Below are 140,341 nucleotides of genomic sequence, written 5' to 3' on the forward strand. Positions count from 1 at the left end.
CCATTTGAGGTTGTAATAGGCTTCGACAACTCAGCCTTGCATATTCTTTTGCATTATCAAGATAGAATATCTCGAGCCTAGGCCTTACGGTTAGACTAAAAGTCATTATACCCCGGAAGGAGTTATAAAGGGCACGTAAATTCCAAAGAAAACACGCCCAAGGACTAAATAGCTCAGTCGGATTTTTTGAGTGTTGGTTTAGAACAACCCACAAGAAATGAGCTCACGTTTCGACAGGGAGGCGGTAGTTGTTATGTCGTTAAGAGGCCATCGCAAATAATGTGTCAACAGTTCGAGATCAATCGGAAGTGATAAATCTGGTTTGCTATTTTTTGTCGTCTTTTTCACTGTTCGTACATGTCGACACAGCGCACACTAAGTACGTTTGCACCTAGTGTCAAAAAGAAACGCGTAGACGAGCTGACATTTTGAAAACTTACAAATGCTTGCATACTCCAGAAAAAATTCCCGCATTTCTTCAAACATAAAAAGCGATGGGTGGGTCTGCAACAAAGAAAACGGAGAGGAAGTCTGAGGAGAGCAGTCTATCGCAAAAGGTTTACTTAGTTTCTTGTTTCAGGTAATTGCATTTCAGGAGGGAATTTAGACAATCCTGGTTATGTTGTCATTTTGAAATAACTACCCATAAGGTTGCTGAAAATTCGTCGACAGCCCATGACCGGTTTTGCTCTCCTTGGTGCTCATCAGTTAGGCGCAGTCCCTGAGTTTCCGTCAACCTTATGTTCCACTTGAGACCAGATTGAACGAAAGCAGCGAGCCACACCCACTTGCAAACTGATTTGCTTTTTAAGAGAACCGAATTTCTCGTTTATGATGTTTCCTGGCAACTGAATGTGCTGCACCAAACCGCCTCATGTTTCACTCACTACGATATTCGAGATATCGCGATGTGTATATTCGCGCTGCACTACTCATGAAGTTGCTGAAAATTTATCGACAGCCCACGACCGGTTTTACCCTTTTTGGGGTTTATCAGATGGGCCTGGAAACATCACAAACGAGTAAATTAGCTGGGTTTCAGGTGAGTCTCTTGCAAAAACCAAATTAGTTTGCAAATAGGTATATTTGGCTAATACCCATTGACCTGTCACAGTTTCGGAAAATGACTCCATTATTGATAGTGCCTAATAACCGGTCATCTAGCTTGATCGTTCTCTGTACGAAATGTTTCTGCTAAAGGGAACTGCTAACCGTCCATCTGCTCCCTACTCTTTATCGGAACACTTTGTCACGATAGTGTATCCCCCAAAAGTGCCTCTTTGCGATGCAGCAAAATATCACGGACCGATTCATCTGGATTTTATAGAAAAATATTTTATCATCATTGAATTTTTCAAACCATTCTCCAAGTTTCTAACAGTTATTCTTCTTATTTTCGTCGTTGGTGATTGACTGGATTGACCTTAGCAGAGCCGGTACTAGTTTTATTTCACAAGGTCGTAAAAGCTCTATTACTACAGAGGGGCTGACTGTAGAATGACTTTGGCTCAACTCAGGAGTACACTTGGATGAAAGCCACACCATCCTTTATTTTTGGCGAGTTTCCGGAGTACCAAACTTCCGAGCGTCTGAGTTTTTGCAAGTTGATTAGAATTTTGGCTTGGTTGTGCACAACCTAGCCTTATCATCCGTTGAGCTACCAAGCTATATTTTGTTGTGACTAGGTATCTATTTTAATATCTTAACAATGAGTCGAATGTGATTACACGTTCGGAAAGAAAAAAGGCTGCTTGGTAAACGAGCGATGACCGTGCACGAGAAGCTTCTGCTAATAAAATGGGTCGATATGTTGTCCTCAGGTTTCAGAAAATGCAACCAGAGGTTGATGGAAGGCAGCATAATTTGACAAAGAATTTAGTTTCTGATGACAGCCGGGCAAGCGGGTGCCAATTTGTCAGCTGATGTCCGCACAGAAGCAAGAGTGTACAAGCAAAACAATTTATTCTGTCATTCTGTTTACTTTTTGAATTCCTATGGAAGCCCCAGGCTCCGACAAACAGAAAATTACGCCAAGCTCTTTGTTACATTTCTAAATCGACAATAGAAGTTGACGATCTAATGTGAGTGCAAAAGAGTAAAGGATGGAATTGTTTTGACCTTTTAATCTATCTTCCTTGCCAATAGAAATTTCCAGCTTACCCATTTGGAAGATGGGGACCTTTTTCCATCTAATTTCTGGTTCACCTTACAAGCTCGGTTCAAACTATCCCACATTTCCATAATACTTCTTTCTGTAGGGAAAGGTAATCTCTGCTGAAAAGCCGAGAAGTACCGTGCGGCAGTTTTATCTTTGTTGAAATCATGAGCACTGCGCAAATCAAAGGAGTTTCGAACTCACGACCTCTCGGCTGAACACTAATAACCAACCACCAGTAGCTAAGCATCAATGTGGGGAACTCATGCTCAGGACGTTCCAAATGATCTAGCTTGCTTATGTTTCTGAAAACTGAAAAAAATCATGGAAAGTAAGTAGACTTTATTTACTCTGGTCTGGTTTTGGCCTCCATTATCATTTTAAACACTGGATGCTTCCACAATTGGACTGCAATGGATTTGTATTAAAATAATTTAATTTTAATTTAATTTAATTTTAATTTTCGCCTAAATCAAGTCCAAATCTAACACTTACAGGTTTTATCAACAAACGTCAATATGCGGTTATTAAATGTGGATCATACATGAATTTCAACATTGCAATGCTCGGCGAACGTTGAATACATCGGCCCTCACTTTTTGTGAGTACACTGAACAGCAAGATCGCTGAATGGGGTGAAAACATAAATCCACGCAGCCTCATCGGATTTGAACGCAGGGAGTTCACCTGAGATAGAGTGCTATTCAGTGGTCCGATTCACACGTGATCTGGCTAAACCACAGAAAAATTTACCGCCACGATTTCGCCGGTCTAGTTACACCCAAAAGGTAGTCTGTTCAAATAGTCCCGTTCTCCTAGTCGTTCAGGGGCCGTTGGTGCAAAAAGCCCCATACAACACCTTGAAGCAGTCGAACCCCAGAAATACGAAAGTATCTCGGTCCTGTACGATGCAGTTATGCGCTATCGCCGTTTGCTTTAGTCAATTTTTCATCTCGTCTCCTTACCGGGCACATACCATAAGAACTAGGGATTCATGTGTCAGGAGTGGGTCTGCAACTAATATGTCATCAGTATTAGGCTTGGAAGAAAATGCGTATAACTTCAATTCAAATCCGAAATCCCTGACCCTCTCATTTCTTGATGAACAGGTATGTTGGCTAAAGCCATTACAAATTGTTCCAAATAACGATTGTGCCACTGTTTCCTTCGTTTTTAAATGCCAGAACTTAAAAAATGGTAACATTTAGCCCGCAGAGGGATATTGAATGATGTAGTGTTTTTAAAACAAGACAGAAGTAGTTGGTTTACACACAGTTCGGCGAAGCATTCGACAAGAACTTACTTGCCACTCTGATTTGGTCAATCTTCCAATCAAGTAATGGCCCACTGAACTGAGTGTGAATACAAACCGACCATTTCTCGTCCCATGCGGGTTCGTCTGTTTGTGCTCGGATTTTGATCACTAGATTGCCGCCACCAAATGCTCTTGACTGTGATGTTTTGCTAACTGTGGCCATTCCGCTCGTACAGAACGTCACCTTTGCACAAAATGACAAAAGTTGGTTTACACGATAGATGTATTTTCGAAGTGAAAAAAGATTGTCGGTATTTTCAATTGCTCACCCTGGAAAAAATTTGAGTTTGCAAATACTTTTAAGTGGACCTCTCCGAAAAGACTGCCTGAATGGATCGACCAAAAATTAGCTTCTCTGAAGGGCTTGAAAATCAGAGCGTAGTCCTAAGGGCCATCAAAATTTTCACATGGTGTGAGAACTTACGTGCTAGATGGCAATGGCATGCATTAATCAATTGAGATTATGATTCTCCTAAGAAACTGCTAGAAAAACTCCCCGCTATGGTCAAGTTCAAACTCTTGTGAGGAAAATGAACTAACAAAAGTGCACCTCGCACCGACCCCAGTATGAGAAAAAAAAAGAATTTGGCCACAAAATAAAAATGTCGTAGAAGCCAAGCTGTCACACGACAATGTACAGTGCTTCTCCGGGTTTAGTAACAAACCATCCATTGAATGTTTACTTCAGGTCAGAAAAAGTTAAATCAGTCGTACTGCGACGGGTTCAACAACAACAACAGTACTTCTCAGGAATATTTTCTTTCAGAAGGCGACGGACTAGCCAGTTATGCAGGACAAGAACCATGATGTTTTCTACGATGCTGGACGCTGTCTTCCTGCACCTGTTCATCCACTTTGAACTTTCTATCCTTTTATACACAAGAATTACCCATGAACCAGCATTACCATTTCAGCTTTGAAATCTAGCGGAGCGTCTGCAATCCTCCAAACTGTGCTTGGCAAATAAAGAGCTTTTCTCTGGAGTGTCGGTTCTCCTAGACTGAATGCTTTTTCAGGCAAGCTGTCCAGTTTCTCTGCACTCCTATCTTGTAGCTGATCAGTGGATGTCAGTAGTACTGCGGTTGTAGGCAAAGAAGTTAAGTAGACACCTGCTGTATGCTGAGACAGATAGGTTATGTGGCTCAAAACAACGATTCCTGGACGGTTGAGTAGTGATCTTAAACCGTCATAAGTTCTTTGAGATCAATGAGTTTGTGGCTACTTCGATCGTCTTCTATCGGCCGAGGCTAGTGAACTTTTGCTTTGTAGATTTCTCTGAGTTCGGTAGAGAATTCTTTATGATACGACAACCCGCTACTCATTCAGTTTGGTCAATCATTGATTTTTTCGGCAGATGCTTTTAAATCTTGGTCCAGGTGTTTTTGAGTTAGTTTCGTAATAATTTGCAACAATTTGGCGAACGTCAACATCTCTTAAAGCAGAGTGGATTTGACGAATCAAAAGACCAAGTGAGTTTCCCTTGGAAACCAAGTTGGCATATTAAATTTCCCCTCTGTTATTGCTTCAGTTGAATTGTACCGAAGGCAACTACTTGGTTGTGTCTACACATGGACCAATCGCCTTTCAAACTTTGTTATCCACCAGCCACTGTGTTGAAGCCCCACAAAACATCAATGCAGTTGGTCTGTTCTTCAAACTGTTGCATCCAACTTGGAGAAGATCCATCCTGTTTCAGCGGGGTTTTGGTTAACAATCGGTGGATCAATCCTGGTTCAAGATGTGGTGATTTTACATGTGAGAGCATTCCAAGAAGAGATCTGCATTTCTTTGACCTCCGTGGATCACTTTTGTAATCGACACATTATTGAGGTATGTTTGCGGCCCAGTGACCTTGGTGATCCAGGCGCCCATGTCCGTTTCCCGGATGCGTTCACGTGGCGAGCGATGTTCCCCTGAAATTGAACTAGCTGCTCGAATGCTTCGCATGTTTTTATTAGTCCTTCACCATTGTCGTCTATTAATCCAAATGTACCAGGTATATTGCTCAAACCATCACAGCTTTTACCAACCCGAGTATTAAAATTGCCCAGCAGAAATAGCAGCTTTCTTGGAAGTCAGATCGTTGATCTGATCGTTGATCAACTCGTTGACCTGCGCCAAGATGTGACAGTGTACGCGTAGAAACGATGAAAAATTTGGTAAACCTTGCCCCAGCTCGAAACGTGTGGCTGTCAGCCTCGAACTGGTGCACTTCGGTCGCTCAACTATTTTATAATTCATGTGGTTTGCCAATGTGAATGCGACACTAGGCTCATATCACGTGTTGTTTAATTCCAGTAGCAAAGCCCGTCTCCCTTAGTTTTTCTCAATCAGCCCGCCGGGTCTCAATGCGTGCAGTAAGACCAACCCTATTTCCGTTTTTTGAAAAATAATTCACCTTTCAGGCCTATATCCTCTAACGTCCTCCAGAATAGTCTTTTTCTTCCAAGTTCCAAGTTGTAGATTACATATCTTCATCCTTTTTGCAGTCCGCCTCGTGTGAAAACAATTGGATATTTCTGATTGCTGAGTCTGGAAATAGGTACTCTGCACTAAGTCTTCAGTTCAGGGCCTGACACACAACTAACTTGTTGTTGGTCAAACATGATGGCCTAGGACATAATTCATCAAAGCGTGACTCCGAATGTGACTGTACCTAGGAAGCACCCCTGAGCAGCACAGCAATCCCGGGTTTTAGAAGTAGTTTGACCGTGATGGATATTGCACAAGCAGCCACGATTAACCGTGTGAACGTCAGAGTGTCATCCAAATGATCCGTCTCGTCTAGCCTATCTTTTATTGGGGGAAAACAGAGTCCCTGCTTCCATCTTTGCGGAGCTGCCAGTGGTCTGAGGCAAACACCCTGCTACAAACACACTCCGCTGCAGCCAACAGTGGGACTTCGTTTCTAGACCACAGTACAATACAGCAAATGCTGTATTAGCCACATTAAAAATGTTGCTGGCCAACCTCCTTGACGACGAACTGTTTGGAAATCCTTCCGGACAGAGATCATACTAAGAAGCACTGCAATTAACGGTGACCTCAATTTATTAGCAACCATAATAAGTGAATTTGTGAACCCGTGAACATTTTTGGCAGCTGACAGGAATGATTTATAACGACTAAAAAACACGAGGTGCTTATACAACTGAGGCCTCACATAAGAATCGCATGTAACTTACGGTCTGCTTAAATTGGTTAGTTTCATCCTGTATAATTTGTGCTTCAGGTACAAGCGGCTGGATTTTCGGCAGGCTTATGGTAAATGCTGAAACAACAATAGAACTACAGTTCAGAATAAATTAATTCACCAATTGTAACCCAAACGGAGATTACACTTTGGTGGGTATCAATCCTAAAACAAACGCGAAGTACTCTTCCGCACCAAATCCTCACAGCACTGTCACGCTGTGGACGGACCAGACTCAGAAGGAACCATTTCATAGCTGAGGTCACTTTAGTCGTTCTTTTTCAGTTAGCCCGCTTACACAGGAGGCGAAACACTATAACTAGCTTTATTGAAGAACATTAATGTTTTCTGGATCTCGTCATCAGGTCAGTATATATCTAATGGTTAAGATAAGAGTGAAAAATGAAATACGCTACGAAGATTGGTTAGTGAAATGCAAAAACGTGGAGACACGAACGATTGGTTGTCTGCAACTCCCCCCTCCCATTTCGCATCTAGTGGGATGCTGTGAGACAATGAAGATGCGAAATGGGGGAAGACGCAGACAACCAATCGTTCATGTCTCCACGTTTTTGCATTTCACTAACCAATCTTCGTAGCGTGTTTCATTTTTCTCTCTTATTTTAACCATTAGATATGTACTGACCTGATGACGAGATCCCGAAAACATTAATGTTCGTCCCTGTGTTATTTTTCAAACCATGGGAATATTCAAGCAACTAGCTTTACTATTCTAGCTTATAGCGACAAGAAAACTGTTTTTTTCGTGCCATCTCAACTTAGCGAAACTACACTACTTCTGTTGACCAAAATCAGTCGGTTGTGTGCAAGTTGGGTTATCCTGCCTTTGGCTTACAAATCGTTTAGTGTGTACGGCTTCGTCAAAGAATTGACAGTACCGTCTTTGATGCTGCCTAGTATTGGTGGAACTTCTAACTCATATCCAGAAGTACAAAGAAGAGAAATAACAGTGGGATGTCTGTGGCTTAGTAACGTTCAATTGCTCACTAAAGCCGAAGGATCATACGTTCCCCTACTTGTACACTGTCTGTTGCGCATTTCGCCCCGGCTGGAAACAAAGCTACGCACGTTGGTGTAAATCGCGGTTTCCCGTTGTATTAGTACGAAGAATATACTTTTCGTTGGCCCTGAGCTCGGAAGAATTCATTGCAATAATATCCCTGAATAGAAGACGCAATGCGACCTTTTCTGAGAAGAATATCTTAATTCATGGCCTAACGGTCCCAATGAATATCGGAAATTCAAAGAACTGCCCTGTTTAACCTGGAGCTCGAGAGCGAAAGTATATATCTCCAAATTTCTTAAACCTGCCGAAAATTGCCACTAGTGGGCGTCTACCGAATCCTAAAAATGTGGTAAAAACCGAAATTTCGAGCAGAGACTGGAAGCTTACAAAGTAGGCTAGTTTATTCTGGGAAAAAAAATTCACTAGATCGTTCGCTACATTCGCGGCATATTAAGTGGTTGAAGCGGAACATAGTCCCTTGTGCTGGCAGAAAGATGACACCATTAGGCTCAAAACAGGCAACCTCATTTTTGGGAGTAGAATAAATGTTTCGAGATCATTCTCGCCTAGAACAACCTGCTAAGTGTTCGAAGGTCAACAACGCAGTGAAACAAATCAAGTCAGGTAAGGTCAAGTGAAGAATAGTCTGTCTGATAGTTGTCCAACTTGTCAGTTATTTATATGACTCGACAACGATTCCGTGTCATAAGTGAAAAGTTATCTTTTCCATTAATCCCCGGACTGTTTTGTGGGCAGTCAAATTTTCACTCTCTTTAGACGCCACTAAATCTTCAGCCTGTTTGTGTGCCCACACAGAAATGTTTTCAAGAACGGCGAGACCTACTCACTCTAGTATAAGAGTTTTTATGAGACAACCTATAACTTAGAAAACAGTTTGAATTTGGTTGTCTGAGGAACCGGACAGTTGGCTCAAAATAGTGCAACGGCGGATACTACTGATGGGGCCATGCAAGTAGTATGTTTTCTTATAAATCCGACTCGCGTCTCTTGAAAAGTAAGATCCATTACGGAATGAGTGCAGTCGCATTTGCCTGCACTTGAGCAACAGTCAACGAATATCCAAGAAAGTTCAGGAAGACGCGTTCAAGGAGAAGATGGATATTCAGTTTGTATAAACAAAATGCATCTATGAAATTGCTTCCCTTTCCAGTAGTATGTAACTGCTGTACACTTGGCGTTTTCTAATATATAACTTCGTAGCAAAGGACTTCTTGCTTTTAATAGTAGCTAGCCAGTCGATAACATTGAATCGTTGGTTGAGCACATCCTAGATATATAGATGACCCGGCTGATGAAGGTTTGGGCGTTATTCAGCCCCTAGTCATCTTCGCTTGTCCTTCCAATGCACCTGAACAATACGGCTACACAGGCCGAGAACATCATCTTTGTAAGTCTGAAGTGCTAATGATGACAGCACCACAAATTGGTGTGAGTATGCATTTGACGAAGTCACTGGTTGGGCTCACAATCTCAGATAACACGATCCATGGCGCCTCGATTCTCGCTTCTGGCGCTGACTGTACGATCACCCTGACCGAAGAGAACCATAAGTTGTTGGTACCTTGTTGTTGGGTACCTTGGAATTAATCACACTAGAAACCCAGGTAAGCAATACCAACGAAACAAACAGCATGTTCTACAACAATTAAATCTGGGTGTTTTGTCATCAGAGTGCTTTATTTAATGACACAGGGGCGTCTAAGCCTGTGACTGGCGTTGGAGAAGGCGTCGATGAATCAACCAAACAAGCAAGCTTAAATTTCAATGCAATAAAAACTGCTGTCGAAAGCAAACGCTCCTGATTTTAGACCGGTGGGAATCTCAGGGACTTTTTGGTGCTGATAAAACCATGACCACCAACTACAAACAGCTAACAAATATCGAGTTTTCCTTTCGACAAAACAAAAAAACAATGTATACTCGTCCATATTGATAAACCACCAAGTAAAACTTTTGCAAAGTTAGGACCAAAGCGACATGTCCCTCAAGACAGTACGTGAACGAGGAGGGTAAAACTTTGGCCGGTTCTAATGCTTTACGATTTTCAGGAGAGCACTCAATGTCAGAGGTTTTTTCGCGCTTCAGTCAAGGAAGAAGTCATTCGCGTAACAGGATTCCAAATGCTCAGTCATTGCAAAAGAGGCAAGTGGTAGCGGCATAAAGTAGGAAAATTGGGTACGAGTTTTGCTTACTTCTGACTTTTCCATTTAGTCCACCTATCTCGAGGCGCTTTTCTCGTAACAACTGCAATCCAAATTTCATCCGATTTCCAGATATCGGACTCGTGTGCACGACAATATAGTGTGCATAGTGAGCTTGATTTTGGTCTCTGGAGAAGCCAACAAACTGAAACTGCGCTCCGGGCATTTGGCTTTTGAGCAGAACTGAATTAAGCTATGTAGAAAAGAACGGGATAAAGCAAGATGGAGGTGATGTATAAAGCTATATGCAACAGACCTCAACCGCAGAACTTTAGCCTTTTGGCCAGAGGCAGTCTGACTACCAGCTGTAATGTCACACTTATATGCTCAAGATTTGTCTCTGTTTTGTTCAGCATGCTAAATGAGCGTCAAGTTTCTAGTTCACCGTAAAGATTCTAATAAAGAGTCGTCCAGAGTGAAGAGAGTTCCAGGACGGAGGGCCTAGTACGTCAGTCATCAGATGATCATCATTTCATTCCATTTATGAGCTTAATAGAGACCTAAGTTTGGACGAACCCTCTAACTGTGAGTTTCTCAGCAAGGAAGCATTCATCACTCGGCTACAGAGGTTATACAACCACGAATCCAATGAAGAAGGAAAAGCAGCTTGGGGAAGGGACTTCTTCGCACCATCCTCAGGCAATTCCTCTTCAAAGTGGCTTTCTAGGAGGATTTCTATGGCTCGAGAGATTATGGAGGCATTCGTAGGACTTCGCGTCTTATGCAGCGAAGTTCTGGGGCAATGGATACTATAAAGAGAGATGCCGACAGGGCTTGAATACAGTCAAAGGACAAAATCCATAATCATTCTTCTAACATGTCTAGGAAATAACCAGCTGTCCAAATTTTGGTTGGATTTTTGGGGTTCTAATATTACTACACGTATAATATGTCGAATTGCGCGGGCAGACTCTTTGTACAGTTTATATGGTTAGAGAAATCCTTGACGTCTGTGGAGAGTCGTCAGGGAAAAGAAAGACGATCATTGCAAAAACCGGCACATTTGGTAATGGTATCGGTGGAAAATATCGGACGTGTAGAGAGTTGCATCATGTACACCCGATATTTCTTTCAATTCACTCCCATGGAGGCTTGCTTTGGTATGTCTGTATTATTACAAGTCCAAACACATACTGCAACCGCGAATGATTGGCTGCCGGTCAGTCAGTTAGGATGGTCTGTCTAGCTATCAATCATACTGCAGCGACAACTAAAATATCATTGTCCTGCACTTATATGAACTCCGCTATTCGAGTTTTCCCAATCCACGATTCAAGAGTTGACCTCATACTGCTAGCATTTGATTAGTCCTCGTTAACATCCATGATGTTAAAATAATAAAACTTCATAACCGATCGGGTGATGCTCTAGGTGGGTTTTAACGCGACATGACAACCCTGAAGCATCTTTGTGGAACCCTAGTTCTGTGTAGCTGTCAGCCGGCCTGTGGACACCCTGGTGTTTTTCCAATGGCCATAAAATCATTGGGACAGTCATTCCGCATTTTCGTGTACTGAGGTACTCGCAGATTCGGGAGCAAAATGTATAGCGCTTTGTCCTGTTTAGGCAAGCCCACATTTCTTCTAAAATAGCTTAGGTAGGTATACTGCTCGTTGATCTGTTCGACGGTGGGTGTAGTTATTCTGCAAACGATCCGTCGTTAGCCGAAGTGATACCATCAGTTAATGCTTTGGTGCGCTTTATCTCCGATGGACATTCAATTGAAGCAATTCTCTCTGTTCATTCTCGTGAAATTTGGTTCAAAATTCAGGCATTAAGAGATATTGCCATCAAATTTCCAGCAGAGCCCAGGCTAGGATGTGAAGATCATGCACTTATTCTACATCCATGCCGACATCGACTAAGTATGTGCTCAGATAAACGAGGAAAAATTGTTCATCCCAACTAACTGAAGAACTGTATGGCGTGCTACTATAATTTTCGTGTCTGGCTGCAGTGTCCGGCCCATCTCAGGTGGGCCGCCGTAAATCCTTTCAGTGATCAGGTTCCTCCTAGGAAATAACACCTATGAAAAATAGAGCATCTGTAAGCGCAGAACACAGCCTTACTATTTTTTCTTCTCAGGACTCATCACCTGAATGGGTCAACTAGGGCTGATCTGTTATGCAATTTAGTCTACATAAGAGAGAATAAATGTGATCTTTCGAGACCCATTGGAAGAGAACCAACGGTTAGTGATTTGTTCTTCGATTTGGTTTCTTCTGAAGGAAAATCTGTTACGGAAATACGATTTGAATGTACAAATAGAAAATGCCTCTTACGAACATTCGTGAAACAGGACCTTTTCTAAAAAGCACAGTTTTGTCAACAAATTCGGTCTGCCCATTCAGAGAGCAGCAAGCATATAAGGTGAGCTGACTTTTTTGGTATAAAACCAGTACCGTCTGGTTGAACTGGAACCCATTAGCCACACAATGCTCTTAGCTAAAAAACCGAGTGGAATAAAACCTTTTACGCCAAAATGTTGCATTTTGCTGCACATGTGCCCAAACCAAAATTTACCTAACCTACGTTCATATTTTTGCTGCTCACCAAATTTCATTGTCCACTGAAGCCACCATACCTCTGGCGTAAAAAGCCTGATGGAATATTTTTCCAGCATCGCTAGAATGTCTAAATGGGGCTCAAAAGATTGGACTCGTACTCTGAACTCAATTGCCTGTCCCTTTTAATCCAATAGGGACACGTCGTGGCTTTCGAAAATACTGAACGCCGGTTGAATCCAAACGGTAAGTCTTTTCTCAAATATACGCATTATATGTGAACTTCATAGGTGATAACAAGACTTGGCTTGCGCAATTTTTTTCTGGAATACCATGTATTCAAAACCCTGCATTCATGCCTATGGATAATGTTTGGAAGGACGATAGTGGTGCTTGTCTGTTTGCATTCTGCAGTTTGATACCACCTAATTTGACAAAACCTCGTTGCATTAACACAATGTCCGCATAAAAACCGCTTTTTATGTAAGAATATGCAAACAGTTTTTAATTTCTGCACGTAAAACTATTTAAAATTAGTTTACATATAAACTTGGACCCAGAAAATAGTCCACATAAGCATTGTGTTTGGTGTTTGTGGAGTGTTAGGTTCTTAAATGATCTATCCGAAATTTTCTCATGGTGATAATGTCCCTGAAGAGAGAACTAGTCTAATCGCATATGTTAAACTGCTGTAAACTCAACATGTTATTGCATTATTATCCATAGTTGAGATAGGTTCACAATTTTTTGCCCGTTATATTAATATGGAGTACTGTTTACTAGGAAAGACAGCCTTCTTCAAACTAAAGCCATTTCTGGTAAGTGATTTTTGTTCGGGGGGGGGGGGGGGGGGGCCGCAATACTGTCTTGTCAGTCATCAGTTTCAATAGCGTCATATTCCTTGTGTATTGCGAAACTGGCAGTTGTTTGTGCAGTAATAATTTCTCCCTGTGAGACAACTGTCTTGAGCGAAATACTTAGATTGCGTAATGAGGCCGTAATAAATCTCCCTTCCAGTAGTTTGCTGTAACACGGCATACATGCACACCTGGACCGCACTGATGAGGTCCGTCTATAGCGGTTGTCTTATCTCATATAAAATCGGTCATTTCCTTAGAATCTGCAAGGAGGCAAACTCTTCCTGGCAGGCCATGATGAACACTTGTTATGCTTAACCAACAGCAGTTAAACGGGGTTTTGGAGGTGTTCGATGTAGTCGGCGTACTGCACAGAGAGCACGCTTGATTTGATGAGAGGAAGCACTCTGTCGAGAAAAAAATTTAGCCGGTAAAACTAAATAAGATTTTAGTAACCCTTCATTAGAACGCATTGGATGAGACCATGCTATTCGTTTTAGAGTAAAACGAATTCCTGATGCAAAGTATTTTCTTACTTTGTTTCACGACTGTTTACTAGCCTGCCCACCGAACAAACCGGAGAGTGCAAACCAAAAAGCACACAAAATCCATATTCCTTTGCTATCAACGGGAAGCATAAACGGAACTCATTGTGATGGTATATTGAACAAAACATGAATCCAAATGTGAGTAAATTCTCGTTTGGTTTGACTCACTTGTAGATTCAAAGTGGATGTCAGCGCTGACGATAACTGTTGGACCAGATCGTTTCCCGTTTCATATGCCTGTTGCTTTTTAATTTTCAGTTCGACAGTGGATACTTGAAACGTTGCGGAAGAAACAAATGTTTATTCTTACCTTTCCGGATTTTGATAGGTTTCACGTTGCGTGAGTTTGTTATGCTATCCTAAAAACTTTATAAATGATAACAACAGATGCTGTATGTGAAGCAACATTCTTGAGACAAAAAGGAAGACTTGACAGTAAGGTTCTTGTAGCGACTAGTCTAAGTCATTGAGACCCATAGTATTAATCACCTTTCACCTAGATCAAGTAAAAACCATCAAGCACTGTAGATCATCCACATTATCTGTCACTTTGTAGAAACAGATATAATGGCACACACTGAGAACTCAATACCTATTGATAGGTCGTGTGAAAATTCATCCTATCCTTGAGCTATATTAAGATCAATCGATGCTTGGGACAGTTAGTTAGCGCTGCTATATGCACACCCAACCACAAAATATCCCTTAAGCCAAGTGTACTCCAGTCAGAAATGTTTCCTTTCCGTGGATGTTATGTGTACCGGCTGTGTTCATAATAAAATGCCCACAGCAAGAATCAAACATTATTCATGTGTTGATGTCGTACATCACTCTTTGCATTGTTTCCTTCTGACGAAACTTCTTCGGTCTTGATTAGCTTATTGATGGGGTCGATAGTAAGCAAAACAGTTTTGCCTCAAAGAACGGTTCGTTAGGTGCCAGTGCAACGGTGGATGCTACTAATGAGGGGCATGCGAGTAGTATGTATTCTCGTGAATCCGCTTCACGTTTCTTGAAAAGTGAGACCTATTACGGAACTTGTGGAATCGCATTTGCTTGCATTTGAGTAGCAGCCAGTGGATATCCAGGAAAGCTCAGGAAGACGCGCTCAAGGAGGAGATGGATATTCAGTTTCTGTAAACAAGATGCATTTGAGAGTTTTGCTTCCCTGTTCAATAGTGTGTAACTGTTCACTTGGCGTTTTCTACCAAACAACTCTGCAGCAAAGGCCTTCCTTTCACCAGTATTTGCTCTTTGGGTTTCCTACCGTGTCTACAGATTACCGAGGTATTCTAAGAATGCAGTATTTCAAAGGAAATGGCAAGAGTGCGCAAACTGCTAAGTACCATATATTTTGCGAGTGTTTTTTCATCAAATGATACCCACGAGAGGTCCAAGAATTGAGATGTGTTCTTAAAGAGGCGTTCAAAAGTGATCCCAATAAGAGGTTAAACCATGGCCTTCCAATCTGCAAAGCTAGCGAGATCAGCTCTGGTTTAGCCCAAAGATTTTGAAGTAGATTTTTCACTTGACTAGTGAGTAGATCATTTGGGCATGTGAGTGACTTGTTTGCAGTATATTTACGTCATAATCCGATGTGAAATTTGGACGACGAACAGATCGGTTTCCTTGAAAAAGGCCCTTCCGTATGTAGCTCACCACTGTGGATAGTTCCACCAGACGTGTTGTATTCTAGCGTGTCCCCTGATGATAGACCGAAAAACTCTACTCCCTGGATAGGCTGTTACTCTTACTAAAAACAGTACTTTGATGCATCTATAGTTTTCGTAGATCCACCTCTCATAGAGTTAACCAAGTCACATTTCATATTTGCTCGTTGGAGGATGCCTGGAAAGGCATTGTGAACGCTACGTGAGGAGTTGCGAACACTAGCGAGATATCCAGTGCTACGCATGTCCTGAACACAACAGCGTAAGCTTCTTCGTTTATGGCCTTGTAACAACATAGCGTTTCAAGTCTTGGTGGTATTTTGTATCTAGATCGTGTTTATGTCAGTAGCTGACTGGTGCACCCCAGCTGTCGGTATCTAACACACTATCAACAATAAGCCTGCTGAGGTTCACACAGCAAGTACTACGTAGTAAAACATACCTAGCTGGATGAAGGAGAAAATTTATTTTATAGCGGGTCGTTTTCCGGTTTAGGTGTGTGAACTGCACGTGAAAACAAGCTTGGTGCGATTAGCAGCAACCAACCCAATGCCACCTGACTTGGTCGCGGTGCTTTTCGGTTTTTATTCAAAACTGTACCTAGTGAAACGTTGATGGGTTTGTACGAAATCTGTGTACTCGTACAATCCGATAATGAAGTGGCATTTGAATAGCTTTGTTGATGCGGGCGTGAAGTATGATAAATTCTGGTCAGTCGGTAATCAGGGTGAGGCAAAAAACGAGGTCAGATATCGAGTTCTGCTGCAACACCTTTTCTACCATTCTGCAGTCGCACACTATGTGAAGATTTATAAAGGCAGAAAGTTGAATGCGTATAACTCAAGCTTTCCAGCTGACTGTAAACTATCAACATTGTCTGAGGTAAATTGACGACACTTGTGCTGGATCAGTGGAGTTCCAACATGATTTTGTTTAATATCTTGTACAACACGACGCAATGGATCTATCGCACAGAGAACAGGTATGAAGTATATTTAGCAGCAAACAAAAACTCACTGTAACGTTGTATATGGCCTTTAGCTAAAAACAATGAAAGTTTTTTCAGATTACTCATAATGTTGATTTGATTTGCCTACGTCTGATCTGGAAATGTCGACAATAACTGCTACCACATATATTCGAATAGATAAAGTTACCTAACCAGGCTTAATGTGAAGTACAAAAAGCATCAACCGGGTTTTCTCTGTCGCCAACGAAGAAAACAGAGCGAATTATTCACAGTTGCATGTTAAAGTTTGCTGCGGAAAAACGTCACCCCACAGTTCGTGGGATGAGATCTGGTTGGTCAGATCGGTGAGCCCAACAACCTAGTCAAAAAGTCGTGCGATGATAGATCTACCGACCTTAAAAGATCTCTCCAATTATTTTTTGCACTAGAATTTGTCAGAAGCATTACCTACTTGAAAGAATTTTAGTGTTACTATTAACTTTTCACGACATCCTCTTGGAAAACTTGGTAATTACTAATGTAACGATGGATGCTACTGATGAGATGTGCGGGTAGTATGTGGTTTTCTCATAAACCCGCTTCGCGTCTGTTGAAAAGTGAGGTTAATTGAGGAATTTGTGGAATTGCTTTGTGGCAGTCGCTTACATATGAGTGATAGTCAATGAGTATCCAGGATAGTTGAGGTAGACGCGTTCGAGAACAAGACGGTTATTCAGTTTTTATAAACAAGATGCATATGAGAGTTTTTCTTCCCCGTCCAATAGTCTGTAACTGTCCAGTTGGTGTTTACCAATGGATAACTCCATGGCGTAGGCTTTCTTCCTTTCACTAAGCATATTGAGCTTGCATTCAAGTACCTGATAAACTGTTGGACTGGAAACCAGACGGATACGCAGCCGATTCTACTGCATGCACTAGACGGACTAAACCTTGAAGAAGTGCGTAGTGGATGGCTTTACAGGACTAAACACATGCTGCTTTTTGGACCCGCCGATTATTTACCGACTCTTCCCGAAAAGGAATAAGATCTCTTTGGCTTTGTTCAGTAACTGCCAAATGGTCTATCAGAAACGTTTTAGGAGACAGAACTTGCTATGAAACCTAGTTCCAAGCGTCGCAAGTGGCCAGGCAAACGGGGTGGTATCCCGCTAAATGACCACAAAAATAGGGGGGATTTTCGGTTTAAACAAAAAATGTCTTACAATATGTTGCCTAATGTCGTAATAATAAACACCTCTCAATATGATTGAATTGCACGTCAAACAGGTCCAAAACTAATTAGCTGACTCAAATGCCCACCATTGAGTTTCCCAGATAGGGAATGCCCTCTTGAGAAGGGACCGCCAAGAATGAATCCCATTAGGAATCTCCATTGAAAAACCACTGTACCTACATTTATACACCGTCCATTCTTTATCATCCGAGCGGAGAGCTTCCGCTATGCTTTCCTCAATTGGATCCATACTGGTTGGACAGGCGTCTTTGGCTTCGGTGACAATCAACCACAAGGTCACCGATGCATGGTTGCCTCCTATTCCATCGGTTATTCTGGCGGTACATATGAGAGCGTCCATGCAGTGGGTCGGCCAGTTTGATTGCAAATGTTGTGTTAACTAGAAACGGAACGAAGTACACAACGGATTTATTGTCCAATGGCACACTGATAAAAATTCTTATGAGGAGTTAGAAATTCGCTGCATTGTGTTTCTGGGGAAACCCGGAGTTCATCCTTATATGAAAGTCAAAGTCTTCACTCGCTTCCCCAACCCCATATGTATATGTGCGTCTTGCGCATTACACTTACTGTGTGCGAACATTTAGTGATCTCCCTCCTGAGAAATCCTGTTAGGACAAAACCCCACAAGGTAGATGGCGACTTTCTTTGACAAGGTTATTCATACCGGTGTATTCTCCCTAAATAAATCACTTTGTACGACGTTTTGCAGGCCAAAAATCAACTTTTGGAAGTCATACACATCATGCATTTTCCCTGTGATCTGTTTGTTCGAAACTCTTCGATGGTAATTGGACCGACCGCAGTTACGTAGTAGCTAAGACTAACTAAAAGTCCTATTTAATGTTTCGTATATTGGAGACCATCTTAGAAGAGGCGGTACACCAAATTAATCCAATTGTCCTACTGAAACAGAAACGAAATTTGTTTCGGTGTCTTGTTGACAGGATGAGAAAACTTTGCTCTAAAAGGAACTCAGAGCTAGACATCAGTCTCTAACTAGCATGCTTCGTGATTATGGTTATCTGGACAGATTATTCTCAACTGAGACAACTGAGACAGTCAAACAGATTGGAGCCGAAAGGACACTTGTCTTAATCAGTCGTCCTTCGAATCGAGATCGGGTCACAAATTACCTGATTTTGGCGTTCACAATACAAAATTCGCAAAAATATCTGCTGCTTCATCCAAAATGTGGATCACAGTTACTTAGCTAATGCCTCTACATATAAAAGGTTAGCTTCCGGTCCAAGCCCGAAGAATGTTAGTCTACCCCAAATACTGTTGTACAACAGAACAGATAGTGCCCAGGATACGGTGTTTATTCAGGTGAATAAAGGGCTAACCCAGTTTGGCTGACAAACAGATTACATGCGCAGTCGTTTCTCACTCGGTTGATATGGATAACGTGACTAATTCTGAATATCGTACCGGGATCCGTTCACTGTTCATGCCTGGCCATAGTTGAAGCAGTCGAGATTAGCTCGTGCAACCCGAGTCTGTGCGCTCAGAAAGCACATTGAGTTTTCCATGCTCTGCTCTCGTGAACGCTGGCTACTTAAGCAAATTGATCCCGACGTAAACAGTTTTCAAACTTTTACCCGAAGGCTTCGCTTTATCCCTGTCTCACTTGTATGGATCACCCGCTGGTAGTTTTCTCATGTATCGAACGGCATTCAGAAATTACAGGCATTTCTTTTAGGGAAACTCCTGAAAAATCCATTATTGGTTCTGTCCTTTTTCAGGTCATTCATGTTAGTGAAATCCCCGAGTTCCCGTCAGCCTTTTTCATGCAAACGATGCCAAAGTGGTGTGTATTTTATTTTTCATGCAACGATGCCAAAGTGGTGTGTATTTTATACACCACTTTGGCATCGTGCGCATGGCTAATGAGCTTGAGAAACAGATGTGTTTTGGGATGAATTTGTACAAGTGTTTTACATATATTCAATCCAACGAAAGACAAGCCTATTTAAAGATTTAGTGGTCTGAGGGGATTCGGTGTTTGGTAATAGAGATTTTATCAGTGAAGCCGGTGCATGCTAAAAAAACCGAAATGTACTTTGTACCCGTTTCATCCTTGTTTGGAATCATCATCAGCAGCGTGCATCTCATGAAACTCAAAGTGTTTTGAACCCACGGCCTGCAGGTTAGGGGTTGAACACTGAACAGTTTGACCACGAGCGGCTGATGAGCAGTGTGATCAACTTTCACTAAGGAGAATAATGATTTCGCAAGATGTATAAAGTCCCTTCTGGGAAAAAGACACCAAAGGAGCCATTCAATACGTTGTATGGTTTCCGTTAATGGAGGATAATTGGCGCCATGTCCTGTCTTCAGCCATTCGTGGCCGAATGGTCTTGTTTAAACTACTAACCTAGAGGTTGAGGGCTTGAGACTCCTTGAGCTTGATGAGATGCTTACAGCTGACGGTCCCCAGCAAGGATGAAACAGCTGTGCGGTGCTTCTCGGCTTTTCAGCATAGGCTGACGTCACTGAAAGGACGCGGCCTTTATTTGGAGAGGTTTCCCTGGAGAAAATAACGTTTTTGGCCGGTCACACGAGTGTTTCATCCGGCGATTCTTCAGGTTCTTTTCAAGATGGAGACAACAGACATTCCACAACATTGCTAACACCAGACCAACACTGAGCGTTTATACACCTCCACATTTCGAAGCGCACTGCGTCAAACAGGATAAGCAGTTATCGTCTTTGGTGAGAATAGAAAGTCAATGTTTCAGATATGTATCACTCAGTTACTTGTGTTCACGTAAAAATACGGCAAACTGGAGTAAAACGGAAAAAAACTTACTAAGTGACACATCATGTTTTCAGTGTTCACAAGGCCTTCCAGCTCCTTCCAGAGGCCGGTATGAAAGGTTAGTTGATCGCGCCTTAGGTTCAGCTCTAAAAACGGTGATAAATAATCAATCGTGAATGAGACTCCACAGCACCGGAAAAAATGTTGGATTTAAGCAGCAGGTGACCGACTCCTAAGACCGCTGGACTAGCCATACATAAAGAAATTCGACACACTATTATACCTTCTTTATAGGTCATCGCGACGAAAGACCTAACATGAAACTGCCAGAATCAGCTTATCATAAGACAGGGCTCCCTATCCCATGTAGATAGCTGCAAGAGATACTTTGAGTGCACTTTCGGTTCACTTAGGGAGTCTTTGGCTCTGGTATTTAACAGTAGAGTATGGCAAAACGTTATTGGGGTTTTGATTCCCCGCCGGGTGCATTTTCCGGCTGGGGGCATTGACTATTGATTTTAGAGGGGAATTTGGATGAGAACGTCAATGATAGGTGATAAAAGTGCAAAGTTGGGCGGGGATAGAAAAGGAAAAAAACATATGTTCAGTGATTTTGGGGAATGTGTAGGGCGCACAGCTCATCTATGGATCAAAAGTACATTTGAAATATTTTCGCCAGATTTGGTTTGGTCCGGCCGATCATTCAGCATAGTACACAGTTTCATTGGTCGGAGACACCAACAGTTGACTGACCAACCGAAGACAATATGGTCGGATGACCGATTGAAGATATGCCTGATAACTTAGTGGAACATTACACCTTCGCCATGACTTCCGGTGTTTGCAGTCTCTACTCAAGTTCTCTGCAGTCGAAAACAAGCCACCAGTCACTAGTAACTTGGATGGTGGGAATAAATAGTCGTCACGCAAGTTTTCAGGGTTTTACGTGCGCAATCACGTGTGAAAAAGTGATGTTAAAAGGTGATGAGTTGAAGGGTGAATTTCAGAAAGAAGATAATCTACCGGCTGTCAAGGAAGCTGTTGAAGGCACTTGGATAGATAGATGAACTGTATTCACAAGGTAAACTTCTTGAAGTGATAATTAATTCACAGCTCAGTGTCAGGGTTACAAAAGTGAAGAGATTTCATTCCTTAGTGAAGGAAAAGTGGATTATTTAACGACCAAAAATGCTTTAATAAGTAGTCCTTTCGATGTTTTCTTTCTCAGGACGGGATTATAAAGTTTTAAAAAGTTTTTACAACGATGATACTTTTCGTGGGAGGTTTTCTCGGGCGAATTAAGGGACCTATTGACTTTAATGGTTAAAATGAACGGTACAATTCAAAACATTTCCTCTGCTGTCCAAATTCTAAAATTCTAACACTGTTGTCGATCGATTTTTGATGATGAATCGCGTTGAAGACCAGGGACTTCATCGGTTTAAACACAAGAATTGATGGCATCTAATCGAAATTTCTCGGAAAAGGCAGTGATAGGCCCTGAACGAATTCCTTTTGCGTATATGTTTACCAAAGGCGATCAGATAAGTTCGTTTTTTTTCTGTGGCGTTAAAAAATTTCTTCCAGTGATACAGAAGACTTCACTCAAATGTGGAAGGCCTTGTATCGTCACGATAGTGTTCAGCGACGCGTTCTGATTGTTCTCATATGTATTTATAAAGCTCGAACCCTATTGGTTGGGGGCCGCATTTTCCAGATTTTCAATTAATCGGAACTTCAACCACGATGAATGTTAAACTTTGATATACTGCAGTTTTGTGTAGGAATATCTTGCTCACCACGTACACCAGATAACGGAAAGATTGCAACATAATGGGGAAAAGTACTCACCATAGAGTTTAGCTTGCTGTCCTAAAATATGAAGGGTAGGCCATACTCATCGACTTAATTATGAGAAATTTACTGGTTTGAGATTCATCTTTCCCTGACAGAACCGGATTATTATTGCAAGCTCATCCATATATATAATCATTCTAAAAATAGAGAAATCTAAGCACTGTAGGAGTTCTGTAAACAGTACTCTACATTCAGTCCAAACAAATCGTTTCTCATGGCATTAGGGTCACCAAAACTATATTTCCAGTACTGGCGAATAAGAAAAAACGGCTCGAATCGCGTGCACAAGGGGCACATTTACACCCTTCTGCAACTGATTCGCCTCAGGAGTAACACGTTTCCCAGGTTTCCTGGAGTAGTGAGCTGAATTTTCTTCAGTGAAGTAGTTCAATTCATGTGTGTCTCTCGACCAATCGGGTGGCAAGTAGATAGCAGCATGGTCGGTGCACTGCATATAAAATTAGAACGGCTTTCCCTCAATATCATCACGAATCAGCAAAAGCTGCCAGTGCAAACCGTGCGTTTAGTCCAACATACCACTTGACTTATCAGGTTTGATGAAGAATACTCATGAAACATGTGTGTATTAACAAACTTAGGTAGCAAACAAACTGGGATGTGTTACCAAATTTACGTTGCAGCACACGCAACCCACAGGTATTTCTTGTACTCACTGTGAACAATCATCCAGTGAAGAGACCAGTTTTGAACGGAAGTATGATTTTGAAAACTAGCCAACCATACTGGAGCTGACATTGTGTTGTGAGTTTCCAGTCAGACGGTTGTTCTGACTACAGGGTTAGACAGTAATAATTTTCTGGTCCTGTATATGTCTTGTTCAAAACTGGCCAACTGTTTCTTGGAACGCACTGTCTGTGTTTCTAGACGACGGTTTGAACAGACCAAGACTGTCCAGTAGGTACTGAGGAAATGCCCGTTCGATGCACCCTTTTCTTTGAGGTATATAGTATACCTCTCACATTGCATTTAATATGCAGAACCTGTGTTCGCTCAAGGCGTCCGCTAGTGCTGGATGATTCTACAAAGTGGACTGTGCATCCCAATCTTGAAAGGTTCTAAACTCTCAAATGTTGGCGAAACCACAAGGCAAATTCAGTAATGCAAAGGAACTAAACATAGTTTAAAAGGAGACAGCAAATTCTTGACCCGCTTATAGTATCTCCTATCATTCAGTTGTATATAAATTTCTGTGAAAGAAATGACTCTTTGAGGGTCGTTGATTCCCAAGTTTTATTTGTCTACCTGTGATGAGTGGTGGATGTGTGCCTCTTTGGATGCTATTCTAAGTGATGAAACGTGGAATGCCTCGGCGAAGTCTTGTCTGTAGTACGCAAATTTTGCTGAGTTTGGGTGTGAAGGAAGTTGACCTTCGTCCCCCTACATTTGCCGCCAGTATACTGTTCCCAATAGGCCTCCTCATTATCAGACTGCCTGATTTTTGTCTACTATATAGCCTGTAAGAGCGGCTCACGTAACCGATATGTGTTTCATCAGTCTTTGTCGTTTCGGTGAATGGGGGTTACGGAGTAGAACACCGAGCGTTTGATCATTGTCTTTTGAAAAAATTACTTTCCATGCAGGACTAAGGAATGCGACACACTGTTAGGCAGCAAAGTAACTCACAGACAGAAAAATTATGATTGAATACACAAGCGAAATAGCGTGTGGCTAACGTCAGACACCGCTGAATGTCTCATTTGTAGATAACCCTCAATCTTGCTCAAAGTCGCCTCGTTTTTCAGGTAGAATGAAATTACAGATGTCAAGACATTTTAAAACCCAGCGGTACTCACATAAAATTGCTGACCCCCCAAATCCCGGTACTGGTTTCGCTCTACGTGGGGCCCGTTAAATAGGCGTCGTTTCTGATATTCTGTCACTCTTAAGTCCTATTTGAACACAAGCTCTACGAAATTAGTCTGCTCGGTTTGAGAATACGGGAGATTCAACTGAATCTCAGCAGATCCTCTTGTTTGCGATAGTCTCCCCATTAAAATATCAAAGGTTCCCGGAGCAAGGACAGTGCATCCATATGTGTCTCATTCAAGTGCGCTCTTTGGTTGACGGTTGGTTCACCAAGCTTCGTGTTCGAATCGCAAACATTTTGCCAGCAGTCGTCGGTGCGTGTTTGCGCGGATAATCCCTCCTCGCTTTCTTGTGTTTATGGATTTTCTAAACAGCACCCAAGAATTCCGCCTTGACAAATTAGTTGGTGTGAGGCTTTTACCTAACTGGATTGGTCAGATTCATCCTCTGACTGTTCTGAGAACATATTAAGCTTCTCATTGCACCTGAAGTAAGATTTATTTTCAAGAGTCCATCATGTAGGCAAATCTCTGAAATCGTGCTTAAAGAGGCTTCTGTTTCTTTCTACAGTGTGCATGTTGTTATCCCGATGGAAGGACGCCACACTAGATTTCCGTTTACACTATTGTGGACGTAGCTTAAGGAGAGCATGATCGCTAGCCCATTTGTTTTCCCACAGACACTAGTTTTTGTGGTTCTTGCTGGTGACGGGTCATCAGTGTACACGATGTACCAGTGTAGTATCAGCACCCATAGTTTAGAAGGTAAACGGTGTGAAGGATGGGTTTCAACAAGAAGTGGGAGATTAACCTTTGAATCAAAAGCTGCTAAAGTGTCATGCTCATATCGTGCAGACATTTTCGCGAAAAATATAGCTGTCCTGAGTTTCGTATCCCTAGCTCTCAGATGGAATCGGGTTCAAGGATGACCGCATGGCTGTTCCATCTAAATAAATAAAAAATGTTCCAGAAACAGATTTTGAGGTGCCAGCGTATTCAGTTGAAACAAAAGGTTTTATATCATTCGCATCAAGGAGTGCGCACAGGAAAAGCAGGAATTGTTTGTTGTAATGTGGTGAACTTTTCCACTTCTTGCATTTACTATTCATTCTATTTTATCTAGAGAAAAACACTCGTGACAGCTCTACAAATTGCCGCGCTGGTAATTGCTATTCTGATTCAAGCACGCATCGATGTCAGTTGCCTAGAGTAATGCCGCAATCCAGATACGCAGACAGTATGCACACACTATACACAGTTTCAGGGGATATCAAAGTGACGTAGTCGTTACCCCTATTTCAAGTGGTCCTATGATCTTCCGAGTTTTTACGGTACGGCTGTTCAGACCTGTAGATGAATGTGGGAACTTGTGTGGCATACTGCATGGAAATGTTCTTCACAGCGATCGAATTCTTGATAGTCGATACACTCGGATGTACCTACGCAGAAACTCCCGAAAAATGAGTTTCTGATGCTATGTTCATGGAGACGTTCACTGATTTACTTTTCATATTTTCGTTATTTCGCAGATCCAATCATCAGTAAGACAACCACAAGAGCTAGCCTAGTGGTAGAATTGCCTTTCAACAAAACAAGACAAACCTCGTGCGGCTGACAACCAAAGCACAACGCCAGTACCCATAGGTAGACTTTGAAATGCGGTCAGTTATTGGGAACACGAACAGACCGGTTAAGGTGAATCGTTATGCATTATCTTTTGTGGTGCGCTTTCAATATATTTTGCATTAAAACTGACTCAAAATCTTTGTAGACAGTCGGGCTACTTGGTGCGAAACTGTCCATCAGAAATATAATTCGCATACTGAAATGGAAAAATGCATTTTCCTGCTTTCGGATCAAGCGTACTAAAAACACACCTCATCTACTACAGAATAACTTGCTAATTGTGTTTGTTACAAATGCAACCGTCGAGTTTTGAGGGTTTCTTGAAATTCCATTCAAATCAAAGGACACTGCCCATACTTCGTCCCAGTCCTTTATGAGTGACTCAGTCTGTGAACGACAAAAACATAAGTGACGAAGTTTCTTATTAACTCGACACAATTTTGTTCGGGGGATAAATTGTGCAGTTGCTCCCGATGAGAAGGCCAACAACCCCCGAAAATTCAGATTGACTTTCGAACGGTCCGTGCATGAATCTCGTGGAAGAAAGTGAGGATTCTCCCCTAGACTGCTTACGATACCATTGTTTTTTTACGTTCTCGGCCCGTTTCAATTCTGGGCAAACTGTTCTACAAAACTATAGAATTTGAGTGTTGTCGTAGCATTTTTATAGCCTAGAGATATGGTGCCGTGATTGAACTCACCAGGGCTATCAGGTTCACTGTCTTCCGTGGACGGGTCCTTCTCCTTTGGAATAACAACGCTCGTTTCTGCAAAAGCAAAAGACCAATTCCATTTAATAGCTACTGGGCAAAAAGCTTCGAATGGTGGATCACCCCGTGCGGTCTTATGTGAGACACAATCACAAACCAAAATGACCGACTGTGGAGAAAAAATACGTTCCTACAACTCCGTTTCAAGGGGCAGCTGAACAGATGCACAGGTTCCACAAAGCGCTCGCTGCAAAACGCATATTCCATTGCACCTCAGAGCTACCTCATAAAAACCAATGACTGTACGTAATACCGTTACGGAATATTGGGCTTGCGTAAGTACACATATCGATGCTTCGTCGAATTTTGAGGTGAGATTTCGTATGTAATGAAATTGTAGCTGTATTGACCGGACGGTTAATAACTGAAAACATCCGCTCGTTAACACGTATTCTACGACTTTACGTAGAGTTTTCGTTAGCTTAGGATATCCACTGTAGCCGAATTCTACTTGTGTAGTATGACAGCAAATTGGAGAATTTGATGATTACCTTGAGATAAAGTAATCCTGTCGTCATACGAGCACAAGATCAGTCAACAAACCAAACTTCCATCCATTGTTCTTTCTTTGGGGCTCTCGCTTTCAAGCAACACAATAAAAGCAGTGAATGCATATACATATCTGGCTTAACAGAAAACCAGTTTCAACGCCAGTTTTTCGGGCAAACAGAATATATGCGTGATTATTCAGGGCGAAAGGCTCTTCACAAACTTTTAGTAGATGAACTGGCTTCGTTAGTCCCATTTGGCTTTCAAGAACACCTTCGAATGCGCGGCATACACGTGCAAGTGTATTGGAAGTAATCCCGTAATGTCTAGTTGCCATTTCATTTAAAATCACGATTTACAACTATATCACTGGTCATTTGCCCTTGAGTAGGTCATTCCAAACGCATCATTTTGAAGAAATTCAACAGAACAGTGCTGGCTGCAGAGTCTGCATCCACATTGTACCCCAATGAATTTACTTGGATTGTTTGTTTAAAACTGAAATCCGATACTCGCGGCGGTTGATGTTGTGTTCATTCGACCCAGAACTACGCGCGTCGGATAATGTCTCCAAGGTACCCCTCGTCCATACCGGTTTCAGAGACCAGGTGGGCGATCAAATACGCCACACACGGTACTAGCCGATGGATACTGCTTGTCTAGAAATGAATAACTCTCTATTAAAATTTGGGCTACCGTCAATGTTTACAGCAATCTGGGCCTCTTCTACGTCAGTGCATCCGATCCTGTGTAGTCGTGAACACGTAGGCGATACCATGTTAGAAGTCAAGCAGGCCACTGTCGTTCATCTGAATGGTGTGCCCAATTCGTTACAGACCTAAGCTGGAGTAGTGACCATCTGTGGGCGGCTTAAACAACGGTAAGGAATGTATTTGTTGTCCCAACATGCCACTGTAGTTGGATGAGTAGTGAAACGATTATTTCTGATGCCGTTCCAAAATTTTCGGCTTCTCCCGAACGAGTCGTCCTAGAGATTCGTTGCCTCCACTCTTTCGTCAGTCAAATCCAAGCAAATGTTACAAAGTTGCCCCACGTATTGTGAAGCCTACTCATACTGAAACATGTGTGTATTAACAAACTTAGGTAGCAAACATCGTGGGATGTGTTACCAAATTTACGTTGCAGCACACGCAACCCACAGGTATTTCTTGTACTCACTGTGAACAATCATCCAGTGAAGAGACCAGTTTTGAACGGAAGTATGATTTTGAAAACTAGCCAACCATACTGGAGCTGACATTGTGTTGTGAGTTTCCAGTCAGACGGTTGTTCTGACTACAGGGTTAGACAGTAATAATTTTCTGGTCCTGTATATGTCTTGTTCAAAACTGGCCAACTGTTTCTTGTGGATATGGTGAAATCAACAGTGCTACGTTTCAAAATTTGCCTGACATGTTTACGCTCTTTACCACCTAAGCCACATGCGAAAGCTTTTGCCTGGTCATGTCGTTTTTAGGTACCGTACTTTTCGTGTCCGCTGCGGTTTACGGATGAAGTACATTGACTGGACTCACCGGGTTTATCGGGCTCAGTGGATTTCGCAGTTGAATCGCCCGCCTTTGGGCTTTTAACTTCTGTTGCTGCAAAAGGAGAAAAGAAGTTTCACTCAGTGTGCCTGACGCAGGATACAACTGGGATGCGAGTTTAGCTAATAGCAATGCTTACCTTGTAAGACTCTATTGTGGATAGTTTAACTTTTTTTAGCCACAATAGCAATATCGTGAGAACCATATTTAGGCAACTGTTGCGTTCACAACAGAACATCATTCTGCTCAAAATTAACCGTTGCGGAGCCAATATTTTAGATAAATATAGTACGGAACTCCCTGTGGCATACAGTCGATGAACACCCCTCAAATGTCTTAAAGGTACTGTCCATTCAGGCGAAATTTGTTCATAATGTTCCGTCAAATATCTCCGTGCAGTTTTGGTGATTACTCTGATTAATAAGTATGGGGAAATATCCTATATTTTAAATAAGATAATGTATCAGGTAATAAATTTTATAGCAGGATCACCCAATGTTTCCAAAATGGCAGACTAATGTAGAATTATGCGATACTGAAATGGCTAAGCGTACCTGCCACGGGATTCACTTCCATGGAAGTCCTGCTAGCAACCAGTGGTTCTGCACCAAATGTTTTCCGGTGCGTATATATTTTTAAAAATACTTTCCTTCACACCGGTTTACTCGTAAGCAAGTCGTAGACTGCAGGAAAGATATTTGTGAGTCTCATTTGACTGGGAATGGAGTGGCCGTGCGTCGTTTTAGGCTCTCATACGTGCCAGGAAGTGACTAATATTATACTTACTTGGCAGTTCAGGGCACTTTTGTTCGTCCTATTAAGTACAGCCAGAACCTATAGTAGACTTACGTGAATTGATTCCGACAATCGCTCATTCCAAATACTCTGTGAACTCTCAGGCACTCGAGTTCTATTTGAACAAGAAGATTCATGCAAGTGTCCAATATATTCATCCGTAAATTACGTTTGATTAATTGGTGAATCAAAAGAACTTCCAGAAAACATTACTCTGAATGAACCTAATAGCTCTGTTGGCCGAATAACAAATGCAGATAATAGGTCCGAATTAACCTTGTGTCCAGTCAACACAAACCGAGTGACTGACGTATAAGTGATGAATTCACTCGCATTTCTTTTGCTCAGAGGGTGCGTGGATTCGAATATTCATTTGACTACTTGATGATGAAGCACTGGTAGGGATAGAGGGGCAGTATGAATGACTTGCATCACAGAAACAAAGAATCTTGAAAACATGCCCAGCGGTGTTTGTACCTCGAATTCCAAATAATGAACAAGATGCAATTGAGGCCATCCCATTTACCATGTCCATCCGCTGCTTGTCGGTCTGGAATAGTAATCATATATTTTCTCCCCCCCCCCAGATACTTAGTATTCACTCAAGATTTCTGACTGCTAGTTGTAAGTTTGTGTTGTAATGCATAACGTCCTCCAATGGTCGTGAATTTCGGTAGGTCCTGGATTGTTTGAAAATTACCCGGTTAAGGCCTCAGGCTAGTTGTTCAGCCCACAATCCCTTACTTCTCTTGTTGTGTCACATTTGCTTATTTGCTTGCGAACAAACCTTAGCTACCAAGTGGATAACTCTGTGAAGTCGCCACTCGAGGATCCAGTCATTACGTGACTACCTGATGTGTTGTCTGCTGTGTCCCTTCTGAGTGTGAGCTAAACCCATTGCTATTCAGCCGCCCGACGGTTAACTAATCAACCACTATGCGGAAGGTCAAAGGTTAGAAACTCTCTGAGTTTTGTGAGATGCGCTCTAGTGACGACTCCCCACAAGGATGAAACAGTTGTGGAGTGCTTCTCGACTTTTCAGCGTAGATATGCTTCGTTGAGAGCATGAATTCTCAGTTAAAAGTCACCAAGTCTCCCTATACACCATCAGACGAAAAGGACTCTATACTCCATTGCTGTGCATTTGTCAGGTGAATGTTTGCTGGGCGGAAATTAAATGAATAGTGACTTTCCCACCAACGCGCTTGTCTTTGCTATCCAAGTCCAATCTGGGCGGTTCGTTAAACCAGATTGAAGACGAGATTATTAGAATGATACCGAAATGGTCAGTGACAGCTGTTTTCAGAAACTGTATTCAGTAGTCTCGGGTTTGCTTCTTGGAAAACGTTCGTTAACAGGAGCACTAGGAGAGGAGGACCCCAGTGTTCCTCCGGGTGAAGGCTAAACCACACAACAAGCATCGTAGTTAAAAACGCTCTAGACCTAGTCTTCAGCATGTCCACTGGTCCAAAGAAAATTAGACAAACCAAATTCCACGGCAGTAACAGTCGAACGCAGTAATAAGTCACCTGCCACTCTAAGTGAAAACACACGTGAGTTGTTGCGATGAGACCAAGTTCAATCTAAACATTCTTGGTGCGTTGTTTTAATGTTGGCTTTGGTGATGCTATCGTAGCCATTTGGGCATTCTGACTGGTCGTTAAAATGACCAGGTCGCCGTACCTGATGATGAGTGCACGCTAGGCAGTCAAGAAGTGTTCTACTGATGGAGAATTAATGAAGGCGAGTCCGATAAAACTCATTAGGTTTTTCGGTTGGAAAGTTTATATTAATGAACCAAACGCTTTACTCGTTGGTGAAACGCAGGATGCTATTGCATCTCGCATAATGCATTGCGATTTCTCAGGAAACTCCATTTTCCACCACACAACAGGGTGGGTTGCGAGCGTGGCTTGCTTGCGTATCTTGGTAATGAAGGCATTCACGCGTTATCTGCATGCTAGATAAACTAAATTGTAAATATTCAGTGAGCTGTCATAGACTTCCAAAACATGACGGTACCGTTTCAGTGGAACGCTTATGGTTTCTGCTTGCCAGGATACAAGAAGTCTGGGCCATCCTTGAAGAAGAGTTATCCATATAGCTGGTTAAGTTTATTTTTTAAAATATTTGAGTACAAAGTCGGTTCTATAGAATGTTTTAAAGCAAACAACTACAGCACACTAGCGCGTTAAGACTGAAAGTTACTTTACTTTCTGCTGTTCTGCCTTGTATTGTTTTTGTATATTTTGAAAGGTCTGTTGCACATCCCAGACCCTCCGCTTTATTGAGACAAGACGGAAGTCCGTGTTGCATTTCCAGAGTATTTTTCTCTCCCGACGCCTACCAGGTGGCTCCAAGCAAATGATTTTTCATCGGTCGCATACACGAACTAATCAAAAACAAATAAATTCAGCGCCCATAAGCACACCGCACCTACACTTTTTAGTTAAGAAGAATATTTTACATTTTACGTGTAACTGGAAAACGCCTGTCGGCGTTAGTGGTCGTCTATGCATGATTAGTTTGGAGACAAGTCAGTGAAGAACGTCACTGACGAGCATTTAGTGATTCCTGAATGTGTAACTGGAAAACACCTGTCGGCGCTAGTGGTCGTCTATGCGTGATTCGTTTGGAGACAATTTAGTAAAGAATGTCACTGACGAGCATTTAGTGATTCCTGAAAAAAATTCTAGGCAACGCTTAGTCCTGTGCACTAGGCAGTGCGGGTTTGCACATCACATGCTACCAAGACGTTTACATCCAAGATCTCTGGAATTATACCTGTTTTCTCAGTATATTTTTGTCATTTTGCTTGTATTTGTCGTGATGCCCACGTGAATATATCCTACAGGCCTCTCTCAGGATGCCTCCAAATGTCCATTTCAAGCATTCAAAATGGTACATGTCATTTCCTCAATAGATTCACAAATTCATCACCAGTTTCTAATCAGCTGCTTAACTTATGAAATGGGTCACTCAGTTGCACTTTATTTTCTTTGGTTTTCTCGTGCTTACTAATATTTTGTAGGTAGCTTTTGAAACGGACACCGAGAGGATTTTGTACAGCTCCATGGTAGTGGGCTGTCAGGCATTGTAGGATACAGATATGGGCATGTTGTCCACTCTCGTTGGGAAAAATCACGTGCTGGAACTTAAGGTGCGCACCGCACTGGCAGAATCTAAAATGTGAACCTAAACTATGCGGATTAGAGTTTTAACTAGTGTGTGTGGGCAGTCAGTAAGTACACGCTTGATTTGAACGGTACCAGAAATGGTCCTGGTTGGCCCCGATTGTCTAATTGCCCGATATCGTCATATTCAGCTAATACAGGCGGTAAAGCTTAGGAAAATCGTGAGATCAGTTAAACGATTTCGTGTGGCTGAAAGGACTACAACGAGTATGATGATCACGTCCATCTACCGTCATTTTTATGAATGCTTATAAGTTACTATAAAAAGTATTTGTTACCTACCGTCGAAACAGCCCACTGCATGAAGTTTCGTTGTTCAGAAGCACGAAGTAATGTGTAACTGGAGAGGGATACTACTAGGAAAATGTTTGATCTTGTAGTTTATTCAAAAAGAGAAGCTTCTTTAGACGCGACATCTTATGGAACTTGGATTTACTCATCCTATTACACGGCTTTTAATTCCACTCCCTCATAAATGTGGATGACTGCCTGTAAGCCAAGGATGGTTGCTTTTATCACGCTGAATTTCCATCTGCTTTGACCGTGTCTACAAGAAACGAATTTGTCCATTAGTGAGCTGAGTCCATACTGAGAATAATGCATAGGACGGATGGATAACTGGGTTAGGCTCACTGTGCCTCCTTTTCTCTATTGTGCCATTTTGCATATACTACAAATATCGGCGTGAATGTTGTGTAACTTTGTGAATCAGATGGGGCGATATTCAATTAAATATCGATTTTTTCTCATCGTTATAGGCATGTTGTGCTACGCCTTGATCTTTACTCATGCTCCCACAACATGCATATTCCAAGTGGGAGAATAGTAGTACAAACAGTGAGGCTGTCAACGTGGCCTGAGCATTTAAATTTAAATTTAATATCATTCTTGTCACTTCATGTTTTGAATTATCTGAACTGGTGATGCTTTTGTTCAACGGAGTGACTTCCCCAACTGGTAACAATTTTATCCGTGGTGCCATCAGCCGGCTCGCTTTATCTGTTGCATAAAGCGAACCGGGTAAGCAAGGGTGGGCTAGCTATAACGTTTCCGCTCTTCAGGTCTCCCAAAGTCATGCTTCCCCTAGGTATTCGGTTGACGGAGATATCTCTGTGAATCCATTTCTAAGGACTGGTGAGACCCGACCATCGCCAATTACCGTTAGTTTCGTTAGCTACGGTTAACTTGGCAATTGTGGCCATAACCGCTCTAAACTCATTCTTCAAACCCCAACCATCAGTTCACATAAGGCCAGCGGAGCATCCGTATTCCCATTTGGTTTTGCATTCATTGATGATGATGATCAACTGTCCTTTCGTCGTTGTCACTGGAGGCATCAAACGTCTAGGGGAACATATTTTACTTCCATTATACCTGAGAATTCAGACTGATGTGTACATAGGAAGGTGAGCTGTAACCAACCAGGCTGGCTCAATGTAAAAGCAAAACTTCCATGCTGGAATCATATCACAACTATTTACACAACAACGGAGGTTATGTCAAAATATCGAAACTGATACGGTACTCCATAAGAATTTCGACTCCTTTGAAAAGCTTGCATGGTGTCCGCCTGAATAATCGTATTTCCTATCTGTGTGGAGGCAATTCACACAATAGTCTAGTGAAAATCAGCGCAATCACCAACTGTTCAGCAAGTCCCTTGTGAAATAATTGTGCAAGGTTTTCACTATTCTACTCCCCTTGACACATATTTGGCTCCTAATAGCGTGGGCTCTGAGCGAAATGCGAACAGGTTTATGAGCTATGCCGTGGAGGGCATAGGTCATCAAAAAGAAACCTGTTGTGCATTCCTCCCCACAGGGACCCATCAGCAGGATGTCGTAATTTTCTATCTCTTGATGTTCGGGTTCAAAGTTCGTACGCCGATCTTGTTTATGCGTGTGTGCACACGAGAAAACCGGAATTTTCTTAGTGGAGAATGAGGCGCGCTGGTATAGCTTTTCAGGACTTAACTACTCCCATACTCGTATCTCGGTAACTGATAGATCATCTGTGCCGACCGCGCAAGCTGAAGACACTTCTAACTGTTCAGCCAGATTTCAACCAGACCGTCCAACTTACCGTTGTGAACTGTTCACTGAAAAACTCTACCATCATACAATTAATATAATCACCGAAGACGAATGAGTCATCTGTATCCGACTTACTTGGCAACTGGAAGCATTGATATATCCACAAACTGAAGAACAGCACAAAGGTGCATGTGAAGAAGATCACGAGAGCAAACAACAAACGCTGCCAGAAAGTTGCCGTGAACTTCCACCACATCAATGGTGGATATTCCTGCTTTCCACGATGTAGGATGGCTTTGTTACCGTCCAAAGTTTTCTCTGAGAATGTAACCTTAGTGGTACTCATTGCTTATGACTTTTCGACGAAGTGAACAACGAATCTGTTACGAAAAATGCAGGACAAACACGCACACTTTAAGCCCTTCAGCTTTGTTTACTAGTATCCACGGTTTTTCATTGGTGATTTTGTTTATATAGACCTTGATCAGTTCTCGGTGGCTTCCAAATCGATTCTTGCTATATATATGGACGTAGAGAAAAAAATGAAATTCCTTGTCACAAGTTCTGTGAGGACAAAATGGTGTGGTATTTTGAGGTTATCGATCAGTAATGAGTGCCGTGGAGCCGGACGTCACAAAAGTTCTGCTTTACAAGGTCAACTGGTCCTACATAGATAGTCACCTTAATGCTGTCTGCAACCGATGGCTTAAGCTGATGATGTTGGGTGCCTCAGCGTATGAAGATATATGTTACAATTGTACTTTAAAGAACAAGCACTGTTTGCGTAAACTATTTGTGATTACTTTAGGCAGAGATGCTTGAAGTCAGATAAAGACGTTTTGTATGGAATAACATTTATTCAACAGCGGTGCGTAGCTAATAAGAACACTGATTCAACTATCGCAATCGCGAAGTGAGTGGACCTTATCGTCGCGCAACAGTTTTCCCACCTTGGTACCACATTGGATTATAGTGGTGGATGCCCATGCAGCATTCACAGTCTGTCTTACCACAGTCGTCAATGGGTGAAAGTCTGATTGTTTGTCTGTCCACCGAGCTTGGCAGCTGGATTGTAAGCGGCTCAGTTATTGGGACATCTTCTCCTCGAAGTTGAGGACACCGACGGTGTCACCTCGACTGGTGATGCCAAGTTTGCAATCCAACTGCAAAGCTAGGCGAACAAATCAGTAACCAAGCAGCACACCCAAGCCACCTGTATTCTGTAACCTCATCACCTAAGTTTGATGATCTCCCTCGCTTGTAGTTTTTGAGTTTGGAAAAATCGCAGCAATCTTTTCCTAATATTTTGAATGCCAAAATAGTTTCACCCCTACCACCGCTGGATTGCAGTCAGGCTTTTGAATGAGCCGCCCTGACAATAATTTACCCCACATGCAGTTTTGAACTTCACAAAGGCAAGTACCATTATGCAACATCGGCCATCGAGTGAAGACATCATCCGGTTGCCTCATTCGCTCTAATAGCAGATCGTATTAGTGAATTCGTGCGATCGCGTACGTCTGCCATCTTTCTTCGTTCTTATATCTTAGCCACTCTCCCGTCTTTTTTGATAATCACCCAGCTGCAGGTGTATCATTGAAACAGCTATGAAGGTGACCAATTTCACACCGTTGTTCACACAATCGCTGTAGTTTCAATCGTCAGAGATCGTTCCTCCATTTTAAAGACGCCGTTGCCGCTTGAGCCCTTAAGGGAGCTGCCAAACAGCCTGTTTCTACGAGAAGTTTTGGTACTTTATTGGCAGACTGCATGTGTTGCATTTCTGAAACCCGACTACATGTCCTAAAACACCCTTGCTTTATCCATGCGATTGGCTAAAAATTTGAGTGATTTTTCAGCTGCAGTAGCACAAAGCTTTGGTGTTCGCATGACACTCAACTCCGGATCCGAGGCTTCATTGTTTAAACGGACAACTGTAAACTATGGCCTGTATCGTTCATCTGTCCACTCCTAAGTGGACTCGCATCTGACGATTGGACGATTGATATTGGATGGATCATCGCTATTGAATGATAGTTTCTGATTGCACACAAACGAAACGTTCCTACGATTCTTTGAGAGGTTATTTTTATCCGGAAATAACCACTCTCCTATTCAACACAAAGACTACAGATGTTTACCTAATTGCAGGAGATTTCTGTTTGTCAGCAGAATGTGCTAATTCAGGTAAGGTGGAGTTCAGTGACAAGTTTCATCTGGACACAAGGTGGATCAATAGTAGCTAACGTATTTTACAACTTTGTGACGGCCGCCGGTTGTTCCTGGGCGGTTTGAATACTGCGGGCTTCGCTATGCTGCACAATTGCTCTGTTTTTGAACTTTTGTGGAGCAATATCGAGCAAGTAGCCGTTATATAGCGTTGGACATGAGTACACGGCTTCCAGTCATACTGGAATACAAGTTTTGTTCCTTGCCATGCTTTCATCCGATACAGTCTATCACTGTACTTAAAAAAATTTTGTATTTAAATTAAGAAACAGACTTCCCTTTTGACAGTCTAATGGCTTTCTTGGCTGTGATAACTTCGAAAGAAAATAATCGTAGCTGGAGAGGGGTGTGATTCTGGAAACTTGTTATGTGGTATTTTCGAAGGTGTATATGTCGACCACCAGACTTCAGAACGGTCGCTGTCACTGACTGATAACAGTCTGCATTCCTTGAGAAGCGCATCATAATTCAGCCAAAGAGCCTGCGAGCCGTCATCTCAAGTGAAATTTGTGCAACTGGGATTGCGTGGTGGAAACAGCGGGCTCAGTGCAGTGAGGAATGCGCTTACCCGCAAAACAGGACGCACTCATCAACGATAAAATTGGGATTCTCGTATGGAAGAAAAGATACCATCTGAGACAATTTGTGGAGCAACAGCTCGGTTGGTCGGCGGCTTCTGTAGTAAGGTTTTTATTCGATCCCCTTAAATACAGCAGTCAAACCTGAGCCAAGATCACCTCAGTTTGTAAAGGACTAATATAGCTTTCTGCACTCGAGTTCCGTCGGTATGCTGGGAAAGCTGTGCCTACAATAGCGCCAAATGAAAGCGTTGTTGAGTCGTGTTCTTCTGCATTACCTGCCTGGGAACAACTACAACCAAAAACGCCCATAAGTTAATTTGAAAAGACACACAGTTCCAACTTTAAGCGCATCAGCCTGACGTCTGTCCTACCGCACCTACTGGCAACAGTGTTACTGCAACGTCCAGATGCGGCAAATTAGACAAATTCGAGAGCTTTATTTGGTGTTCCGACTGCGTAAGCGGTGCGCGGATCATATCTCAGTATTGCGCCGATTGTTTGAGCAAAGCCAGAAATAACTTAAGCAAACAGCGAGAGTTTTCCTTGATTTTAAGACCAGTTCTTCTTCAGAGGAATGGCTCAGGAGTTTTATACTGCACCACTTGCTCCCTCTTCCAAAATTTCTGATCGTGGAGTCGTTTACAACTAACCCTATACATTTTTTACACAGCTTGTGGGGTTCAGCAAGGCTGTTCTCCACCGACCTGTTCAGTCATGCCATCGATTTTATATTGCAGTGTACACTTGAAGACTCTTGGTGTAGGAATTACAGGGAGCAAAAGTTACTAGGACCACGCAGACAATATTACCATTCCATTAGACAACCATAGTCTGATCAGTCGGAATGGGATTTCGGAAATCAAGTGAGTTTTCGGGTTTTTTTCCACTGCCGAAGTGCAATATATCGCCTCGGGATGATGAGTCATTTACGTCCCTCTGGAATTACAGTGAGCGCTTTGTGAGTTCGTCGACGGTTCAGGTATCTATGCAACTGCATAAACCTTGATAGCACCGTGACAGAAGAAATCAATGCATGCATTATCAATGAGCCAGCAGTATTTGCTAACTTTCTTGATCAGTGAAGAACGAATTTGTCTGAAGCTCAAGGTAGCTTCAAGAGCCCTCGTACACCTTGATTGTGAAATATGGCTGCTCGAAAACCAGGGCCTTAAATAAATTCAGCGGTGTGGTCATTGGTACCTTCTTGGTATAGGAGGCGTCAGTTGACCATGGTGTCCAGGTGAGCGACGAATAAACTCTTAAGGATATTTTTCAATGTCGCCCGGCTTTTTAGGAGAGATTCGACTCAGTGACAGAGCGAAATTCCAGTCAGAAGCTCTTTAGGTTTGGATGGCTTGGACATGCCCTACACAAGGTCAAGTATCATCTGCTAACGACATATTTGCTTTCAACTCCAAACTCTTGCTAACGAAAGGCTTGCTGAGAGTATACAGTGACTTGTCAACATAAAATCAAGGAGGTTATCGTGAAACAGCGTGCGGTTGGATCTTCGCACACTCTCAAGTCCAAATCATCTTCTTGGAGTGTTGTTACAAGCCCCACGGGACATGGCGTGCAAGATAGCTTATTACAGTGCAAAATGTTACCTCGTAAGCCGACTGTTTATCAAAGGTTTATTCGTCGTAAGGTGGGCTTATTTTGATCGAGGTTTACGAAGGACGTTTTGGCCATTCCGACTACTCGGGCGTTAGTTTGATACGATGCCGAGGTGCGTTGATCACCGAAATACTAGGCTATGGCATCGGTGTTTACTATGGAATTGTTCACTATGTGTGTATGGCAGCTAATCACAGTCATATAGTACTGGTGTGTTGTTGCTTGTACTGGTAACGCCTTATAAAAAGCAATACTAAATCTTCGGCTTTAATATATCTTTTGAAGGGCTGTGCTGAAAATGCTTTGGCTACCATCTGTCTTCTCCGGAATCGCACTTAAAGTGTTCTGCTCTTGGTGTATCTCCTTGTTTAAAGGGAGCTATACAGGTGCCAAGTGGGTACCATACTAGATGATGGTATGAAGTGCACGGTGTCACAAAAGCGTAGGACTCATAACGGTGGTTATAACCAATAACCAGAGGTTTTTCCAATTCATTAGCAACCTAATGTCGTAATAAAATGATGTCGTAGGCCATTGAACTTCCAAAAAAATTTGAAATCATTCCGGGTGCTTTATCCCATAAAATCTGTTTACAGGAAATCTCCAAACTCATCACGTAATCCGTCGCTGTAAGGTGTGGTCCTCAGACTGTGAAAACACACACCCGAAATATATTGGACGTTTCACAATGGAATAATGAACAGAGGAATATTCAGCATGGTTGGTTTGGACATTAGAACGAGATGTGCATCAAGTTGAAGATGGCTTGCCGTACAGTCGAAAGAAATATGCTGTGAACATTCTTGAAACACAGTTGATTTTCACGACCCATCCTAATGTTTGGAGATGTATGACTTCGTTTGAGTTCTGCCGCTGCGTTTGGGTGCTACGGCTGAGAGATGGACAGTACACAAATGAATGCCAAAAACAATGCTTCCATGAGAACGAAGCCTCAGTGAAAGGGGAGAGCTTCTCACGTATGCACATAAAATCTCACAAATTTTCCTAAAATGCCGTATCCGAATGGGTTAGTCCCTTTGCTTTTGACATTTAGTTTTTTATGGTTAGTCTAACTGTGATCACTCTCTGACAGTACAACTTTGATACGTCAAGAATAGATAGACACAGGCAGGAATGAAACTTTCTCTATATAATCTCGTTCGGCTGTAGCACATTTTCGGTGCCCAACTTCCATGCCACCAGAAGGAAGCACGAGGTCTGGGATACCGCCAGGTTGCTCAAGCTTAGACAAGGAAAGTTGAGAGGCAGTGGTCGGGTTCGAACAACGGACCATACGGTCAGTAAATTTGCTCTCTTAACACTGAGATATCTCGCACCCTATATATAATCTATATGTAGTCCTTATACCATAAATTTGGGCAAGTACAGTGGGCACGGTAACCAATTTTTTCATAATTTTATTCCCTTGTACAGCGCCATGTTTGAGAACCAGATTAACCTTTTGTTTCGCCGTGGCATATTTTTTCAACTTGCTCTTTTGGCAACACTTCTAGCGAGACCGTTCCTCTGACCTCTTTTAATTTCCAAGTCTAGATTAATTGTCTCAAGTTGTGACGCCCATTAGTAATTAAGAGGCAAATTTCGTTCTCCCATCAGTTTTTGTGTCTTTCCATTTGTTGTTTTAACTGACGTAAACGTGTGCAGAGCCAGCTATCGAGCCCAGCGATGCGTGACAACTTAGGCAGTTGCTCGGGGGCATATAAAGGCCGAATCATTCCAAGTAGGCTTTTTTAACGCAAAGTGGACGGTGGAGCGAATTTTCCACTGCTGGAATTGCGTCATTTTGTTTGAACGTGTCAGAACGCAACTATTTTTATGTTCACTTGCGGCAAAAAATTCTTGTATTTTTATTGAATTTTTTCATATTTACTTTGGAATTATTCCGAATTGCTTGTTTCACCAAGCTGTGAGAAGATTATGGTCTGGGAATCCCCAGGTGGTAATTTCAGACCGTATTGTTCGCTATGGAGGGGCCTACCAGCAGCGGAATGAACTTACAGTTAGACAGACCATGTGGCCACTCATATTTCTCTGTATACGGCAGGTAAGAGTAAATCTAAATGGCTGTTGCACTGATGTCGGTGCGAATTCAAGACGCTTTAAATGAGGTGACGATTCCAAATTCAGTGGAAATAGATCGCGCCATTTATCTTCAGTACGGAATTCATGAAAGCCGTATCAAAGTTTTCCAGTCTCATATTTATCTTACCAGGTTTCAGTCGACTGTACGTGGCTTCTTTCCGACATATAGAAAACACGCTTACTGAAAACACTGTGGTTGTGATCGCAAAAAAACTAGTGACATGTTCATTAATTGAAAGCTAGAATGTCTCTGGACCTTTATCAATACCAGCATCGAAATTCGTTGAAGGTCTTTCCGTTCCAAGGTGAGTATTTCACTAAGTCCATATCCATCATAATCGTACCAAGCTAAACCTACCCCAAACTACACGCAATCAAGAACTGCCTAGAGGGTCAGAGCATTCATCTCCGCCTCTCCACTTGCATCATTGATCTTACAACGTCTATCGCCCGCAAAGAAACGTATAAACCTGCTCAGTATTGATAATCTGTCCTATTCTGGTATGTTTCGTTGCAGAATATGGAACTTCGCGTCTAATGACGAGGAATAGAATAACCGCAAGTCCGATGGTGTCGTGTGAAAATCCAGGCCAGTACTTCATCCGTAGTGTGTATCCTCCTGACTACTCGAACTAGAGTAAAATGGATAATTGTTCAGGAAAACGGAGAATTTACGCCGGTAATTAAACGAATGTAGTTGCATTCATTATTTTAGTCGATATACTGTTCTTTTCTATTCCTTATTTCACCTGATGTTCATATGTTGAGGGTTGGTTTTTTGAGCGAACACTTCCTCCCGCTGATGCAGTCAGTTTTCAATGATCCTTTTATTACGGACAACAAACGGAATCAGGTCGTTGTAGCCAAGTTATTTCCCGAAGTGCAAGTGCGGGAAAACTACACAGTTTCAGAGGTCGGCCAACTTGATTCTCCTATCAATTTGCGATGAAGCACAAGGGTGCGATTTCATTTCTGCTAAGGATTTGAGGCCATGATCGTGGGTGAATTCGGCAGCGGGCGTTTCTGTTTTTCCCCTAGGGAAGAACATTCTGACACATCCACAGTTCCACCGCATGCCATTCAGCAATCCTTCAACCGTATTTACCAAACACAACGACGTGAATTCGGGAGGTAGCACTTGAAATAAAGTCGGATCAGTAACTCTTCGACCAGATTGGTTGCAGTATGCGAAACGCGACAATTTGGTGTGTTGCCGATCTACCGAATGTGCACTTGACGGAAGTATATCAGAACTTCTGTGGGTGATAAAACGCGTGATGCGTATATGGCATATATGGAACAAGTTAACAGAAGTTCACCAAATAACGGTGGCACTCGAGTCGTACAGAACACTTGGATAGATTATTTTATCTGCTGTTACCGATATGGCTTTTTGAGATGTAACTCCACTTTTTCTCGTTTGACATCATTGCCCCATTGGAATTTAGCCGAGAAATCGTCAACACCTGCCCAAGTTTCAGACCTTGACATTCTTTAAATAACCTATATATACAGGCATGGACGACTAATTTTGCCCATATATCTTTCCCAGACTTGCGCAACAAAGAGAGACTGAAAGAAGCACAGGCTTTTAAAGTGCATCCATTGGTCTGGCGTTCATGGCTGAATGAATCGGTTGATGTGGTGTTCGAAATCTAGACTGACTTCTGCAGCCCGATAAATAATTAAGCCCGACAGCTCTGCTTGCGAGTAACCGCTTGGGGCAAGGTTGGTTGCTCGCCGTTCCAGCACCACCGAAGCGTAAATACTTTTACCAATCAATCGGTCATGCTGTGTGATGTGATGCAAAGGAATCTGTTTCCCGAATTAAGTGCGTTGCGCTTTCTAATATCCACAAAAAGACCGCATGGAACATTACCCACTGATTGAGCACCAAAAGTTTGGCTTGATTCCGGAACGCCACTCTGGCATCCGTGTATTTTTCAAAGTGGACTACGTCTGAGCTGTCAGCCTGTGGAAACGGTTGTTCCAGGGGAAATCTGAAGGTGATTTGACATACTACGTGAGATTTGGAAATTTTCATAATCCAGATGACTTGGTAGTTTAGCATCGCTTAAGAGCAACGTTCGGTGGTAAAACCAAATATACGATACATTAGCGTAGAACGCATGAGACGCGTATTGTCCAAAGTATTGGAAAGGGAACTTTCACGAAAAACCCGCATCCAGTGATTCCCAAATTATTGTAGTGAATACGTACAAATTAATTCCGTCAACTGCCCTGATAGAGCAATATAATGTTCGGTTAGCTTCTGGATTATCATATGCTGAAATCGTTCTAAAAATCCGGGATTGGCATACCGATGATTATCCTCGGCCAACATGTAACAAGCACGCAGTTTTTATTGGTTCTCCCAACAGAAGGGCTTTAATCTCTAGATGAAAGTTGATCGCAAATTTCAGGTTTACTCACCAATCCATACGTCTAAGTTAAGATCTTCTGGGTGAATGCGTGAGCATGGTTTTTAGTCCAGATGATTTACACAGTTAGAGGGTGCTAAAATTGTAGCCCATTTTCAACAGCGCCAAACAAGCATCCATCGGACAACAAGACATTTGCATAACATCTAGCGCAACACATACCACTGCGATAAAACTGACTGCAAAGTTTTGTCACAAAAAAAGTACTCACTTATCTCAGGGGAAAAATGTCAACTTATCTGGAAGTATAAAATGGTATTCCGTGGTCGCAGAATATTTTAAGCTATCCGCTCTCCTAAAGGTTTAGTTGAATTAGAATGAATTTTAACTTTCTGTTGGTCATTTTGTTGTTTATTTTGCTGATAAATGGCATCACAGGTGAGCCAGTTCTAATTTAACCTTGTAATCGATTGATTCAAAAATAACCACAGGAAGAAATCAAACGTGGGTAAATCCTTAATTGTCAGAGAGAAAACGTTAATTAGTTGTCTCGGCTTTCAATGGCAACAAGTAGATTGTGACTGGAATACAGGCTATCAAAAGGTCTGCCTGTGTAAATTCTCCAGTTAGGCCATTGCAGTTATGTGCACCGAATAAAATCAAGGTCTGTTGAATTCCATCGGCTAATCAGTCACCACAGCGCGAAACAGTCATGTACGGTTTCACCCCATCAGAAACAAATTGTTTGTGTTGTAAAAATATGTACAAAGTCTGCCTGGTTGTCAGTGCGGATATATGAGTTCGATTATTGCATGCACTTGTGACCGAAAGGAGACCAAAACCTGTGCTTGTTATGCCAAGATGCAGACTAAAAAAGGACGATGCCGTCTGTTTCTTTTCTAACGTTCTTTTCAGTGACTGTGTGACTGTGTTTTGCCTAATGCCTACCTGTTAGCTGGATATTAAGTAAACTATGTGTTGTAAAAATCACAATCTCGACCTGAGTCAGCATTCGAGTTGTAGCAGTCATGCGGGTATGAGTTCTGCGAGCCGCATCGCTTCTTATCTACATCATATATTCCAGAATTGTTACTCATTATTTTTCGAACTGTTTGACCTTCTCGTCTACTAAAAATCAGCTTTTTTGATCAAGTCATCAAAAATAACTGTAGTTTTTCTCAATTTTAGCTGCGTAACGAGACCCAACTATGCAAGGAAGCAAGCTCAACCCAGATGGTTTGTTTATTTTATTCAGTGGATCGTACTTTAACCCTTTTTGAGAGTAACTGTTGCAATAATTTTCGTCGTTTGGCAGCGTCAGCTGCCAGATACATTTGAAAATCAGACTTGCTGAAAAAAGTTGGTTCACTTGAAAGAGCGAACGTTGGATTAATGCCTAAATAATCTGAATTGTTTAAACCTTTCATACACTACTTTAGACGCCAGTAATTTCATGGGCGTTACTCTCCGGTAGCTGAGAGTAAAATCCAAAGTTATCAAATCTTTTGTAAATAAGACGACCAAGTCAACAGCAGAGCTCTGTTTTTTGGCACAAGAGTACAAGGTTTATTGGATGTCGTGATGGTGACGGAATAAAAAACATCAGCTTTTTATGTAACGTTGCGTCCAAACGTTAGGTTTAAAACTTTCTGGGCGCCTGTCTTCACCGAGGAGACCATCCCACTTAACTAGCTTTTGCCGAAAAACGATTCCTTTAGTTTGAGTCACACCCATTATACACAGTTCCAGGAGGTTTAAAAGCTTTTAGATTCTTAAACATCCAAAATACCATTGGGGATGTTCCTTTACAAAGAACAAATACGTTTTTTTGGTCGTTTCACTCGACTGGCCCTGCCCCGAGTAATCAATACCTACATCCGATCAACCATGGAGTAGGCCATACAAGCTTGGTCACCATGGCTTCAAAAAGACATAATTCTTCTACAGCGAATATATCATCGAGCCACGAAGCTGGTAATTGGATTGCAAAATAAACCATACGAAGACAGGATTGTCAGTTTCAACCTATTTGACTTCTACTATCGGCGCATCAGGGGAGACCTAATTCTAACATATAATATACTGAAGACACCTAATCATCCGCTGGAAGACCTTTTTGTCCGACGTCTAACACGAACGGGCAGGAGGCATTACTTTTTGCTCGCGGTACCTCACTCGAGGGTTAACTGTCGACGGAACTTTTTTGCGGTCCGCGTATGTTTCATTTGGAACTTCCTACCTCCCAGTGTTGTACATTCGCCGAGTTTAACCATTTTCAAGAACAATTTAGATGCACATCTTATGTCCAAACCGAATCTGGAACTATTTAACTCCATGTGATACTCAGTAAACATTACGCATATTTTTGCGTCCCTTTGTGTATATACGTTCACCCTATGGTCGTTGTAAAGTTAATTGCTTTTTAGACCATTAAACCTTGAATTAACCTTGAATTAACGTTTTCAGACTGCTGTTATTCCACGAGAAAGAACGAGGGGTAATTTAGAATATCCTATGAAATAATCAATAATCAGTGAGAGTTGTAAACGATAGCAAACGAACAAACCGCACTTTTCCCTAGATTTTTCTTTCTTTCAACTACACTGTTCTGTCTGACAGTCTCTCTTTGGTTGAAGACATTTTCTTCCGTATATCTTCTTGGTAATATCCTCCCGCCCTCCACAATGACTTATTTACAGTTTTATGATTTTTTCACAGCATTTTCTTCATGCGTATTTTGACACCAAATATGAGCCATATTTGAAAAAAAGGTAAACTTGTTTTGTTGACCTAAGACTAGTTATAGGGTTTCCAGGAGCTCTTCGGCATCCCATTCAAGGTTTTTCCTGTCCTGGGGAAATAAGCAAACATTATCTCTAAGTTTTCATCAACCATTTTTTCCACTTAAACAGTGTATTCTTAGTGTACTGCGACAGACACTTATTTTCCCAGAAATATGATAGCAATACAAAGGCTACGGGTTCGAAATCACCTTTCGTAAGGTGGGAACTGATGGTGATTTATAATAATGATGAAACAGCCATTCTGTGATTTTCGGCTTCTCCTCATAAACTTACTTTAGTTGAAAAACGAAGACTTAATTGAGGAAAGAGGTCATTCAAGAAGGGATTTCTTTGCCACATATCTGAATTTCGAACCCAAACCGTTATCTTGACTGCTCCTGTCTAGCCGTGGACAACCTGGCACCGTATCAGGCCTCGCGCACCCTTCGGATGGCGTTGCAGCTGGGTACGAAAAGAAAGTCACAGCTACTCGCCTATTTGTACCTCTGTGTGGCTTTTCATCTCACGATTTTTGGATTGTCTTCCCTTTTCTACACTTTACTCACATGCACCTTATGGTTAAGTGCTCACATATTTGTTGCCATTTTGACTAGGGTTGCCTCCTGAACTTGTATGTAAAGCAACAAACAACTTAAGTAGGCTGCAGTCATCTGCGGTTTTGTTGTTGTTTTTCGCTACGCACTTTCGTGTGACCAGTTTTTGCGTGACCTCATTTTTTCTAGAAATTCTCAAAAGTTTCATTTTCGACAAACGCGCGACACTTCAGCTATTAATGTTGAAACAGATCAATATCACTCAGGTAAGACGGGGTCCATTAACAAAACAATCTCAGTTCAGAATTCGACCGAAGGTTTAATACCAGGACATTGTCAATTTTCTTAGATGTATATGGCAGTGAGTTTGGGTTGAGCACCGCCCACTCAAAAGTATTAAGTACTCCCGATGAAGTGCAGTGTTCGTGCTTGTCAGTTCGCCATTACCCTGTGATTTATCCGTATGTTACCATTGGTGGGCAATATCTTCAGACTACGCTGTAGGATAAACGACGGGTTGACATAAGAAGGTATGCTTCATAGGAACCTGAAACGCGTTATGTTTCACTTGGGTTTTGCCAATCCGCCTATTCTCCTGAGAGACTGACGTATACATTATTTTTTCGCTCAAAATACAATATGGTACAAATTATTATGACGTTATTTTATTGTGTTTTTATAGTTTCCTGTGAATAGACATCCAAAAACAAATAATTTGGGAAACATGGATGGATTTCAGCCAATCCCATAAGATTGAAACTTTACCTGCTAATCCACTCATGGGGGTCAAGTACTGGCAGCCTACCAAACTCGTTCAATCGAACCCTGCTTTCTTCTGTTGATTATTCATACGTTGAACCCACAAGCCCAGAATTTTCGTGCCATTAGTTGAAAGTCTTCAGCAGTATCCACTTTCCAGGATTTGTATACAAACATAAGTATTTCGCGACGAAATTTTCGGAGTAGAGTGAGCCCATATCGCTAAAAGAAAATCTGATGTTGTGTATAGCACATAGTAAAAACAAACTCGTGTCAAAATGAAAATCAAATCTTGACTGAAAGCAAAGTCTTCCTCGAAATAATCAGGGCAAAGTAAGAACAAAATCCAGAGTGATTGCAGAATTTTTACCTATCAACTCAATAATTTGTGAAGATGATTTTCAAGTTTTACGTTCAAATTGTGATCAGAAAATGAATGTTTGAATGCGACAAGGCAATAAGGTGGTAGCCAGTAATTAGTAAAATGTTCAGTGTTTCTTACTTATCTGCCAATTATCCAATCCTGGTGTTATATCGATTATTCACAAGTTATCGGTTGTGTGATCCTTGGTTTTCCGTATGGTCACTCCTTCACTCACTGCAAGCGGAAATGTCTAACCATGCTTTTAAAGGAACTTATTCGGAATTACCCACAAATGGTCCCTAAAATGAATAAAACAGTTTACCGAGGCCTCTCATCTCTCTGGTTTGGGATTAAATTTCGGCAGGTTGAAATACACTGAATGCATTGATGTTCATTTCGACGCTGCTTCTTGTCTGTCAGAGCTCTCTTTAGCGCCCGAAATTTTAGGGCGGGTTGTGAGGTTTGACGACCAATTAGATATCTTCGCTACAACGTTCTTCGAAAAAAATTACAGTATAAGAACGCACAAATATTACTTCATAATATTACTTCCCACTCAAAAATTAACTGCTGAAATACAAGAATTAGTCAGTGTATACTAAGATTTTACACAACTGAAGGCCCAGAATGTTTGAAAATCGCTGTTTTTTTATCATGGAGCTACTGTTTTCCCAGATTTAAAAGTATAACTTCCGTAAGTGTTGCTTTCTCTCAGTTTTCCATCTTCAGAGCACAAACTCAAGTCAGAGTCAGGCCACGGTTGTGGCATGACAACAGTTTACTTCTTGGTCTGAAAATCATCTCTATTGGTTCCCACTGATAACTCGTGCAAGCAGGTAGTTGGAGTAGAATGTCTGAGGTTATCATAAAGCAAGTCTGTGCACGTTTTGGGCCTTCCATGACGGATGATACTTCTGGCTTGTAGCCAGCACCTATGCTGTGGCCACAGTACACCACATGGTTCCAAAATCACAGCGCGCTGCCAAATGCTCCGGATAATAGTTCCGAAGCAGTCCACCCAAACCAAACAGTGTAACATGCCCGTAGACTTCAACGAATGTGGAACCGAGAGCAGAAATCGAAGGAGTTAATACCGAACACCATCATTCTGGTTATGTTTGCTGCATACGCAAACGTTGAGAGGTGATGACCTCATTCGGAGCAGATCATGTACGATTCCATTGCAACGCGCCTAATCTCCCTTGGCTTTAGTTTCTATGCGAATATCTTCTAAATATATTCGTAGGAATTTTTTATATAACCAACTTCAAGTGAGTATCATAGTCCATTGAAAAGTGGAATTACATCCAGTTGTCAGGGTGGTCCGTGGAATACCAGCGCTAGGTGACTGTACTGACACCAATAAATTATCAAAATGAGGACTCAATTTTACATAGCTCACAGTGAATAAACCCCACATGACTGGCAGCATTCTTTCCGTCCCTTCAGATCATATTAGGAAAAATCATCAGGCATGGTACGTTTTGCCGTATCACCAAAAAATCACTATTCGTCAACGAGAAAATCCGCTCAAGAAACAATTTTTTGGCTAACTCACTTCGACCCGTGAACCAATCACAGGTCAGTGATAGCTCGCTAGTAAGTCACTGTATCACCGCGACCTTTACTGTACTACTGCATATGCGATATAGTACAACGGTGCAGTATGGGTTGCTGGATGAGCATCGATCGATGATCAGTGAGCTGTAACACCCTTCTCGTGTCTGGATGCCACGTCACTTGACGGAAGCACGAATGCTGAAATACTACCTGGCTCCCCAGTCCCTGACAGGAGCAGCTGAGTTGCACAGATTCGGTCGGAACAACGAACCTTCCCGTTAGCAAGTTTGTCCATTAACTAACGAGCTATTTCAAGCTCAGTAACCTGCACACCAAGCAGATATACGAGGCCTATTCTTTTATTTAGTTTTTGCGGAGCATACGCCAATTACCCTAGTTAATGTGTAGACTACTTAAAAGCAAAAAATCATGATACACCAGGTCGCATAGGAGTGAACCTCAGCATGTAGTGGATAGTTCTAATCATTCTCTCAACAAATTGCCAGCTAATGCCACCAGATGAAAAGGTACGACGTCTATCACTTGATCCTCTTCTTCGATTAGTTACTTTGGTCAATACTCCACCTGCTAGTTCACTTATATCATAATTATTGGCGACAATAAACAGGCGCTCATATCCTATAATCTGAATCATGAGATGCCCTGTTTTGTCAACCGAATCTGAAGATCTCGGAACAAGGTAATGATGCACCACCACAGGTAAAGAAAATCTTATTGAAGTTATATGGAACCAGAACAGGCGAACCTATTAACAGTTGCTGGAGTTGGGTATGTTATTTACCGCTATATAAATAGCTTCATAGCTAATAGAAGCATCAACGCGCAGTTTCCTTTACTGTTTGGACCAGTCAATACACCGCACGGAGAAATTGTCAAATGAGTCTAACCAGACGACAAAAACGAGCCAGTCTCAGAATAACCCTGAAGTTCAAGCGCGAACCGAACGTACTACTTTGAGGAACTCTGGTTCATGATGTAGAACAAAGATCGCGATTCCACCTTATTTCACTAGACGACCAGTGAGTAACGATTGAATTCAGAGCAACACCTAAGTTGTGAAGGTGAAATTTTACTCTCTCCGGCATCCTTTTGGTCAGCTCAAATACGCGGAAAAGACCAATAGATGAAAATGCCATTAGTGGGAACGGTGCGATCCTTTAGTTTGTCTTTGACTTCATTCTTACCACAGCTGCCGTTGGATGCAAGCAATGGCAACAGTGATGATGCTAGCTATCAAATGGTACACGGCAGTGACGAGGTAATCCAAGAATTGCTAACCTGTCAATCACCAAAAGGGGTAAAATGTCATAATATATGTTTTGGAATGTAACATTCTGCCGATCACTCAGTCTTCCGTTAGCTGTTTTATTTTCGTCAATGATGGCAGATGTTTTGTACAGTAATCCTCCAATCTTGACTCTTCTTATTTACATCTGTTATCTGAGCGTGATAATCCACGTTTCTCTCCATTTTCAACTCTGCTCTTTCATTGGCTAGAACCATCGCTTCCGTCTGGCTATTCACCTCATCAGTCACGTTGTCCTACTGGCCGACTTGGTCAATTCTCAAAGCAAAAGAAAGCTGTATGAATCAGTGTGAGACCAAGAGGAAGAAAAATGCCATCCCATATCAGGGATGAGGAGATGAGCAATTGAAAATGAGGGGGTAGAAAATGTTGAAGACACACATATGCTCACAGACGCTCGACATTCCTTCCGTTGGCTGAGAGATTGGGATAGTTTGTCGAAGGGGGATGAGGAAACTAGACAAACATTTCTGTAACCCACTTCAGGACGAGCTAACTCTCCTACCAGTGAAAGTTGAAGAGTGAATACCCTAGTCCATTGCTGTGTTCACAGTAGAGGTAGATGTCAGCTTAAGGGGTTGAACACAAGCAGACAAATTAGTGATCCACGATAGCAAGTAAAAACGTGTCATATTTCACTCGGCTTTGCTGAACTTCTTGAAGTATAAAAGGTTGAGTACTTATCACGATCTGTGAAGCCAGCCTCAGATGGATACAACTTCTTTGCACGCTATGGTTTTGCCCATCATTGTTCCCCCACCTTGGGTACTTTTGCATGCCTTCCGGGAAATAAAACGAAGTCAACTGGGCAGGAAGGAGGACGACTGTTCGGAAATGCACGGACCTTATCGTTCGGACTGTATTTTGTAAGTACCGTACGAATAGTTGGGTTCTTCTTGAGCAGTGTGGTTTTCTCCTCTAGTTAGGACGTCCACTGGTTCCGAACCAGGCCTTAATTCATCGATTTATTTTTCCAAGTGAATAATTAGAAGTGTTCCGATTTTTTTTAAAATAGGGTAGACTGTTTGATAGTTTTGGAGGGAGAACCAACTGATGACAACTTGGAGAAGTTCATATCAGAAGGAATCCTGGATCATGAAACTGCGACTTATAAACAATACGTTGCTCTCAGATGTGTGTAATATCAGAAATAAATGGGACTTCTGCATTGACAAACAATTGCATTTACATTCCCCAGGAAAACAGTGGATATTCTATTCTTGTGTCTATAATATTAGAAATTTTCATGGGTCTTGTATGCATAAATTTAACGCAAAACAGATGTACCCCGTCTGGCACCGATTAAGGAGTGTGACCCGTCCTGATATCAGTCCCATCATGAAAAGACCATTCTATTTTGGGGTGAGCGAATAAGCCAATAGCAGTTGTCCCCTATTTCGGTTGCATCAGTTCCGCGGAACTGATAGTTTGTATAGTCGCCTTAGTGCGGATTTCTTGGTATCAACTTCGTCCTCACTCCTATCCATAGCAGAAACAGTGCCTATTGAGAAGTAGATGTAGGATGAAGCCGTGCTTGAACGTTATCGAGTGTTTGACGCAGAAAGCAAAACAAAATGTATGTCAACCCCCGGAGGTCTGTTGACTGCTTCATATTACGTTTGAAGACTTTACAACCGGTCATTTTTCACTTCAGTGTCTAGCACACATACTAATCGCTTGAGAACCCAAAACAGTCAGATATATTAGAAGCCACGGGTTTGCTCGCGGTTCTTCTACGGATTGTCAACGGTTGTCGATTAAAGTAATGCAGCGGTTTGATGGGCCCAAAACTGTTTTTTGAAGTATTGTTTATTGGTCATACAAAAACATTTGAAATTCTGTCAACTGGTGAACCTGGAGAATGCTTAAATTTAAATCTAGATAGCTTTCAAAATCAGTTTGATTACACTCTCGATAACCTAACCGTTATCTTAGTTCGTTACTAAGCTTCTTGATATAGCTTTCCATTAACCTGTGGTGACATATTTGGTCTCCACCTGACTCTACTGGATCAGCTTACAACAAACTAAACGCCAAGGAACTCAAGATTGCAAAACTAACGTCTACCTTTTGAAGCCCTTCGATGTCATTTCAAGAGTTTTTGATAGAATCAATCAGTCGGCCTATATTCTTGAAAGTGCAACGGGGACACTTCGTGCGGTTTGCTGATTTGACCCCACTCGGATAATTTTGGTCGGTAATAGGGATGCAGTCGTCAGTCTGCAGTTTTTTAGTCTATTTTTCAGTATGATTTCCGTTCAGCAATTTGAAAAGAATGTTTTTTTAAGTCTGGAATTACTGCATCAAGTTGCCTTTAGTTAAGTCTAATAAACCCTACCGTGAGCTTTCGACGAATCTTTTCGAAGGAAGTTCAAAGTCCCCATGCAAATGAACGTCAAGTGGACTAACATTCAAATAAAATATTGCCAAAGCAGTTAATTCCGGTCTATAATATCACTGAGATTTCCATAAAAATTGCGATTGGAAATGTTAGTCACTTACTGTTTAGTAGAATGGGAGCGCCGTCAAAGAATATAAGATTTACAACTCCAGTTCAGAAAATTCAGTCAAGCTCAACTATTTGTCATCCTACGCCAATCTGTCCATTGTGTTGTGGCCTCAAAAATGCTTCATGCTGAGTAATTCAAACTGGACACTAGTGTAGGGCAGGAAACCATAACTACTGCTTTTGTCTGTTTGTTCCAGATATGAGCGGTTACCGCAAGAAAACACAGTTGCTGGCAGCGCCACTTTGCAAACAAATTTCGGCGAATTTACACTGAACTGCTTAACAGAATTGAGCAAGGCACAGTGTAGTACAGAAAAACAGTGGCATAGAGTAAGAGATGCCCACAGAACAATGGTGACTTTCCCGTCATCCGAAAGCCCTTTAAGACCTACATGCGCCACCCCGTGCAATAAGTTCTTTGAGACTCCCATGGCCGAGAAACATAACCTAGGTGATCAGCTCAACAAGTCCGATACAATCAACTCTGCCGATGGCATGCAAAGTGGTTCACATTTCAAGGGATTTGAGCGGGTGGAACGCGGATTTTGTTGTCCCTACTGCACAAAGCGCTTCACTTCGAATTCCGGCTTAAAACAACACATGCATATTCACTCCTCTTTCAAGCCTTTCACTTGTCAGGTGAGTTGGAATTTTTAACTTAGATCTCTGAATTATTAGTTATAAACAGCTAAGAGAAAGAACATTTCAAAATTTCTGTTTCATCTGTTAAATCTAGGCGGTCTCTCCGCGGAAGCAACTAGACGTTTTGGTAGTGACCCAAGGTCAACCTATTCCAAACTGATAATGTTCTGGCAGTGCTTGATTCACACGCAAGCAGCTAAGTTCAACGATTTTTGTAGGTGCTCAAACCACTCTGTAGCCGTGTAGGCGGCATGCGTAGACAAACATATATCTTGATTTCACTTCTAAAAAACATGCAATTGTTTCACAGACAGGTGTGAAATTTGTGAGCAAGGGTTTTGCTGATATTTCTGTTGATGCACGCGTTTATTTATTACCCATGCGTTCATTAATCATGAAATCTCCCCTAAACTTCATCAACTTTTAAAAACTATATTATACGTTTTTTTAAATACCGGTCCTTCGGAAACTTGTGGCGCGCACAAGTCTATTGGTGGGCGACACAGGTAAAACCTAAACTATTTGCATCACTTTGTCTAGTTGTACACAGTCGAGTATCTCGCATTTTTCAGATAATCGCGTCCCTCACATTTCGTGCTGGTCTCAGACTACATCTTACGGTCATGTGATAGCGGGCTTTTGATGAACTAAGATTTCGCGCATGTCATCATCGAATACAAAGGTGGATAACTGAGCAAATGTACAACAGATTGCACTTGGACAACTCAAGTAATCAGTCAGATTTGTCCTGAATCTTGGTGGTATTGAATCAGTTTCGAATTGTAGCCCAGTATTCTCGGTATGTTTGTTCAATCACCTATATGCTGGCCGTTATTGAATAACGTTTCTCGCCGTCAAGCACTAAGCCAAATGCCGAGGAAAATGCATATCCTGAGAACGATTTTTGCTCGCGCAACATGAAGATTGCTCTCACAAACTTACAAGACAGTCAACACTACAAGCACAGTAGGTGAAATGATCACTTAAGCATTGTACATGCAGTCTCTAGTAGCAAATTGAGTATCTCATCATAGCACGTTTTGCACTATTCTCTGGCTTTGGTTCCGCACACAGTCAAAGCTTTTCTCCGTACGGGTGAGAGGAAATGCCAACTGACCGGTTACAGACCATTGAACAGGGAAGCAAAACTCTAATCTGCATCTTAGTTACAAAAAACGACACAGATCTTCTCCCGAACGAGTCTTCCTAGAGATTCGTTGCCTCCACTCATTCGTCGGTCAAATCCAAGCAAATGTTACAAAGTGGCCCCACGAATTCCGCAACAGAATTCCCTTTTTCAGTCGACGCAAAGCGAAATTCTACGAACAACACATACTACTCGCGTGCCTCCTGATCAGTAGTATCACCGGTACACGGTATTGCGGAGTGACGGGGCTACCCACGTAACACATGCAGTAGATGTTTTGTCCAAAGAATTTCTTACGAAGAATTGAGCAGTCTTAACAGCTACGTTATGTAAGCCCGTGTCTCACTGCTATCCCTGAATTGTTTATACCAGTTTCTTGGAAAATAACTGGTTTTCGGTGGTTCCGAAGACCAGCGGTTGATCTGCCATCTGACCCTTGACGAAAATGAAACTTTGATTCTCATTACCACGTTAAGTTTCTTAAAAAGTGTCGAGAAAAACTTCACGTTCACCACACTCTCGTTTTATCGGCCGTTCTCCTGTCCTGACGCAACTACTCTGGTGAGTCCACACAGAAGAAGATGACCGCTGGACTCGGGTTTTCTCGTATTAGAACTCATCAGCAGCGCTTATCCTCTGCCGTGAACTTGAGGCATCTGATATGCGGGGCAAGTGTGTTATTATTATTCCAGCAGCGCATGATGACCCAATTCAATTATCTCGTCTGAACAGGTGATTTTGTTCGTGTTTGAGTGATGTGATTGGTTTTCTTGACCCTTCAAAGGTCAACCTATTATTAACTGTTCTGGTTTATCGAGCAACTGACGTGCCTGTCAGGACTCAGGAATCCCGTAGCTCCAGGGACGCTTCACACCTGCTGAAGAATTTCGAATTGTTGGTGGTGATGGCTGGGTTTGTAGAATTCCTCATCACTTTCATCTGAAGGAAGACAGCAAAATATAGGGGGATGTCAGGAACGCGTCCATGTACTTTTGGAGTTGAGTAACTTCTAGTCACGAGGAGTATTTCGCGGTGTGTGAACTTGTGGTGCCCCAAATGATCAGCTCTAGCACAGACTACGGTGCCTGATATGTCTAACTAATGAGCAATAGCCATATCGTGAGCTTCATTTACTTGTGAATTAAAAAGTTACAGGTCCAGTTTTCGGTTACAAGTTTCAACGTTACCTTCATTAATTCGTTTCAGAAAGGAAAGATTCGTTTTAAGCTTCCAGTGAGAATACTGATGACTATGCAGCGGCCAATGACAGAAGCAGTTGCCGAGTTTTGGTAAACCGTTTAGGCGTAATCGTTTTCAATAAAATCAGTCTTGATCTTCGTCATCGGTACTCAGACGCTATTCGCCGTCCTCTTACTTTATTTATGAATTGCCCATATTTCTACACAACTGTGTTTCACATACGCCAAACAAAAGTTAGATAACAACATCGGTCTACTATTCGATGGATTTTAGGTTTGCCACAAATCCTACACACAGTTCAGCAATCTTTGCCGCCACAAACGACTGCACAAGAGATGTCGTCAACGTATGCCCTGTTCGGAATGTGGACACGAGTTTGCTAACTCCTACTCACTACTCAAACACCAAATTCTCTGGGGATGTCGATGCAGAGCAGTACGTCGCAGAGGTGCCATGTACAGTCGTAAACGAGATGCTACACCACAGCTTGTTTCAAACCAAACTTCTGAAACCAACGCAGAGGAAGTGGTGCCCAATCTGAAGTCAGAAATGGTATCTCCAGTTTACCATGACATTTCACGTTTGCTGCATTCCAAGTTGCGCCACTATAACCGGGCAACGCACAAGAAAGAAGAATCTGCCACTGGTTACTCAGGAGAAGCTTCGCATTTACAACTGGATGAGGGAGAACTGTCGGCGATGACTTCACCGTCTACGGCCAGACTCCACTTTTCGTAAGTCAGATACATAAGACATCTTGTTTACTTTCGGACCGGCAGCGTGAATTCGTACTGCAGCACTAACTGCTGCTCAAAAAGTTGACAAACTCCAAACAAAGTTTGTGAAGGTCAGCTGGCACGTTAACGTTCACATGAATTCTGCCGTGCAGTGGAGATCAAAACAACGTAAATACTAGCTACTTTGTTGAGTAATAGATTTCTTTGGTGATTTGTTTAAATGGTAAGCAGCGCGCAGTGATCTAAGATTTCTTACACTGGCCTTCTGAAAGTGACTTGCAAGTAGCTAAACACAGTGCTGCTCAGCCATTTGTGGTCAAACTGTTGGGTGTTGGACTACTGGCTGGAAATTCACGGATTCTAATCTCTCCCAGTTTCGCGAAATTCGCACTGCTGATGATTCACACTAAAGAGGACGCGGCTTTTTAGCTTTTTTGGACTGGTTACATTGAAAGGAAATTTCAATTTAAAACCCACAATCTACCTAGTAACCCACACATTTGAATGCTCAACTGAGATTGAATACAAAAGAGGGAGAACAGATGGCCTGGTAGCATGCGCTTTCCGAGATTCCCTACGACTATGCAGTTACTCGTGTCTTCTAGTCTAAAAGTAGCACCTTCCAAACCATTTGAATGATTGTCAAATGTTTTATACCTAATGGTGCAAAGTATCTTCGGAATATATCGTAGGCTTCAGATGAATTTACCACAGGAGTAAAACTGCCAAATCCGATCAACTGGCCCCGATAAATTTTAACGACATGGTAGTTAATAGCATGTAGCAAGAATCAAGTACAAACCGCAGCACATCCTTGGGAATCTCGGTTGAATTCAAAATGGATAGAATATTTACACAAAAATCTCTCGGCCAAATGTTCCAGTAGATCATCTTCCGTGACAAAATCCGTCTGAAAAAATTAGTACCAGAGAGGAATGATCGATTCTTTTGAGAATTCCTCATTAGGCTCGTGGGTGATCTGTTAGTTACCAGACTTATAAGGCATGGGTGTTGCTTCTAAGTTCAGGATATGCTTTGTCGTAAGTTAAGTGGGTAGCCAGTCGGACTAGGTTAACCGTTGGGATTTAAATGCTGAGGTTTGCTGATTAGCGTCAGATATAAGGGATTTACGAACCCTAGTCCTTTTCACTGTTCATTTCTAACTTTACCCTTTAGTTACATCCTAACGTGATGGTGTACGTTTGATATCTGAGTGTCTCAGCGTTTGAGTGCTTTCTTGTTTGAGGAACTTGGGGTAGTTTGTTCACCGTGATTCAACCAATAGTTTTGCACATACGTACTTACTTACTACTTACTAAAAGTATAGAAATATTCTGAACATAAGTGCAGATGACCATTATTATAATGAGTTTAACTGAGGCTATAGCCGAAACCAACGAAAATAGTTTCATACCTTCTGTAGAGAAATCCTGAACAGTCATGATGTGGATCACCGCAAGTTCTGATCACACAAAAGCCTCAAAGTAAATGGTTTAGAAACATCAAGAATAATTATTTGAAGGACACTTCTATGTTGCACGTTGATGGTCTCACAGCACTTCACATCATTTCTAGTTTTACTAGGTTCACTAGTCTCTAGTTTTGATATTTTCGACGGAAAACGTTGAGACTATTCATCAAAATTATGGTAGCCAGTTCATTGGGAAGTCCAGCTGTAACACTCTATCCATGTCTAGCTGCCATGCCACCTGAAAGAAACACGAGGGCTGAGATACTGTCAGATTGCCCAAGCCTAGACAGGAGAGTTCTAGAGGCAGAGGTCGGATTCGAACCACGGACCTTCTGGTCAGTAAATTCGCGTTCTAACCACTGAGCCATCTCGCTAGTTCATTGGAGTGTAAACAGTATGATTACTGAATAGTATCAGGTCAACTTCAACTGATGGTGTAGGGCGTTCATGCGCCGAAGAATATATGCCCTTCGGTTTAAATAGTCCAGCGATTTCACTCGTTTCAAAAAGATCGCAAATTTTACTCTATTGTTTTTACAGTAAAAGATATTTTTGGGCTTTTACGCCATAGTCTCAACCATAAGGTATCTGGGATTGTATTATGTCGTCGAGGAGCACGAATTTCTTTGAGCATCACTCATTCTTTCTATAAACATCTCCACTTTGAGATTCAACTCGATGAATCCTCTTATCACTTAAACTTGGGCTCCATATTTTACCATGATAACCGGAATACAACGTTGTTCTAAAAAAAATAAGCTGCCAAAACGGCAATAGTTCGCTCAAGCATACGGATTAGTTCTTCTAATAAGTTCTTTTACAGCGATGTGGACCAGCTTTTAGAAATCATCAATCAGACCAGTAGCCCTGTTGGCACTGCTGCAGTGTGAACACTGAACTTGGCTTGTGACCGGCAAAGCATCACTCATTTTCTGATACTTTGATGTATTATGGTATATACTCACTAGTCTAACAATTACTGGGGGCCGTCAACTAACCTTGATTCTTGGTCAGACAGTGTCAGCTCAAAGCGCAAGCGGCTTAAATGGCCAACAAGGTTAAAACTACGAATTTCGAGCTCACATGTCGATTTAAGCAGAGTGGTCCCTGTGACCCATACGCTTTGTTTCTGATAGCACAACCTCGAACAAAGAAGGAACTACAGGTGTACATCGGTTGATCCAAGGAAGGCAATCCAATATCCAACATGACCTCTAGAGTTTCTCCGACGTTTACCGTTAATGTGCTCATCTGGACTACTCGAACGATAGTCTTGGTCCCACCTAACCTGTGACGATTCGCGTCGTGAATTGCATTAAGTCATTTAGAAGACTTCTTTTTTTTCTCAGAATTCTTTGCCATTTGAATTTCAGAAGAACCTAAATCTGATTAGATGTTTGTTGTGAACTAACACCAAGCGCTCAGACTTAGCAAATTTCTCCGCAGACTCAAATCGTTTTTAAAATCATCGAAAATGGATGTTCAGATTTCCCCCAGTAAATGCAAAGGCTTCTATGGGTGCAGCAAATTATTCGAAAGGGCTTATCATGTCGGTTGAAATATGGGTTGACGATTAACGAACCACACTCTATTGCAAGCAAATTTGGTTTTGCGACAGACTATTCTGAAAGCCTGCTTAATTTGTCGTTTATGATGTTTTTAAGCAACTGAGTGTGCTGCACCAGGCCGTTTCATGTTTCAATTGCTGCAATATTCGAGATATGGTAACACACTACGCATAAGAATGCTGAAAATTCTTCGACAGCCCATGACCGGTTTCGCCCTTCTTGGTGCTCATCAGGTAGGTGCAATCCCCGCGTTTCCGTCAACTTTATGTCCTACTTGAACGCAAACCGCACGAACTTAGCGAACTACACTCAGTCGCAAATAAATTTGGTTTTGCGGGAGACTCACCTGGGACCCAACTGAATGTCTCATCGAGTGACGAGATTTCCCAGCCTTTATAGTGCACATCATGTTTAGTTGGTTTGAAAGCTGCAAATAGATCCAGCTAACGTTCGTATTTTCTCAGAAGGTTTGCGGATTCTTGGGCGTCAGTCTCTACGTGATTTTGCTTAGCCCATTTAGCTGAGCCTTGATTTGTGCCAAACATTTGTTTGATGGAGTAATACTGCTTGTTATATTTACTTGTCATCCTATTGTGATGTTACGACACACTGCTAGTTGAGTCCGGGGTCAGAAGAAAATCCAGCCTATTAGATTGCAGGTTCAGTTACCACCGAGTTTGACCATACCAAATAATATTACTTCCGAGAAATTCTAGTGGAGACACTGTGGTTGTACAAGCATTTTGTGCAGTATAAATTTTCCGGCAGTTTTTGTTAGAACTCATTAGTGTGAAAGCAACTTATTTATTTTCTTTGTTACTGCGCACACTGGAAACTTTGTGAAAATGTCCCCTTACATTTAAGTTTTGAAGACTGTGTTTCAAGTTAGGAGGTTGCCGAGAAAAGAGTGCATTAGACAGACGTGGAATTTCACTATCACCGAATAGCTTGTCAGCATTGTAGCTATTAGATATCTGATTTTCAAACCTGAATATTTGCTCCTAGGTCGTTTAGTAGTCCAAACTTACACTTCAACTTAACACTATTGAGAGCTTGTTACTCATTTTCTGTTCAATAGGTTTCCCGAGATGTGGGGCTCATTTCGAGCATCTCAACTAGGAGAACTGAATGATGGATCTCATTTTGGCGTCGCGAACATAAACGATAGATACCCGATGAACTTGTCTTGTCGTCGTGAAAACGGTGACACGGCCTCCACTGATTCGGCCGCTAACATAAGCCTCAACACGCGCAATAAATCTAATGCGTCGATCCAAAAAGCTGCCCATCGGAAGTTTACAAACAATCATTTGTCTTCAAGTCCATCCCTGCTCACCGGGTTCATGCCACTGTTGAGTAACATGGAGGTTGAAACGACATACCCAGTCGAACGGGGATCTTCCTTTCTGCAGCGTTCCACACCACCTGAATCCACAACTTCTGTGTCCATGGGATACAAATACACAAGACTTCTTTCAGCGACCGTCTCTAAAACAGCGAGGAAGTGTATTTTACACAGGGAACGAGAAAACATTGGTAACGATATTATCGGTAGAAATGAAATGGTTCTAACTACGAGACAGATCACACCCTGCGATCTGTATAAACCACCGGATTTTTCAAGTAACCTGACAACTGTCCGCAGTGGATCAGAACACCCTGATCATGGTTTCGTCTGTCGTGTATGTCACAAAAGCTTTCCGAGGGCAGCAAATCTAAACCGACACCTGCGGACACACACAGGTGAACAACCTTACCATTGCCCACACTGTGAACGTTCATTCAGCATATCCTCAAACATGCAACGTCACGTGAGGAATATTCACAATCGAACAACCGAGAGTCTTCAGTTATGACCGCATTTTCTGGACAAAACATGTGCTGTATTCTCCTGAGAAGTTTTCAGCAGTTATCTCCGATTCTTTCGTCTTCCACCTATAAATTAAACCATTAAGTTTCCATTGTATCACCTCTTATTTTGAAATATGTACCAATGAATCGCCTACCTCGACTCTACAGTCAGGTTCACCTGACATCGCATGTGTAACCTCGAATGCTGTTGCAACGCCGCGCACATTTCCAAAAAAGTGAATAACATTCATGCCAAACGAGCTGGGGCTATTACTTCTGTTCTTTGTTTTCTTTCTGTACACTTATTTATGTGTCCTTGTTTTCTTCCTTTGAAGACTTCATCTTTGAGTCCCGTATAGTTGACATCAGTGTTTCTACAGGTAGTCAAATGTTTCTCGGAAACCGATTATTAATAATGTTTGATCATAATGTCCGTTGATTGTCGATGTCAAACTGGACGTTTTTAGCAATCTTGCTAGGTGTGATCCCTTAAGACAGCACTGTAAATCAGCATTTCATTGTTTGAATTTAGTCTGATATGTGCTGATTTTCGATTACACAGCTGGTGATTGATCATCTGTAGATGTTGAGTGATCTCTTGCATTCAATGTCTGTCAGCACGAAGTCTACCTTTGGGGTTCATTTCTTTGGTGGTAAGATGCGGAAATGCGGAAATTTTTATCGCGGAAGGGGGGCTAATTTGGGCTGAAAAGCCGATAAGTACTGTGCAGTTAGGGGATCATCGTCAGTGCACTTAGCAAGAAACTCCACAAGATCGCTCGTGACCTGATGTTTATGTGTTCAGTCTGTCAGCCTGGATGTCGTGGGCTCTATACTCCCTTGGTTTTCGTGAACTCCACACTGCTGCGGACTTTTACTAAGCTTGAATCAACCGCACAGGGCTTCTCAGATTTCAACGTAGGTCGTCTTCACCTATGGGACGAAATCCTCGTTGAAGAGACTGAACACAAACAAGAGTCAAGATTTCACTGAGAAGAATGTTTTGACTGTTGAGACCCTGAACAAACCTTGCAGATAGTTTATCCCCTCAGTGAATGGTTTAGCTGCACTAAAGTGTGAATTTTATATGCACGTGGGAAAAGAAGCACTCAAGTGACTCAATTGGAATCTGAGTGAACCTTTTACTTAGATACCAAGTTAGATGGAATCCCCCGAGATCCATTTTAAGATAGGATCTTATCACAAAAACTGTAATCCAGACTGAAATTTGAAAGGAGGTGGCTGTATCATTATGAAAAACGAGTTAATGAGGGAAAGTTAGCCATAAATTCGTCCCAGTATGACAGCTGTCCACAAGATAAGTGTTACACTTAACTCCGTTAATCCTTCTTCGATAGTAGTCCTTCAGTAGGCCTCCGAACAGACGTTACCAACTAGGACAACTTCCCTCCGGTCGTGTAGGATGTTTTCCAAAACTTGGAGGCGTCGCTCTTTGTCCCCACCGAAGACTAATCTACATGTCCCGTAGGCGTCACATCACCTGCAAACCAAAACAAAAAGTGTAAAATTCCCTCACTGGCTTTTTTTGAAGATGGATTATAAGGTTTCTAACCCGTGTCCTCAGCACTGTAGTACAGGCAGTACTTCTCTTGTCATGGTTCAGTTATTCTACTGAGTTCATATTAAAGAAGGGAAGCACTGGACTTGAGCTTCTCTCGAATTAGAACTTGACCGTAACAGGTCTTGAACCCCGAATGTCTGATATTCAAGGTTAGCGTATTACTGGCACTCAGCAAGCGCATTTTAGACGCAAATGAATTGTCACGTCTGAACAGTTGATTGCGTTCAAGTTTCAGTGATGTAATTGGCTTTAACGGCGCCCCGAACGATGACCTAGTGACTGTCGTGGTTGAATCAGTCGATTAACGCACCTTTCAGGACTTCCTAGTCAGGTAGAGCCTTGGAGGCTTGAAACCTACTGGACAGTTTTAAGTGGTCGTAGGTGGTTTCTAATAATTGGAACAAAATTGAAATTGCGTTTTTTTTCTGGGTACTACCATATGATTATCCCGTGTATAGCCTCTGTCAAGTATAGTTTCTTTCTCGGCAGAGATCACTTTTGGTTAGCTCCTTGATATTCGCCTTAGGGCCGATGTCTACCCGCCTATGTTCTCATTCATCTTGTTCACTCTCTTCATGCGGTTTCTGTAGAGGTACGTAAGTGGGATCAGGTTACCATCGGCAGAGGAAATTGTCTAACGTTTCGTTTAAACCAAAGTATCAGAGGTATTCTCAAAGAATGACCACTATTTCGGGCCGTCCTCCACTAACCAAGAAATTCCTAAAGTAATTCTCACAAAAGCGGTGTTTATTCATTTACATCTTTGTAATGTACTACTCATAAGGTTGCTGAAAATCCATCGACAGCCCACGACCGGTTTCGCCCTTCTTGGGGCTCATCAGGTAGGCGCAGTCCCCGGGTTCCCGTCAGCCTTATGTTCTACTTGTAACCAAATTGCACGAAATTAGCGAATATGCACTCATTTGCACACTCTCTCGAAAGAACCAAATTAGTTTGCAAATGAGTGTATATTCGGAGTTTATTCAGTCATTTCGTAAACCCAGCCCCCAGGACACGTCATTTGTGTTATTTTCAAAGTTTATTTCTTCATGTGAATGATATTTTTAAGGATACTCTCCTCAGGAAATTAGTTCATTGAACAACAGTAAACTACGGACCTCAAAGTTGATTTTCGTAATGAATCGTGGAAGCTACAAATGTCTCGTCTTTATCGACATACACCAACATACTGTCTTTACATACGCGATTTTACGAGGTTTTACTCACAACTAGCAAATTGAAAACCAGTAGTATGTTCAACTCAAAACTGTTAAGTATCCACAGTATACAGGGTGTCATGTTTCTTTTGCCTAACTCAATCATTTTTGTACAGAAAACTTCGAAAAAGACATTAAGGCTTTCTGAATAGACAGCGATCCGAGATCAGTGCTAGGGTTGAAGAAAACTTTCAAGCCAGTGATTTTTATACGCACAAACTTTGGTCGTTGGCTTGTTCGCTGAGCTGGGCAATTCGGTTGTGCCAACCACTAACCCACCGCTACGCACAACTACGCACTGATGATGTCACCTCGATTGGTGATGAAACGTTTGCAACCAAATTTCCCAGCTCAGCGAACAAGCCAACGACCATCTATGCTACCTGAGCTACCGACATTCTCCTCTACAGAAAACACACAAACTTTGTTTTCTAAGCTTAACCAGCATTGTCCCGTTGAATACTACCATGCAGGTGCCTTCCTTGTGTGAACAAATAATGAGTGGCCAACAGAAATAAATCTGTTGACCGGTGGTGTCTTGCGGCCTGTGATCACAAGAAGAGTGAAGTATTCTGTTTTGGATATGTACTTAAAAGTACTTTGAAATGGACCACTGTCTCCTGGTTACTATGCGGACAACTGGTAAGGTGGTGACAGAAAGTCCTGTAGTGGCAAAACCTAATGAGTTATTCGTAGGTATGCTACCGGAAAATTATGTCCTACAGTGATTCCTGGTTTCCATGTAGAATTAAGAATTTAGAATCTTTCAAACTTACACTTAAGTGATAATTTTTTCGGAACTGAACTGCTGGTATTCCCCCGATTTTTAGGCAAAATATTTGTTAATCCTATTGATTAACAACAATGCGTAGTACCCGACAATCTACTTGCAATGCATTTTTGATATCCGTGGAGAAAATTCTGATAACTAGTCATATGAAGCTCTGTTAATTTATGTGTGAACTTTGCTCGAAATTTGTATATTGCGCTGCATTAATTTCCTGCTTCCAGTCCTCTATTTTCCGCCACTGAAAAGCCGAAACTAACTAACTTGTAAATTTTTACCTCACCATATGATTTCCTCCTCTGTTGACAACGAAAGTAACTGGGCAGAAAGTATGTTTTGGGAAGCTGTAAAAATGCTTTGTCGTGTTGCACCAATCTAACTGACTCTACCTACGGATGAGTGAATTCATTTGGCGAATGAGTTTTTATGATTGATTTTGCCCCGTTTTTCCCCCGAATTGTCTAACCACCACGTGTGATCAGCCAGGGGAGAAGTGGTTATTCAACCATTAGGAGCTGACATCGAGAATGCAATAAAACGCCTCAAGTGGCTGAGTCGCTCTTGCTTCTCCGGTTTTAAATGGATATAGGATGACTTGGAAACTAAGCGAAGTTGGAAGCACAAAAGTGGTGGAGAATAAAACGTCTTGCTTGGTTTCTATGATATGTTGAAGAGGTCTACTGACGCCATATCAAATGCCGGAAAGGCGAAGACACTACCACAGATTAATTAACAGTTTGCTGCTCTCTCGTAACAATTAATTATTCATCAAAACTTCATAAGAATCCCGAGAAAACTAAAGTGACATACTAATTTTACCACGTCATAAAGTCTTCATCCTGATTCTGCTGAAATAAACGTTCTAGGGTTAGAATTTCAAGTCTGTAATCAAGTTTATCTGGCTTTTCTTGATTCCGATTAACTTTGGGAGTGAAAAATTATACGGCATAAACTTTGTCAGTTGGGCGGGAGGCAAAATTTATCAATAATTTCTCCTATTTTCATTCACTTGAAAATTGGTGTAGACAGTTGAAAAACACTCATTGATGTTACCATCTTTTGCTTGGTTTTAAAATCTTCTGCACAGGACGGCTTTGGATAAGCTGGGAAACTTTTTTATAAAAGAGACTACTCACAAGGCTGCTGGAAACTCTTCGACAGTCCACGGCCGCTTTCACCCTTCTTGGGGTTCATCAGGTAGGCGCAGTCCCCGAGTTTCCGTCAACCTTATGTTCTACTTGAACTCAAATTGGACTGTTTTAGAGAAATACACTCATTCGCGAATCAATTTGGCTTTCACGATAGACTCAATTGAACCTCTCGTTTATGGTATTCTACAACTGAATGTGCTGCACACAGGCCTCCTCATGATTCAGTTGGCACGATATTCGAGATATTGCAGTATGTTTTCATAAAGGAAACTACCGACAAAGTTGCTGAAAACTATCTGACAATATCACCTGAAATTTTCATGGTCGTCTTAGATTGACTGGTTTTTGCGAAACTTTGTCACATGGTTGACCTTCATCTCAGCTGCGGTGAAAGACATACGCGCCTCCCCAACTCCAATAGAAGGAACTTGGGTGTGTGGTTCTTTTTCGTAAGCAAGAGTTCTTCAAATCATCTTTTATATGTTTCGAGAGCAAGTTTAGAGAAGTGATGTGGCCATCATAAACGAGAGATTCAGCCAGGTTCCAGGTGAGTCCATTGTCACAATCAAAGTGGTGTGCAAATGAGTGTGTTTCGTTAATTTCGTGCAATTTGAGTTCAATTGGAATATAAGGTTACCGGAATCTCGGGGACGGTGCCTGGCTGATGAGCTTCAAGAAGGGCAAAACCGGTCGTGGGCTGTCGAACAGTTTTCAACAACCTTGTGAGTAGTTTCCTTTATGAAAATATACTGCGATGTCTCGAATGTCATGCCAACCAAATCATGAGGTGGCCTGTGTGCAGCACATTCAGTTGTAGAATATCATAAAAGAGAGGTTCATTTGATTGTCTCGTGAAAGCCAAACTGATTTTCAAATGAGCGCATTTCTCGAAATATCCGCTAGTAGACCTTTTGTAGAGGCATAATCATCGAATGGTTGTTCTTCCGCAAATCTGTGCAACCCATTTTCTGCTTCAAAGCTTGATGCCCACAGAAACAGGAGAGTGAATTAAATAAATTTAAGCAATTTGGATTCATTTGAATTCGAACACGGAGCTCGGAGCTCATCAACTAACACAAGAGATGCCAAGCAACGAATAGAAATGCGGGTAGTTTTCTTGCAGCATGCATTGATCACGTAACTATTAGATTGGGAGAAAGACTATTTTATACAGGATAATGGCTGATTACTTATTTTAGCAGTCCTCAGCGAGCTTCCTCGTAACATAGAAACATGATTAACTGGAGAGCCACTGTTGATAAACCAAACAGCATGCTAACAATAGCTCACTAACACCAAGCACATCTTTTATACCCTGAGCTCTGGTAGCATATTCTTTTTCCAGCCTTAAGTTTAAGGTACAATGAATACACTCTGAAGGGAGAGCAACAATATGTGTATTAGTCTTCGTGGATATGTCCTCGAGGTCAATGTGGTAGAGATTGGCGGGCACTCTACAATTCGTAACTGTACCGACATTTGCATCTGGAGGTACGCCATAGTCGATATGGACTAAATACGATGCTCGATGTTCTGTTTTACAGGTTCGACATCAAAAATAGATGAGATTTTTGTTATGTGCACCCAGTCAGTGTCGAAAACTAAAATTTCCAGTCGTCACGGATTCAACAACTCTGACGAAACAGTTTTCATGAGTTGAACACCTTCCATTCTGACTGAGATGCCTCCTTTTTATAGGATTTTTCTTTGTGAGATGCAGCAACATCACCGTTGTTTTGTTCTGCGATTTCCATAGCTTTCTCCACAGTGAACATGTAGTCGATTACAGAGTTGGGAGCAGACTTTATCTGGACACTGAAGATGACCTGAATGCTTCAAGTTACCTGCCCCCGGGGCTGAAACTTGTGTGGGGAATAAAAGTGGACTGTGATGTCAGCGTTCACCTGGTCGCATACTTTGGTTGTGTATAGATACTCAGCCTGTTGTAACCATTTTAGTTAACAGAAAACTGTGACAACAACTGGCTCTTTACCATACGAGTTACTAGTTATGGGGTCAATGCGAACTACCAGATAATGAACCGGTTTTTCATATATTTAGCGCTATCCGGGTAAAAAGAGCCACCAAATGTTGATAGTTGGAGATTAACGTGTGCATTTGATCACTTAACTGTGCGAGAGTAAGAGTTCTAAAGCCAGTTGGGAATAACTTTTTCTCCTATAATATTTTCCAGATAAACGTTCGTCATTGCCGTGCGACTTTTACTCTATAAAATGACCGAAGAAGTGTTTAGCTCAGATGAATGTTTTTCATTCCCTTCGGCTAATTGTTCTAGGCCAGCAGGTTTATTGATCGAGTTCTAAAGTGATCAACGTCGACATGCTTATATTTTGGACCCGTTCTATAAACCAAGGCTCTTTTGGTGACTGGGAATAATTTAACTTGCGTTTCATAGAATAACTGGTAAAATGTACCTCCACAACTCAGCGTCGTCTCTGATTTGTAATTCAGAATCTCGAAGCATCTTCAGAATGTTTTTTTATTATTGGGCTTCATACTAAATACTATAGGTGGCTTAGCGGAATCTATGTTGCCCCGACTCCAAGTCCTGATTCGACTTCTGACCTTGAGTGAGTGTTGGTTTCGTGGAACAATTAGAAGTACGGTGCAGGCGCAGGGAAAATGATTGATGGAGGAAAGACAACATTGCTCTGTCTGATCGATAAAGCTGCTTGCCCCAACTTGGATAACTTTCCGCACCTCAGTTCTCCGACTGAAAATCCTAGCTAGCCATAAGTGAGCAGGTTGAATCGGCAGTTTTTGAACCAGCTGAAGCTCAACAGTGAGTGCTTTAACATAAGAATATACAGGAATTCACTCGTTACCTGCATACCCATTTCGTCAAACTGATTGAAAGTGCAGGTGGCTGTCATTATCACCGAACTATTCCACCAATGGCAAGTATTCACGAGCAGTAGTGCTTTGTATCACTCAGGTCCAGCCAAATGTAAAAAGACTACAAGCATTGATGTGACTAAACCTGAATGAGTGCAAATCCATTGACAGATCTGGGTGCTTGACCGAATGCCACTCATAAGGTTGTGGACAATTATTCTACAGCCCACGCCCGAATTTTGCCAATCTTAGGGCTCAGTCCCCGAGTTCCCGTCAACCTTAAGTTTCATCGAAGGTGAAGTTAGTATCAAAATGATTGTATTTCTAAATTCGTTATCGCCCCATTCAAATGAGTATGAGGGTCGTTCTAAACAGCGACCATTTAGAACATGCAGGATATTAGGTAGAGAAACAGAACATTGTTCACTCTCCTCTGGCAGATTACACACTATATATATATATATATATATATATATATAATTCGGCGTTTCACGTGGGTTTATGCGATTTATAATTTGACAACTTGTCTGCTTTTTGGACTCTATCAACTCATGATTAGTCGTCGTGATGAAGGGATGTAGTCTACCTAATCCTACTCAGATCTTACGACGGAGTCATTTTTATAGTGAATTGCCCATTTTAAAAATAGTTTTACAACAGTTTGCATTGGCTGCTTGCGTACTGAATAACAGAAAAAAAATTTCATCGTGTGGTTGTCCGTGATTGTTTTGATGTTTTGTTATCATCTATAGAGGCATTATATAAATAGACTCAGGGTTAAGAAAATCTCCATATTTTGCTCATATTTCTACTCAGTAGCAGTTAGGCAACGTTTTTTGAGAGAATTAGTAGTAACTTATCCCAAAATGTAATTGGGCTACGAGGTGTGAGGATCTTTCCTGTTACCCTACAGACCAGGAATAAACCCATCCTTGGAAAACGGTGTAGTCTTTTCGATCATTTAACCAAGGCGCTTGATGAATTATGGGTTACCTTGGAAAAAAGTAAATTCATGACCGCGGATAATTTTGTTTGTCTCTTGGTAGCAGAAAAATAAGTATTTGTAGCACTTACAAATTATGCCCAGCCCATCTGCACTGTCTTCAAACGCGAATGTGGACCCTCTGGTTGTGGGCACTTTTCTCCGAATAGAATTTGATATTCCTTATCTACCGATTCCGCTTGACGGCACATGTGCTTAAACGACGTATACGAATTTTACGGAGATACGTTGCTATGGTGTGAAGCTGATCGTACTCAGTCATGTTCCCGCAAGTCGTAAACCGTTTTCCCAACAATTGTCAATTGCTCCACATATCAGAAGTACTAGGCTGTCCATGCGTCTACCAAAAACAAACAAGATCTGTACCCACTTATCCACTTTGATCGGTTTTATCATTCTATTGTAGCAGTCAACCTCAAAAAGGTGTCAACACTTTGTACCTGACTTCAAAAGCTTTGGTTGGGATGTCGATAGCATCAACCATAAACCCAAAGCTGAAAGTGTTATGCCCAGTTACTACATATTTGTCCCAATAATTTGCTTCATGGCTGCTCTTGATTGCTAGTGCACTGCAACACTTTTTACCTTTTTCACAAGTTTTCAAGTGGAAAACTTCACGTGAAAAACTTTTTAATATTTTCTGCCTAGTGCACTTGATGGCTTGGCTGGCAAGAGCTGTGCCAATGAGAGAATTTGAATCGCTCACGTTGGCAAATGTGCCCCGAGAAACATTTATGGTATACGTTTTGGTAGAAAATTGGAGCGTAAAAAACTGCATCAGCAGAGTGAGGAAAAGACATGATTTTGGTTTTGTGGGAAACTTACTTGCGACATAGCTCAACCTCCCGTTTATGATGTTTTTAAGCAACTGAATGTGACGCATCAGGTCGCTTCACGTTTCAGTCGGTGAAATATCTGAAATATCACGATACGTTTATAGACGTAATACACTACTTATGTGGTTGTTGAAAATTCTTCGACGAGAGATTCAGCTGGGTTCCAGGTGAGTCTCCCGTAAAACCGAATTGGTTTGCAAATGAGTCCATTCGCTAATTTCGCGCAAATTGCGTTCAAGTACAAAATAAATTTGACGGTAACTCGGGAACTACGCCTACCTGATGAGCCCCAATAAAAGCGAAACCGGCCGTGAGCTGTCGGAAGACTTTCAGCAACCTTATTAGTAGTGTAGTTTGTTCATGCATCGGGAGAATCTGAACCCTTCAAGATCTGGACGATTTCTCCACGGCATGCGCAAATAATGAGGTAACTATGTGCTACTTGTGGCAGCTAAGTAGTTAAAAATGAGAAGCTCCTTATGTGCTCCGCTTTCGGTACACCGAGTGAATCAACCCGAATTTCCTTAAGTGTTGGACATTTCATTCACTTTTGATATAGGAATCGGATCTATCTCATGACAAGTGAAACCTGGACTGAGCTGGGACTATTTACGAACGTTAGTTAGTAGTCTGCAGTGTGCTGAATCCATTTTATCAGTCAGGAATCGTCATGTTGATCCTCATGAATTTTGAAGGACAGTTTGGGATGTGAGCTCAGCTCGCCAGCGCAGATTGTCTTACTTCCTTCGTATTAACGGGCACCTCTGAAGACCTGCTCATTCCGGATTTTACGGAGCTTGACCTGCTGATGCCCCAATTCTATGGGTTGGAGGCTGTCAGTTTCACTAGTCAGACATTATCGTTATCACCACAGGTTAGTGGTCAAAATATCTTGACCATATGGCAACCTAAATGTGTATGCTGTAAGTTGGGGTGTAAATTACCCCGCTTCGTCGTCAGTTCGAGTGGTTGTCGCATAGTATGACAATGTGGATAACTTACTGCCATCTTTCTGACTCTGGCTAAATACAGTGGGTTTTTCTTTGATGCATATATTTAACCAAGGGGAAAGTATCTTAAAACTTTGAGTATCTCTTGACAGCTAAGTGATTCCTTCCAGTTTTTCACGCACTTCATCTGCATACGCATTGATTTTTATCAAACATTTTAACAAAATTTCCACATTTGTTGCATACGTCAGTGGTCTGCCACACTAATCACCCCTCCTGACGACACTGTCAAGGATATATGGTGTTGATGAGTTAAAATAAGCGCGAAATTCGGGTCCAATTCTTCCACCTTATGGTGTGGACTCACCAAAATGACTGTGCCAGGATAGGGGTGCAATTGCTTGAACTATAGTAATGTGAGCTTGCACTTCACAGATCCCACAACTACCCAGGATTTGCACCGGCTGGTTTGCCCTTGCCCGTTCCATCGTTTGTTCATCCTGTTCTGACTTATCTTGACACAACCCGATTTAACCTGCACACCGTTTATCCAGAATCCCAGATCGAAAAAAACATTAATTCTCAGCATTCTATTTGCCATTATCTAACCCATAAACGTGGACAATTAGTGTTTGTCGCAGGTAACTGCTTATATTCGGCCGCAGTTACTACGTAGTTTGATTGCATGTCCTCGATATGAAATCTGGTGTAGACATGGCTCAAAGCTATAAAAAGACAAAACAGTTTGGCCTGCGACATTTGTTCCGCGTCAGCAAGGTTATTTCGTGACGTGTAAAGTCGATACACAATGTTCGTGCGGCCGTAACATACTAGATGCATTCGTAGCGTCTCGTTAAATACTACAAAACTTATTACAGTTAAATACTGCGGAGGTATTTTTCACTCGCACCTTTCGCCAGTCCTTAGATTTTCATGGATCCAGATGGCAAGTAAGGCTGATCCAGCCACAAATCCAGATTTTCCCTTACAATGAGCATTCTTTTACTAAGTTCATGATGTTGGCGGGTGTTTGTGGAAGTCTTCGTAGGGCATGTCAGCTTGCTGAGCCTAAACATTCTTCGACAAATAGCTAGGTTGATTTCAGGTATTCTCAGCCAAAATGTTTAAAAAATTTTGGAACGTGGCTCAAGCAGTCATTTGAGTTACTGCGACTCTCGCCAACCAAATTCATACAGATAGTCCAAATAAGGAAGTCGACTGAAAGCGGATAGTTTGGTCAGACTACCTTAAGAATTTCAGACATAATTTGCATTAGCATCCAAGCCTTGGCGTGTACTGAACGCACGTATTTACGAACTTCTCGCATCCCGAAAGTTTCTCATATCCGTGGGAATATATCTTAATGATTATAATAGATTGCTTATTAGCATATTTCACTGTTAATATTTCCCTGATTTTAGGAAGATCTTTACTTGACTTGTGGGCAGACTTGATCTGAAAGCACGCATCTTTAAGGCTGTGGTTGATTTTTACCACCAGAATGTCGGCTTGTGTGTAAATTGGACGTTGTTGTGATTGCGGAAATTCAAGAGTATGCACCGGGGTTCTTTCTCTGGCTGCATCGTTGCTTGTACCTGTTGTTTTTCGTAAAAAAGTGACGCCAGATTTTTTATCTGCTTAATGATGACCCGTTTTATAATAAAGGGTAAGTTTTTCCTTTCCAAATTTTACCTTACTTTTCCAAGAAATTGTTCCGAGGCTATAAAAAATTATATATATATTGGTCTGCTGATGCAGGCAGAAAAGATTTGGGCATTATAAAGAGCTGATAAACCATAGTCAAACTCCAAATTATTGTTCCATTATTATATTGAAATGGTAAGAAAAGGTTGTTGTGCTTAGTTAAATGTACTAAACCTATACAAAACGCCTCCAGGAAAAGTGATACAATATTCTGGTCGTGCATTTAAGGAAGCACCTGTTTAAGACCACGTCGTTTTATGCATACCTTCATTCTGCACAGTACTATGGTGCCGCCTAACCTTCAGCGCTAGATTGTGGCTGTTGTTCTGTAATATCATGATTTGCCTGCTCGGAATCTGGATTTTGATCCATCTGAAAATATCTGACGTTTGTTTCGGTTGGCTTGCCATACGCTGTACAAAGCCATGTTCACCGTCTTCCGCGATTATCATAAATTTCTATGCAATGTGAACGAAAGTGCCCACGAACTATTTGCTTCAGTCGTAGGTTATAGAAATCTTTGAACCTTCTGGGCGAGATATGACCTGGCATTAAGGGCCTCTTTAAGTGCATTTCGCGACAGTGGAGTATGTTACCAAGTCCAATATCATCACAGTCTGTTTATACCATTGATGGTTCCTACTAGTGTAACGGCGATACTACTGATGGGGAGGCACGCGAGTAGTATGTGTATTATCGTGGATACTCGCTTTGCGTCTATTGAGAAGGAGAGATCTGTTGCGGAATTTGCGGAGTCGCTTTGTGACATCTTCTTGGATTTGAGCGAGGAAAGATCGGAGTCAATGAATCTCCAGGAAAGTTCGAGAAGGCGCGTTCAGGAGAAGATGGATGTACAGTTTTTGTAAATAAGATGCGAATTCGCGTTTTGCTTCCCTGCACAGTGGTCTGTAACCTGTAAATTGGAATTTCCTAATAAACAAATCCACACCGAAGGCCTTCTTCCTTTCACTTGATGACGTGACCAGAAGAAGAATGAAGATCCCGTTGCCGCAACCCTTTGAGGATGGAGATGTTCGGACCCTCCTGGAGGACTTTGAGAAGGGTGCGGAGGCTGCCGGGCTGAAGATTGACTGGAGTAAGTTAGTGGAGCTGAAGATAGTCCTCAGGGGCCGGGCGAAGGCGGCCTTGGATGCGGCCAGAACGGGCCCTCGGAAGATGGACTGGGCCGCCATGAAGGAAGTCCTTGCAGCGAAGTTTGACAAACCGGCCGACCGCCAGGACGCTATGCGGCGGTCCAAGGCGGCCAGGATGGCAAGCGTATCTGACCCGAGCGTGTTCTTCGCCGGCCTGGAGCAGTTGATGGATCGTGCCTTGCCTGGGCTCGACAGAGTATCTCGCCACCAGTTGCTGTCGAACCGGTTCATCGCAGGTGTCCAGTCACCGCCTGGTGCCCAGTCGCGGTCGGCACGAGCAACTGGCCTGTTGAGTGTGAGGAGCTGGTGCGTCTGGCCCGGGAGTTGCTGGAAGCACTACTGGTCACGCTGCAGTCGCAAGAGTAGAGAGATGGTTCATTAGTGGAACAACTGCAGACTAGAGTGGACCTGCTCGCCAGACACCTTGCAGCCGCGAAGACAGAACCGCACAGGCACGCTCGAACCAGCCGGTGCTACATGGAAGGCAAGCATGGCCACTGGGAAAATCAGTGTCCCCGTACCCGATCACTTGTACACAATAAAACTTTAGAGCACTCCTCTTTTCCTGGGCGGGTCGCGATTAGCGCACAGACACAAGCTACCATACAAGCCGTTGTCGAGGGAGACGGGAAAAAGGAGTTATGTTTGATTGATGCAGGAGCAGCCCTATCGCTGAGGCAAAGAGAGAATCAAGCTGAACGCAGACCGTGCGCGCTAGCCATGTGAGCTGTTGGTGAATATGGACTGAAGATTGGCGGATTGTCAATGCACTCGATACGCCCAGGCGACAAGTCCGTGCAGCACGCGTAACTGATCAGCTCAGGCGGAGAACAGACAATACTGGGTGGCGGAATTTCTCAAGGGTACAGATTCCGTGATTGACATAAAGCAGGGAAAGCATGTGACAAAGTATGACGCAATTACGTTTGAAAGTCACCCAGGCGCTGCCATGAATGAGCTATGTGTGAGTTCGAGCCCATCCAGTCTTGCAGTAGCACTTTACACTTTGCAAGTGTGAAGCGCATCCCGAACCTGGAAGCAGATTTATTTAGATTGGTTAGGATTGTTTGCATTACCACGGGGTCAGATCCAAGAAGAGCTATGTCGTCTGCGTATTCGATGTCTGTGAGCGAAGGCCCATGGACCACTTCGACTCCACGGGCATTAGAGGCTGGTAGTGAGTCTTCCATGATCGTATCAATGACGAAGTTGAAGAGGAAAGGTGAAAGAGGACAGCCCTGTCGGACACCACTGGATGTGGTGAACTCAGGAGAGAGCTTCCCGTAGACATGTACACGGCCGCGGGAGTTGGCGTACAGCGCCTTAATGAGGGTCAAGAATTTATGAGGGACACCTTTGCTCCACAGACACTGCCATAGTGCTTGGCGGTCCACAGAGTCAAAGGCAGCTTTCAGATCAAGAAAAACAACCATTGTTGGTTGCTGGAAGCAGTGTCGCTGTTCCAGAATCTGTCGGAGGGTGAAGATATGATCGATGCAACCTCTTGCAAGACGGAACCCAGCTTGGTTTTCACGGATCTGTCTCTCCCTGTGTTCAGTCAACCTTCGAAGGATAAGGCCAGAGAGCACCTTCGCTGCCACAGCTAACAGGCTGGCGCCACGGTGGTTTACACATAGCGTCCGTGTGCCCTTTTTGAAGATAGGGATAACTGTCGACATGTATTAGTGCACAGGTGATGATAGTCGTAATACAAATCAGAAGGTGAATGTGCACTAATAGAAGTTTTTAACATGATTGCGACACGTATAAAAATGAATACCATGCGAAATGGGAGCAGGTCAAAAAGGTACTTATCGTGTGCGAAAGATCTTTGGTGAAAGTCCAGACGGTGGTAACGTGTTTTCTCCGCAGTTTGGCTTATCCACGTGTTCCATGATTATCCATGTACTTGTGAAGAGGTTGACGTCATGCTCCCTGCACGCGTGCGAGTCTGCGGGTCTTGACTGGGTTCGGTATGCCTTTATGCAGGTCCCACTGCCTATACGTGGGCGCGTCGGCACATGAGTGTTTGCTACGCTGACTAGGCGGTGCAGACAATCGATGTCCGATGAGCTGTGTTGACGAGATGATATTTGTGAGTATGAGAAAAAAGACTAGCCTCGCGATCCAGTGAGCGACTGTCAGCTGAACAGTCCAGTATGTGGGTGACTGGGTCGCTACACATGCCTCATTCTGCGGGCACTTTCTCTTCGTCTCACATAGTACCGATAAGCTTTGTCAGGTTGGTCACCAGGGATTTCAAGCCTTCTTTGAAGAGGGCTAGATACAGACCGTCCGGTCCTGGTGCCTCCTCACGTTTCAGCACGGTTATTTCGTACCTTATTTCTTTTTCCGAAGGGCAATCGACGTTTACATTTCATTCGCCTGTATGCATTATCTCCACCGGCCGTGTTGCAGGAGGCCAGCTGAAGTGCTCTTCGAAGTGTTCGGCCCATCTCTCCAGTCGGCGTTTTTGCGGGTGAATTAAAGAGCCATCTTTTTCACTTATCGTTTCGCTGACCGTTGCTTTCCTAGGGCCAGTCGATCGCATCAGTTGATAAAGGGCACGGTTGTTTCCCGTAGCAAAACCATCTCCATCTAACCGAGCTTTCGATGTCAACCAGAGCTCTCGGTTTTCCTTAGACTCTTCACTAGTTGGCGTCTGAGGCATGTGCGTGCGCCGTTGTAATCTTTGCCTGCTGGTATGGCTTTCCCGGCATCAATCAGGGATAACAACCTCGAAGATATCCAGTGGTCTTATGGTAGATTTGGAGAAGTCTGGCAAGCAGCACTGAACGCCTATAGTATAGCTCCTTTCACATTTTGCCACGCTTCATCCACCTGCTCACTGCTACCACCGTATTGCTTTACTGTGGAGAGTGGTTGGGTTAGCTGAAATCGATACTGTTGAACTATGGCAGTTCTTCGAAGGTAGTGGATTGACATGCTTCTTGCCGACTTGCCCCCATAGGGCCTGAAGGGAAACGAACTGTCAGGCGCGCGCGCACCATGGCATGATCGGAATCGAGTGGTGTGCCCCAGAAGGAACGGCAGTCTTGAATTGTGGCTCTCCACCGGTGGCTGATGGCCACGTGGTCCAACTGAGTCCACGGTTGATTTGTAGTTGGCGGCCGCCAGGTTACGCGGTGCGAACGTTTATGTTGAAAGTTCGTACTTGCCAGAAACAGTTCGTGATCAGCACGCAAGTGAAGGAGTAGATCTCCGTTGTCTGTGCGGCGAACATCGACTCCCAATCGACCACTCAAATTTGATACACTGCGATACACTGTAAATCACTTGATGCGGAGGTCAGGCGTGTCGGGAGGACACCGCCGTCGTCACTCAATGAGCCCGTAAGATTCCGTGTCATCCAGTGTTTGGGATCTGAGGCCACAGAGCTACCACGTCCATCTAAATCATATTGTTACATGATGTTTCTGGCGCGTTTTTCAGCCTCAAGTGTATTCATTTGTCTTGGTCCCCATATATCGACCAGGAGAATTAGTCAAATGATGGCTCAAAGCCCCGTGTTCGTTTTTCGGTCCTCCACAGCTTTGTGTTGCGGCACTTTCGTATGCGGTCCAAACGTAATATAGACTCGCCCAGTTATGTCTGCATCCACTGAACCGTCCGGGCGATAGAATATGTCAACTGTCCTCAAGCTCTTTCCCAACCCCAAAAGTGTTAGAGCCCACTTGGGATACATTACAGATTTCCCGCTACGAATGTTATTGTGCGGAGTGTCCTCGATGAACGTAAGCATCTGAGTAAACCCTGGTCGCCATGTTCCAGGTCACGTTCGTAGCCTCATGGAGCCATGTGACACTGCACGAGCCTCTTATTTCAGTAGCTAACTGTGTGGGTAGGAGGCATGATGACTTACACAATCCAAACAGCTGATGTCTTCATTCATCAATGAGCTCAAACTTTTTTGATCCCCGAATGATCGCGAGTGCTTTGCCGTATGTCTGACCCACAGAGCGCAAATTCAGAATGTACTTCGGGTTATTACCGGTTATCCGTTGCGATGTTGTTCTACCACTGGCACGCAATCTGATTGGTTCGATTTGACCTCGGGCGATAGTGTGAACTCTAGGGAGGATGGAGATTTACTGATTACGTAAAAGCATTAGGGCTTTCCGACAGCAGATGGGAGGTGCCCTATGGTTATCTACCGAAGTAGCGGGTACAGGCAGACGTTGTACAGGGGTTTAAAACCATAAAGACATCCACATATAATTCTATTCGAGTGACACTGGATAGGTGCAGATAGTCATGGACTTCTACCGGAGATAAGAATACTCTGTTCTTAGATATATTGTTCACTATATACCTACCATCCAACCCAAGACCCAATTAAGCCTCCGGTTGCACTTTTGTACCTTCAGATTTATGAGGGGAACACAGCCTCTGCATTTGTTATTCGCGTCTTCGATGATGTCGCACTTGCAAAACGAAGGCGGCCACGTTGGATGTCTGTGAAAGGGTTGACACTCATTATGTGAGTATGTATTCAGGCCAGGCAACATATTCCGACCTCCGTCTCTCGATTCCGCCAGTCAGGTCTTGGGCAGACTGACAGCTCCCAGGCCTCATGCTTCCTCCGGTTGGCATGACAGCTAGGCACCAAAATGGTGTTACAGCTGAATTAAAGAAAGTCAAGGAGCGTTACTGATTTTGCTTCGGAGACTTGTTTTTCCTCTATTTCGGTCCATTAATAGGCTCACTCTGGTTCAGGCATCAAAAACATCTGGTTTACATGCACACGATGAATGACTTTCATCAGAGGTGGGACGATTTCATCGGGTATTCGGTTGTCTGGGTATTTTATGGACTTTAAAGCCTCGTATGAGACCTGGTTCCAACATCCTTTTGTGCACTACATTAGGGAGTCATTCACGCGATGCGGAACACGGTATGGGTGGCCTTGACGTGGTTCTCTTTGAGATTCATCTGACGCTTCAGCCCAGCACGATACCCTGAGACGTCTACGACGACTCGAAGCGCTTGAAAAATTCTTCGTCTGACCTCATAGACGGGGCACTTAATCCCACGGTGTTCGGTGGCATTTGTTGTACTTAGCGGTGTGCTATCCTCTGACCACCCCAGCATATCCACTCTCCGTTTGGCCCTCACAGAGAGCCCGGTTTTACATCAGTTGTCAGGGTTGTTTGTACTTCTCACAATGGATGCTACTATAGTGGTATATTCACTATTTCTGCGCGACCGTTTATGGGCGAAACATTACTTGCCTTCAGTCATGCGCGACACATTCTCTTGGGTGGGAGTAGGCAGCAGATTGACCGCAAGGATCAGGCAATTCACTGTTACTCAGACAGTTTATTTCCCCAGACAAACTTCAGTCTGTGCTAACATCTTGTAGCTCGCCTTATTGCCTCAGTCAGAATGGTCGAGCCCAAAATGGCTGTGGGTTTGGTTAGAAAATAATCACAACAGTTTGTGCTTCTTGTAGCTCGCCTTATTGCCTCAGTCAGAATGGTCGAGCCCAAAATGGCTGTGGGTTTGGTTAGAAAATAATCACAACTTGTGAAAGAATTCTAAACTTTGACAGGAATTTCCTGTACTAGAGGCCTTTCGGCAAGTCGGATGTTCCATTAATCCAGCCAATTAGCTGCAATATGGCTTTGTTCCCTCCGTTGGCTCCCTTCGGTCGCCTCCCGGAGCTTCTTCACTGTAAAACAATGAGCCGTGTCTCACCGTAGATGTCAAAGTACACGCGAGGATCAAAGGCGGGAACACCGGTACTCTTAAAAATCCAAACCAAAGTAGCCAATAGAATCGGTTGGAAAACTTTGTTTCCTGATCCAAACCCGCGACAGAGAAACAAGTTTCCGTCAATTCGATGTCAAAATGATGGACGACGCATGCCCTCCCGTGATATCGGTTACCACAAACGTCTTTCGAGACTCCTCACCAAATAAAACTTGTACGCTCAGACACTTACAGGCATACAGGTGCCTAAAGCCTGCCTTAATATGCGAGCCCATGAACTGTGCCGGCGTAAGTGACTGGCGTACTCTTGGGCCTCGCAGCCAGACCTGAACTAAATGCGGCATTTTGTTATACTACACTAAGAAAAATCGGACGCTTTGCAAAAACAAAATTGTTTTGCAATATTGCCCGGTTATTCGCATACTGGTTTCGAACTATACAGCGAAATATTATCTTTCTATCCACCACGCCCTCCATCGAACAGGTGACCGTACCCTATCATTGCGATTTAGTAGCGTCCGATACTTTTTTGCGCGGCATTTTGAATGCCACAAAATGGCAGAGTCAGGGCCGATTTTGCATTGGAGAAGAGTGAACGCAGCATCCGGCAATGTCCCACGTTCAAGACACGGACACAAAGCCGTTGCAATCAAGGATCTCATCGTTGTATTTGGTGGTGGAAACGAAGGCATTGTTGATGAGCTGCACGTGTTTAACACAAGTGCGTCCCAATTCCATAGTTTTTTCTAATTTTTAGCTTCTTGCCAGTGGTTCCTCCCCGCAGTACATGGGGACATCCCACCCGGGTGTGCGGCTTTCGGCATGCTCGCGGAAAACACCCGCGTATTGCTGTTTGGTGGTATGCTAGAATATGGGAAGTACTCCAACGATCTGTACGAACTTCAGGCATCACGGTGGGAATGGAAACGACTGAAGCCGAAACCTCCGAGAAACGGTCCTTGTCCGTGTCCAAGAATCGGTCATAGCTTCACATTAGTTGGACAGAAGGCGTTTTTATTCGGTGGTATCACTAACGACAGTGACGACCCGAAAAACAACATACCGCGGTAAGTCAGAGAGAATGCACAATTTGGTCTGTGCGGTTAAATATGTTGCTTTGGATGCTGGTAAATCCTTATAAAACTCGTCAGGGGAACTCGTCTGCGCTGATATATTGGAGAGTCAAAAACAACCGGTGGCTCTTGTTGGCTGTTTTTGTGACTCAGGTGGCCTGGCTGGACGTTGACTCCCTGTTGATCCCTCACCTACTAAACACAATTAATATTACGTCGAAATGAATCCATTTTATGCTCCTTTCCCCCACAGAATGTCCATGTGAAAACGGATGTATAAATTTTAGGCCACTAAATTGGCGCCTGGGAGTCCAACAGGTCACAGACTATATGGTTACTTGAATTCCACTGTTATTTAGCCGCTTCGGCTCGATGACCAGAGGTGATTCCCACAATGAAAGTTCCTAAAGTTGTCACTTTTGAGCTTCCAATGCAGTGCATTCGCTATGCAGTTCCAGTGGACATTTAAGCTTTAGCTACACAGGCACGTTTTTGGTAAGTAACGAAAGTCAATCCCAGGCTCTTCGGAAATCCGAGTAAGAGGCGCTTAATGCCAAACCCTTTTGTTTTCGGTTGTTCACGAGGTCAGAGTAGAGTTTCGTCCTCCGCTGGCAGTTGGCTCGTGTTAGCCGTTGGGTCAGATTGATCGGAATGCGCGTGCATTCCAAATAAAAGCTTATAATGGAAAAATAACGAGGCAGCTGCGTAACCTAAGAGTGGCCCACGACAAGCACCCGGTGCCTACATCTCCAGCTCTAAGTCAGATTATCTAAACGGAAACTGACAACACAAACTACTGACATCGGTTAGTCGCCGAATCGTTTATTGTTTCCACCCAAATTCTCGCGAAATTTCATTTCCTTCTACCCAGTCAAATGAAATCCATCTCAAGATTTCTGTCACACCGAATTGGGCACCGAAAACAGCTGTTCTGGGCACGCGTAAGACATGGCCCATCCACTTTAGTTTGCAATGCCGCATGTATTCTATGATAGAAGTACCCTCTGCTTCACTGAAAAACCGTTTCCCGATCACTTTATTGCGAATTTACTGATTTCAGTCGATTCGGGTCATATTTCTGAGACGCGGATGGTTGAGGAACTGAAGTTGTCCCAAATCCTACGACAGTTGGCTAGGCCTCGCAGTCGTGTAACAATATACTCGTCCCTTGTGATCCTGTGGGAAGAGCTTTCGACGCCACAATTAGCACAAATTGGCAAACGCAGTTGGGGTCTTTGAGATTCATCCGTTCACTTCATCTGTCACACTATCGTCAGAGTTGAGGCAACTTCCAAGTTACGCATCGTGTTCCATAGCTTTTAGTGTCACTCCTTGAATTCTCAAAGGCATGTTCAAAATCCACGTCTTGCAACATGACTCTGCATTTTGTGGGCGTGAAACACATACCAACCGACTGGATGACCTTGATCAGCTTGTCAAGTAATGCTCACTCTTCCTGTTCTTTTTTGAAAATGTGAACAATGTCGTCTGCATATTCCAGATTCTCATTTGGAGAGTTCTGAATATGTGTTTTGGGGACCTCCCAGCTTTTATCTGAGTATCTCCTCAATAACGAAAGCAAACAAAAATGGAGGGGTGGACGTAGTTGCTGGACATCACTGTTTACAAAAGAGTGGGGATTCCCAGACACCCATGTGTCCACAAGTATGTGAATATAAACAGCGCCTAGTACTCAAACTTCTAGGGCACACCCTATTGCACAAGTATATTGAGAGGTGCAAACCGGTTGGCAAAATCAAATACCCTTAAACATCAAGAATGTAGGGTGCCCGTACGCATGAAGTTGTGATCCACACAGCCCCTTCCAGGCCGAAATTCTGCTTGCTGATCTCGGTTCCTGTCGTATGATGAGGGTGTGTGGAGGCTGTATGTGGTTTGTGCTCTTCCATTGATGGCTCAGTGGTCAAAGTGCACATATACTGACCGGAAGGTTCGTAGTTCGAATCCAGCCTCTGCATCTCAACCACCATTGTATAGGCTTGGGCACCCTGGAAGTATCTCAGTCCTCATGCTTCTTTCAGGCGACGTGGCATCCAGGCATTGAAAGGGTACTACGGCTGAGCGATTTATTATTTTATTATTTCCCAATGGAGCAACCAATTTGTAATGCGTGATGTACGCTTTCACTCTAGTGAAAAAAGGTGCCGAATATGACCCCCTTAGCAGAGTGCACGTGGTAGTAGATCTGTTTTGAGCATATCATTTGGGTAGAAAGGACAAATCTACTGGTTTCTCAAGTCAGATTGAGGCATTTAGAGGCGGTGGCATAAACTGCTTCGGAATTCAGCATAAGGAATACAACTGAAGAAGCCTACGCAAAAGGGGCACAGAAAAAGTCTCCATTGTTCAAGTTTTACAGAAGCAAACATGAATATCATCGTTGATGACAACAGCAGTCATACCATTAAGTGGCTGTCACAACTATGGAGAAGAAAATATTCTGATTGTTGTTGGAAATTAAGAAAAGAGTGGAGACTTAGTTCCTGGATGCCTTTAGGTGAAGCGGCGAAGAGCTGTTGGCTTAAACCTTCGGGGAGTCCTAAAGTGAACGTGTCAGGCGACGTCAGCGTGAAACGTCCCCAATATACAAGTCGTCAAAACTAGCTTCACATGTTGCATTCAGCTGTAGCACCCTTTCGCTGTCTAACTGCGATGCCACCCGAAGGTTGCACAAGGGCTGGGATACCGCCGGGTTGCCCAAGCCTGGACAGGGGAAGTCGAGAGGCGGAGGTTGGGTTCGAACCAAGGAACTTCCGGTCAGTAAATTCGCGCTCTAACCACTTGGGCCATCTCGCTGGACATGACAGCCATGTCGTGGTGATCCTCACCGTGGGGACTGGTCGGATGCCGTTAGCTACAGGATTTTCAACTGCTGTCAAAGCGGAATCACTTAGGTCATAGTCAAGAGAGATAAGCACGCGAAATCTCGTCTTGTAAGTGTTTGTTGTTATGTTAATCTGCTGACTCATTCTTTGAGAGCATTCCGCCAGCAAGAGTTCGAGGTTGTCTGAGGATGGAAACATAGGAGTAACCCTTATACATGCTGTCGTTACTCAAGTGTTCCTTTTTGAGCAAGAATTATTAGGTCCACGCGGCTCCCGAGTGTTCCGCCGTGAAAATCGTCAGTCTTGTTTTGGTTGGCACATGCCCACTCGGTGCGATGAACAAAGGTCAAGGCGATTGAAATTATCCACCAACTTCTTTGTTGAACCTGTCGTCTCTGGGAATCTTGAGTGGTTTATTTTGTGTCCCGCGTTTGTGAGCATCCCTTCATTTGTCGTAGTTTTCACCGTTTTCAATCTGTACGGTTTCGTTATACCTTCCTGAAGATCAATGTCACAGTTATCCGCTTGCTAACTTTGGTCTTCTGTGAGTTGTTGGTGACGTGCAATACGGCGTGCGCATACCTTTCTCCTTGCCATGTATTCCAGAAGAGCTCATGCCAGGTGTTAGGAAATAAGCCTAGAAATAAGGGTTATGGTTTTTCGAAAACCTTTTCCGGTGCATAACTGCCTTGCAATCTGAGTGAAGCACCATGGCTGGGATGCTGAAGTTGCCCAAGCCGAGACAGAGACACCTGGCATCGATGTATGGAAGTACTAACCAGTAAACTCAGTCGGGCCGACAGCTCCCACCTCTCTAGATGGGGACTTCAGGGCTCAACTCATCAATGCTCAGTCATACAGTCGGTAGTGCTCGTGCATCCGAGCTATCTCTTTTGATGCGTTCCTGTCCAGTTTCCTGAACTAACTGATCGTGTTTTCGTCTTCAACGTTTGAGTCAATCTCCAACACACTACGGTGGCAGGAACTGTAGCAGATGTAATAAAAAAACACAATAATATAATAAATCGCTTAACTGTAGCACCCTTTCGGTCCCTAACTGCCATGCAACCAGAAAGAGGCACGAGGTACGGGATACTGCCAGGTTGCCCAAGCCTAGACAGTGGAAGTCGAGAGGCAGAGTTCGTATCTGAACCACGGGCCTGTTGGTCAGTAAATCCGCGCCGTGACCTACCCTTGTACATTGAGTTGGTTAGTAAACCGATTGAGACCGCGTATCATCTGGTCAGCAGTTCTTTATCTTAGGCACTTGGTTTTCCTCAGCTTGCCCTTCTATGGCTTGTCCGCATCGAGGCTTTAAGCATACTTCTAAGGACATTGACAGGACGATACCTTCTGTAATCAGGAGCTACTTGGGACCCAAAGCTGTTACCCTGCCATGGTAGTTTGGATTCAGTGCTGCTATTACCCTGTGGACTGTACTGCCTGGAACTCAGTTCCTAAATGTCCAACAGTGCCAAGAAGGCCGACGGGGAGCAGCCGGACGAATAACCGCGAGTCCCTGAATCCCTGCACCTGGTCCATATGGTTCCTACCCTGCAGTCTTTAAAGGTGGCAAGTCCGTGGCTTTGCTTACGACTTTACTCCAAAGTATCCGGATGCGGAAAGAATAGCGACAGAATGGAGCGCCTCGATGGCGATCCCTACAGTCGAAAAAGGTGCAGTAACATTGTATGATACCAGGACATTAATCTAGTGGCTGTAGCTTCCTAGTATTGTCCTTCAAAAGATGGATAGTCAGATTCACGAGTATCAAGCTTTCTTGTCCTGGCCGTATCTGCGTCGATCACACGTTCAATTTGTGACTGATGTTGGAACTGCGCCAATCCTTCCAAAGATCAAAAATGATAGCCCTTCTCGATCTCAGACGTGCCTTTAACTCCGTTGATCATCAGAAACTGTGGTGTGTCTTGCAATAAAGTGTTTCCTTCCGAATTCTTGTCTCCTACCGAGGCCTTATACGCCCCATTTCGTACATGCCCATGCCAAATTCTTCCCTACTTTCAAGACCTCCAGAGGGGGCCTCTGCCTCAGCTTCGTGGTCGATGTGCCGCTTGAGTCTTCCTTACCTGTCTCTGACAACCCATGCATAGAGATACTCTTGGTGCGCGTACTCGCGCACATTGAGTACTCCGATGATGTTGTCCTTGGATCATATCCTTTGGAAATGCTACCCTTTAAATGACCTAAGTAATTTTGCCGCATATTTCGGTATGTGCTTCGCACCTGTGAAGTACAAAGTGCTACTGCAATATTAGGTGGGATCAAACCCAAACTTCATGCCCGTAGGTGAATTGATCGGCTTGGTAGAAAAGTCCGTCTACCTGGGTAGCTGCATAAGTCCCAGAGGACTGGCGAAACACGAAATCACTTCATGAATCGGGAATGCAGGGACAGCGCTGACTAACCTACGACACTTGCAATACCGACGTAGCATCAGCTTGGTTGTCAAGGCTCGAGTCCACACTGGCGCGGTACGTTCTGTCCTACTTTATGGATCAGAGACGTGGCCGCTGCGTGCGGTGTGATCTGTGGAGACTGTGTTCGACCATCGTTCCCTCAGAAGCATTGGGCATGCCTGATGGGAATATCAGATCAGTAATTCTGAAGTGTCACGAAGAGACTGGACCAACCGTGGTATGACCCCGGCGACCCATTGAGCTATACTCGCGCGACCCTCACAGAGTCCCTCATACCGGCTTGGTCAATGGTTAGAGGCCTGACGAACAACGTTCCCAGGTTGAAGATTGGAAGATGTGTAGTGACGTGTTCCGTAAAAATGGTAATGTATTTGCATTTTCCGCCTAACACCGCTGCCTTGTGGTCAGGCTTTTTGAATCAAAGGCTTTGCATGACTGAATACACGTTGATAGTCGCTTCTGTGCAGTTCGTCTGGCAGCTTGTTTGAAGGAGTTTCACTAGGAAGAAGTTGGCCTATGTCAGTTTGTCGTGTCCGCTCACGCCTTAGGTGACTGAATTTCTGACACCATCAAAGACAAGTTTTATGACGCCCTGAATGCCCTGTTGCGGTTAGCTAAAAGCGTAGATATCGTTGCGGTTGCTGGATAGCTGTACACACAACTGATCAGGTTTCACGCATCTGAGACTCAACTAGGTGATCAGCATGGACTGGACTCTTTACATACGGACAGTCGTGAACGATTGCTTCAGCTGTGTGCTGATCGCAGGCTGTTTTTATGCAGTGTGAACTTCCGAAATAGTCAAAGTCGTCTGGCCACGTAGTGTCCTCCAATGACGTGCCAACCACGAACTCAAATCGATCACGCCACTAGCTACCGATGGCGTCTGTCGTTTTGAAACACATTTGTGAATTCTGAGCACGCGCTCGTCCGGAGTCGCTTCTCCCTTCGTTTTCCAAGACCCCGTAAGGTGCGGGAAAATCGCCTGGCAACTGAAAGGCTAACAGATCCGGATGCTAGACGAATTTACGAGAATCGTCTTCTAGAGTCTCCTCCCAATGCTCTACCGTCAGAGGTGAATTCGCACTGAGACGAGATCGCCACCTCTCTGCACACTGCTGGTAATTTCGCTTACCACACGGTGCTACCAGGTTCACTCAAACAAAAGAATATTGGAGAAATATTCCATGCGAGAAATATTGACGCGACGAATTATCGGACGTCAATTGAAAGTGAGCGTGCGAGCCAACCGGGAAGCCTGGTTGACATAGAAAGCCGGTGGTGCCAGTAGATTATTTCAGTTGAGCCGGTGACTGGTCACTACAAAACTTTAAGCGAGCGAAACCATCAAGGATCAGAAGGGAGGGAGTAAATTGAATAAAAAAAGAACACCTGTGACAGTGGGGCGAATGCTTCGAACAACAGCTATCGCGGCAACCAGCTGCCACTCATCTGTAGTCCACGGTTGACGTAGAACCCTGGGGGGTGAACGTGGAACTCCCAACGGCCTCGGAGGTTTGTGATTGTATATGTTCTCAAGCACCACCGAGCTCCTGATCCTGATGACCTCCCACCCGCGTTGTTCAAAAATGGAGGTGAAATCCTCGGTCAGCGCTCGTCTGGTCTGTTTTCTTGCATTTAGAAAAGGAGTTTGTACCAGACAACTGGTAGGATTCGGTGATACTGCTTGTAGTGAGTAGTAACCACATGGGGCTCAGCTTAACCCCAGGTATAGCGAAACTGCTTCGTCACCTTATGGTGACTCGTGAAACATTGACTCGAGAGCAGCAAGAGGGTTTCCGGCCTAGTAGGGTTTGCGTCAACCAAATCTTCACACTCCGTCGGGTGCCAGAAGAACGCCATACGTACAACCAACTCACGGTTTTATTCCTGGGTTTCCAAGGCGCATTCGACTCAGTTTCCTTCCTTGACACGGTTGCCCATCAAGAAATGCCCCGGAATTTTGTGAACGTAATACGTCCTTTTTATTCTTAGACTTCCGGACGTGTTGGAGTATATGGACAGCTTTCCAAAATCTTACGTACACAAATTGGATACCTGCTTTCTCCATTCCTATTTAATTTCGTGATAATTTCGTCATATAGTGAGAAGAACGCTGAAAGGTCTCAATAGACCCGGTGTTCAAATAGCCTGTGACGAAGAACTTGTTGATCTGGAGTATCTAGACGACATCGTTTTTGTCTTCGAAGAGGGGAAGGCGCAGGCGTCTTCGGACGAACTGACCAAAGTCATTCCGTCCTTTACACTTTGCACGCACAAATCGTAAGTCATGCTCGTGGATATACTGTCACTAAACGCCCCACTTTCATTCCAGGAGGACGCGTGACAAATGAAGTCAATGCACGAATCTGCAAGGTTCGGGTCGCGTCTGGTTATTCGAGACACCTGTGGCGTCAGAGCGGTACATCCCTGAATCTCAATGGACGTGTGTATCAGGCTGCAGTGCGGGCTGTTTTGTATGGCTGTAAGACTTGGTGTGTTCGAGCAGCAGAGCTGAGACGTCTTCAGTTGTTCGACAATCGTTGTCTCAGGACAATAGCTCGTGTTGGTCGGTATCGGAGACTCCGTACCGAGGCAATTAGGAAGCGAATTTTCGGCTATACAACGTGTACACCTATTGAATAATTTGTCCAGCACTAGATGATGCGTTGGTTTGGACATGTGTTGCGTATGCCGAACCATCGTTCGCCGTTGAGAGTGCCTTTTTCCATGTCCAATTCCGGGTAGGAGAAGCAGAGAGGTGGCCAACCCTTGACCTGGCAGAGTGGTAGGAAAGAGATTACGAACGTTTGGATGCTGTCGGTGCTACTCGCCTTCCAGGATGGGAACCGCGTGATCCTCACTATGTCCTCTGGTTACACTGCCATATATGGTTGCTAATCGATGACAGTGGCGTTCTTGTTACCAGTTTCCATCCAGGTTGCCTAAATGAGTGTTTGGAGCTGTAAGCACCTCGGAATGACTGTAGTAAGCTAGCACAATATCCCTTCCCTATCCACCTCCATTCTTTTTTCATAATAAGGCTTTCAAATAAATCATAGCTGTGCGACATCGAAGCATCAGCATTGAACATTAATGCCATATTGTCCATGATGATGATGGATGCTGAGGTAAGCTGGACGGTTTTTGTGAAGGTTCACTCTCAATAGATCAGTTGGTTGCAATCCATAGGTTACATTTTTAGGCCACATAGTTTGTGTACCAGAGTACCGTTCTCTCCGTAGAACACTCTTTGCCCAGCCCTGTATCGGATGGGGACGACATAAGGGCGATCAGTCCATATCCTGGCAACGAAACATGAAAGTTCGCCATACTCAAATGAGTAGCGATGTTAACTGTCGTCTCCCCGGATGGGGTTTACCGGACTAGACAAATCATTGGTTAGTTACCATTACAAATATGGTTGTATCACGCGGACAATGACGGTTTTGTGTCAAAGCTATCGTAGTCACTGCGTACCTTCCACTTCCCGTCACACTGAGCAAGCGGACCCACTTGTCAATGCACAGATTGAGTCATCGCATGACTCCTTCCCTGACTGTTTTCATCCTCAGAGAATCAAGATGTGGGTCCTGGAACCACTGCTGTTTGGTGCAGGGTTTGTGAGCTGAAAACTGAACTGAATTAGCTGACAAGAAAATCCGCCAACCAACAGACCAGGTTTTCTCCTAGAATATATAACCCACCAGTCAGCCTGACAGGACATCTCGGTTTATTGGGAGATGTCGGTCAATACCTAGACTGCTCCGATCCAGAATTGGGTGACCTGGCAGTATCTCAGCCCTCGTGCTTCTTTCGGGTGACATGGCAGCTGGGCATTGAAGGGGCGTTACTGCTAAAGCACATATGCAACAACCATTTCATATCTTTCCCTTTCGAGAAACACAAACAACTTGGTTATACACCCACGATTGTGTCTACACTTGAGCTGTCTTCCATTCCGTGCACAACGGATTGCGGCTACCGAATTAGGTCAGTTTACCATTGCCATATGGTTCGTATCTGGTGCTCTTTACTGGATTCAGTTAGCTTGATTGTTATTTCTGAGATTAGTACCCGTTGGGATCAAGCTTTACTCCAGCAGATCGTTTGACACAAGAGTAAACTGTTTTTGTGTGGCACCTATCCAACCTGTCGTTCAGGAGAGAGAGGTGAGAAGTATCAGTAACAAATAATTCACTCTAGGGGACGCGACTGAAACCCTATGATGTCACACTTGGATTTTGGACTGTGACGATGACATTTCACAACCTTAGGTTTGTTTTACACTACGCATCCAACTCCGTATTCCATCCCCCATCTGCCTCACTGGGTTGTTCTGACGCTTGCCCTATCCGATTCCGCTACAATTCCCCCGCTGCTTTGCAGATACCATAACTATGCTGTTCCATTTAGCTGAGCTCGGGATGGCTCAGTGGTTAAAGCACGAACTTACTGATAGGAAGCTCCCTGGTTGGAAATCCACCTCTGGATCTTGACGGCCCCTGTCTTAGCTTGAACAGCCTGGCAGTATCTCACTCCTCGCGGTTTCTTCGGGTGACATGGCATCTAGGAACCGAAATGGTGTTACAAATGAACGATAATTACCATTGTTTTGTTGTACTGTTCCATCAACTGGGAACTAATGCATCAGTTGTTGGGTTCATATCCACGGACCTTCATCTTTGTGAGAAATAGTAACTGACGATGCTAAGCTATCACACACCCTTGGGGGAGAAGCACTCCAGTAAAAAGTTGAAACAAAGGGGAATGTTGGAACTTTGGTGCAGAAATAGTTTAATTTTCTGAGCGTAAGCAAATAGGAACAGGATGCCTAGACCTTCCAACAACAATGACAATCGCATCTGAACATCGTGTTGGATGCCGTCAGCGGGATTGACCCATCATGCTTTGCAAACCTTACGAAATATGAGTCCAGCACACAACGACAAGCTTTTTCTAGGCATTCCGGTATAGAAGTGGCAATATTCTGCTTACTGGGATCGGTTGTGTGCCATGTTCTGCCGAGTTCATAAACACTCTCAAGGGAAATCGCCTGTGTCTCAGCTAGATTCGACGGTTAGACTTTGATTGCTTTTATTTCACTTTGTATTGTCATAGTCTGTCCTTGGCGGACTTTTTGTTGGCATTTATTGGGAATAGGTTACATCTCCGATAAACAGTATTTTGGTATATGTAGTACATGTCAAATGCTCTCACCCGCAGTCTCCCACTCTTGCGCTTAGCAGAAGCCGTCAGCTGCACTGGTGTTCCCTTCCATCTCTGACACAGCATGCTTTCGTATACTTTTCACATCAGAAGGCCAAGTTCCTTGCAGCACTCATTGCCCCTGTTCTACATCCTTTTTTTCTACCACTATTTGGCTCGGACTACCTTTTTCAATTTATTCTGTCCGCTGATATTTCAAGGGCGACTGGTCTGGATTTTGTCTCAACATTGCTCGTCGGTTTCTAACAATTCCATTTCGACTGACTTCTCAAAAAGTAGATATGCTCCCAGTCACCTGGAGGATATCTCATATCCCTCTGATCACAAAACATGCCTTCTGATATGAATCGAACAGTCATCAGCCTGTCTTTGTCACGCTTGGTCTGTCTAGGCTTTTCAGCCGATCACTAATCGCGTAGACGGCTTCCTCCAATATGATCACTTACTGATCATACTTATGATCCAGACTGGTCCCATATGGTTTCAGTCGCTCCATTAGTTATCTGCTAGTGCAAGTATTACATGTGCTTGCAAATGCTTTGTTGTCAATCGGAGATACATCATCACTGAGCGCACTGATCCCAACCGCGCTCCAATGATGTCTTCTCGATTGATGACGAAATGTACACAAGTTAATCACGGGGTTGGACGAACAGATCATTAATCCTCTGGTCGAAATTTGAGCTACCACTGTCTGAACACATGTGTAACCTTCCTAAAACCGCATGTTTTCTGACCAATGCGTACTTCAGTCCACTTATTTATGCAAAAGTCGTTAATGGGGATTTAGATGATCCCGGTTGTTGTATGTATACTTTTCGCGCGTACTACGAAGTGCGTCCTGCAGAATAATACGGCTCCGAAGTTCACTTTTACATTAGAATGCCCAAAGAGAACTTCCGAATATTGATCCTGTGGGTACTACGGAGCCTCTGTTTACTGTTGGATCTCAAACTTCATCTCGTTCGGTCAGACAAAATTTAGCGTTCGTGGCTGGGATGAGAGAGCGGTTAACCCTTAAATTTACTGGCTACTTTTATGTTGTTTGGCCCCTCTGCCACTTCATGGTTGTTCTCATTGCTTGGAGCTACCTAGGTGTATGGGCTGGGAGCTTTTCCATGAGGGAATGCCGAAAGACACGTACACATCATNCACATCATTTTCGCTAAAATTCTGGTGTTTCCGCGTCTTAAAGTTCGGCTTTCGTGGCAGAAATTGTCCACTAGTGTTTATTCACGGTTAATACATCGTATGGCGACGAGATAGCTCAGGAGTTGGCGCCAGCTTACGGACGGAAAGGCCCGTGGTTTGAACCCAACCTCAGCATTTCGACTGCTCCTGTCTGGACTCAGGCAACCCGGCAGTATTCCATCCCTCGTGTTTCCTTCCGTTTCCACAATGCTGTCTCGGTTTCTCAAGTTCTTTTCTTATGCTGAGAAAACCAGGAGCTCTTATGACCATAATTTGACGTCTTGGCAATCTGACAACCCCCTCACTACAAATATGTGACCAGTATTTTACCGTTTTGTCGACAATTCCCCGTGGTTATTGAGCTACGGTTTCTACCTTTGCATAGTTATCAAACGGTTCTAGGTTTTTAGTGAGGTAAAGTACTTCCATTTTTCGACAACTGCACCTATCTGCACACCAATTTGGCGAGACTCTTCTGAACCTCGGCTTAAATCCTCGCTTTATGATATCCTCCAACCGAATATGCAGCACGAAGGCCACATAGCCTGTTGGTTATTAGGATATTCAGGATATCGTTATATATTTTCATAAAGGAAACTACCAACAAGCTTGCTGAAAACTTCGACAGCGCACCTCCGGTTTCTCGCTTCTTGGGGCTCATCAGGTAGGCGTAGTCCCCGATTTCTTGCCAATCTCATGTTATCCTGGAACCCAAATGATCCGAAATTTGACAAATGCACTCATCTACATACCAATTTGGTTTTCACGGAAAGCTCATCTAGTACCCAGCTGAATATCTTCTTGTCGTATTTTGAGCCACGGTTTCTACTTTTGTATGGCTATCAAGGGGTTCCACGTATTCAATAAAGTGAAGTACTTTCATATCTGTTTCGCACCTAACGGCCACACATTCATAAAACAACGACCTGTTACCCATGGGCTATTACATCCGTCGGATTGCAAAATCTTCAGTCTTATCAATCGGTTAGATCCACGCAGGGATCCGCAACTGTCTGCAAGTGTATAGTTATTTACCCCGTGTAAAATCTCAAAGACTTCTGGACATAAGCTATTCACAAAACCTGTATCTGCTTGGCAGTCTTAAAATGGCTTTGGTTTTGTCCAAATGCTGTGTACATAAAGTCCATGAGCGCCCCTGTCGTTGCTTATCAAAGATATTTCAACTGTTCCTGTATATTTTTGGCTTTAGCTGGTATTGGCTTCATCTCTTTTATGCATGTATTTCTTCCAGCTACTTGAATGATTTGTATACTCTTGAACTGAGACCAAACTCTTCGGCTATGTGCTGGGATATACCAGTTACATATGGTCAACCACCATCACCTAGAGAGTCTCACACAGCAGTCGCTTACCAGGTGTTGGACGGTCTTATCAAGAAGTGGCGTTTGCTAGTGTATGGGGGAATGTCAGGTAATCGCCTGGGAGATCTGTGGCAACTGGAGATCGATTCGATGAATTGGGTCAAGCCAGTGGTGACCGGAGACCCGCCGGCTCCACGTAGTCTGCACAGTGCATCTGTAATCGGCAACCGGTGAGTTTTACGACAGTCCATTCATTCCGTTACTGTTTGCAAAGTGTTACTACCAATTTCACGCCCTTCATATTCTCTATCTACAGCATGTTCGTCTTTGGAGGCTGGGTTCCTCTGGTTATGGAAGAGATGAAGATGGCTACACAGGAAAAAGAGTGGAAATGTACAAACACCTTAGCCAGTCTAAACCTAGACACAATGAGCTGGGAACCGTTGGCAATGGAAGTATTTGATGAAAGCTTTGTCCCTCGTGCACGGGCAGGGCATTGCGCTGTCGCTGTCAACAGCCGGCTCTACATATGGTCAGGACGAGATGGCTATCGGAAGGCTTGGAACAACCAAGTTAGTGAAACTGTTCAAATGTGTAATAAGTATCCATCTATGAGCATCATCCTCGGCAAATATATGTGTGGTCCTCGTCTGGGGTGGTCTTGCACGAAATAACGAACCGCCTTGTGTTGTTATGTCTTCTTGTCTCCACCCACGGACCATTCGTACGGTACATTTTTTCACTACCAATCTACTACGTGTTCTTACCAATTCCTCCCATCAAGCTTTCGATGGAACTCGATCTCTGTACTAATAGCTTTTTCGAGTTACACTGGCGAAATTGCCGGTTGTGATTGTTCAACTACCATATAGACAGCGCGTACCTGATGAGCCTCAAGAAGGGTGAGCCGGGTCGTGGTTTGTCGAAAAGTGAATAGTTTCCTTAATGAAGATATACTGTGATGTCTCGATTATCGTATCAACTGAAACACAGGACGGCCTTTGAGCAACACATCTAGTTGAAGAATATCATAAATGAGAGAGTGAGCTGTCTCCTGTGAAACAATTTGAAATGCAAATGGGTGTATCTGTCGAAGGCCGCTAATTTGCTGCCAGTTTGAAGAAGTTTGGTAATTTTTAAATGAGATTTGTCCCTGTAGGGGAAGCCAATCGATGCTAAAAGCCGTGAAGCACCGTACAGCTGCTTTATACTCATTGGGAATCATCAACAATGCGCATCTCACGAGACGGTTGTGTTTAGACTACTAGCAAAGAAGTTGCGTGTTTGAAACTCCCCTGATGCACACTGCTAATAGTTCTCAATAAGGACAAAACACCTGTAGAATGCTTCCCGGCTTCTTAGCATAGATTGACTTCACTTACATGACGAAATCTCCATTGAAAAACTAGCTGTTCCTCTTTGAATTGATTCCTCATGCGTTTTTAGATTAGTTAGTTTGTGCTCCTGGAGCCCGTTTAATCTTTTAACCTCGTTCGAAATAACAGTGGCAGTTATAACCACTGTACAACATATACACGGTTTACGGATAATGATAATAAGAATAATACAGATGATAATAATGAAAGAACTGCGCTGTTGTTTTGTCCTATTGGTCGGACGCAGTACAAAATAGCCAGCGAGGTGTGAGTACGCTAATACTTCCTTACCTCTGTCGGGTCGATAGGCTTGTAGCTGCCGTTAGGAGAAAGTTTGATGGAAGTGTTACTAGTTACTTACGTCTCGCAGCACATTTCATCTTCTGGCACCGTCCTACTTTACGTGTCATGTTTGTGTTTATTACCATGTGAATTAAACTTTGGAAAAGTTCATTTCAGCAACATTCAACTTAATGCCGACGTACGGAATCTTCAAGCCTTTGCCAGTTGTCTAGTTCACTTACCGTGGGCATCTTTCATCTCAGATTTTTTCCACTGTGTTCACTAACAGGTCTGTTTCAAGGACCTCTGGTTTCTCGAGACCGATCGGCCTCCAGCACCGACTCGCGTCCAGCTTGTTCGTGCTGGTACCCACAGTTTGGAAGTAACCTGGGGCTCTGTTCCAACGGCTGATGCCTACGTTTTGCAAATCCAAAAGTACGATGTGTCACCATCACCGGCCTCCTCCAGCCCCTTGACGTCGGTAATTTCTGACCAGACTGGATTCAGCAAGCCTCCGACCGGGAGCACTGTCACAACAATGAATTACGCGAGGGCGAATGTTGTGTCTCAGGTTCCGCAGGTTAGTATTTGTGTTACGACGGCATTCGTTCACCTCGTCGAACTTTCCTTAAAATCAACCTTATGCATCCCATAGCTTGTGCTCTTTATCGCCCCTCGGATTGTTGTTTTCGTTAACTTGTTGCTCCAGTTTTGCTACTGATAATCGGCACTTATTTATTCTTTAGCGATTAATATCGGGATACGGCGGTAATCTGCAGTCGATAGCTGCTGCTGGTATGACTCCAATCATGGCAGCACCAGCTGTTACGCCGAACACTTCACTACACGCACTGGCGAACGCTGCAGCAACCGCAAACACGGGTGCCATCTCCCTTGCCAGTCGTGTCACCGCACCTGTCACTAGTACGGTTGTCTCTCCTTCTGGAACAACACTGGGTGCTCCTCGTGCGCCAACCGTCATGACTCCGACAGGTTTGAAATATACACCTGTTCCAGGTAGTGCGGTCACCGGACGAGCAGCTGCAATGGCTGCCGCCACACAGCATACTACCATCTCCGGAATAAGCACGACTGGGGCAACTATCATTCGTGCTTCTCCTGGCCTTTGCGTCCCTGGCAAACAACAGGTTTGTTCCTCTCATTGACAGTAAATCATATCATTCAGTATCACTGTTTCCCAAATTTTGCACAGTTTCAGAGTACGTCTTTCGTGTTGGTGTGGCCAATCGGTCACTGTGGACACGTAAATTAACAATGTCGCACGGGAAGCATTTGGTCTGGACACCAATTTTGAGATCGTCGTAAGGGGTCTGTGATTGATGATTTATTTCGAGGCTTTTAGACGTGAAAGCACGATATCCAGGGAACCCCAGACGCGTTTGACAGGATCCGAGGCAGTGACTGCATCCACCATATTGCACTGTCCTTAGCTGTTTGGCGGACTTCAGATAGCTTCATACCGAATGTCCATGGTCGTCAACTTCGTTAATTTTGAGATCTATAAGGAGCTTGTGAACAGGGATTTTTCATTACAGGCGATTAGAGGACTCTACTACAGCAAGCCGCACTCCGTTTCTGAAGCAGGGCGGTTTGAGAGGGAATATTCGATTCAATCCTCACGTTTCCTGTTTCGAAGGGTTGGTGTTATCCCGCATGAACTCATTCTTAGCAAGGACATCCAGCATCACCGTCCAAAAAGTACACCCTTCTATGGATACTCGAGTCAGACCATAGGACGTTCTCAGTTGAGAGTGCCATTTGCAAAGAAGATACCTATCACAGAGGTGAATAGTCATTTGTTTCGTCATTCCTGCCACAGACGTTTAATCAGTTGTCATGGTCTTGATTCAACCAACTAACGCGATCTGTTAAATGCGTGTTGTTAAGTTGAAGACATTACTGCAGTTGGGCTCAAGTCATCGGAATTAGGGTGACACCGACTCAAGTTCTTTTTCTTGTCCAGTCCCCTTAATTGGCCATGCTGATTTGGCCGATATAGATGAACAGTGCGCTTCTCCTAGATTGGCGCACACGTTTACTGTTGTACTGATAATCACACAACACTAATTGTGACCTTGTTTATGTGTATTTCCCTCAGTTGACGTCATATAACTGCCCCGAAATGTCGTATCGCATGTTTGCGCCACTAGCTGACACCTTTGAATAAGTCAGAATCAAGCGGACGGTCATGGTTAAGCGAGTAAGTGTAAGTCGGAATGACGAAAATTGTCCAGCTGCAGCACCATTTCGGTGACTAGCTGCCATGCCAACCCTAGGCACTAGGGCTGGGATACTGCCAGGTTGCCCAAGCCTAGACAGGATCAGTCGAGATGCAGAGGCTGGTTTCGAACCACGGACCTTCCTGTCCGTAAGTTGGTGCCTCAATCACTGAGCTACCTCGATTTGGATGAGTCTTTGAATCGACAAAGGAAAGACATCTGTCCACTTCCAGCTGGTTTATCATCTTACCCATCTTCATAATCAGCACAGACCATTATATTGCTCCCTCCCCCAAGGAGAGCACATCCTCGGGACTAACCAAGACCGCACTCTTTGTGAGAGCATACGAAGGTTAAAAATTCAAGTTTATGAAAGTTCTCTGTAGAGCTTTAAGGAGGTGAACAGAATCGGCAACTATATGGTCCTAAAGATTCCCTGAGGGTAGAACGCGCCATAAGTTAGGTGCTCACAGCTGGCAATGCTCGTTTTGGATAATATCAAAACGTTTCTGAACTCTAATCACCCATCGTAGACTCTTCTTCCCACTTCCACTTATGACCACCGGACCGGCGCTTTTCCACAAAATTCATAAACGTTTCGATGCGTATATCTTCAACCACGCTTAATTTTTATATTATTTGCGGCGCATGAAACTCCCGAGTTCATTGTTGTAGTGAATGGATTTTGGTAACGACAGCCCCTAGCACCTGAATTTTGCTGATTTAATGGATCCCCATTTTTTCTTGGTTCTGAGGTTTCGTTTACTAGGGGAAAATTATCATTGTTTCCGTTGTGCCCGGCTGGCGCCAAAATGAAGATATGAAGGTTCCTTCGTCGTGTTACGTGAAGCGAGGAGGCCTACCAATCATCTGAATAGGATTTGAATTGATGCATATCAATGCTGTTGTCCTCAGTTTGAGCACATTGCGACACTGTAAAGTTGGTTAGGCGGTCATACACAAACGTTACCTGCCCCAAATGAGTAGACAACCGTGCATGAAACGGAATCTGTACAAAATACAATAGTTCAGCGGGTGTTCTACTTGAACCCAAACTGGGCTGTCGAAGAGTTTTCAGCAACCTTGTGAGTAGTTTCCCTCATGAAAATAAACTGCGATGTCTCGGATATCGTGTCAAATGAAACATGAGGCGACCTGTGTGCAGCACATTCAGTTGCCTGAGAACAGCATAAACGAGAGATTCAGTTGAGTCTATCGTGAAAACCAAATTGATTTGCAAATGAGTGCATTTCTCGAATATCACATCATTTGGACGGACGTGTTACGTGCAGACTACGAACCAAACGAAGGCATGCCCTGATTGGTCAGAGTACCAGCCAATCTGGATCGAGTATCCTTAGCACGACGCTTCTCGCCCACTCACGGAGATTCCAGCACAACCTTTTGGAGCATTCTGTCATTGCCTTATAAATACGGTTGTAGTAATTTTCCTTTGTCTCTATAAAGGACTGTCTAAAGCTACCGTGCCTTTTGATATACCATAGTGGGCGGAGCAGGAAGCCAGGGACTGGCATATAGTTGGACTACCGTTCAGCAAGTCGGGACATCTGCCCTGGAACAGTTTCAATGTGATAGCTGAATTACCATCACATTAACTGTCCAGTTCTTGGTAATGTCTCACATCCCTTTGTGTTTAATCTTAGGTCACGTTTGAAATATAATTTCAGCATCATTGTGATCAACGCTGACTGCCAAAAGAGTATCTTAACCAACCATCTCCATGTGAGACTTCCCTACGGAAGTATTTTTGCACTCCTTAAGACCTAGTGAATACAACGCATGATTTGGTTATGCTATTTGCTATATTCAAGCCAGGCCAACAGAATAACCTTGCGGTATCGTAACATGGGTTGTGTCATGCAGTAATTTAACGAGTGAGCAGATGAGCTACGTAAACAAGCTGATACATTGATCAGCGGAAACCAAACTGAAAAACAATGGAATGTACAACTAAAGAGGGCGATCCGTATCGACTATTGTCGGGTGTCACATTCCTTGGAACTGGTGTTCAGGAAGCAGTAAAACAGGAAATGTGCGCGCCTAAAAATAGTCACATCGATGCAGCATGAACTGAATGTTGCGATGGTCCACCTTAAGAATTTTTTATACAATTATTAACACATCCGGTGGATAACTGACCTGCATCAGCCGAATGTCCCTTGATTTTATATCTGTCCTGAGGAGTTTATGGCGGCTGACTGCAGTGATCGGTCGGGTTTCCATGAGAGATGTCCAGGATTTTGAAACAATCCTGATCTCGGCAGCGCACTTCATTTTCTTTGTTGAGATCCGAAGCGGCTCCTAGTTACATTTGACAATGTGGATCCGAGTATTTGGTTGCAACCCTTAAAACTGCATTAATACCGGACCTGGCGAAGGCAGCAGAACAGGTTTAGCAAGCTCGTCCTTAGAATCAATCTTCTATAAATACAGATGCGATTTCTCCGTAAACATAGCCAATAATATCTGTTATATTCTCGACTCGTTTCGGCGAAATTACCAAGGTCAAGAATTGTGGTTTTCCACGTCTCGGCTGTCTTTCCTCCCAATAAAATCTGAGCAGCCCGGTGTTGTCTCACCCTTCATGCACAGTAGGGTTATATGACCGCTGTGTTCCAGAGGAAGTCGACGATGAACGAATGAAGCACTTTGATCAGTCTCTTCCCTTCAACACTGGTAACAATGGCGCTTTACAGTATAGATTTGTTCTGCGTTTTTATACCCACTTTCTAGGGGCCTTGTCGCGTCCATCTAATGTACGTGGATTACTACAAACCAAGCGCACTGCTAGCTGATTCCGAGCTGTACATGCGGAACCAACCAATTTTAACCTGACCCTCAACGAACATCAAATAGAATGGTCACGCATGAGTAACCAACTCCCCACTCCTAGGCTTCTTTCAACCATGCGAATAATGGTCTTCACCGACAGGCGAAACCCATGTATACCGCGCATAAATGCAGTGAGCCTATTTTCTGAGCGTCTTTTATACTACTCTTATCAACTACCAGGTGATCACTGTTGGGGGCAAACAAGTGGTTTCTGCCGTTCCCATTGGGTCCCCAGGCGTTTCAATCGCTCAAGGCACCAATCCCGGAGCAGCTTCAACCACTGGTTCCGTCGTGCACCTAGTAAAAACTGCAACGGGCCTGATCAAACCCATCAAGTTGCTTTCAACGTCACCAACACCTACAGGCTCCGTACCGAAGACGATAACAGTTCAGCACAATTCGACAACGTCCACGGGTAAGTCTGCTTTGATCTTTTCCTATTCTGTCCTGTGAATGTGTTATGACCGTAAACGTGATGATACATTGTCGTATTCTGACTAGATGAGCTACCACTGGCTCAGCACCACGGTTGATTCAGGGTGGTCTAGTGAAATCCTACTCGCATCTCCACGTGAGTATACTGGGACTCATTTCGCAGTGATGCTGTTTTGAAATGTATACCGTGAGTCTACCATGTAGCTAAGGTGTGTCACAGCTTTCATCGTCGTAAGCGGCTTACGGAGTAAGTATGGTCCCATGGTCATAGACTCACTGTAAATAAAGTAGAAAGCCGAGCAACCAAAACGGCAATTACGGTGGTGCCCGTAAAAACCTGTTAATTCGAGTCTTGAAACTTTGGAGATTTTAAGGAGGCGGTAATACGGTGGCGAAGCGGAAGTTCCACAGAATAGTCCTTCGAGGGAGAAGGAAAGGGCAGGGTTATGTCCGGCCGCTAGTAACCTTGTAGGGGTGACTGGAAGAATGGAGACGAGTGGAACGACTAATGATTGAGTGGCGAGGCACAGCTGAAGCAAGTTCGGATGAACAATTACCATGATAATGATGATGAAGTGGAGTAAGGGATGTTACATCAAGACATTGACAAACAGATTGGAATTTGTCGCCAAGGCATGAAGGAGCATGTTGTGTACGACGAGGGTCGGAGTGCAGCGACAATCAGAATGACAATGGAAAAGACTGAGGGCCCGAAAGCTAGGCTTTATTCATCCAAAACTTTGACACTGGGAGCTGAAAACGGAAGAAAGTGATTTAGCAATAAATGATGAAACGTTTGAAAAACAGGGCAAATATACAACAGAACAACGGAGCGAATGTTCTTCCCTTTGGGATTGAGAAGTAGGCGAAAAGACTTGACGAGTGTTCTAGGATGGGGTGAATCTGGGAATTACAGACAATAGGGATTTAAGGGTGCAACATTCAGTTTCGCTCTCAAGTTTTGTTTGAATTTAAAATTCGCGCGCGGATGAATGCCTAATTCAAGCAAATACTTGCAAACCGCAGTGTATTTACTCCTGCCATGATTGTGCACAACTAAAATAAAATGGCTTAGCTTGAAATGATCTTGGCAATCGCATCGGAAAATTTAATCAGGTGTTGAATTTGTCGACTAGGCTGCATAGCCGGCGCGAAAATGGAACATCCAAGTCTACTGGACTCATGATGAGCACCTAACCACTATTTAAGGACACGTACTACGTCTCCACATTTGCTTGTGATAGTACGGTTGTGCACCATGACGAGTAGGGAATGGAGGCACCTGGTACCGACTATTCTAAGTACCAGACCAACCAGATGAAGTTAAATTTTAGCTTCCGGTAATTACTGATACCATCAGGTTTTCAGAAAACGCATCTATATTTATGGCCTGTCAACAGGTGTGTTGTGGAACAAAGCCCACCGGTGTATTCTGCTCAATGAACAAATAAACGGACATCGTAGTATGCATACCATCCGCTTCTAAAAATTTCTATTCGCCTCGTTGCTTAAAAATCAATAAACGTCTCACCTCTTGTCATATGAAATGGACTTAAATCAAACATACGGATTATCTGGGGCTCACCAGATAGGCGCAGTTTCTGAGTTTCCGTCAACCTTAGGTTCTACTTGAAACCGAATTGCACGAACTTAGCAAAACACACTCACTTGCAAACAAATTTGGTTTTGTGAGAGACTCACCTCGGACCCGGCTGAATCTCTCGTTTGTGATGTGACGCATACATGCGTTTTCAACCAAACTATTGTGAGCCCAGCTTTGAGGTCAGGTCAACAACTGCTTTATGCTTTAGGTGATAACTATGATAATTCCTCATCATAACACCAGTACGGTCAACGCATATCATATTCGATAGAAGTTATCAAATGCGAAACGGAATTTGTGACAAACAAAGACGAGGGTTCAAGAAGGCTGTTCAAGTATGATATAATGGAAGGTCATGTTCCACTGAGTTTTACTTAATATTGGGCCATATCAGGAAGTATGGAATCACGCAATGTAGTAATCCTGTTTGACGAGCTTTTGAGCTAGGGTCTAGTGCAGAATGTCAATCGAGATCCAGATGGAACCAACTTTGAAAAAAATGGATTGTCTGAAGAAGATGTCCCGATGGCGAATTATTCTTTTCGGCTCTGTTCGGTTCAAACATGATGTACGCGGGACTTTTCCCAACTCCTTTTTAGTCATTCGATCTCTCTGGAAGCAGACATTTATTAATCTTATTTTATCGCTACTTTCGAAAATACCGGACGCTTTTTTGTGTGGCAAACGATGTCTATAAGCATAAAAATTTTCTGTCTCTGTTTTGTTTTCACCATGAAAAGTGGTGTTCCGTTTCTTGCGTTTACGTGCTTTATTCTTTTTTTCTCTTTGCTAACACTGAGCATAACGAAGGCTATTTGGTAGCGTGTGATATCGGAGGTCAAGGTTTTGTTACTTTGTTATCTGGATGCTTGAGTTTTTACACTGGTGCTGCACTACCTACCACCCCTTATACAGTTTAAATGTGAACAGCTGTAACCGGTGAAAAGGTTTAAAGGGAATCGGTCTGCCACAGCTTCGTGCACCGAATAAGTATAGAGCTGCTCCTTGAGGTACACCCCACCTACTTTCTACAGTTACTGAAAACTCTCATTCGCCTTCCAGTCCCGGCAGCCAAAGTTATCAAAGCAATCCCGGCAAGTATGCTTCAGAAACCAACAACCGGAAAACCCATACTCATCACTAGTGGTCCCGTGCCCCGTGCAGGACAACCGGGTCTTCAGACTCCAGGAGCTATCGTTCGACCGGCTGGTCAGCAGATTGTAATCGTGAATCCTACTGGTAGGTGATTTTTTTTATTTCAACTCGAGGCGTCTGATTCTTATTATTCAACAATCTTCTCTTAGATTCTATCTCCATTCCCTATTGTGTTGAAAATGTGACTAGGCTCGAGATGGCTCAGTGATTAACGCGCTGACGTACGCATCGGAAGGTATGTGGTTCGGACCCAAACTCAACATCTCTAATGCTCCTGTCTAGGTTTGGGCAACCTGGCGGTATCCCAGTTTTGGTGCCTCCTTCCGCTGGCGTGGTAGCTAGGCACCGAAATGGTGCTACAATTGAACGATTTTGCAAATTCTTTTTGAAAGCGAGAGTTTTGATGCCATCCGGTTAGTGAAATCGCCTATCGAAGAGGGTAAAGTATCAGGATTAGGTCGACTGGGTGAACCGTATGGCTTTCTGTATAAATGCGTAGTGAACCGATCTGTTGGCCGTATGTTTAACTACGGAATGGAGGTGGATTTCCTCAGTCCCACCACCTTCTAACCAAGCTCAAAGAATGTCATAGTCAGTAAAATTAATCGTGTCATAGATCTCAAAGTTTTGAATGAATGAGCTGCTTCATCTTCAATAGGTTTCTTTCACTTACACGGCCAGCTTCTGTGTTTACAGGGTTTCAGTGGGTAAGATAAACTAGTCTCCATACAGGCGGAATTCACACTTCCTCCTACCTGATTTGTGCCATATGACAATGTTCATTCGTACACAGTCATCCTCGGATTCACTCGGGTTTACGTCAAATTCACAGGCTCGTACGCAGCAACACGTGCCTCTGCGCAAACTATTTCCATTGTCACATTCATTTTTATTGAATCAGGAATTTCTCATGATCTTTATGCAATCATTCAGTGATAAGTCCTCATGCATGATGGATTTTTTGATAACCTTATGGAAATCTGCTAATTCGGGCGAGAACTTTCATCGGCTGAGGTGGGAACTAACACTCTAGATGAGGATAGCTACATTCCCGACCGCACTTTGTAAACAACAACTCCCTTCTTGAAGCTAGGTTGCGGCAGATGGTTTTGTTTCTCTTAGCCCGATGAAGACAAATAGGATGCATATTTGGGTTAGTTTTGTGACAGGGCGTCTGCAGTAAGCTGGTCACAAAACTTGGTGGTTGTAAATACTGTCCCAAGTTCGCTTTTGTATCAAAGCAGTTTGTCGTTATATGATTTTCCTTTGCAACCAAGGTGACCAGCCCCATCCAGACCAGTCGACCAATGAGTGAATTCATATTGTGAAGTTACTGCTATCACTCATACAAGTGCGAGTTGTCCAGTTCAACGGGATTGTCCATAGCTCAATGGGCACTGGTCACGCAGCTACAACTGTGATGGAAAAATGACACGAGATTAGTGCTGAACACACCTGCTCGCCAGACTGAACGACCCTGTGTTAAAAATGGAAGACTCATCAAAACGATCCCGTGTTTTTAGCGCCGGGACAGTAAATTTACTTGTAGTATTTTACTTCACTTTCTAATGACCACAGATATAGAGTTCTCAACGCATCCTTTGAGCTGCCCAGAAAATCGAATTGTGAATGATAGGTCTTTTCTTCCAGCACATCTCATTAAAAAATCGCATAGTAAACTTCGTCACGGTTGCAACTCAATGCACTAAGGAAAACAGTACCGATCAGAGTTTGCTCAACATGGACTGCACTCTTGACCATGCCACCTATTGTCTCAGACCCATCTGTGTTCGAATTGTGAAAAAACGCCGTTGTTCTTGCAGTACACGAGCAATTCTTTGGTACACGTATTTCACTTGGTCACCGGAAAGCTTTCTGGCCCACAATTTAGTCGATGTGTAGCCTCCACTACGTTACTATCAGAAGGCATCATTCACAAATAGGACAAGATAAGCACCGTCAGGCAGTGCATGGAACTTAGCATGTGGCGTCTCTGAATGCCTACCGAATAAGCGGTGCTGTGAACACTCTTGTCATGCTGTTTTACAGGAACCTTTAATTTCGCAACTATGAACGTTTACCGTTATGACAAAACATCCAGAACACACATCGGAAATACACCTAACCGCAACATTCATGTTCTCTCCAGTGTTGGTTGTTTCACTTACTTTGAAGGGACTAACTGCTGGGGCGGAATGAGTCAACATCAATTGTTGTCCGCCAGAGGGTAACTGTGATTGTACTTATGGTCCGAACAGATTAATTTGTCGTCGGTTTACGCTGTTCCCGGCTAAGTTCTGCCTTAGTGATGGCACCATTTACTGTTGTGTTCGGTCAGAATTTCGAAGAAAAAACATCGTGGGGCACAAAGTCAGGAAAGCATTTGCAAAAACCAAAGGTTATTTTCGACCTAGTCATTTTTTGGGTGTTTAGCACTCGATTTAGTAGTGCTTTATGTGGGCGCTTTGGGACAGTTTTGGAACTGAATTATGTGTCACAAATATCCCCTTTGAATTTCTGCGCTGCCAAATCCTAGTTTTCCTTTGATACTGAATTAGTGGCACTTGATCTCTAGTTCTTTAAAACACCCAGCTGCTTTCATCCTCATCCACACTGGTTATCATGGTATGACGCATGTGGTCCGTTTTGTGTTGTTAACATCTAACATGTATACGCTTGTTTCGAGAAATATACTCATTTGCAAATCCATTTGGTTTTAACGAGAGATTCAGTTGAGTCTCTGGTGAAAACCAAATTGATTGGCAAATGAGTGTATTTCTCGAAAACAGTCCAATTTGGGTTCAAGTAGAACATAAGGTAGACGGAAACTCGGGGACTACGCCCACCTGGTGAGTCCCAAGAAGGGCGAAACCGGTCGTGGGCTGTCAAAAAGTTCTCCCAACCTTGTGAGTAGTTTCCTTTATGAAAATATACGCTAATTTATTCTACAATATACTTCCTTTTTTGCTGGCGTGCCACATATTTGTCCTCTGAAACTCCGTTCAACTCAGCACAGGTGCCACCACATTTCGGCCCCAATATGGTTTATTTTTTCTGTTCCTCCTCTATTAAAGCCGGAGCTTCATCGCTGCCGGGTGGCGCATCTACCGGTGGTCACCAAAATGTATTTTTCTCGTCTCCCGGTGGCACTCAGGCCACGCGCCCTCAAGTTACACCCAGCCAAGTAACCCTTGTACGACGTGAGTCCATAGAGTCGACTACATCAGTTCCACAGCGCTCCACCGATGTCGATCCGGGGAATGATTTCGATGGAGAAAATATGCACATTCCACAGCTTGACGGGACGGCAGACGAAGAGGATGACACTTCTAAGGCGGGAACGAAGCAGGCTGGTACATCCGGCCGGCGTGGTGGTCGTAGCGCAACGTCCTCTCGACTGGGACTCGAACTAGGCATCGTTCGTGAGGTGAGTGAAGGCCTTTTCGTTGGCGCGTACTTATTGTAAGCGATAAATAATATTAACTTTTTTACTGTTAGATAAATATTCCAGCACAATGCGTTTGTGAAAAAGCTCAGTTATGGTTCGCGTGTATTTTTTTGCCCTCACTTCACTAACACTGTTCTCCCTTACCAGGACTTGGCATGCAGTTCCGAACTTCCAGCGTCGGTGGCAGACGAAGCCGCCGCAGAGCTGATGGCTGAAGCGAACGACGACCCTACTCTGGCCATATTATCTGAAGATAAAACGGAAGTCGCAATAGAAGACATACATCACGATGCTAGTGAATTCGACCCATTGATCGAGGGCGTTGAGAACAAAGGAGCTGAGGGTGAAAGGGCGGGTTCTACGTCAAACGTTAGAGAGGCCGATGAAGTTGGTGACGAAAGCGGAGACGGTGTGGAGTCTAAAAACATGACAAAAGGTGTAGTTGACAGACCTTCTTTTGTCATTCGCATACGAATCATTGCGTGTTTCTTATCATCGGTAAAGCCATTGCACTGCCTAATTATTACCCTGTACCTTGATGTTCAGTGATGGAGACGCTGCAAAATATGGCCCCTAATCGATTTTAGTGGCATTTTTGTCAGTTTCCGTCCAGGTTGCCCGAATGAGTGTCTGGAGGTGTAGGCACTTTGGATTGATCGTGGTCGGCTAGCTCTAATTCCCTTCCACTTTTATCCTTTTCTTCACAATAAGGCTTTCAGAAAATTATGGTTGTACGCCTGCGAAGTATCAGTGTTATGTTGATGATGATGTTCAACATTAGTATTGTTTACGATAGATCAGAATCTTGGTAGCTCAGGTAGTGTAAATGGTCCTTGGTTCGGTTAGTCTTCGTTTGCACAACCAGCAACCTATCGCTGCGCCACGCTGATGATGTCACCTCGAATGGTGATGAAACGTCTGCAATCAAATTGCTCAGCTCAAGGAACAAACCATGGTGTTGTTGTCCCTATCGAGGGTGTGGTGATGGCAATGGATGTTAGCTAAGATCATTACTCTGTCGGCACTTATGGGTTACCCAAACTGCCAGCAAGCGATTTCTCCTCACTGTCTAACCGCTTTGTTTCCGAAACAATATGCAGCAGAAACAATCGCCGTGAGCCTAGCTAGCTTGACTTCCAGTAGGTGTGGATTCAACGCCAGTCGAACTCATGCTTCATGAAAGATTGCATGCAACACACGTATTCTGCGTCTCTCCCAACGCCTCTTTTCCAATACTAACATGAGGTTCCGCCCCTTTCTCTCGACAAGATACCTCACTAATCAGATTAAGGCTGAAACAGGGCTGCGGATTATTCACAAGTAATCGGGCCCTCTTTTTGACGCGATAAAGAATGCAAGCTGAATCTGGGTCGCGTATTCATAAACTTCTGTCACTGACCCGGACACGCGTAGTATGTACATGCGCTAATAACAGGCAGTTTATACAGGGGTTACGGATTTGTGTTCCGTTATGACCTCTTCTGTCTTACCGCTGATAGAAGAAGTATGAAAGTGCTCAAATGCACATTTAACCTGAGGCTCTGAGTGGCATGGTGCTGATTCACAGAGCAGAAATCCAATCTGGTATTATGGTCGATATCCTTTGCGTTTACAAACTATGCTTATTCCGCTTTAATAACCATGGACAGACTAGACTGCTTACTATTGTGTTGAAAAAGTAAACTCCGACTCTTGATGCAGATCATCTGCCGGGTTTTGGAGTGGTCGAAAATTTTCCAGGCACGGGAAAGCCTTGGGACCAGGTTGTCTCTTCCGCCTATCGGCACTATTTTATTTCTGGTTGATGGTGAATGAGTTTTGCGATGCCAGTCGAAGTGTTGTAAACCTTCCTCTACAGTTATTTTATATTGTTCTCACGCGGTATGTCCCTTCGACACGCACCTCCAGGGTGTGATCACCACCCCTCTTGAGTGACACTTGGAGATTGTTGCTGACGAACCACGCTTTTGTGGCTCGCGTGCAGGAGAAACTGTACTGTATTTTTTAATCTTTTAGCTGTAAAACAGGAGTAGCCACTCACCAATTGCATGTATCTCTCATGGTTTTCACAGCTGAGGATCAAGATCAGAATGCAAGTTCCAATGATCCGTTGGAAACTCTGGCTCTCGCGGCAGCTCGGCGAAGTGGGGATGGTCTTCCGCCAGGTTTGTTTTTCCAAATGTCCTTGTTTGGATAACTGGCTTGCCTGAATTCAACAGTTTTGTGTCCCTCTGTTATGTCACACTGATTGCTTTTTACTCGCCAAATAGCAACTTACCTCAACTGATGAAACGAGTCGCTAACAAACAGGCGTACGATTATCACCGAATAAAAGATGCATTTATCTAGTGTTCGATCACACATGGTACATGAACCGGTTTCTTTGAACGCCCTGGCTAGAAACTAAGGCTCATGTATACATTAGTCGATTTGTAACAAGCCCATTGTTTATGTATGGTCCCATGTTTCAACGAGGTAATGCTCTAGTTTGTTTATAAAAAAATATCACTTGATTGAGTTCTGTAACTGTCCGAATCGAATGCTGTGTTCGAAAAGTGGCCTTTGTACTCGGGACGAACACCTCTATTCTCTTCTTGCTAAGAAAGCAATGTTAGTTCAGTTGTGGTTCGATGACTTTTCTGTACAAACTTGAGCTCTGATAAAGCAGTCAGGACGAGACATCACTGTAATAAATCTAAGGAAATTGTCAGCGCAAGTGTCTCGCTCATCGCCTTACGATTGTTTGCTTAAACCTAGCATTTTCTGTTTGTCGATTCAGGTGAGAATAATCTACCCGGGTCCCTGGAAGAGTTGCCCGAAAGGGCCAACTTAGAACTGGCAACACAAGCGTCTCCAAATATTGATTCAGCTGCACATGTCTCCCCCTACGCTCCAGCATCAGCTGAGGACGGTGTGATTGGTGGGACGGAACAATCGCAGCAGTCAGGTGTAGCGGCCAGCGCTGAGTTATCGGGCCAAACTTCAGGGGCGAATACGGGTCGGTCTGTCACGGTGGACACCACAGGAATTCGTCCAGTGGTTACAGTCTCAACTGCTACCTCCCAAACACGTTCTGTGACAAGTTTGGCAAATGCCAATAGCACCACATTGTCCAGTCCGTCCCTGTCGAGCAGTGCATCGTACGGCGGAAGCAGTGTTCATCGAACTGACTGTTCGTGGCACGACGTGGGTGTGATCAAATCGACAAGCTACACGGTCACAATGTATTCGGCTTACACCAACGATGTTGGTGTGAACAGAGAGGTTATTTGTTGTTGTTTTTTTAACGCTTATTTGGCTAATTTTGTCTGGTCATAATTTACGCATCTGGGACGCTGACTGATCGCTTTTTTTGTTGACTTCTCTTGACTTTTATTGTACTCGCCATGTAGGTGTCGCACGTAGAAAATCTGTTTACCATACTTCCGCGTCGTAATTGCCGAACTTCTTGGCTGGTTCTTGGAGCTCATTGGGACAACGCTAGTATTCGTACTGCCTGTGACCGCAGTGTGGCGGGATCCTCTCATAGGAAGATTCGTCTCCATGGTTTGAAGGCAGATCGTTAGCTTTTCCGACCGCCACGTCTCCGCTAACTTCGCCGTTGGACATACGGCTCACTCACTTTAAAAGTCGACTTCCAAATAGGTGTAGATAGATGCACGTGCACGAAGACTAGCTGGATCAGCAGTAAATTTTATCCAAGCAATATGATAAGAAGACGCAAACTAACACGCATGCATTCTGCGCTGCATCGTCACTAAGTACCAACAACCAGAAACTTATTTTTGTTGTCTGTTAAAAAGGGGATCAGGACTGGTAAGTCACTCTTCGTCCCTCGAGCGCCCAGTCGACACGTCATGTGGATCCCGTAAGTGGCCCTTGTCTAAGTGCTGACCAGCCGCTTGTGGCCCAACGGTCCAACGTTCAAAATAGTGGTCGAAAGGTCGCGGGTTCGGCACACCCTAGAGTCTCGTATGGTGCGCACCGTTGATGATTCCCAGTGAGGAAATAGCTGTACATTGCGCCTCAGATTCTCAGCATAGACTGGCTTCACTTATAGCACAAAATCACCGTTGAAAACTATCGTATATCCTCACACTAACAACAAAGGATGAGACAATTACAAAACCTCTGCTATGTCGGGTTCGTTTGAATGTCATACAATTTTTTGGACGCACAAGGAGGGCTCTTATCGAATGACTGATGTGACATTGGTGGTTTTCAGAATAGTGGATACTGATGGCAAATCAATCCGGTAACATGTAGCTAAAAGCTATATGCCGGTCGATTGCTGTGGTTGCTGACGCTGAGGCAGACATGTCAGTTTTCAACCGATATCCGACCCAAAGAGCCACGTGCCCCTTCGTTTCAGTGTTGAAAGGTATGTCGGTTCCACTTTCTCCGCAGTAACGGTAAGCCTTAGTACAGGAGTCTCACTCAAGCCCAAAATCCACTTTTGAAGACCTCAGGATCCCTCAGGATCTAATGAAAGCGCTCGCATTTCTAAATGATTCATTCGAAAGTCGCAAGATTTTTCCCCCTCTAGAATCACTCCTCAACATAATATGCCACATGTCCGTATCTCCTGACTCTTTCCAAATTGATGCCCTTCCTGCTAATCGCTATCTACTGCTTTGTTAGGCTTTTTTTTACACACGCTGCCAAGTATAGGACCCACAAAAATTCAGCACCGTGCTCACTTCACATGATCAAAACGAGCCAACAAGATCATCTGGTCCGTTTCTTCTAGCATTTGCTCCTCAGGATCCGTTCTTGAATGACTGCTCACCATTTCACCCCACCCAGGACGTACATCCACAAAACAATATTGTCTTTTTCGTTCCCTGTTACTTTTTTGTCCCTATTTCCGGTAATCTTAGTTTTCCAGGCATGCCCTGCTCAGAACTTAATTTGTCCGTTTTCCGACTCTATTCCTTCGAATTGTGATTTATGTTGCCCAACCCTAGGCTATGGATGCCATTCAAGTATACTGCTATGTTCTCAGAGGTAATTTCCCTCAGGATCTAATGAAAGCGCTCGCATTTCTAAATGATTCATTCGAAAGTCGCAAGATTTTTCCCCCTCTAGAATCACTCCTCAACATAATATGCCACATGTCCGTATCTCCTGACTCTTTCCAAATTGATGCCCTTCCTGCTAATCGCTATCTACTGCTTTGTTAGGCTTTTTTTACACACGCTGCCAAGTATAGGACCCACAAAAATTCAGCACCGTGCTCACTTCACATGATCAAAACGAGCCAACAAGATCATCTGGTCCGTTTCTTCTAGCATTTGCTCCTCAGGATCCGTTCTTGAATGACTGCTCACCATTTCACCCCACCCAGGACGTACATCCACAAAACAATATTGTCTTTTTCGTTCCCTGTTACTTTTTTGTCCCTATTTCCGGTAATCTTAGTTTTCCAGGCATGCCCTGCTCAGAACTTAATTTGTCCGTTTTCCGACTCTATTCCTTCGAATTGTGATTTATGTTGCCCAACCCTAGGCTATGGATGCCATTCAAGGACACGGAGGAATCGGTCCGAACGGATTGACTACACAAGGTCCTAAGATCCATCTTGCCCCCGGGACTGCCTACAAATTCCGTGTGGCTGGGATAAATGCATGTGGCCGCGGTCCATGGTCGGAAATTAGTGCTTTTAAAACCTGCTTACCCGGCTATCCCGGCGCACCTAGTGCGATAAAGATTACTAAGTCCGAAAGCGGAGCTCATCTTACCTGGGAACCACCACAGAACACGGCCGGAAGGATCACAGAGTATTCGGTCTACTTGGCAGTGAAATCACAGCCTGCGGGTCAAGATTTGGCTGAAAGCAAGGTGAGCAATAGCCGCTGTGTTTAATTTGATGCTTTCGAACCGTAAGTTCAGCAGTCGAGTTTGGGGAGATCAGTTGTGTTACCGGAGCACTGAAAACATATGATTGATGAGTCAGTAGATTAATCGGGTCTAAGTTTCCGTCTAACCGAACACAACATTTGATATTTCCACGACCGTCTAGGAGGTTATGACTTTCATGTTCTGAGGTGACGTCCTTGCCCCAGGTGGATGACTCCACTCGCTAAACGATACTGTGTTTCTACCCATTGGTCGAAACCACTAACCGTCCCAGTGCTCAAGGTCGAACAAACGACTGTTTGCGGCACTGACTTCACCTACAGTGCATAAGACGCTTCCTAGTACCACCCTTCGAAAGCTTTCTGCCACGCGCGAGGGGCAGGTGGGACTCTGTGGTGGACGCAGATATGTGTGTCAAGTATTCGCATTTTCAACTGAAATTCCATCTTGTTAGTGAGACCAACCTGTGCTGAAAAGCCGAAAACTATTGTACTGCTGTTTCATCCTTGTTGGAAATCATCAACAGCGGGGATCTCACAAGAGTCAGAGTTTCCAACCCGCGACCCTCCGGACAGGGGTTGTACTGTCGAACTCAGGCAGCTGATCAATACTTAGAGCACAGCGCCGCTCATCCTTCGATCACAGAAACCATATCACGTGGTCACATATTGACTGGCTTCTCAAGTGACTACTTCTCCTATAGGAGTCCCACTCATCTTGTGAAATTATTCTTCCTCTGAGCAACTTTTACCACCAATCGATAAACGATGATGAAGCAGTAGAGATGATAGAGTTTGTCCGTTCTGCTAGGCTTGGGAAAAGCACCGCGCAGATCACCCTTCTTTCAATTCAATTCAGTTTATCAGCTATAAACCGTGTGCCATTGGCACATTGGTTCCAGCTACTAGTTTCGACCACATTAAAAAACGGTAAAGTGGAACATACCACCAAGTCTTAGAGGCGAAGGAATGTTCGGAAATTGGGTAGCTAAGCATTGAAGTAGAGATGATAGAGTTTGTCCGTTCTGCTAGGCTTGGGAAAAGCACCGCGCAGATCACCCTTCTTTCAATTCAATTCAGTTTATCAGCTATAAACCGTGTGCCATTGGCACATTGGTTCCAGCTACTAGTTTCGACCACATTAAAAAACGGTAAAGTGGAACATACCACCAAGTCTTAGATAGAGGCGAATGTTCGGAAATTGGGTAGCTAAGCATTGAAGACGATAACTTTGATGCACGAGCGCTACTGACTGCGCGATTGGGCTATTTCCGCCAATCTCACTAAACACTGTTGACTTGAGCCCCAGGGTCCCCGTCCAGGGAGGCGTCAGTTGCCCACCCGATCAAGTTTACTGATTAGTGTTTTCGTACTTCGTTGCCAGGTCATACAATATCCACCTCTCTATCGCTTCCACTCAGCACAGGACTGGGAAAAGAGCTCTGTGAGTCAGACGGTCTTCTGACATGCGGAGTACATGACCCAACCAGCGCAGCCTGTGAAGCGTGAGTAATTCATCTATCGGGGGAGAGATCCTTCTTCCTGAGATCATCTGGCGAACCTCACCATTACAACTCTGATGTTCCCACCAGACCTGACCAATGCTGCTTTTTAGTTAAGCATATATATATATATANGTCTCACTGCAATCATTATATATATATATATATATATATATATATATATATGCCCGTCAGACGTCACACTCCATGGACCCGGCAGAAAGTTCGACTTTCAAAGATTGATCGAATTTGTTGTCTAAGATTATGATCCAGCATTTCAGTTATGGACAATCCTACTGAGGAAGCGGGGTTCATTCTGTCGAACGGTTGCTGTAGTGTGATTTTATCTTTCTTTTAGGTGGAAAGCTTAGCCCTTCCTTTGTATATGCCGCGCGAATGCTTATCATACGTAGTCGGCCGATGTACGTTAGAGTAGAATGCAACCAATGCTTGGAAGCTCGAGGCAGAAATGTCTGAGAGATAACGTATTCTGGAATTTGATTAAATTAGGTGCTAAAGTGTTTGTTTCCTCTTTTTGGTAGCTGAAAGAGTATTATTCAGTGGATGTAGGTATGCCGGGAACCGTTTGTGAAATCATGAAAAAACTGAAAACATCGTGATGAAAAACTCCTCCAAGCCAGCGGGACCTGTGCGTTTCAGTGCCGTCCCAAGAGACAGTCTCATTGCCGGTACCTGTACGGTAAATGTACAAATTGAAATCCGAATACATGCATCTTGGTAATTGTCCTATGAAATACAAATGTGATTCAGTAAATGACGAAACGGTCAAGTCGCTAAACACCGCACAATTGCCCGTGAGCGAATTTGGTTGCAAAACAGTTAAACCCCGCTTGAGCGTTGCCTTTTCCGGTTAAAAAATCCTGTTCATGGGCTGCGCTCCAAGCTGTAGCTAGGTAGTTGCTAGCGTGCGCGGTAGGTGGCAAAAGTTCCACTGCTGTCAGTTGGTGTGCCCAAAGAACTTCGTCACACCCTAGTAGGTGAAATCGGCATCCCTCATGTAACCTCAGTTGCTCGCTCCCCATCGCTTACATTTGCATCCTCAGTTTGTCCACATTTTGAACAAAGTTACGTGCAACTTGAACCCCACGTAGTGGTGATGGAGAAGAGGATGTATTAATACCCGTTAGCAAAGGATTTGAACTAAAACGTTCTTGATTCGTTCGCACCAGTAGGTGGCACTAACTCTGTTTGTCGAAACGCTTATATAAGCCTTTTCAAAACGTTCTATTACAAAATCCGTAAGGACAGTGTTTGGGGGAAAATATTTGAAGTGATGTATTTCGAAAGTTCGTGCATCTCTGCAAACCAAAGTTCATGGCTGAAAAGAATTAAATTTAGCGTCCAACTGCCCAACGTTTATGAGGGAAACATGAGTTTGAAAACAACAGCAATCTGCGAAGCACGTCCAACAAAAATGTGGGCATGTACGATGAACTGCGACTTATGCACACTGCAACATTCTGGGGATTTCTATTGAGAAGTATAGAGCTGGTTGGAGCGAAACGAGGCTTGACTGTTTAAAGATATGCGATTTTGGGGTGCGACAAACGAGATCACAGAGACTACGTACGAGCCAGTTACACCTGAGACAGTTGCCTAGGGTAAATTCCCGCGGTGACATTACGAACCGTAGTTTTGACGTTTTCGATAGCCGAACTCTAGTTAGCTCGTGCGTTCATACTTGCCCCTCCCTTAAACAATGAACTAACCCTTCTAACTTATTTTACGGGCGTGACTTCTCCGTACAGCTCCTGACCATACTACACCATTTTTTCGGTTTTTATCAGATCACCTCAACACCCCCTGGCATGGCTTTCGTTCGCGTTTACTGTGGACAAGTACCAGCCGCTACCGTCACCGCATCCACTTTGGCCAACGCACATTTGGACCTGAGTTCAAAACCAGCAGTCATTTTCCGGATTGCAGCACGAAATGAAAAGGGTTACGGACCTGCCACTCAAGTTCGGTGGCTCCAAGATATATCTGCTGTTCCAGCAGCAGCTGGTTCCCAGGCTTCTGGTGCTGCACCCATTGGAACTCCTCAGCTTTTGAAACGAGCACCAAGTGTCGGTGGAACTCAAGATGGGTAAGTTGCTGGCTGATTGTCTCGACTGTAGTCGGAAGTCATAGTCAACTTCAGCGTTTGATTTTGTGGAAACTCAGAACCCAAGCGCAGAACTGGATACGTTGGAGCTATTCTTGGTGCTAGACATTCTTTGTCGTCTGATGATCCTCCTGGTGACAGGGTCGGATTAACCGTTATCATAGCTGGATACGAATACTCCATCTAACCCGGCACTGTTGTATACACAGATAAGATCACTGCGTCCGCAAACAGCGTGCTGCTTCAATCTGATCGGCAGTAAAACAGCACCTTGCTTGTCGGATCCGGAGACGTGCCAATTCCTTATCCCCCTATTGGGCTCCATTTGCACTTTCACACTACGTGTGCGGTGCTTTAGAGGCTACGACCAATTTCTCGAAACGCCAATTATGGTAAACCGCTGATTTTACCTCATAAAACTTTTATGCTTCTTTACAATAAAACCAAAATAGGCTTGGTATGTTGTCGAACCTGTCCTGGAAATTTGGGGAATCACGTAATTGTTCTTTCCATAAGTGTCAGTAATGTAAGATTCCGGAAAATAGTCCCAGAATGCCCAAAACCTGTGGAGTCGCTCAAATCTCACCAAGATTGCTGTCAAGCATCCAGAACACAAAAGCCAGCTTCCGATCGAACGCTCAAGCAGTCAGTCGGCTCACCAACGGCCGACGTCAAGCATCCGAACACAAAAGCCAGCCTCCCAACGAACGCTCAAGCAGTCAGTCGGCTCACCAACGGCCGACGAGTGTTCAGGCAAGCCACAGGAATATGACCAACGATGATGAGTGTCTAGGTACTTCACAGAAGCACAACCGACGATGGAAGGTTTTCAGGCACGGTCTATGGTGACAGGCATTCACCAGACGCTGATCAGACTGGATCGATGTCAAAAAAGTACCCTTTAAATGGCGCAGGGCTGTTGTAATTTGCACGTGCTTGTTCGCAGTAAAGCTGTCATGTATTTTTCCGACATTAAGTCACTGGAGCGGGGACAGCAGTTAGATGCAACAATGAGACATCCAGATTGACACCACAGACAGATATGGATATGTTTTAGGGATGTTCCAAAACGCGTCTGTACAGCAACGAATTGTCTTGCCTTTGTTTATACCCCTGTTTTTACCATAAATCCTCTTCCAGTTCATACGGTACTCCAGGGAAACGCCCCAGAGCGGACGAGCAGTTCTAGTCATCTGATGTCTAAACACTCGAAGCGGCGAACGAGGCCGATGTCAGTTGTCATGCATTTTCTTTGGTCTATTCTTCACCTTGTCACATCCTCATCGCCACCGTGAACAAGTGTCGAGTCGAACCAACCAACGTAACGATCGACATGATATCGATTCCAAAGTGTGGTACTGTTATTTGTTTCACAGGAACGCATATAATTTGTATATCCCCAAGCTTCTTTCGATTCATTCGTTTCATCCTTATGCCGCATATTATAAATAATCCCAGTATCCTGTTTGTACATATTGCATCATTCTTATTTTCGTGATCGCCATTTTCTGTCTGCAACCCTGTACAATAAGCCGATTTCAATTAAAATATACCAATTTATCTGTCATCGGTACTCTTCCTTCCAGGACTCGTGACAGCGAAGCTGGTAAAATACTAAATCAGACCATATTCAGACGTTCATTTGCCGTATTTCCCCGGTTGTAGAGACAAAATATATATTGGCCATACGACAGAAGTTGGAGGTAAATCACGGTTAGTGGTTAGTCTGGCATCCGTGCCTTCTGGTTTGCGTATCTTTGTATCCATCGGGAAGGGAGTGGAGATTCGCCAATGGCGTGGATGCATAACTGAATTAACTATTGAGTCTTGGTCCCAATGTATTCAGGGGATTGCCCAAATACAGTTGTTGTTAGGAGTGGCCATAAAGTAGGTTTAATACGTGTGTTTGGTCGTCAACCCCCCCCCCGTCAGCTGCAACACCCTTTCGGTGCCTGGCTGCCATGCCACGCGAAAGAAGCACGAGGGCTTGGATACTGCCAAGTTGCCCAAGCCTAGACAGGGGAAGTCGAGAGGCTTGGTTGTCGAAAATATCTACTGCTGCTCGCCCTTATTGAGGCTTACCAAATGGGCGTAAAGCGGACATTTTAGTTGGCGGCTGAAAGCACCATCGACAGCTCTTATGTAATCTGTGAGTTGGATTTGAAAATCCTAAGCCATGCCCTGGCTATCGCTAGGTCTTCCGTGCGGATCGTCAAGGCAGGTCGAATGATCAGACTGTTCGTATATTCCCCTCCTCTGAATCAGTCGCAAGCTGTTCACAACAAAGCTCCGGTAACACTGGGAAAGTGGATCAAGCCCGCAGGGTGTCCAGGAAGTTTCACGACTTCTAAGAAGGGATTAAGACCGTGGTGTACCACCTAGAGTCAAAACCACCCGTTGTTTCATTCATCCTATGTTCATTATTGATACAAACTAGCTGTGCTGTGCAGCAGTTGGAACAAAAGGACAGCTACAAGTCTCTGCATACCCGTGAGAAAATTTATCGCTATTCGTCTTGCGCGAGGAAGCTACTAAACGCTAAGCAGACCTTAGAGACTAAAATTCGGAAGTACGATCAAACCCGCAAATTCCGTTCGTTTCTCCACTTCGTGCAAGGACCTTCCTACACCTGCGGGCTTTCCCCACCTCATTCTGCAATCAGCTCAATCGACGCGTACAGTATTTGACCGGACTGATGCAACAAGTCTGCGTACCGAGGTCGTGTCGGTGATTTGAAGAGAACAGAAACTAATATGTCATCCCCAACTAGGTGACAGGTATGACGGTTGTGACATCAGAAAACAAGAGTATGCAGCTAATTCGATTGTAAGTCAACCAACGAGGCTATACATACAGACACCAGACATTTATTTGCCACAATTCGTGATGTTACGATGGACATGGACAGTCTGATGGTTTACGGTCCCAGCTCGTGGAGGGTAAATTGTTTCTTCGGCGCCAGTTGAAGAAGAAAGCCGCTGAACAGGACTGTCATGATCATCGTTAAGCCTGGCAGCCAATCCCCCGTGTATTGTGCGTAGTTTCAACTGTACAAGGTTCGTCGACCTGATGAAAAATCACGGATTTTTGCACAGCATTTAAGTGATAAACGATGGTGACTCAACCGAGTGCTCGTACTTACACTGAGAAGTGAAAGTCCTCTTTACATAAAGGAAACTACTCACAAGATTGCTGGAAACTTCGACAGCCCACGACCGGTTTCGCCCTTCCTGGGGCTCATCAGGTAGGCGCAGTCCCCGAGTTTCCGTCAGCCTTCTGTTCTACTTGAACCTCTGGTGTTTCACATAGTAGCGAATTAAGCTAATGGATTTATCGAAAGACGACTATGAATAGTACCAACGGACAGAAGTACCTCCTACAAATATCGTAACTCAGTTACGGGTCCCTTGTATTGATAACGTGGATGCGAATAGTGACTGGTCATCACCAAGTATGTAAGGCACATAAGATGTGTACGCCCACTGAAAATAGGACAGAATATAATATCGGTCATCTAGGTAGTCATCTCTTTGGCACAAATGTGGATGTTTCATCTCGTTCCAGGTAGAATTATTCCGACATACAAACACAGGTAGCTGAACGTGGTAAAAAAAAGACCCAAAAATGTAGCATTTATATACAGCTGTACAAGGTACCGGTACACTCAACCAGCGTCAGAATCAGAGCTTGCCGAGTCATCTTGGAACTTCACCGGGTCTGCAAACGATTCTGCCTTGCGTTCCTTTTGCTTCAAACGCCTCTTTTTCAATATCCGTTTCCTTTTATCCTTTTCGCGAATTGACTGAAATGAACCAGTACATTGAAAGTGTGATCAATCACGAAATTCAGAATCACCCCCAACTTCTGTTAGCCAGGTCAAAAATCAATGAAACTCATCAGCGAAGAAACTCATGGTCCGTCGGGTTTCTAAATTCCCAGAACGGCCTTATTAGGAATATCGACCACTGAGGACAACACTTTAACGCAGTGGCGTTGTCACAGCCACAACGCACGACGCGTAGTAACAGAACCCCTAAGTATGTGTTGGGTTTCTCTATGGCACTATTAATGTAAAAACGTCGACTTGTTGAATACACAAAAGTTGACCGTATATACTCATCTGTAGGAAATAATTTACTTGGAGTACAAAGGTAGAAGCAATGCGAACAAAACAAATTCAAGCAACTGGGGCAGTTGGGTGTGCACCGGGGCGGACTTGGTGGCCTCAAGGTGAGATTTAGAAAATGGATCGAACAGTTCGTGAACATGCATAACTCAAAAGCAGAGCGCGAGTCACTGGTGGAGACGAAGAGGCGTGGGTAACTTGCCACATCAGAATAAAGGATGATACAACTCTCGCCAAGTCAGCGACTGTCTCGGCTCTTGTACCCTACCTACCATCATATTTTTAGAGAACTGTCCTCGACACAGGTGGTCCGGGTCCACTCGTGCCACAAGCGCCGTCTCTCCAACAAATATCCCTCTTGAGAACGCCGCCCACCACTTTGACATTCAAAATCCTTAAGCCGTTTGGACTCACTTCACTACTATCCTTTTTTGGCAAAGTGTAGCTTCACCAGATACCAGGACCAAGCCCCCACACTTCAGACCTTGGGACGCCCTGAGCCGCTTGGTGTGCATCTGCTACATCGGGGGATATTTTATCAGATGGAAAAGATCAGCCGAATAACACATTTCTCTCTATCCAGTCTCGCATCGCGACACCAAATTGTCCCAACTGGGCATCGCAGAACAGATTCGCATGAACAATAAACTGTTCTGAGCAAGTGGCATCTAATCGTTTCTGACAGACAGCAGTAGAACCATGGATAGGTTGTTCGAAATCCATTCAGCTCTTCGTTCAAGTATTTTTCCTTACATAAACATGCGAGGATGCGTCGCAGTGACCTAATACTTCGCTCCAATGCGCCAATACGGTTCCTAGACACCGGCTGGTTAAATTCATTGCATCTCCAAGGTCATAAATCGATCCGATATTTACCCCGGTTCCACTGTTGGTCAAAAATGTTGGCCTAGTTGAGCATCTACGCAGTTGGATGCATGTACACTCGGAAGCTACTTCAGCCGTATTGTTTCCCGACGTCAAGTGTTCTCACTAAGTAGTTGACGACGGTTTGAAGCGAACCATAAAATCTGGAAGATACGTTGCGGGCGTAGTGGAGAAGAACCAAGGAATGTGTTCGAAATAGTTTCCTGTACATCCAAGCACGAGCCATCAGTTCTGATCTTTTTATTGAAGGGGACTTCAGGGGTGTCACCCGCGCTTTCGAGTGAATGAGTGAACAGTAAGGAACTAAAGTCTCCCCGATAAATCGAGCACGTGATTCCTCTCTGTGGACGGCACGTCACAAAAGTTCGGCGTACGAAACATCACTGCGCTCTTCCACCTGTACGCATCTCAACGTTATCAGGTCATGAAGAGTATGGAGACCAGATATCCAGTGGTTATAACAAATGCGATCGGTACAATTCAGCGGGCTACTCCAGCCCAGTCCACTTTTACACAAGGAATGCAATGGGGAAGCAATACGTTTAAAAGCTTCACCGTTAAATGAGATCTTTGATACATATTGCTGTTCAGTGGTACACTCCGATACTCAGCAGCACAGCATACCCGGCTCTTTTCTGACTTAATGATGGGATGGTGAGGAAGATATCATTTCTTCACACTTGATGACAGTGATGTCACTCGTTTGATGTATCCTCTGTTCACATATGCGCGAAGCGCTTGGTCATGTTTTCCGTGCCAAAATGGATCTTTACATAGTCCGGTTTTTATAGTAGCTAGTTGTTTTTGCGCCACCTGATTATTATGGGTTGGGAAGGCGCACTATCTCTGCATGATAGCAGTAGCTAGTAACGTTCATCCACTAACAGGGTTCGTCCCTTATCATCATCAGGGCTCGCAGGTCCTCCGGGGATGCAAACAGTACATCGTACAGTCGTCCAAAATCTGTTCGATACCCTAGGTCTGGCCGGCGACAGTGGCTGACCACATTCTTCCTTGTCCGAGCTTCCAACGGACTTCTAAGCATCCAATTGAATAGTGTCTTCATGGCAAATGGCTGCTCTCTACTACCAAAGCAGTGATCAGGTACCCAGCGCGCTTCGGAAATATCCCACTCGATTTCAGACAGTTCATCTATCATTAAAGCCCGGTCATTGAATAGTCATCCCTCTAATATATGGTATCGCCTCGATAGGTAATCTGTCCAGAACAAAGGCCCTGTCGATATCTGTTGGCTGTATATCATCAGTTGATAAGAGCTTAAAGTTATTAACTTCAGAGCTGCATCCCTTAGCACCGCATCAGCGGTCAGATGAACAGGTCGAAATATGGTTCCTTTATTTACAAGGAGATCTCGCTTGATTACCATTATATCAGGTCACCTGAGAAAGTGTACGGCTTTGAACTCTATGTTGAAGTATCAAAATTGACAGAAGTAACACCTGATAGTGCTGAAAGTTGTTGCGAAGTTGTTCCTACCTCATTGATCGGGGTTTGGATCATGCAACGGCCTGTGATGTCGGCCTCTGAGACCTAAATGTACAATCCCTGGCCAGGCGGGAGTCTTCGAAGCAAACGAAGCACGCATTATGTTCCCATGAACATTTCCATTTGTCAGAGGCTTCCTTAGAGGAGGTAATCGCAAATGGAAATCGGGTGTGATGCCGGACATAGAAAACAGAGGTGCTGGATTTCTGTATTTACACAAGACCCGTTCACATCTCTCGCTCGAATAGCCGTTCCCCTGTCCTGTGCAATCATTCTGGTGAGTCTATACCGAAGGGACTTCAGTTTCACTGTTATAAGAGTTCATCAGCAGTGCATATCCTTGGCCGTGTCGGGCAATGAACCTTTGACATCTGAAAAGTTGGGTGAATGTGGCCTCGCCAGAATGATTGCACCAGGACAGAAGAACTACTGTTCGAACGAGTGATGTCAATGGAAATAAACGAAGTCTTGGGCCTCTGTCGGGCTGTTACTTCAATTTTGTTAGGAGGCATGTAAGGCTACCCTTCTCAGAGTCTGCTTGTTTAGAGTCGATGGCTGAGGAAGAATGATCCACATTGCCTTTCCAAGCAAGCCATCCGAAACGAGTTCATGCGAACCTCGATCAAGTGTTCACAAAATCTATCGATTCGGTATATGTCGGGCCAGCCATTGCTATTTTATCTGCTAGCTCAACCCATTTGTGTGGCAGCAGCGGGATATGACTAATCAGAGACCCAGTGCACCTGTTTTGACCGGGTCGCACGGCTTCACATGATAATGCGAAAGCCGAACAGAGACCTGTCATACCGATGGAAATAGCCTCTCGAATAGGGACCGACCAACAACCAGGCTGACCGAACAGACTGCGATCTCCCGAGCTCCGTTACACGCTAAGTTTGACGGAAGTAGCACAAAGCCAAAAGCGACTAGATATAACATTCTCTAACCGACATTCCGCACTGACCACCAGCATTTTTGTCCCTGGCGTTGACCGTTTTGACCGCGTTATTAGGCTCCAATGACTTTTCACCTATCCGACAAAACCTTAACCATCGAGTTAATCGGCTCGCTGACGCTCCTCTTTGACCTCGAGCTGGATTCTGGCTAGCTCAGTCTGTGCCACTAGGAGGGCCTGTTGGAGCTCGACTTTTGCTTTACAATATGCCCCTGAACCTGGGGGATCCTTAAGGATTTGAAAGCTAAGTTCCTCTCGCAACTTGATGTAAAGAGTGGCCAACAAAAACCGGAGCATGACGTTGGAAAATTTGCTTCCGTTTTCTCCATCGTGTCGATAGGTTGCACGAGATCCTCAAATTCCAAAACGCCCCTTTGAGCAGCTAAAGATTCAGTATTTGGCATGTTTCAATTCAGTCAACACGAAGTGAAACGTCGAGTAATTAATAGCAGAATAATGCCGTGAAAGTGACGTGCAATAGGAAAAACTTCAAGATGAAACAAACAGCTGGATTTCTGCAGGGTACTATTAACGCAAAAACACTGACCCACAAAATAAACAATACTTGACGGCAGATACTAATCCCAACCAAGTGATCCATTTGAGTCATAAGGGTACGAACAACAAGAGCAAGACAAGTTCAAGAACGTGGGAAAGTTACAGGTGCATAGGGACGGTCGTAAATGGCTTCATGGCCTCGAACAATCAGACAACCGTCCACGTGCACATGCTAAACACAAAAGTGGGGAGTCATAAGTAGACGTGGAACTTCTGGGGAATTTCCAATGCCTGACTGTAGACTGATAAAAAAGGTACTAGGTAGAATTACAAAACAGTGTCATGCTCAGATGTGAGTTCCGGGAAATATATCTATATCTATGCACTATTGGTGTAATCTTGGTTTCATAGTGTAGTATTGGCGTGATAGTTGCGCACCAGCCCACGTAGACTCATTCAATTTCTCGTTACATTATTAAACCTGAATGAACCTGAGGCTAACAAAGTTTGGTGGCTCCTGAGTTCGTTACGATTGACCAGCCGATTGGTCGAAACAAGTTGGATTATGCAAACCACTGCATCGTACGTCCGTTTTCAATAACTCAGTCATACAGAAAGGGGTGTGGTCACCAGCTTCGAGATGAGCTTAAAAGTGATGGAAAGAAAAGAAGCCAATTCCTCGGAAGCCACTCGTATACGCGGAACAAACGAAACAAAAGGGGTTTTCAGCTGAACATATCAACTGACGGGATAAGAAAGTACTTCGAGGGTTTTGGAGGAAACTCCACTGCGCCGTAGAAGTATCATGGATAACGAGGCCAGGTTGAGACTACAAAGCTTTGAGTTCCACATGTACCGAAGGCTTATGGTAAGAAATCAACGAATCAGGACACTATCTGCAGAAAAAACCACTAACTAAAAGTAAAGCATTATAGGTACAGCACAATCCACACAGAAACCTTGGACACATACTGCAATGCCCAACACACCTCCATGGATAGCTCCAACAAGTGGCGTTGCGCACACCTACTTACCTCTCGTGCTTGTCTATTTGCCGCGGAAATCTGTTCTCGTAAGTCCGCGCCGACACAATTCATACCCGGCCATGGTAGCTGCGGAATGCATTCACCTAGGGCGGCCTCAATAGCCTTCAAGCGGGTAGCTGAGTAGGGTGTGACTAGAGTAATGGCTCTGCCCGAACGACCGGCACGAGCTGTTCGGCCAACCCGATGGATGTATGCTTTGGCGGAGTCCGACCACGAAGGACGACGAGGGACATCATAGTTGATTATCAAATCCACATCAGGAATATCCAGTCCCCTACGGTGAGAAGAAAGGTATGTTTGATTTCCGCCGAGACTCTGGTGAGAAACATGAAGGCGAGAGCACCAGAAAGCAAGTGACCATAGTAATTCAAAATAGGGATGACTTCCCCAAGATATCCACGAGCGTCCGCCGGAAACGAAGTCGAATACCCCTTTCTCCGAGGTGCCCTGAGGTGGATTACCATATGCATCAAAAGAAGGCTGGGACAACCTGATGTTTCAGCTCCATCAAAAGCGTGTGGAAGAGCACTACAGTGATGCAGGGTGTTCCGTCCCGAAAAATGGACAACTGCCCAAGCCTTGTTACTTTTACGGACAACCTCTATGCGGAGGTTGTAAACGTCGCAGGATTAGATGAGGTAACCATCGCAACTAAATTGACCAGTTCATCCATCGAAAAACGACCCAACGCAATCCAGTATTACAAACCTGATTTACACACGAGACCCAAACACTGCTTCGGAACTAACGATGACGAAACACGTCTATGTGTATACTGGTCGCGTATTTGTTCCGTGGAGCAATATGGGCCAACCAACAATCTCGACCCAATAGAATCGAGAGCGCACGTGTTCTGTAACACAAGTGAATGGTGCTATGCTCTGTCGCACACACCACTCGACAGCCGTGCTCAGCAGAACTGTTGCGTTCAAATCCTACGCGGGTGCGTACACATTCAAATAGTCTCGGGCATTGTGAGACGCGTACCGTTAGTAATTCCCAAGAGGGATGAACATACCGCTTCTCGCCTTTTCGCAAGCTGTCTTCGCTTGCAAGATGAAATCCAGATTTCAAACGTCAAAATCTCATCACCTACAAAAACAAATTTGCGACCCAGTAGAACAAGGCAAGAGAATGAAATAAAATGATTAAAGATTACATAAAATAAAAAGCCTCTAGAGCCCGGAAATGCTGCATCGATTTACATACTCCCATCTTGAGATCAATACACACAAAATAACTTAAAATGCTATAACATCTGACAGAAACACAGCACCATAATGGTAAATAAAGACAGCTGCTTCCAGACTGCACTCCATCTTGAGGGTACAGTGACGAAACAAGATGCGAAATGTCCTACAATATAAAGCCAACACATACCTGGATGCCAAATCGGTTGCTACCAAGAACGCGGCTTGCCCAGCTCGGAAACTGAACAGGGAATTTTGACGTTTGTCTTGTTGCATCGCACCATTCAGTGGAACTGCTTTTCCTCCGAGTAACTGAGATAGACTGTTGAGGAAAGACGCGATCCTGAAAGACTCCCTCCAAGTTGTGGTGAACACAATTGTCCGACTATTGGCTGCCGCCTAGATTGCGATGCGTGAACAAAAGAAGAAACAGAAATGTGTATTCAGTATTCAAGTGCGGCATGCGACTACGACCGTCCGCTCAAGGCAATCGCATTAGTCAGAGAGTTCCCGCTCACAATGCATTGCAGGACGAAGACAGGTAGATTTCCGCTCTGCTATACCTGATGAACCGAACTAAAACCAGGACGAAAAATTTAGCCAACGCACGGTGCATAATGCAAGTATACCTAAACATATCTTTTACCGAAAACTGAGAAGCATGTGACAAAGTTGGACGACCCAGTGGATCGATTAGTCTGTGTAAAACACAGTGATACGCATGCCATAACTTGTATGGGAAGCCCGTAATAGTGACAACGTATAAAGGACAGTAAAAGGCAGATACCAAGATCCATTCGTAGGTAAATTTCCAACAAGAAACCTATGCAGAGCTTCAATGTATGGACAGAAAATTGGCGGAGTTTTCCAGGAGTTTTACCTGAATAAGGGCAAACAGTTCTCTGATTCTGATGTATCATAATATATAAAGGGACTGCTGTTCCCATACCAAATGGAGCAAATACAACAGCTGACAGATCATCACCCAACAATGTAGCAATATGCATTTTTGCCTTTGGACGCTATAAGTCTGACGGGTTCGATGAGCTCCCACCAGTGTTGTCCTCAGATGACGGCTAATTTCTACATTTCGCTTCAACTAGGCTGTCTAAACAAGTTTGGGAACAATCTTCAACCAGCCGAGACAGTCAGTCATCATAACTTTTTCAAAGAAGATACCCGAAGCGGTATCCGGTCGGACCGTAGCTACTACCTTCAATAATATTGCGACATCTGGCCTCATCATGCAACACGCACCAGGTAGAGGGTGCAAAAAAACACCTTCAGATTACGTCAAATTCTTGAGCAGCGTCACAACACCACCACCAACAAACCATCGCGGTTTATCTTGGCTTCAACAAGTGGATAAGCTGGCCCTTCTTCGACATATATCCGGTCAACGAGGAATGCTCTCAAAGAGTGTGAATATTCCTCGTGTCACTTACTCCCATAATTTTGGTCGCACTTTGCAATGAGATACCCAAACGTTTTCCACAGATAGCCCAAGTGGTTAGAGCGCAATTTACTGACCGGAAGGTCCGTGGTTCGAATCCGACCTCCGCCACTCGACTTCCCCTGTCTAGGCTTGGGCAACCTGGCAGTATCCCAGCCCTCGTGCTTCCTTCGAGTGGCATGGCAGCTAGGCACCGGAAGGGTGCTATAGCTGAACGCTTTCTTCTTTCTTTCTTTCCACAGGTAGCTAGTTTCGGGAAGCATATTCCCTCTGCATTCTGATTTTATTGTATTGCTGACATATTCATAGAATGCATTCTCCAACTGACCGTGAATATGGACATGGAAATCACATCAGGAGAGAGATTGACGGCTCTGGACTATGCAAACCATATGGTTCTTTTACTTGGAGATAACTTGTTTCGGGATATGCCTCGTGCCATCAAAGTGCAAAGTATTCCATCAAGATTTCCCGCTCCCTTGTACTCCTGTTAGACTTCAGAACAAAGGGTTCAAGTGGCATGACAGGTTTATGTTGTTCAGTACCCTTCTACAATTCCATATATTCAACCAGATTTGCAGACAAAATTGACGATGCGGGACAACGGAAACCAGGTTTTGGATCACCACTATTACAACAATAATAATCGTTCAGCCGATATATTACTTCCGTGCATTAGTACCAACAGCCTCGATCACCGTTGGCGCTTGAAATTCGTACATGCGTCTGATATCAGCTGAAGTCTATGAAAACTCAACATGCATATAGCTCTTAGGATCAAAAATATCAAAACTGGTCTTATTGGATAAGAAACCATTTTCCCTCCTCTACTATTCAAACTAACCTTAGATATTGTTTTGAGTGCGTACACCAGGTAGACGTCTCTTTCTTGTTCAGGAATAAACACGAAGGCGTGGTCAAGTTTCTTAACTTTTGAGTATTCTAGACTGACCTCAACGATGATAGGAGAACGTGTGCAAATCTCTTGAAGTTTCTGGACCTATAAAGAGGAGTGACATTAGTCGTATGATGAGTGAATACCTTTGGAGACAGTGTGGCCGAATACAGATAGGTACGGTGATTTGGAGGTAGACTAGCAATGATGGCAGAAAGTTGGCTCTCAAAAGTATCCTCGAGCATCTGATCCGCTTCATCAAGTACCAAATACCGGACATGGTTTAGCCGTAAATCTTTGGAATTCTCCAGGTGATAGCAGATTCGACCTGGAGTGCCAATAATGATATGGTATTTGGAGATTTTGAGATCTCGGGTTTGGTCCTCCACATGCTGTCCGCCGACGAGACAAATTACCCTAAGACCATACACTTCACCCAAATCCATAAACTGGGACTTCAACTGCAGTGCAAGTTCCCGTGTTGGTGTTAACACGAGGGCGAAATTGTGCTTTGGTTTACTTATGAGATCTTGAAGTATGGGTATGGCAAAGGCTGCCGTTTTACCGGATCCCGTTTCGGCCAAACCAACCACGTCTTTACCACGTAGTGCTTGTGGGATGGTCTTTGCCTGTATTTCAGAAGGTTTGGACCACCCCAATTTCTTGATGACATCCAAAATCTCTTGGCATATGCCCTGGAAATGATTTTTACTCGAACGACAACTCACTAATTTAGCAAACGGTTGGAGTGACATCACACGCACAGGTGTATAGTTGTGGAAATGACACACGTCAACAAGGAATATTACACTGGAAAGGAAAAATGGGATGAGTGAGAATAGACTCTTAAACTGCATCCACCAATAAGGAAAATCCGGTAACTCAACTAAGGTACCCTGACTGTCGTAAAACCAAGACTATTGGTAATTAGTGTTCAGGAGTGCTCATAGATATTCCAAGAATAGCGCCACACACACGATGGACAACTTATTAGTTGGAGACAGTTTCATAGGATATGTCGTATTCAGGTGTCCACTGGTTTATTTGTCGTTATCAATAGTATATTAATAAGGGCAGAGAGGCACCATCGCCCTCGAATCGGAAGGCAAGTAGCGTGGTGTCAGCAAGGAACTGCCGAAGACCCTTTGTTCACACAGCCATTGTAAGGGGGTCTACATGTGAAAGACAGAAGCCAGGTTAAAAACGGCACGCCAGCAAAACCTGCTCATCGTTAAGAATGAAGTCTGGTTATGTTTTCTCGATCGGACTGGACAGTCCGTTTGGAAAGCATCAAGATTAGTCACTTACCACATCCTATAAAGCTCAGATAATGTGAGCCTCATAGAGAGATTTTTTCCTTCAGCTCCGTTTGCTATCAGCACCCACACATGTGTTGTACATTCACCATTTTCGAGTCGAAACTCCGATTAAATATTGATATCAAAATACTGTACATAGCCGTAAACCCCATCACCATAACAGAAAACAATACTTCCTAGACAAATACGCCCTAAAGCTGACACCTTGATGTGGTGGTCGGGCTTGAATATCACTCCGGGTTACGCCGGTCGGGGCCTCTTTCTAAGGGGTGCAATCATGCCTGGAAGGTCAAAGGAGAACAGCTAGACTAATAGCGAGAAACCGTACAACGAGAAATCCCAGTATGAAGCGGTCAGCGGGTTGTAAGGGCAACCAGCAAGAAACCAGCACGCCCATATTTATCGAAGAAGCGATGCTACCCTTCCCAGAAGGATGGGTTAGAAAAGGCCACCCTAAAAACAAACAGTTGGTCGTCACCAGGGATAAGCCACGGTCGAAAAACAACCAAACCTTGCCATGAGCTCGATGCGGCTCCAATGGCAATTGTTGTACACGGCAAAGCCCTAAGGTTGGGCTAGCAACCCCCCCCCCTCCATAAGCGATCAAGTCAGACTATTCAGTCATTGAACCCGGTCATGATCCCCAGGAAAACCCTACTTTCCACCACCTCGTAGGGCAGACTTTTTAGCCCAAGGCTTAGGGCATTGTTTCAAACAGAGCCCTACATTATCCTGATGCTTTGCGGGTCAGACTTTTGAAACAAACGCTCAAGAAGGCTCAACTAAACCCCTTTCCTCGGTTTTGCCAACCGGGGGTACCGTTTTCCTGAACAGTTTTTGGTTCACCGATATCCCCCTAACCCCCTTTGACCCTGGGAGCTGGATAACGTATAAACCAAGATAGAGGCCGTCTTTTTCAGCCTCACAACTGTTATATACTGACGTTGTATTTGACTTTTTACTCGCTATTCGTTGAGCTAATTGTGTTTCCTAATGTTTTAGCTGATGTACTGAAATTGATAGAAGGTTAAACCCAATCATTCGGCAATCCTCGTTCTCTGTTTCTGGCACAATCATTCGAGTCCGCAACAATTTGATCTTCTATCAAAATACAATGGAACGATTGTTTCGCCCAGATCGGTTTGATGCCGACCCCCAGGCCTCTTCTGTTTCAGAACAATGGATCCATTGGCACGGAACGTTTACGAACTTCCTCTCATGCATCGGACTCTCAAACGTTAACAAAAGAAAACTTTTGGTAAATTTTCTTTCTCCGTCTGTCTAGCAACATGTTTGTGAATGTACTACATACAAAGACGCCATCCTAGACGCTCGAAAAGATGTACATTAAACCCAAAAATGAAGTGTTTTCCCGCCACGTGCTGGCTACTACCAAACAAGAACCGGGCCAATTAGTCGACGCGTTCCTGCAAAAATTACGTTACCTTGCCAAGGACTGCAATTTTCGTGCGGTTTCTGCCGATGAACATCGGGATGAGGCTATTCGAGACGCTTTTATCACAGGCTTGCAGTCTAATTCCGTTCGCCAACGACTACTAGAAAAACACACTCTTAAGCTTCAACAAGCTTTTGACGAGGCACGTCTGCTTGAACATGCTCAACAACAGTCACTCTCATACGACTCGTCTTCTCATGTTCCCTGTGGCGCCGCATCTATCAAAACTGATAAACCTTTTACTCCTGTTCGTGATGCTTTTATCTCTCAGATGGAATCTAGTGACACGATTGCAAGCACATCCTTATCTTGCTTCTTCTGTGGCAACGGTAAGCACATTCGTTCAAAATGCCCGGCTCGTGAGTCTTTCTGTCATTCTTGCGGCAAGAAAGGTCATTTCCAAAAAGTTTGTCGATCCAAACCGGGTTCAAGCCGTATCACATCGACGGTGAACCCTGGTGTCTCATCCATTTTCAACATCTCTTCATCCATGGGACTTTCCAAATCAATCGTTGATGTTATAGTGAATAATATCCCACTTCACGCACTTATCGATACTGGTAGTTGCGAAAGTTATATTTCTTCTGACATCGCACTAAAGCATGGTTGGACAATAACATCCTCTAAGAGCGCTATCTCGATGGCTTCAACGAACTTATCGTGTGTTACTAGCGGTCATCTTTATGCTACCGTGCTGTACAAAAGCACGCTATACGAAGGTGTCAAACTCTCGCTCTTGTCCAATTTGTGTTCAGACGTCATCCTTGGCTTGGATTTTCTCAGTCAACACCAAAGTGTCATCATACCATTCACGGGTAAGCGGCCCCCATTCGCCATATGCACACTGAAAGCAGCGAAAGTCAATGCTCCCTCTTTGTTTGATAATCTCGCCCCTGGATGTACTCCAATTGCCACTAAATCTCGTCGTTTCTCTCGCGCGGATACAGTATTTATCGAGACGGAGATTCGGAAGCTACTAGCTGACAAAATTATTGAGCCGTCTAACTCTCCTTGGCGCGCTCAGGTTCTCGTTACTACAAATGATAGGCATAAGAAGCGCGTGGTCATCGATTACAGTCAAACCATAAATCGCTTCACTTACCTTGATGCGTATCCTCTACCGAAGGTTGACGAAATTGTAGAGAAGGTTTCCCATTACACGGTGTTTAGCACACTAGACCTTCAAAGTGCGTACCACCAGATCCCCATTCTCGACAAAGACAAGCCACATACTGCATTCGAGGCATGTGGTAAACTCTTTCAATTTCGCCGCATTCCGTTCGGAGTCACTAGTGGTGTGGCCTGCTTTCAACGCACCATAGACAACATCATACGCGAGGAAAATCTGCTCGATACATTCGCATATGTTGACAATGTTACCGTGTGTGGTCGCGATGCCCAGGAACATGATCGAAATTTGAAGAAATTCTTAGAGGCCTCAAAACGTCACGGTATTACATTTAACCAGAAAAAGAGCATCATAGCTACTGCGAAAGTACTATTGCTGGGATACGAAATATCTCATGGTATGATAAAACCGGATCCTGAACGTTTTCGAGCCCTACGGGAGTTGCCTCATCCATGTGACATCCGTTCACAACGAAGATTGGTCGGAATGCTGGCATACTACGCACACTGGATCCCATGTTTCTCAGATAAGATTCATCAAATCGTCCGCAATCAGATCTTCCCGATTCCAGATAGCGTACAAGCGGCACTGAATAAGCTCAAACACGATTTGGAAAAGGCAGCCGTTTTCACCATAGACTACACTCGTCCACTCGTTGTGGAAACTGATGCTTCCGACATAGCCATTGCGGCCACTCTCAATCAAGACGGGCGCCCGGTAGCTTTCTTTTCACGCACTCTGTCACACAGTGAGCGGCATCATTCAGCAATCGAAAAAGAAGCGTACGCGATTGTTGAAGCTCTGAGAAAGTGGAGACACTACCTGATCGGCAATCACTTCACACTTGTCACGGACCAACGATCAGTCGCCTTTATGTACGACAAACAACACAAAGGCAAAGTAAAAAACGACAAAATCCAGAGATGGAGACTTGAACTGTCCTGTTTTCATTACGATGTCCAGTACCGTCCAGGTAATCAGAATAAAGCCGCTGACGCACTATCGCGGACTGATTACGTATCTGCGATGTCACAGGTGGATCTCAAACATCTTCATAATACATTATGTCACCCCGGTATCACGCGGATGCTTCATTTCGTTCGCTCAAAAAATTTGCCGTTTTCGATCGAGGATGTTAAGGCGATTACAAATCAGTGTAGTATTTGTTCAGAATTGAAGCCTCGTTTCCTCAATCACCCTTTTGGCAATCTTATTAAAGCTACACAGCCGTTTGAACGCGTCAGCATAGATTGTAAAGGCCCACTTCCATCGACCTCCCACAACAAATACCTTCTAACAATGATCGACGAGTACTCCCGTTTCCCATTCGCCTTCGCGTGTACGGATGTGTCCTCATCCACCGTGAGCAAGTGTTTTAATCAGTTGTTCTCTTTGTTCGGAATGCCCTCATACGTCCATTATGATAGTGGTGGAGCTTTCATATCAGGTGAAGTACAAACGTCTCTTCACGACAGGGGTGTGGCAACCAGTCGAACTACCCCATACAATTCGCGCGGTAACGGACAAGTCGAGCGGCTTAACCGTACTCTTTGGAAGTCTATCACTCTGGCGTTGAAGACCCAACAACGGGACATTACCGAGTGGGACTGTGTGCTTCTAGATGCTTTGCACTCTGTTCGCTCCTTATTGTGCACCGCTACTAACACAACACCACACGAAAGATTTCTTAACTTCCACCGGAAGTCAACGTACGGCACCTCTCTTCCGACTTGGTTATCGACTCCAGGCCCCGTTCTGTTAAAAAGGATGGCACGTTCTTTCAAATACGATCCGTTAGTGGAAGAGGTGGAACTTGTTAATTGTAACCCGCAGTATGCCTCCGTTCGTTTCCCGAACGGAAAGGAAGAAACTGTTCCTCTTAGACATCTGGCACCCAAAGCACAGAAAATCTCAGATGTCTATTTAACTGAATCAATCGAAAGTGTAGCGGCTCCTCCAGATGAGACTCAATCACACTCGCTTGATCCTCCTGGAGGCGAAACGGCACCACCAGAACAACCCAGTGAAGTTCCAGGGAATGTCCTACAGCACATCACAGACCAACAACGTGTTCGACCGTATAATCTTCGAAACCGCGAAGCCTAATTTATATTCTCCTGACAATAATCCCTCCGGCGGGGAAGAATGTTATATACTGACGTTGTGTTTAACTTTTTACTCGCTATTCGTTGAGCTAATTGTGTTCCCTAATGTTTTAGCTGGTGTACTGAAATTGATAGAAGATTAAAGCCAATCATTCGGCAATCCTCGTTCTCTGTTTCTGGCACAATCATTCGAGTGCGCAACAACAACTGCCGTCTGTAGGAACGTATGTTGGCACAACAGACGCAGTTACCACGGCAAGACACGTTAACCTTGAATGAAAATCAACCTAACCACATAAAAGCGACTGGTTCCTGAAACTCATTTCAGTAAGGAGCATTGGGTCATGCAGCTAAACACAACTCCCATATCGCAGATACCAGAGGTCACCGAATTAGGATCACTAGACACTCATATTTGAAAATAAGTATTTGAACTGGTCCGTCATGGTAGATAATTTGAACCGCTGACACTCAATTACAGGCATAAATGACTTGCAAATAAGTGCTGTTCCTGCTCCAGTGCCTAAACGTCGGAAAAAGGCTCATCAACAAGGAGCACTACAGCCTTACTGCGAACAAGTGCGTGCAAAGATTACGAACATCGCGGTTTCGAAGCGCACTTCTGACCATGAATCCGGGCTGTCCGATCAGCGTTGGGTGAACACACACCATCGTCAGCCGTGCTTCTATGGTATGTTTGAACAGTCATCATCGTCGGTCATTGCTGAACTGATTGACTGCTTCACTATCCAGTCGGCAGCTGGCTTTTCTGGCCCGGATGCTTGACCGCTCCCCTATTGCGGTTTTGGTGTGGCTTGAATGTCATAGTAGGTTTCGCGCATTCTGGGGTTATTTTCCAGCAACTGACTTCTCTGACACTCTGGTCTACACATGCCACGCCAACAACGTTTTCGTCAGCTGCAATTTGAAAACCAGGATTTTGAAGACCTTCCACATTCGCCTCCTTATCTCGACGGTCACGAAACTAAATAGTAAATGGGGAAAGTGGGCGCTCTTGACTGAGAACACTTTGTGAACTGAGGCTGTCTGGGAGCTCTCCGTATATTCTCACACGTCCGGAAGCCTGAGAATACAAAGAACTTAGTGTTCATAAACATCAGGGGCATTCCCTGATGGGCGAACATGTCAAGGAAAACAGACCGGTCAATCGAGTCGAATGCACCTTGAAAATCCAGGGACACTAAAATGGTGAGCGGTTTGTACGTATGGCGTAGTTCTGACGTAGTGTGAAGATTTCATCAAGGCAACTTCTACCAGGCCAGAAACCTGTTCTCTGCTTTCGGATCAGTGTTTCACGAGCCAAATGATGCCAAGGGTATCGATCCAACTGGAGTCAAGCTGATGCCCCTGTGATTATCGCACTCACCACGGATACCTTTCCTGAAATGGGCACTATCACCGGCCAATAGACCACACACGTACTGACTAAGAATTTCATTGGACAAGCCGGGTGTGAGGTCGCTCGGACCAGGAGGTTGGTGGTGCTGAGGAGAGTTGATGTATTCATTAACTTCCAAGTTGTATGGGGATCCGTATTCATCCTCCAGGTTTCTAATGCAATTTGACAATCAGTTATCATACAGAGGGTGACGCGTGTGTGAGTCCTTTGCCTCCTGCTTCGCCCACCATGTCGTTCGATTGGTTGGTATGCTTACGGATTCATTGACTCATGGGTTGACAGACAAGGTTAGGGCTCTCCCCAAGCTTACCGGGTCGGGCTTTTTCATGCCGTTCATCGGCTTCCATTCACCTAAATGGGACGAACGAAAAAAGGGTATTGGCTTGCTTTTTTAGTTCTCAGCGTGGGATGGTAAACTTGCCAGCGCAAGGACTGACATAAAAAGCGTCTAAAAGTTTTTTGAACTGGGTACTAGATGCAACATCAGCAACCGTCGGAGGAGGGTTAGTCCATACAGCAACTACCCAAAATGAGAAAAAATGTTGCTCAATAAAGGCGTGCACTATGAGTTTGAAAATATTCTCACCATATCCACAACTTGCACTAGTTGGGTACACGGTGAAAAAACTTGTTGGCCAAACCTTGTTCAAACAGAGCGTAAGTATTAGGTCTCCTCGGAGGCGACGATACTCCAGGGAAGAGGTCAAACACTGAGACGCGTTTCATAATCAGCGGACTTAAGGCCGGAAATTATTTTCGTAGGAGCTCGTTGGGTTACGTCCTCCTTGAGTTATGAGTAGACAACATGGTTTGCGTGTTCAAGAAGCGGCCTGACGCACGCACCATGGAATTTCTGGAAGTTCTTGAGAATAATACGCGGGAAGGTGAGCCGAATCATCCGCAAAACGATGAATGCCCTATGAACCAATTTTTCATGGTCCAGTGAAAAGGTGATGTTTGGAGAGAGTCAGATGCCTAAATCCCTTGCGGTACCTATCCACGTGATGCCTTCTGATTCATTCAAAGCATGTATGACAAAGGTGTTCGCTGAGTATCCTCCGACTGACATACAGACGCACTTTCAGTCATCCAGAGGAAGATGCCCGTCCAGCGACCACTGCTTTGCAGCGTCTACATCCATTCGGAGGGTGCTGGCGTTGGAACCCCAAAATGTCAAGCCATCTGCAGAAAGTACATATGAACTTGAAATATTGCTGACCTAGATTAGAAACAGAAGCGGGTGCCAAAACAGAGCCTTGAGGAACTCCAATGGAGACCGGTGCCAAATGAGTGTATTTCAAGCCCAGTTTCACTCGGAACGTTTTATCTGATAGGGTAACCTTAAGCCGGCGTAGAATTTTCCCTTGAGCCCGTAAAACCTGAGCCTAGGTAGCAGCAAGACGTGTGGGACTCAATCGAATGCTTTTGATAGGTCAAAAAATATGGTATCTGATATGACTCCATCATCCTTGGGCGAGATGGCCCAAGACCGCGAATTCATTGACCACAAGGTCCGTGGTTCAAACTCGAACTCCCCTACTGAATTCTTCTGTCTAGGTTTCAGCAACCTGGCAGTCTCCCAGCCCTCTTGCAACTTCCGGGTGGCACGGCAGTTGGGCAATGAGAGGGGTGTTACAGCTGAAGGATTTTTTTGTTAAGTTGTCCACAAATACGAGCATGTCCGTCACGCCAGAACGGTTTTGGATGAGTCCGTGTTGAACTTGTGACATGTATAGGAATCGGGTACGATCAAGCAATGAGAGGTTACAGCTGAAGGATTTTTTTGTTAAGTTGTCCACAAATACGAGCATGTCCGTCACGCCAGAACGGTTTTGGATGAGTCAGTCCGGAACTTGTGACATGTATAGGAATCGGGTACGATCAAAGGACATACGCGACCTGAGAACGAGCGCACAACTCCCCAGCTATGACGCGAGCCCAACCACTCCTAGCGCAGACAGAGAAGAAGGCCAGACCTTCAGAAGAGGACATTTACTGCCTCAACCAAAGGCGAATTACGGTGGGAGCAACGTCGTATATATATATATATATATATATATATTTCAAGCGACCTTGGGGAGCGAAAAGTCAGTTAATGCACACAAAGTATAGCTGGCCAATAGGAAAAGAGCGCGGTCTTTACGGATTGAGGTGTAACATGGCGGAAAAGGCGCGAAATTTAAAAATTCGAAAATTTTTGAAAATAAGCAGGCAATAACTCGGAAAATAAGCAGTTTTTGGGGATACTGACATCCCCGACAACTTGGGATATCAACTTTTTGGTACGGAGGAGATTTAAAATAGCCCGCTCCAGAATGCGTTTCATCGTCTTGCACAGTGTGCTAGTGCGGCTAACACACCTGTACCTGGTGAGCGATAAGCGGTCACCAGTTCTGTAGATAGGCGTAGCAATCACTTCCTTCCAAGCAGACG

The 140,341-nt window shown here is 43.8% G+C and overlaps 5 protein-coding genes across 5 annotated transcripts; 2 read left to right on the plus strand and 3 right to left on the minus strand.

Annotated features, from left to right (window-relative positions):
- Positions 1 to 17,850: 17,850 nt before the first annotated feature.
- T265_12770 (hypothetical protein) lies at positions 17,851 to 34,675 on the minus strand (the record flags this gene model as incomplete). Its single annotated transcript, XM_009165389.1, has 2 exons — positions 17,851 to 18,074; positions 34,643 to 34,675. Coding segments are annotated over 2 exons (255 nt in total), but the record flags the coding sequence as incomplete, so codon positions are not given.
- A 1,003-nt stretch (positions 34,676 to 35,678) lies between these two features.
- On the minus strand, positions 35,679 to 74,434 carry T265_01340 (hypothetical protein; the record flags this gene model as incomplete). Its single annotated transcript, XM_009165346.1, has 4 exons — positions 35,679 to 35,756; positions 57,889 to 57,996; positions 61,462 to 61,613; positions 74,362 to 74,434. 4 exons carry the CDS (start codon positions 74,432 to 74,434, stop codon positions 35,679 to 35,681), a joined length of 411 nt encoding a protein of 136 aa, XP_009163610.1.
- On the plus strand, positions 51,560 to 58,920 carry T265_01341 (hypothetical protein; the record flags this gene model as incomplete). Its single annotated transcript, XM_009165347.1, has 4 exons — positions 51,560 to 51,717; positions 53,558 to 53,999; positions 56,623 to 57,083; positions 58,743 to 58,920. The coding sequence occupies 4 exons, from the start codon at positions 51,560 to 51,562 to the stop codon at positions 58,918 to 58,920; spliced, it is 1,239 nt and encodes a 412-aa protein (XP_009163611.1).
- A 1,702-nt stretch (positions 74,435 to 76,136) lies between the features above and the next one.
- On the minus strand, positions 76,137 to 76,895 carry T265_01342 (hypothetical protein; the record flags this gene model as incomplete). Its single annotated transcript, XM_009165348.1, has 1 exon — positions 76,137 to 76,895. The coding sequence occupies one exon, from the start codon at positions 76,893 to 76,895 to the stop codon at positions 76,137 to 76,139; it is 759 nt and encodes a 252-aa protein (XP_009163612.1).
- A 504-nt stretch (positions 76,896 to 77,399) lies between these two features.
- On the plus strand, positions 77,400 to 119,487 carry T265_01343 (hypothetical protein; the record flags this gene model as incomplete). The annotated part of the gene is made up of 16 exons (XM_009165349.1): positions 77,400 to 77,695; positions 81,462 to 81,670; positions 81,707 to 82,016; positions 94,979 to 95,278; positions 95,365 to 95,620; positions 96,996 to 97,286; positions 97,453 to 97,854; positions 101,980 to 102,214; positions 104,900 to 105,076; positions 108,067 to 108,419; positions 108,588 to 108,876; positions 110,513 to 110,605; positions 111,220 to 111,704; positions 113,949 to 114,281; positions 117,609 to 117,907; positions 119,066 to 119,487. 16 exons carry the CDS (start codon positions 77,400 to 77,402, stop codon positions 119,112 to 119,114), a joined length of 4,377 nt encoding a protein of 1,458 aa, XP_009163613.1.
- Positions 119,488 to 140,341: the final 20,854 nt, after the last annotated feature.

The sequence above is a fragment of the Opisthorchis viverrini genome (assembly GCF_000715545.1).
Source record: "Opisthorchis viverrini unplaced genomic scaffold opera_v5_14, whole genome shotgun sequence".
In the NCBI taxonomy this organism is placed as follows: Eukaryota; Metazoa; Platyhelminthes; class Trematoda; order Opisthorchiida; family Opisthorchiidae; genus Opisthorchis; species Opisthorchis viverrini.